The sequence below is a fragment of the Gymnodraco acuticeps genome, unplaced genomic scaffold (assembly GCF_902827175.1).
Source record: "Gymnodraco acuticeps unplaced genomic scaffold, fGymAcu1.1, whole genome shotgun sequence".
Classification (NCBI taxonomy): domain Eukaryota; kingdom Metazoa; phylum Chordata; class Actinopteri; order Perciformes; family Bathydraconidae; genus Gymnodraco; species Gymnodraco acuticeps.
In genome coordinates, this window is record NW_022989977.1 from 813,518 (window position 1) to 957,662 (window position 144,145).

The following is a 144,145-nucleotide window of genomic DNA, read 5'->3' on the forward strand; positions in this document are numbered from 1 at the left end:
ACCAGGTGGAGGGATTATATCTCTTCGCTGGCCTGGGAGCGCCTTGGGATCCCCCAGTCAGAGCTGGTTGATGTCGCCAGGGAAAAGAAAGTTTGGGGCTCTCTGCTGGAACTGCTACCCCCGCGACCCGACCACGGATAAGCGGGAGAAGATGGATGGATGGATGGATGGATGTATGAAAGTGGCCATGTCGGCAGGCCACATCATGTAGACAGCCAGTCACCCTCTGTGAGGCAGAGTCAGACCCACATTTGCGCAGCGTTGCGTTCACAATACATACATAAAAAAACTAAAATTCCTCAGGCCAGCAGGCCACTTAACAGGCCAGGCCATCGGGAAACCTCCCGGTCCTCCCGATGGCCAGTCCGGGCCTGCGCCACGGGACCCTGACCAAACGTCGCTCCTGGACGATTATGGAGTGAGAGTGTGTTGGACATTGCAGACGGCACTCTCAACGAATACTAGGCAGGTGATTGAATAAGGAATCTATCAATAAACACTCTTACCGCCGCCAGTCAGGAGGAACATTTTAGAGCAAAGCTTTCAGTGCCGGTCTTTTATAACAAGGAAATTCACCATTGTTGATGTTTTAGACAAACAGTCCTCTTTCGGTAATGCATCTCACATGCCTGTAGTTCCTCACAGGCATGGTGGATGTGGCTGGGTGGTCTCTAGCCGACCCAACACTTAAATGTAAGGCTCAAAACAGCTTTTTGTGCGATATGTTGATGATGGAAGAAACCAGCTGCCAGGCAATGATATGATATTTGATATTGATATTGATACAATGATATTTGATGGACAATAATCTCACTGACCGATCTGTCAGTCTTTCAGAAATAGGTGCTTTCAAAGTAAAAACGACATGAGCCCCAACATACTCACACATTTCCTCAAAATGGAAGATGCTTCAGGCTAATTATTGAGTTTGTACGTCAGTCTTTTTTCTTTCTTGATGCTCTTTTGCTTCTGCCTGGGGATGTGATCTCAGTGCGGGAGACCCATCTGTCTGTTAACCAGCCAGCATTAGCCCCATCCCCACGGGAAGGAAGACCCAGGGTCAGCCTGTGTTGGTGCATGGCACAAGACATTACGTAAAGGTCCCATTATGATCCATGGTGTTCTGCACTAGACTCTACACACAGGTTGCTATTTATAGCACAGAAGGCCAGAAGTGATGTATCGACTGTGGGCTGCTGTCACAGTCAGGCGGGTTATGGTGACACCAGCTCTCTTCTGAGTAACAGGCTGATTTGATTGGATTTTAGAAGTTGTAATGTTGATTTACATGGCAATAAATTAACTCTACAACCCATCTGCTGGTCATGGCAGACGATTCAGGCTGCAATATGTGGTCTATGATGTAATCGTCATACATTAGAATCAGCTCTGGCTAACACTCAGGGAGTCATATAAACAATACAATTATCTTAATACTGATTAAACCTTTAAGTTTACATGAGAAGCAGCTCACCACCGAAGCTAAACAGAGTAAGACAATTCCCCACCGGCATACACATTTGTATCAATGTGAGATCTAAAGAAAAAGGAAGTCCCACTCTGCCTTTAGACGATGATCCAACACCTACAGCTTTCATTACTCATGTATTATTAATGAATTCTTCAAAAATGATCATACACTTTTATTTCTTTAACACTTTGCAGAAAAAGTAATCCATATAGTGTCTTCCTAAAAACGATTAGAACCAGTTTCCAGTTATTAATGCAGACTGTTTTCACAATCCATGTTGGAAAACCATTTTCTCCATCACTGACCTCATGCAGTTATTGACAGCCTGCTCCAGGCATATGTGATCCTCTGAGAAAACACAGTCTGCAGACTCCGACTTTAATGACAAAGTCATTGTTCTGTCAGGGTAATGTATGAGTCCAACGTTCAGCTTTACCACCAATCTCGTGTGGCCTTAAAATATTGGACTACATTCCTGCTGCTACAAGTCTCGTTCTCAACACAGTTACTAGCTTAATGTTAGACTGTTAGTACATGACACTGGTGCAGGCAGCACAAAATGAAGAATGCACAAGCATTGAGCACCATTTGTTTAGCAAAGCAATAATCCCTTGTTCTGCAGTGTAGCCATAACGTTGGTTTACTGAATGCTCCACTGGGTGTTTGAGAGGTGGTTTGACAGGGATATTTGTGATTTCAAATGGTTGAACTAATTTACTAAATCAAATGGGTGCTTTTACTTTTAACACCATCTTTGAATCCAGTCTCAACATTGGGTTTCTGTGCCTCAAGTGTCTTTTTCAAGAGGACATACAGTAGGGCGCCATAACATATTTTCTAAATTGGTTTTCTTGGGGGGAAAAAATGTTGGGCTATGAGAGACCAAAACTTCCAATCTCTGAAATGCAGTACAGGAAAGTGGCGCAGGACTGTTAAACGTAGATTCTGTTTATTGAGACAAAAGTACAAACTTTGATTTTAATTTGTTTTACTATAGTCAGTTGCCAGGGAGGCTACTCCAACCTGCCTATAGTCTGCCTGACCCACATACACAATGACCTCAAGAGATCTCGTAAGGAAGCAGGTCTGACGCTCTCACCAGTGACGGACATATCTGACGTGTATCCTTTGTGTATGTAATCTCCATGTAAAACTGTGTATGTAATCTCCATGTAAAACTGTGTATGTAATCTCCATGTAAAACTGTGTATGTAATCTCCATGTAAAACTGTGTATGTAATCTCCATGTAAAACTGTGTATGTAATCTCCATGTAAAACTGTGTATGTAATCTCCATGTAAAACTGTATGTAATCTCCATGTAAAACTGTATGTAATCTCCATGTAAAACTGTGTATGTAATCTCCATGTAAAACTGTATGTAATCTCCATGTAAAACTGTGTATGTAATCTCCATGTAAAACTGTATGTAATCTCCATGTAAAACTGTGTATGTAAAACTCAACAGCAGAGTTTTACATTAATATAGAGTGGGCTCTGACTTTATTGTGTATATCAAGAGCTGGATGTATAACGTTGGTTTAATTAGTACGGGCTGTCTTTCTGTCCACATACAGTAGAGACCGTCTGTCTTATTGTCTAAATGTAGAACTTTATATATGGGAAAACTAGGACAGAACATATAATAAAAAGACAATATAGTATTTTATTTACAACATTTCAGAAACACAACGGTGGATAACTATAGGGAATCTGAACATTGATAGTTACATGTGAAGGACATGTCAATACTTCAAATGCCTCTTCCTCTGTGACACAAATGTTAACGCCCACATGACCTACACAGACGACCCGGAGGCAACGCTAAAACACAAATGTTATGGGCACACTGATTAGCCACTACCCAGACACACTGCTGGGTCATTGTTCAGCAATCTTTCCTGAAACTCAATCCATGCTGAGGCTTGTGGGTCAAATTAAACTGAGGATCCTGTAGGCGGGAGGTTGCGTAAAACGTGTGAGCAATGTAAAGGTTATCTAAAGGTGGGCTGGTAAATGAATTGAAGACAATACGTTTGTTCCAGGAAGCAGCATGCTAAGGCCCTTTTATCCTTCCAGACTGGTCTGAACGCCAAAACAGCAGAGCAGAAACTGTTATTGAGTAACCTTTATGTCAACTGCAGCAGGGTTTTGCTCTGAACATACGCACTATAAAAGCTCAATGTATATTGTACAGCATCTCCAATTGTGCAGCTGGAGGTTAAATATCTGGCTCATGGAAAACTAGACAGTCATTGGGAAGTTCAGAATAATACCAATACAATTTAAAGATATTGCTACTCCAACAATTTAACATGTATTATTAAATAAACATATAATAGTTTAAACACTATTGCTTTTAGAGGTGTTTGGACAACACCTTGTATGAACTTTTTTGTTAGAGGCATAGTGAATCCTTGTTTGGTTGATGGCAAAGGATCTCACTTTGACACCTGGATTTCAGTCAAAATGTCTCCCATTAACAAGATGAACTTTTTGTGACCTTAAGGAAACTATATATATAGAAAGAAGACATATTGAATCTCCATGTTATGTTTGGAGTTCCACAGGTTACTTGGTCCATTACTATTCATCGTTTACATGTTATCTCATATTAACTTCAGAATTACCACAATGTAAAGTACATGGATTATATTTATAAAACCTTTCGGACTAAACACTATCTTTCCCTTTCCTAGATTAAATACTGTGAGTGCCTAACAATGTTGTGTGTCATGCTAATTTGCTCTTTAGCATGTACTATATTGCAAAAGTGGGTAATTTTAGAATAAAAACAATTCATTGTAAACAGTAAACATTTTGCTTGTGTTTTCTGTTTAACATTTTTGCGATTTACATGTTTTCCCTATTATTATATTAAAAGATTGAATTTGTGTCGCATAACGTCTTTCTCAAAACAGTGTGTGCTATTGTTTAAGTGTACAGTACGGGTGTGATTTAAATTATGTATATTGTTACTAATATTTTATTTTATTGATTTGTTTTCTGATTCATTGATCAAATGAAATGACATCAAATACGTGCTATCTTTTTTAATTAACACTGTCTTGTCCAGTTGTCTTAAAAATCTGGATCTGCTTAAACTCCTTCTGGATCTATCTTCACTTTGTACATGTATATTTTTTTACACACTTATTTGGGTTGAAAAGCACTTAGTGTTTTTACAGCTTGAGATTGTAAAGGCCCCTGTGGGAGGGTTGTGATATTGGGCTATATAAATAAAATGGACTGGACTGGGCTCATGTGTTGATGCTGTGTCTCTACCCTCTGACTTCATTACTATTGATTGCTCTCAGGGAGGCCACCTAAGAATCTGAGCTCATTTCGATATGTGCACTCATCATGCATTTCTGTGGAAGAGAGAGTGGGCTAAGTATCGAAAATGTCATGACACTGTTTGGAATATCAATGATGGAAGAACACATTAGCCTCAAGCAGCTTTATTTCTAAACATAATTTCACAAAAGTTATGGTTTTTTATCCTTTGAGACATGACGATTTTGGTAAATGAAAATAAAAACGAGTAATTTCAAGCCCGAGTGGATCCTAGAGGCGAACAAACATTTAAAAATGCGCATTTCACCTCCTCCTCCCCTGTCCCTGAGGACATATGGCCATATTGTCGGAGGGGACTACAATAGACGTAAACAATGATTATTTTTTTTAAGCCTTTTTCTTGAAATCTGGACACTTACGCATCATCCGACATTTGCGTTGTCACTCAAAACTGTAGCCTAATGTCGACCTTAAATATAGCTTCGTTGATAGTAAACGTGGAGTTTTGGATTCCTATTTTCCAAAGATCTAAACCAGAGATTTCTGCACATTTTAATATTTTGTTCTCAGCGTAGGGTTTTTATAGGTATTTTATTATTGAATTCACACTCACTGTATGCATGCTGTGATTGCTAATGTACCTCATGTTTTGTGTCCCCAGGAAATAAGATGGGGAATAAAGAATTGGTTACAAAATGTCCTGTTCCATCTCCTGTCCCCCTTCATCATCTTCATCCTCTTCTCTTATTTGTCCCCATTTCTTATCTTTTCTGCTCTCGCTGTGCTCTACTCCCACCCTCTACTCGCTCTGTCTTCATCTTCCTCTTTTTCCCGCCTTCTCTTAGGGCATCCCACAGGTTGCTGCACTTACCGCCTGTCGCGTTGAATGCTAATGCTGTCGGTTGATGCGTGCCACTGTTGCCAGAGTAGAGATGGCTTTAAAGAATGAGGGAGGGAGGGGGGGAGTAGTAGAGGGAGACACACAGAAAAAGCAAGAGAGCAGAGGACCTAAGGGCTTTTTTATTTCAGGGCAGGGAGGGGGAAGGAATTGAGAGATTGAGGGAGGGATGTGACGTGAGCGAGCGGGAGTATGGAAACTGATCATTGCAGGCTGAGCACTGTTGGATAATTCTGCTCTCCCTCTTTCCCTCTCCCTCTTTCCCTCTCCCCCTCGCGCTCTCTCTTGCGCTCTCACTCTCTCACCACTATACATCCCTAGCGAAGCTGCTCTGACCAGAAAAACAAACACCATCCACATACTCATACTCTGACATGCAGCGGAGAGGACTGCTGCCTCTGTTCCCTCATCTCCTCTCTTTCACACACAGACACTCACCCTCTATCTAATTACAAACACCCACTTCTGCCCTGCAGTTGAAGGAGACCGAAAGAAGGATACGGCAGTAATGTGGCTGAGGAGCTTCATCTGAAAACATCTGCCTGGAGGACTCCTCCCTTCTCCTCTCTTGGTGGTCAACCCCAGCTCTGCAGCAGGTGAGCTTCATGTTGATACCACATCTCATTCATGTTGCTGTATGTCGCAGTGGCCACTACCTATTATATCTGAGCGGCATGGCATCAGTGATGTTTGAGCTTAGATCTTGTGTCAGTGTGGTGAACAGAGTATGGATCCACACTGAATATACTCACTGGATCACTGGAGGACAATGATCCGATGACATTTGTGGAAATGGGTTTGATTGTTGAATGGATGCCAGCAGAGTGTTTTGAGGATGCACTGCAGTTAGGCAACATTGGATAGAGAGAGAGGATCATTACAGTGCAGTGCATGGCAGGAGTACTAGAGTCATAGACATTTAAGATGAATACAAAGATTCTCTATCAGCTCCTTCTTTGGCTTTGTGTGTGAAACCTTGAAGACCATGCCGAGTGTTTTGTAGTTTCAGCTCCAGCTGCAGATCAAAGTTTATAGGAGGGAGGCTGATTCCTACGCACCCAGCGTGTTCACACACAATCAATGGTGGCTGCAAATTGTACTGAGTGTTGCTTATCCTTTTTACATTGTGTCAATATAATACTAATGTTGCCTTCTTATTTTGTATATATTTTGTTCATGCAATTATCCTTTCATAAAGGGGTATCATGTTGTACCATCAGGAAAGTCTTCACCCATGAATTAATAAACACACGCACTTGCATAAACACAGGCAAACAGACGTCCAAGCTAAATTAGACACATCTATAACTCATCAATGTAATTTATTTTCTCACACACATCCATCCACCTCACGAATGAACATGACTACTTGTTGATTCCTGGTTTCAGTATACCTTTTACACTGGAGATCACACACACGCACACGCACACACACACACACACACACACACACACACACACACACAACACACACACACACACACACACACACACACACACACACACACACACACACACACACACACACACACACACACACGCACACACGCACACACGCTTGACAGCTACACAAATAGTAAGGGAAAGCCTTGATGTTGTACTCATATGATGGGAGCTCCTCCTCCACAACAGCTAACACTTGATCCACGCTCCTGTATTGTGCATGATTCTGTTTTAAACAGTCGCTGCATTCCTGTTTTGGTTCTCCATAATGAATCAAACCTTGTTTAAATGGCTATAATGGTATTTTAATAGGAACACTGGCAGCTTCTAATTTACCTCTAGTCAAACACTACATATTGGACTCGGTTAAAAAATACAAGTAACAGCTGACAAACTGTTGATCATGTTGTCATCATAGCAACCATTCAAGCTGAGGGAACGTCATTTGAAAAGCAGCACCATTGTGATTATTTTCACACAAGGACCCTTCCTCTTACCTTCCACTTGCTGCCAACAATTCATAATGCTTCCCCCTGAAAACATCCGTTAAGCCGATGGTAGATTTGGGTTTTTACTTTGGGGTGGATCTTTTCTTCAGAAATGTCACCCACCTCACTCCCATATTCTTTGCATTCCTCTGAATCACAAATAATCTGTATACTATGCATATTCCAAGTGTTATAAAGCAACAATAACGTAGACCTTATGTATATGTTATGTACCTAGGTCAAATGTTCTCAGAAAGTTCCCATTATGTGATATGCCCTTTTCTGTTATTATTTGTTTCCATCCAAAAAATGGTCTCCATAAATGTTTAATTATGGTGAATTCTGTAGTCATCTGTTCTGCTTCACATAAAAGTCAATGCCTGAAATGTCCAATCGTTGCAACATCTATCAAAACATGGCGATCAAGAGACCAAAGCCCGTTTTGGCTCTTCTTTTGCCAAGCATTGAGATGACAGCTACAGACGGAGGCAGGGAACTGGGGAAAGTGTTTGGGAATTGAGGCAAAATGACATTTCGAAATAATTGTCTGTATTGATATATCTAGAGTTTTTTGGACCTTTTACAATATAGAAAAAACACAGCTTATTGCAAACAAGCTCCAATTCAGCCATATATAGATTAGTTGGGTGCATCTATTTGGTGAATTTACCGTTCTTTTTCATTTTCACAGCCATGAAGTAATAAGAGATTTGTTCCGCTGTTAATGGGCAATTATCTGATATTGTTTGTTTTCCAGAGTAAGACTCCCCGCTGTGTGTTGCTGCCCGGGGAATGCTCGACTGACGGACAGAAAAGGCCTGAACACGATGAGCAGCCAGGACAAATGGGTCACACTGACCCCAACTGAATTCGCCTTGCTGCAGGATTACACTCAGTGTGAGTAGGAGAGGGACTCTCTGTTTGTGCCTGGCTGTGATAAGGGCAGAATGTATTTTTCTAGGTGTCTCTTTGTACGTGTGATCATGTTCTGCTTGAATGTGTCATTTTACAGGTGTTATGATACTCAGGAAGCCATTACAGGTGCTCAGCTCCAAGTAATCCATTTCATCAACCAGTGTTTTTCTTATAATTTGTGGATCTCAGAACAAAGAGGAGAAGAAAAGGTTGATTTCAGGGATGTCTTTGACCACTTTTTAACTTCATTTATCACAAATTAAAAGAAGCCGTAACGGGCAATACCAATAACAGACCCTTCTATTTATCGTGCAGCATTAGTTGGTTACTATTGTAAGGAACATTTTTAACATATATAATAATTAACCTGTAACAATAAAAGATGAGAAGTGACCACTGTTAAGGCAGGCAACAGGTGCAACGTATTCCCTTCTTCATTAGAGAGCACTCCATAACAAATGGCACATATTCACTTCATCCGGTTGGGTTATTGGAAAGTTAGCATGATCCCAATTTCTGCCTTTATATCTCCACTAATCCTCCCTTTACATCGAGAGACATTAACGATAGCATCAATCCATCCAGTTAAAAAATATCAAGAGAATTTCTGTCTGCTTTAAAACTACATGACTCAATTCCCTGCTTAATCTCAACGTCCCTTCTTCTATTGATAAAATGTTGTCGTCGTAATTTCACACTGCATGTTCGTCATGCTAATGTAGGTAGCTCAAGCTGCTGAAGCATGTAATCTGTGTGGTACCGCCTTAGCTCTGAATGATTCATTCGCAACCCAACAAATGGCTCCCCTGCTCAGCAGACTGTGCTCTGGATGCCTGGAGTTTATGTTACGCTCCAAGATGTTGACACATTTCATCATTTGAAATGGTACCAGGGATGGAAAATATGACGATACCTAGCAGCCTAACTGTGGGATGTTGTGCACCACCCACACATAGTTTTGGACGGACTTTGAAAGTACAAGTCGGAGTAAATTGTTTTGCAGGAAGAAAAACAATGGAACTCACTTTCACCAGAAATGGTGTTGTTGGTGTTTAACTTTTATATATATAAGTGCTTTTTGTGCCAGGGTGTAGACACAGGGTGGAATATATTACAGCTATTTTCAGTGTCAAACATGATACCTTCGAGATTTCAACTACTGCACCAACTGGCTATAAATCTTAATAATTGATGCTCTTCACCTAAGACCTCTAGTTCCACTGTTTTCCTTGGTAATGACAATTCTTCGTTTTAAATGTACAATGCCTTGTCATACATTGTCAACATTGTTCCACATTCACAGTCTTCGAGAGCCAATCAGGCTCTGTTTTTTGTTTCTATGTTCTTACAATGTTTTGCTTTGTGGTGGCTAAGTAGTTTTTGGAATTAAACAAGTAAATGTTTCAGAGACATGAGGCTTAACAGAAGCGTGTAGTTGTGTTGGAATAAAAGGCAGGATGAAAAAAAGCACAGCAGTAACGGAGAACTAAAGAGTCTCGGTGTGGGTGCACGCCTGCGTGAAGGCGTGTGTGCACGCTAGAAAGATTTGGATAATCATGTTTCAACGAGCTCCGGGCAGCGCTTTGTGCACTGTGCAGCTAAAGGTTATAAAATATCCCATTCTCTGAGCAGCAACAATGGGCATCACATTGCTAGCCTCCCCTCTCATCTCGCCTCCTACTGAATGTCTCCCTTCGTTCTCATTAAAGTGAGCCGGGCCCACTTTCATAACATTTTAATAGCTGTGCACCGAATCAGACACCTGAGATCTATCTCACAACAGTTAGACTCTCTTTGTCTGATATAATTGCTAATGTGTGTATTATGTAGCCCAGTGCTGCTTCACAGAGGGAACATTCTTTTACTTCTAAAGATCTTCAGTGTGTTTTTAGAAACCTATGAGAAATGAGTCATGTCCTCTGACTAATGTATGCCACACAATGGTTTCATCTTTAGCCTGATTAAGAAAATACATTGTAATTCAGCTGTGGCTGGTGAATGTGACAGGCAATCGGTGGATACGTAATCACTCTGCTTCATAATGGGTCTGTGTAGACAGCGTGCTAATAAAGGTGGTCAATAATGATGACACACACAGTCCAATGCGAGGCAATTATATCTACTCACTGTTGGTAAAATGCATACTGAAAAAAATCAAAGGTCCAAAGCCATTAGTGCCTGCTAAGAGGAGCTCAAAAGCACATCTTAATGGGGGCAGAAAATCAGCTACTAATAATGCTTTGTAACTAATAGACCTTTAGCAACAGATGTATGGACAGTTTAATATAGTGAAATACATTATGTAACATTAATGATACACTTTTCCCAACTTTGACTGATTTTGAATATAAAATAATTAGGGATGCACGATATTGGTTTTTTGAAACCGATACCGATACCAATAACTTCCTGCTTCTCAAGACCGATACCGATAACAAAAAAATGTTTACGCCACTAATTATTTTAACGCGATTAACGCATGTGTATTTTTTTTCCTTGGCCGCCCCGTAGTTTCAGAGCGCATCGAGTTTAAAATACCATCTACAAGCTGATGCTGACAGCCCCGCTCCTGCCGCCCGCTTGTGGCAGACCACACTTCCACGCTCACCGGCAGGCACCGACTGGCCATCTGGAGGACCGGGAGGGTGTGTACGTATGTGTGGCCCGAGCGAGCGAGAGAGAGACCTTACGTGCATTGTTGTTGTTAGCATCTGGTGCTAGCTAGCTGCGCTAACGGATATAAGGAGCTGTTTAAATGAAAACAGAGGAGCGACATTTCGCCACAACTGCGCCGAGCACTTGACTTTATGCAGGAAGCCAGACAGTGGGACATTGTACGAAAAGTCAGCACACTCAGCACGGATAGTGCGCAACATGATTGCAGCGTCCAGGCAGCTCCGGTTCGAGCATATGCCTTGAGTTGCACATAGCTCCAACGCCCATACCACCGACGACATGTTTGTTTACTGTCCTGGCTTCACGGCCGCACACTATTTACGTCACAGCCAGGCATGAGTTAGGGAGCGCTGGATTTGTGAAGAACTCCCCTCTTCCTAAACCACTAATACCACAGTACTGGCAAAACGGGAGGAGCCGAGTGAAAAACAAGCGCCCCTCATCCCAATCCACCCACACCGCAGTATTTTTTTCTTTTTTTTTACCCAAAAAAAATATATTGTATATTATCGGGGCTATTAATACTGTTATCGGGTTTATCGGGATGACGTCATAATTCCTATTATCGGACCGATAATTATATCGGGCCGATAATTATCGTGCATCCCTAAAAATAATCAGCAACTACAATACACTTTCCTTTTTTACCTGCTAGGTTAAATCCAAATGCACCAGCTAATTACCAATCAGTGACACGCTTTGCTGTTTAATGAACAGCAACTTTACATTAGGGTGTCCGGCTGCGTTATATACAGTAGATGATGATGTTTTGGAGTACAGTATCTGCGCGCAAAACTGCTGTTTTATCCACATTAGGAGCCAAAGATCTGCGTTTCCTTGTGCTAATTGAGCCTGTTCAGAGGGGAGAGAAAACAAAGCTAATATGAAGCACTTCTAAGTTCAAACAACAGCTTTGTGAAGGGTGAACCAGGCCCTAAACTGCATATGAAAATGTTACTTTTAATTAACTTGTTACATTTATAACCTGGTATCTGTGGTGCAGCAAATGGATTCAGCAGCAGGACTCCTAAAGTTTAAACACTCTGCAGTAATAGTAGTTATCACAGCAAATCCCTCAATGCTCAAGATATTTTGTTGTCTACTGAATGCTAAAACTGTATTTTTAAAACGGGTGAATTACATTTGCCATTTTGGTCACCTACCGGTCCAATTTTCATTAAATGTATAGGCTAGCATAAAGCAAGGATGAAAGTCAGAATCACGTGGCAGATGCACGCAATATTTTTCACTCGTGGTGGATAATAATGTTATTCTTGTGTAATGAGCCATCCTGCATGAGTACCTACAGTATGGCAGTTTTAGTATATTTTGATACCATTACTTTGGTTATTTTAATCTTGTATGCATTTGTACGCAGTTTGTTTTTTTACATTGTGTTATTGCTTTTTTAAAAATTAGGATTGAATATTTGTTCAAACTGTTTTTCCTAGGTGGAACTTGTTTAGCCTGCAAGCTAACATGTGCTGCTGACATGAGGTGACACAGTAGTCAACAGCATAAGGTACTTTTTTTCATATCTGACTCATGAGTGGGAGGGTGTAACGCAGACATTATGGTGCTGCATCGACACTAATTACCATGACCAGGTTTCAGCAGCTCTTCAAAGTGTTGACAAAGTCCAGACTGTACTGTGAATACATCTTTATTATTCAAATACAAACTCAACAATGAGAGAAGAAGCCAAACTTTGTAACAGAAATGTAACACAACACACAAATCACTACCATGTCCTCGTTTTTTCTGTCAGACTCCACCAAGAAGCTGAAGGATGTGCTGCAGGAGTTCCATGGAGATGGTGTGTTGGCAAAATACAATCCAGAGGAGGTACGTATGTACAGTTTATACTTTATGTACGCCTATCTGCATATTTCTAAACATTGAGAAATAACAATTGTAATAATAATAATAATAAATTCGATTTGTAAAGCACCTTTCATTGCTAACAGCAATCCCAAGGTGCTACAGGAGGCATACTAAAAACAAACAAAAGAAACAAAAGTTTAATCAAAAGCTTTTTAAAAAAGAAAGGTTTTTAGGCCTTTCTTGAAAACGTCATGTGTTATTTTGGCATAAATACGTTTGATTTTAAGAACATAGCTGGTAACAATTGTACATACAAATGTTTAACATTTCATATTTGTTTGATTATGTATATTTAAGGTTGGGAAAGAAAGTACCATAATCTCAATCCACAGTGATCGGTGCTTTTTACTCTTACAATTTTAATCCACTATGCATGGATTGATAATTGTTGCAAGACAGTTATTACCTCTTAATGTCGTGGCAGTTAATCCAGAGAACTACACGCTGTTTTTATCATGCCTTTTTAGGGTTTTCACATGCTTAGGTGTAAAATGGACATTTAGCACATTTTGATATGAAGCCATGCAGTTTTGTGATAACTGCATGAACCATAAACCTGTTGGGTTTCTTTCTTTCTACAATGCTGCGGATTTAGAAGCACGACATCCTCAGCCAGGTAACGCTCATCTTTCACCTCTCACTTTAAATTGTTGTTGTTGTGTTTGCTCATACTGTATGGTGTCACGCTTGATAACTCAACACTTTGTGACGGTGAAGAACAAAAACATGTTTTCAGAGAGCAATAAAGTTAACGGCATTCATAGAGAAATGCATTTATACACAGTAAACAAATGCAATCTTGTCTCCTACATAATTAGGTTCCCATATAACTTAAATACAATATTTAGTTTGGTTTAGAGGGAGACATGTGTGGTCCTTGGATTATGTTGTTTTAAAATGTGGTTAATGTTTATTGAAACAAAACTAAAATATTTGGTTGGTTTTGAAAAAAACATTATTTGGTTTTCATGTTGTAAGCCGGCATTTGGTGGACTTCCAGTGACTTTGACTAAAGAACGAGACTGTCAAAAATATGCTTTGAAATGTAATTCACAATGCAGTTTGGTTGTATGGGATTATCATTTTTAGGAGACATTACTGCTGTAATGTGTTTCTTGAATCGAAATGTGTTAAAACATTAACAACTCCTAGATTTAAACTATCAGCCAACCACATGGATGGGCAAAGCTGTACACCTAAATAAATGATAGGCAAGACCACAGAACATAAACTGCAAAAACATTGAAAGCACTCTAACCAATCTTCACCACCCACATCTACACTCTTTCTGAGTGCATACTTCTGTAACAAGAGTTTTGAAACTTTTAGCAAGTGATCGCAGACGCCAAAAAGTAAAACAGTTTCAACTGCAGCTCAGCTCACCATGACAATCAACATGCTCTATTTTTGTCATGTTTGTTTTTATAGGATATCGACTTTGAGGGCTTCAAGGTCTTCATGCAGACGTTCTTGGAGAGCGAACTCCCCGAAGAGTTTTGTCAACACCTCTTCATGACATTTAGCAACAAGGGTCCCAAACCCAGTCCCTCATCTTCTGACAAACCCAGAGTCTCTGGTGAGTGTTAAAGGAAGTATTTACCATAGCAAACCCTCAAGCTGTTGGTGTTTGGTTACTAATATTTAAATGAAATCATTGCAGCATTTGTGGCTAAAGTGCAACCAATGTGTCCCTTATTCCATAATGCTCTAACAGCATTTCCTTAGTGACTTTTTGGTGATGATTTATTTCTTTACTGTGTAACAGCCGCAACATTTTTTTGAATCTGTTTTTTGTGCCATCGGATAATTACAGATTTCCTGCCAAGTTCAGCTCGGTGGCACACAATGCAATTTGTTATGTTGCGGCTGCCAATTGTCTTGGCTACGGTTTCCTTTGTTTACAGTATTTACACTTATATTTGATTCTGCTGTGATAATGAGTTACTGATAATAGAGACAGCCTTCCCCTGCATTGACTCTAGAACATACTCCAAACACCCCATTGTGTCGGCCAATATCTCAATTCTGACCAGATATCACCTGTAATGTAATTTTTTCAATTCTTAGCATTCACTTTGATTCTTGGTTGTGTTTGAGGCTATTAAAGGAGCATCTTACACTGTCCAATGTCTGCCTATTGATAATGACATACAATTAGTGCTGATGTTACGAGTGTTTTTGCATGATGTGCAGATGATGACTAATCTAATCTCACAGGCACAGGATTTCTTGTTGAATAATTCTCAAATTCCTTATAAAAGACAGCAAACTAAAGCAAGTGGTAATACGGATGTTGCATGACCAAATGTCTGCTTAGGGTTAAACAGTTAACTGTCACCTGTGTCATGAAACTAAGGGGGAGGGGTGCAAGGAAATGTGTCAATAGATCTCACAATATTAAATGTTTCTTAACAGCACAATAAGCATTACATTATTACATTACATTGCATTTAGCTGACGCTTTTATCCAAAGCGACTTACAATAAGTGCGTTCGACCAACAAAATACAAACTTGAAGAAAACAGAATCATATAAGTACATCAGGTTTCATAGAGCCAAACATTTCAAGTGCTACTCAACTGGCTAAGCATGTGTTTCCATGATGCTGATAACTGCTGTAATCAGCTACAGATGAGGATGTATTGTGTACAACTGTTATCATTAATGTATGTTAATGTCCAACAAAACGCACAGATGCAGTAATTGAAATAATAAAATTGCTTTTTGGTGTGCATTTACCCCAAGCTTACAGCAGCAGGATCAAAAGCAGCATTTACCGTTCAGTTGATGGAATTGGAGAAGATTCTCCCTGGGGATTGAACAGTACATTAGCACATAAGGTTGCTACAGTTCAGCTGAACATTTGTAGCAGGGGATTTCTACTCTGGCATTATTTCAAACCTAAAAACAAATTGCTGACATTTTATAAAATCAGTGTTTGACCTGCAGTGTAGCGATGAATATACTAGCATCAGTTAAGCATTATAAAGAGATCAATGAAGGACAATTAAACCTAATAAATCATCCTTGGCATGCATATTCTGAAATAATTAATAACACAACAGGTACATCTGATAAAACATTTTTAATTCCTTTAATACATAAAGGTTTTTTGTTTCAGAGATAAAACCTGCGTGTCACTTCTATTTCTATATCTTACATAATGTAATACAAGATATCTGCATATATTCATGATGGGTAAATATTCAGCACATTGGATGTAAATCTCACACATTTTTTATATCAACAGAAAATGAAATTAATGTAGACTCGGCACATCACCTAACATGATTTGTATTATTTGCATTTTTTATTTAATGCACATTGTTTTCCCCTACCTCCCAGAGCATGTGCTGAGCTGAGTCAGTGCATCCTGCTGTGAATGTGTTTATTAGGCCGTATTGATCTAGTTTGAACAGGAAGTCCTCACACCATGGAGCCCAGATCCTCATCTGAGTTCAGATGGGAGAACTAACATGTCCCGTCTACCATAAACTGCTCAGTCTGCACACAGGAGTCTTCTTTTTACAACGTTAACAAGAGGTTTATTTCCCAATAAAAGCACTTTAGAAGCAAACAGCATAATAACTTATTTTATGGCTGCTGTAGCTGTGTATATACACTGACTGTAAGAAAATGTTACCATAGCTGCTTGTATTAAATATGTCCTTTCAGTCATTACCCAAAACACATGACCATAGTGAGTACTGGAAAGTAGACTAGTAAATGGAAAACTTTTCCCTTAGGCTGAATGCTCCTCTCTCCCATAACAGTCCACTGTAATCTCAATTGATACCTGCTTTTATGGGAAAAAGCTATTTCAAATGCACTCAAAACTACTAAGAAATAACAGTGGCCTTCTTATTGTCATAGTCCTGCCAACCATTTCTAGAATATGTTCAATTCACTACATACTTTGGGTATTATGGCCTGGAACACACCGACCAGTTCTCATTTCTAACTCGCCAAATCAGACTTTTCAAAGCTTTCAAAAACTCCTAGTTTCCTAATTGGAATTCTTGCAAAACTGTTAATGAGACCGATATTTAGTCGTTAGAAAGGGATAATTACCCTAAATCCCAGCTAGGCATTCCAAGTTAATATTAAAGCGTGTTAATGATGTCAATGTGGGCTGATGATTTTGCACATCAGCATGTAGACTAGAGTCAAAGCTAACCTGTTTGTGAGAAAGAGAAAAAATAAATTTGTGCGCAGCATTTGTACCCCGGAGAAGTTGCTCATAACGGCGAGATGAGCATGTATGTACATTTCTCATTTTTCTTTTCAGTGTGTATTTCTATTTTGCACACCTGTTTGCCATTGCTAATGACTATACTTACTGTGTTTCCATATTTAAGCCTTGGGCCTGTTGCATATTTTATGAACCCGATGAAGCAATTACTCTCATCAGTGGTATTAAATACCAACACAACACAAATGCCTCTTTCTACCGTGTGTTGCTCATGCAAATGAGACAACACAGTTTTTTATATACCACAAAGAAAAACTAGTGACGTAAGTGCCAATAAAAAAGCTGGATGCAGTTTAAAGCTAGGACCTTTAGTAGATAGCTGATTAGCCGGTTATGTCAGTTTACCAGAGTAGGGAATCAATAGGAATAGCAGCGTTAATAATCATGTATTGATCATTACTGTTTGAACACAATGAGATCAGGTTGAAAAACGGTAGTACAGTTTTATAATCCAGCCCTGATTTAAAAACAAAGACTAAAACTGGATTGTTTGTTCGCCTTTTGTGAACTGGACACCCACCATTGATCAATCTCACTGTATGACTAATGTGGTGCCAGGATGTTGTTGGGCTAACATTAGAAGCATTGTGGAGGATGTTTTGACCTTTCATATCCGTCTCCCTGCAGGGCTGAAGCTGATGAAAGGCAGCTCAACCCCTCTGAAGACAGTCACACTGCCACAGCCTCTGGATACGGTGCAGCTGAAGGACATCGTGTGTTACCTCTCGTTGCTGGAGGGCGGGCGTCCTGAGGACAAGCTGGAGTGTGAGTGTCCCCCCACATCACAAGGCTTTTGGCTCCTATGCCTTTATACATTGAGAATCTAGAAAGTCAGTGTTGTATCGTCAAGTACAAAAATCCAGGTTTATGAACTGCAGAGATAAAACACTTGGAGCTGAATAGAAAAACCACACACTATAAGGGCAGGAGTAATGTCACTGGTTGAGAGCAGTAAGGTCAGACTGAAGTCCAGTGAGAAAGACAAAGGGCAAGAGAGGACAAACCATGAATCTTTGCTCTGTTGCATTGTAGAAAAATGCTACCATATATTCAGAACATTTGGTGGTATTGGTATAAAAACAAGCAATCAATGGTGTCACAAAGGGTTTTGAAAATGGCAGTAATTATGTTTTTTTTCAGATTTTAGGGACAAAACTCATTAATTGGATTGAGGAAATAATCGAGTGATAAATTACAATTCACAATTTTACACAAAGCTAAAGTCCTTTTATAGAAAAATAATGAATGTGGTGGAGTCTATTCTGTTTTGAACTGGGCATACTGAGTGTGTTATAGTTGCTTATACCATGGCCACAAATCAAAGGAAAGTAAGTTTGGCTTTGTTCTTTTTTCAAAGTTTATGTTCAGTCAATGTAACTCATGGTTGGTTTGGTCTGATCTGCTAATGCAGCATCCAGCAGAACTACAGTTGCTATGGTTACATGCTGTATGATATAACTTTCACAGTTAATGAAAACATCTGTTTAACTGTGTAATCTGTGTTACAATGGTGTAAAAGGGCATGCCAAACAGACACCTTTCACTATGGGTAGTAAGATATAAATAAATAGTTAACAATTATACATTTATGTCAATCAATTAATTAACACATCGTTTCAGCAGTACTTATATATACTGTCGGGTAGTTTATATATAACAAAATGTGTTTTTTCTTGAATCTTCATACATTATGTTTGCAAAAACTAGTATTTTAAGCTGGTAATTAATATTGTAGTAGAAATTGCAATATTTGCCTATGAGATCATGGAAAGAAAAGACTCAAGTTAAATGTGTATATAAGTACCTCACTTAGAGTACTTTTCACCGCTGAAAATGACTATCACGTTACATGTAAGCCTGGATAAGCTTATAGCCATCCCTCTTTGCTTTCAAAGTCTATAAAGCTTTGGTCCCAAATAAATAAAACCACTGGTTTGAAAAAACAAAAACGACTACCTTGTCCAGGTGCTGAGAATTATATCTCAACACTTCTTAATCACACATTGGACTGGCTCGGGTACAAAAGATTGAAACGACATCAATTAATCAGAAAATCCCCAAAATAATAATATTTATCAAGTGTATTGTCTAAATGTACCTTGGTCCTCAGCTGTGTTTAACTCAAACATTGAATAATTTTCTTTCTCATCTTGAGTTGTGAGAAATGCTCATCCTTACAACTACTGTCTGTGAGGTCAACATGACATAAGAACATAAGCCTGGGAAAGCAGGGAACCCTGATAATACACAGTCATCTTATTTTGTACCAAACAGATATTTGATATTTTCTAAAAACAATCTACCTTGGGATTTTGTATTCATATTTATTTTCCAGTGAAATATTGTCCAGGTATCTTCTTCTACCTGTTTTCTGTCGTTGTGCATCTATTTGTGAGGTTATAAAGTCAGAGTTTCAGTCTCTGGTGTATTTTGTTGTGAGCAAATTCATGCATTCAAACTGGACCTTTCTTTGCCTTTCTTCCTCCTGTTGTTTTGTCTTACAACCAAATTTGGTTTCCTAATTTTTAATTACCACCATTTACACTTATCTTTATAACTTTCTTTGGAGACGATCATTGCAGCTCCCATTAAGTCTCCCTTCTCAATTGTTCCCACATCTTCCCACATCTCTTAATTGCATTTATCACAAGGTAACATCACTTAATTGGACATCAGACCTTTTTCTCTGCGTAGCTATAATTCTCATCCATTCCCTGAATTATTGAGTAGAGTAGCTCTCATTAAGCTCAAGGATGATTAAATAATTAAACTGATGCTGCCTGTGTGTTAGCACATCATGGATTTAACTATGGATGATGTCTTATTGAGCTCTTCTCCTGCCTGTATCCCTGCCTCTCTCAAACTCTGCGAACCCCACTATTGGTATTTTATCAGGTGGACAGCTCCATCTGCTGGTTAGTTTAAGAACTGCTCTGGTTTCAATGCATGTTGATCACTATCAGGATCATCTAAAATGAGCAGATTCTGGTAATCCAGCTCAGATGTCTGCATTGTTATGAACTTAAACAAATTAAAATATGTAATGTAACTTGTTCCCGTGCAGTTTCTCTTGTTTTCGGTACTGCACTTATAAACTGTAAATGAAACCATCTTTTGTCTCTTAAAAAAATCATAATTGTATTATTCTTATATTTAATAGAAATGATTGTATCCATGTAGAGAGACATATTTTTAAGTTAAATCAATATATATATATAGATTTAAGTGATTCCAATTAGTTTTTTCTTTCATGAGAGCCACAGAGAAAACTATTTTCTGCTTTTGTACTGTGGACAGAAGTAACAATTCTCATAATTTTTTACTAAACCCCCAAATGGTCACACCCACTCAGGAAACTGGCACTTAGCTCCTCGTTAGTGGCCTGACGAACCTCCATCTGACGTCAACTCCCTGTGGTGTTAGCCCCTCCCCCCCCTCTGCTGCACCTCGAGCACGTCAGGCAGGATGGGGTGGGGGGGTAAGAGCACCTCTTAGAGCAGACATTAGTATGGAAATGATCTGCGGCCAGGTCATGTTGTTGTTATTGTCTCAATTCTGTTACATAAAGACTTTGAGGGTGTTAACGCATCACTGTGATGTAAAAAGATAGAGCCAATCACAGCTGAGATGTGGGAGCTGTCTGTTTCCATGGAGACACTTTTGAGTGGCAATTGGGAGACACTTAAAGTTTCAGTATAAGGATGTTTTGTATTTACCTGCAGTGAAGTGCCGAGAGGGAAAAAAGAGCAGTTTTATGGAGCAGTGAATTCTGTGTTTCTCCTGCCTATAACTGCTCTGTTCACTAACCCTCAGGGTGTAGAGCACAGGCTGTGTATGCTGCAGATTGACATTTTGTTTTTTGTCTCCACAGTTATGTTTCGCCTCTATGACACTGATGGAAATGGCTCTTTGGACAGCTCGGTAAATAAGAACAACTTTCACTGGGATTAATTAAAAAAAAGAAGCTTAATTGAACCTGATATTACCCCTGTATTTAATGATCAAGTCTAATGAGTTGTATTTCAATGTCTGCTCTCAAGACACAAAGAACAGTTATGACAGGATACACTCTCCTGTCAATTATTATCGCTTTGTGCAGATTATATTCTAGATAAAACAATAACAAATATGGAATCACAACTTCTTCACAAACAGTTAGTTTCCCTCTTAAAATACTTCCGACAACATACATTACAAATGTGCAGATAATTATTATGTTGATTGATAAATAATCAATTAAAGGTGGGGTAGGTAATTTTGGAGAAAGCAGCTCAAGTGCGCTAGAATGTGAAAATACACAGCCGGAAAAAATCTGCCACTTCCTTACAGAGCCCCTCCTCCAACACACACGAACGCACACATGACCAATGAGGGCACGAGGTAAGTTTGTGCCCCGATGGAAGGCTGACAGGCAGGTAGGCCATCCAGTTCTCATTCATAACACTCCGTTCGATGTCTCACTATGGGATGCGCCTCAACGCGTATGCAAACAGAAGCATCAATCTCATTACGCCAATCCTGATTGGCTGGTGATCTTGACGTCTACGTCAGGGAATCCACCCACCCTTTAAGTAGCTTGCGCTAAATCGCAGCGTCATTCAAAACACCTCTTCTCGCTTCAGAGCACATCTCGAATATCAGTAGCCGGGCTAGCTTAACGGTCCACAGACTGAACCCAAGCTAACATTCGGTGGACGGGCGCTTGCCGGTTACTTTTTTGCTTTGCAGAAGAATTGAACAAATATTAACACACCAGTTAATATTGTAATCTGCCCCGCCGTTTTTTCTTTCGAAATAACGGTAAGGTTGGATTTTTTCTTCAAACAGTAATATTTCCTGCTAGTTTATCCCTCCGCGCCGACACCACGGCGGGCGGGGACGGACTCTTCTCTCCCTCACACCAGAGGAGACGGAGATAAGAAAGATATTAACACACCAGTTAATATTTTTTAAAGAAAAATCTACCCCGTCGTTTTTTCCTTTCGGAATAACGATAAGGTTGGATTTTTTTCGGTAACATACCTGTTACTAGCTTGTCCCTCCGCGCCGACACCCCGGCAAACGAGGATGGACCCTTCTCTCCCTCACACCAGAGGAGTCGGAGGCTCTGCTCTGCGGCTGCGGGTTTAGGATCTCGGGCACGGACTCACACCAGGTCTGCTCGTCCTGCCTTAGGCTGGAACATGCCCAGGAAGCTATCGATACCCCCGGTTCGTGCGGACATTGTGCCCGTTTCACCAAGCTAGCCTGTCGGGACGGGACCCCTTCATGTCCGTTGATTCGCCGACCGGCAATCGGGACATGGTGGCGACCTCCGCGGAGATTGAGCCCGGCGCTGTGTCAGGCTGGGGCTCAACAACGGTGGTAGCCGCGGAATCGGAGCCCCGCGCCGTGTCAGGCTGGGGCCCGGTGGCGGCAAGAGCCGCGAGAGCGGAGCCCCGTGCTGTGTCAAGCTGGGGCTCCCAACTGGACCTCACCGTGGTTCCACCCGCGGAGGATGTCCTACAGCTGGATTATATGGAGGAGGATGAAGAGGATGCCTCTGAGTTCCTCTTGTCCGACTCGGATGAGCACGAAGATGACATCTTCGTTTCATCTGCCCAGGCTGCCGAGCCGGAGGCGATGTCAGCTTCCCCGGGCGAAAGCACACCAGCTTCGCCCTGCCTCAGTATGGACTTGCAGGCCGTGTGCCAACGCGCTGCGTCCAGGCTGGACATCCCCTGGCCTGAAGTGGCCAAGGAGACCTGCAGATCTCGCTATGTGGGGAAGAACTTGCCCCAAGCAGCGAGGATGAGGAAGCAGCTTCTCCCAGTCTTTCCAGAGATGCTGGACGAGGTGTCGGTCTCGTGGAGAGACCGCCCTTTCAGCAACAAGGCCCCAATCCAGGGTGCCTCCTCTTTGGACTGTGTCGGAAAGGAGAAGCTCGGCCTGCTCCGCATGCCGCCCATGGAACCGCTGATGGCAGCCCACCTCCAACCGCGGCTGGCTTCGGCACCGAGCAGGAACCCCACGCTACCGGCAAAGGCAGACCGCTTCCAGTCAGCAATGACCGAACGAACCGATAAAGCCGCAGCTTAGTCCGCCAGGGCGCTCAACGTCTCCTCGCTGCTGACCGCCTACCAGGCGGAGCTCTGCGAGGACATGACGATCAAACCTGAGCCTGCCGTGTGGGACGAGATCGCAGCGATCACGGACATTTGCCTCCGTGTGCAGCGCTGTGCAGTCCAAGCCACGGGCAAAGCACTGGGGATAATGGTGGTACAGGAGAGAGCCAGGTGGCTTACCCTAACAAACCTTCCAGACCGGGAAAAAGAGGACGTCTTGGACATGCCTATTGTTCCCGAGGGCATATTTGGCTCCGCTCTAGCTTCGATGCAGCAGCGGTGTGAATCCAAAAAGAAGGAGGATGAGGCTCTCCAGCTTTGTCTTCCCCGAAGGGTCCAGCCGCCGCCTTCAACGGCCCCGTGGCAGTCCTTCGCTCAGGCTGCCTCACGTCCTGCCCGTTTCAAGATCCCGAAACAGCAGAGGCCACAGCCCGCCCCGGGTCTCCAGCCCAGACACGAGGCGAGGGCGAGCTGGCCAAGAAAGTCTCCGGTTCCGGCAGCAGCCGCTCAGGCACAGTCGGCCCAGACTTTCAGCCACCAGACGAGGAAGAAGAAGAGGGAGCGGCCTGACAGCCTCCTCTCCGCTCCTCGATAAAGGAGCTGGAAGTTCCCTGTTCTCCAGCTCCAGAACACGTTCCAGTGTTAGATGCTCATGTGTTTCCGGGGTGCAACCATGCCCCCATCTTCCCGCCGCCTCGAGTGATGTCAGAACATCATCCTCAAGTTCGCGCCATGAGGGAAATGGACTTAACATCAACGACAGCAAGCTCCGCTGCTCGTTTAAGTCACACAAACACATGTCATCACTATTGTCTTTTAATAAATCATTTTCCACTGTCGTTTCCAGGCTTAAAGCCAAGGGCGCAGTCAATAAAAATGAAAAGAAAGACAATAAAAACAATAAACAGTCTGACGTCTACCCCCCTTCTAAGAGTGGCTGCTACCTCTCTCAGAAGGCGGACGATGGACGGGGCTGTGAAGGCATCACCGCCACGCGCATGGGCAGTGTCGACCGGGGTTGTCAACCTGGGGTACCATCGTGTTCAGACACTAGAGGGCCCCATAACACAACAAATAAAGACACAGAGGGCAGACGACAGAGATGTGACATCTCCACTCGCTTTGAGAAGCGAAAAGTGGAGGATGCTCACAGATTCTGCTTGGGTTTTCAAGACAATAACACGGGGTTACAGACTCCAATTCGCTGTCACCCCCGCCCTCACTTTTCGGGAATTCTGCATTCGCAAGCCCGGGGAGAGTCGGCCCATATTCTAGAGCAAGAGATCCTCTCGCTACTAGACAAGAAGGCTATATCTATAATACCCGCCGAACAGAGTCAGAGCGGCTTTTATTCCAAGTATTTCCTCGTTCCCAAACGGGGAGGGAACGGGATTCGGCCTATATTAGATTTGAGGGCTCTGAACAAATATCTCAAAAGATACAAATTCAGAATGCTCACTCACACATCTCTGTTGCGTCTCGTGCGCCAAAACGACTGGTTCACATCAGTCGACCTGAAAGATGCGTATTTCCACATCCCAGTATATTACCCACACAGGAAATATCTGAGGTTCGCCTTTCAGGGTGTCTGTTACGAGTACAGAGTACTTCCCTTCGGTCTGTCTCTCAGCCCACGAGTGTTTGTACGGTGTACGGAAGCCGCGATAGCCCCGTTAAGACAACAGGGTATTCGCCTGGCAACTTATCTGGACGATTGGCTCGCACAGTCGGAGCAAGAGGCTATTACGCAGACGAATGTCCTCGTAAAACAACTGCTCGACCTGGGTTTCGTAATAAACAGAAAAGAGCATGTTGTCCCCAGCCCAGACTGTACTCTTCCTGGGCCTACGCCTGAATTCGGTGCCCTTTACAGCCCGCCTGTCAGCAGAGAGTGTGAAAGCCTTCAGGGCTTGCCTCGCTCATTTCCAGCCATGCACGCAAATATGTTCTCTTCAGATCATGTCTGCGGTTACTGGGGCTCATGGCGTCAGCCATCCTGGTGGTACGACTGGGACGCTTACACATGAGGGAGTATCAGCGCTGGGTAGCTGCCCTCAGACTGGACCCCGTGCGTCATGGCGCGCGGAGAGTGATGGTCACTATGAAATGCGTAATGGCACTGCGCCACTGGCTGCACCCGACTTTTCTAGTACGGGGCTTGCCTATGGGTGCTGTCCTATTGCGGAAGGTGGTCACCACAGACGCATGTCTGACGGGCTGGGGGGGTATATACGAAGGTCGACCTGTGAGGGGTCTCTGGACCTCCAACGGTCACACATAAATTATCTGGAGCTTTTAGCGGTGTTCCTCACCCTGAAACGCTTTCTGCCTTTTCTCAGAGGACATCATGTCCTCGTGAGGACAGACAACACGACCACAATATCGTATATAAACCGCCAAGGGGGTTTGCGTTCTCTCCAGTTACACATGCTGGCACGCAAACTGATCTTATGGAGCTGCGGACGTCTCCTCTCTCTGAGAGCGACGCACGTACCAGGAGTGATGAACCTCGGGGCAGATCTGCTGTCCAGAGGTGCACCACTATATGCAGACTGGACTCTACATCCAATGATTGTGAGTTAGCTGTGGGTGCGTTACGGCCGGGCCGCGGTGGATCTGTTCGCATCAAAAGAAAACGCTCAATGTCAGCTGTTCTTTTCAATGCGCGATTTAAACGCACCGTTAGGCGTGGACGCGCTCCCGCACGCTTGGCCTCCGGTCCTTCTGTACGCGTTCCCACCCCTGGCTCTGATACCCCCAACTCTGGCCAGAGTGAGAGAACAATGCCACACACTGATCCTAATAGCTCCGCACTGGCCTGCAATGTACTGGCTGGCGGAGATATATCAGCTGCTGTGCGGGCAGCCGTGGCAGCTCCCGCTACGCAGGGACATACTGTCTCAGGCGGGGGGGACGATTTTTCACCCACACCCAGAGCGCTTGGCACTATGGGCCTGGCCCGTGAGTGGTATAACCTGAATACAGTGGGACTCCCTCAGAAGGTGATAAACACTATTCAGAGTGCAAGAGCTTCCTCCACCAGGTCCCTCTATGACTGTAAGTGGAGGGTGTTTGAGGAGTGGTGCCTTCAAAAAGGACACATCTCTTTTCAATGTCCTGTCGGGGTGATTCTATCATTTCTACAGGACCTGATTTGATAAACACAGAGCTTTCTCTACGATCAAAGTGTACCTGGCTGCTATTGCTGCATGCCATGTGGGCTTTGAGGGAAAGACGGCTAGCCAACATCCCTTGGTCTGCCGTTTTATGAAAGGGGCTCGCAGGCTCCTCCCTGTTTCCAGGTCACTGGTGCCCTTATGGGACTTGGCAGTGGTTTTAGATGGGCTCACTCGACCTCCATTTGAACCCCTGGAAGAAGCTGACATGAAACACCTGTCACTGAAGACAGTGTTGTTACTGGCTCTGGCATCTGCCAAGCGAGTCAGTGACATTCATGCGCTCTCTGTACATCCTTCATGCACTCAGTTTGCCCCGGGGCAAACGAGAGTGTTGCTGAAGCCCAACCCTGCCTTTGTACCTAAGGTGGTTGGCTCATGTACCCCCATTAACATTGAGGCATTTCCTCCGCCACTGTGTTCCTCTGAGGAACAGCGGCTGAATTTGCTGTGCCCAGTCCGTGCTTTACGCACCTATATGGACAGGTCAAGAGAGTTTCGATGCAATGACCAACTCTTTGTATCCTGGGCTAACCCTCATAAGGGCAAGCCCGTTACCAGGCAACGGCTCTCCCACTGGATTGTGGAAGTGATTGCTCTGGCTTATACGAGTCAGGGTTTGCAGGCACCAACGGGCCTGCGTGCTCATTCTACTCGTGGACTGGCTACATCCTGGGCTTTGTTCAAGGGTGTTTCCATCCAAGACATTTGTGCAGCAGCGAGCTGGTCCTCACCGCTCACTTTTGTCCGCTTTTACAGGCTAGATGTCTCTGCTCCAAGTGTGGCCCGTGCAGTGCTGGGCCCCGTGTTGAGACAGAGTTCTGCCTGTTAAGTTCTAGTTGTTTTGGTGATTTTCGAGATAAGCCTGTCTAGCAATACGGGAGTTTCAATATCCCATAGTGAGACATCGAACGGAGTGTTATGAATGAGAACTATAGGTTACTTACGTAACCCCAGTTCTCAGAGTAACATGAAGTGAGATGTCTCACCAGACGGCCCTTCTTGCTAAGGCAAAGCGAGAAGAGGTGCTTATTTTGAATGACGCTGCGACGTAGCGCAAGCTACTTAAAGGGTGGGTGGATTCCCTGACGTAGACGTCAAGATCACCAGCCAATCAGGATTGGCGTAATGAGATTGATGCTTTTGTTTGCATACGCATTGAGGCGCATCCCATAGTGAGACATCTCACCTCATGTTAATCTGAGAACTGGGGTTACGTAAGTAACCTATAGTTATTTTAGCCGGGCCGGCTAAAATGATTGGTCGTGCTTTTACTACGGCTTCCACAGATGACATTTTTTTTAATGGATTTTTTGTCAAAGCACTTCAGATATTCATTGCTATCGGGATGTTAAGAGCATTCCATGGAATATAACAAAAAGTGTATCTCGAGCCGGTTTCTCAAACGTACCTACCCCACCTTTTAAGAGTCATTTTGTGTTCAAGGGTTTGCGTTCCTTAAGAACATTATAATTGTTGAATGTTAATGATTTGAAACTGATAAACAAGATGCATAAAAATATACAAACAAAAAATACATGAGCACTTTTGGTGATAATAATAATAATAATAATGGGCAATCATTTACTTAAGTGCTGTATGTCGGCACAATGTTGAGGTACTTTACTTAAGTGTGTCAATTTGAAGCCACTTTATTTCTGCTTAGCTACAAATAAGTGAAAAATATGGTACTTTTCACTTCACTGCATTTATATCAAGATAACATTAAATTAGTATTGTATACTCTATTATTGATTCAATTACTCATACTGTTTATAAACCATTAACCATGACAACATTAAAATGCTGCTCATTCATTAAATTTCAAATAACTCCAGTATATAGAGTTCATAATGTGGACATTTTGCATAATGAGTACTTGTATATTAGATGCTTAAGTTGTCTTTCTACTCTATGTACTTGTTAGTACTTGAGGGGTAAATAATACTATTACAAACGCACAAACCGTTTGCTACCATTCTCTACATTTTATACTTCAACACATGTTTAGGAATATGACATAAAAACAAATATCCAAGAGAAAAGTTGTGAATGAAAGCGCACCAGTGCTTTTGTGTACAAGTATAGAAAGTGCATAGAATGGATTGGTGGGTTAACTAGGAGGGAGAAAGGGTGGGGAGAGGTTTTGTAATGTACTCTATTATTAGTATCCCATTATAAGCTGGTATAGGGAGTGTAGAGAAAAGAGGACAGAGAGCGCTCAGAAATATTCATTGTGTGTGACCCAGATGTTAAAGATAATACACATAATAATAATAATACCATTTTGTTTTTTAACATCTTAAAGAGGTCCAAGTGCATCATGGTGATTTATTATCCCAATATCAAACCCACCCCCCCCCTTAAAAAGTAACCATTGTAATTAAACCGTCAGACTCGGAGCTCTTCCCACGCTGCCTTTGTTTTTCTCTGAACAACTCTTCTGTTTTGTGAGAATGACGTTCCTAACCTACTATTACACACTGTTCATCAGTCTATTCACGCCAAAGACATTAAAGGACATCAACGTGTAAGGCTGCAATATACAGAAAGGTAAATACAGTATTTTTGTGCCTGTAATTGACTGTCTGTGGTCTCGCCGCAGGAGCTGGAGCACATTATCTCCCAGATGATGCATGTAGCCGAGTACCTGGAGTGGGACGTGACTGAGCTGAAACCAGTAAGAGACATATTTCACCCAGTTAACAGAAATCAGTAATGATGGGAATTTGAATATAATATCCTGTCTGGCAAACCTCTTGGCTTGTAACCACACGCCTTCTCAACAATCTTAGACATGTTTCTTTCACAACAATGTGGCAGGACTTTAACACAAAGGATGTTACTGAACTTTATTTAAGAGCCGTTAAAATGAAAATGACAAGTGGGTATAGTATTGATATGCTCATTAAATGTAGTTTCCACAGAGTTTATTTCATCGCCATGTTATTTGAGACCAGATTACTCCAATATACAACGTGAAACTGTGAAAAATATTTGTTTTTTTAAAGGTCACCTATTATGCAAAATTCACTTTTGCCTGTCTCTTCTACATCAACATGTGTCCTGTCTGTGTAAAGAGATTCTGAAAGTTTCAGGAACAAAGCTTTGCTCACTTTTTGTCCTGATCCATTTTTATAAAAACCTGTCTGAAAATGAGCTGATCAGATTTTGGCCACTTTATGATGTCATAACGATTTTGGCTTGTGTAACCATTAGCCCCCCCCCCCCCCCCCCCCCCTTATCACCTGAATCTCCTCCTAGAGCACCATTGTGTTCTTTTTAACCAAATCTCTCTCAGAGGGGCGTGGGGAGGGGCTCCTTATTTTTCATCTTCTAAAGTAACAGACAGAGAATCAACACTTTGGAAACAGGCCTGAAACAGAGGGGATTATGGGATACTGCAATGATCTGTTTGGTATTTGGAGCCAAACACTTCAGAGACGTGTTTTGTATATATCTGAGACCTATAATATATGTATGAAAAACAGTATATTAGGGGACCTTTAATTCTGTCTTTGTGTTTACTGTAGATCCTGCAGGATATGATGTCGGAGATAGACTATGATCGCGATGGCACGGTGTCACTGGAGGAGTGGATCCAAGGAGGCATGACCACTATCCCACTGCTGGTTCTGCTGGGCCTGGAGACGGTGAGGCCACAGAGAGATAGGCTACAAGAAAAAAGGCTTAGAAAGGGCCTTTTGGATAAAAATTGGATCACCTTGAAATATTTGCTTCCAGTTTTGACACAGCTCTTTCTTCATCAGTTGAAATCTCATGTATTGTGAACCTGCTATTCAAATAGTTTCATTTTACAAAGTCAAAACATGTACAGCAGTTTTTATCTGTTGTATCCATTTTACAATAACCTAACAATATCAAAATGTTCATTTATTAAACTAACAGTCTACAGTCATGATGAAGAGTTGTATTTAGACACATCTGTGATTTGTGCTCAATGCTAACATCAGCAGGCGAACATGGTCCTCAAGTCTAGCGGTTTCCCAGCAAAGGCTGATATGAAATGTCGGTTTTTTGTTTGTTGGTATTTTACACATTTGACCTCATGGTGGGCCTGATTCATGGGTTCACCAAAGTTATCACAACTCATTCTGCCAGTGACCGGAGTCTGTTAACCACATTGTTGGCAATCCAAGCAAAAGATGTTGAGACATAACCCTGACAAATGACCAATCACCTTAAATGGTTAGTTGATATTTTAATTTCTGTACATACAAACTTATAATGACTTGACTCAAGGTGTTATTTAAGAACTGATACTTAAGAGTTTCCTTACACTGTTTGTGGGTCAACAACGACCTGGAGAAGTTAAGCTGATACAGTATTTGTTTGCATCCTAGAAGTGTATATTGCTCCGTTTCTATCAGTCTCTCCTCAGCTCTTGTTATACTCAACGTTTTTTCTACTATCATTTACAAAAAATAAAAAATACGCATCTGAAATGTTTTTTTTTCTTTATGCCCATGCTACTTCAAGCATCATCTAAAAGAGGTCAGGCGCAGTAAATGACAACACAAACACATTCATCATCATCATTAATTCATATTGTAAAACTCAAAAATGATTTAGTAACAGATGAAATAAACCCAGTGGTTTCCTGAGAACTTCCTTATTCACTGCTGCAGCGTGATCCTCAAACTGAGAGCGGTTCATATTTCTTCCACTAGATGGAACCATTTGACTGGCTTCAGCAGTCTTCCCTACCAATTGTCATTTTTTATGAATGAATAATACTGCAAAGGGAAGACAGCAAAACTTGTCCTGAGTCTTTACTGAAAGGATTAAATAAAAATAGAAAGCTAACTACAGCTAGTGATCAAATCTTAATGACAATTAAATCATTGAAATAACTAGGGAATGATTGTTCCACTAGAATGTGAAATGATAAATTGAATCCCTTAATTATTGAATCAATCATTTGTGATTCTGCTCCAGAATGTTAAAGATGACGGGCAACACGTGTGGAGGCTGAAGCACTTCAACAAGCCGGCTTACTGTAACCTGTGTCTCAACATGCTAATTGGACTGGGGAAGCAGGGACTCTGCTGCTCTTGTGAGTAATTCACTTACCATTAAGGGTTCGACAGATACATTGATTGGCACGGACAGAGAGAAATACATTACACTTGGCCCTTACTGTCTGTCCAGTGTTGTCTGTTGCAGTGCACTTAATATGGATGTTTCACTGTGATCAAATTTACTTCAAAAATTGCCATCTGATTTTTCACTTGGCCCTTTGAAAACAGAAGTAATTAAAATGAGGTTTACCAAGAACTTTAGTGTCACATGATGATTTAAAACTTGTTTCTAGTGCTTTCTCCAACACTATGAGCAGAAAAGGGGAAAAAGACAATTAGGGCACATTCAGACAGTCGTGTGAATAAAGCCTGCTTGTGTTTATAGTGGCTAAAGAAACACATCACTCAAACCTTGGTGTATATCATTTCAAACTGTATGAAAATGTGTTTTCCCCTCTGTTTTGTGTCTTTTCCTAGTTGAAAGTCTTACATTGCATTTCATTGTTCTCCTTTCTTCCCCAGTCTGCAAATACACAGTGCATGAGCGCTGTGTGGCTCGCGCTCCTCCGTCTTGCATCAAAACCTATGTCAAGTCCAAGAAAAACACAGAGGTGCGTCCAATTGGAGTGTTTACCAATCGGCACGCTTGGATCAGCGATGCTCCACAGGGCTTTGGATGAGGGCTTCTTTTCTTCTAATGGGAATTAAAACTCGATCTGCTACTTAGCATTTCTAATTACCAGGACAAGCATAGTTTAAAGACACAGATGGCATCATTTGTTTGGCCTTTCTGATTCTCTGCTGGGTTTTTTCTCTTTCCTTCTTCCTTGTTTTCTTTCCTTCTTGCTTTCTTTAATTGTTGTCACTTGTATACAACATCTTGTTTTTCTGCACCATGTTTCTTTTCTCACTCCTTCTGTCTCTCCCTCTTTCCGCAGGTAATGCATCATTTCTGGGTGGAAGGGAACTGCCCCACCAAGTGTGACAAGTGTCACAAAACCGTTAAGTGTTACCAGGGCCTGACTGGGCTCCACTGTGTGTGGTGTCAAATCACGGTAAGCCACCACCTGAGGAGAGGCAGCCACCTCCTCATTATATTCCCACTGCTTCTTGTTTTTTAGGGTTTTGTTTTAGCACCTCTGATACCTCACAAGTCATTCCACCAATTTACACCCAGAAAACACTTTGTTGCAAGTTAATAGAAAAATAGAAACTGAAGCATTGACACAAGTAATGCAAATAAATCCTGAGCATATATCTGAAAATGTACACATGTTTTGTTATTGACACACGTTTGCTGTTAATAACAACTGCCACCTCCTCCAGCTCCATAACAAGTGTGCCTCCCATGTGAAACCTGAGTGTGACTGCGGACCCCTGAAGGATCACATCCTGCCCCCGAATTCAATCTGCCCCGTCGTCCTGGTAAGACTTCTCTGCTCGCTGGTCAGCGGTCCCGTGGCAGAGAGAGGATAACCTTGTTTGACACTGTTGTTTTCTGAGGATGCAATCATCAACCTGGGTTCTCCCACTGAGCTCTGAAAGACGGATTTTACGAGATTATTTCCAAGATGTTTCAAATCCATTTCAGGGGAAAATATTGTAACCTACATTTCTCATTAAATATCTCTAAAACATAGATTATTCAATTTGTGTGGTCATTTTGACTGCTATTAATAGTTGCCAGCTGTAAAATAAAAAAGTTAAAATTATTTTTAAAACAGATAAAATTGCAGCTCCAATCAGGGCAACAGCCAAACTCTTCTTTAAAGGCTTGAACAAATCATCTTTGTAATTTATCGGATTCTATAAGATTAATTGAATTTATGCTAGTTGTATAGAAAGAGAGAAACAATCTCTGAATATCAACATCTGATAATGAACTAAACTAATAAAAATGACCTTTTGACCTTGTTTTGTATTTACATTTCAAAACGATGGTCTAAATGCTGTTGGAAAGTCTTATTTATTTTGCCATGAATTAATTTCAGTTGGAGATAGGATACATAATATATTAAATTTTTTATGACATCATAACATTGGAAACATCTTTTTGGATCCTCTCTGTTTGACCTTTGACCTCAGGAAAGGCAGTCGACGCTGAGGAAGGACTCCCGGTGCAGTCTGTCGAGCCGGGGGAAGATGCAGAGAGCCAACTCCGTCACTGTGGACGGCCAAGGACTGCAGGTGAGAGCTTTCTGCCCTCCGCTCTGTGTAGTGTTTTCACATTGACACAATTTATCTGCACCATACTGCAATACACATAGATGACTTTAATTGTATCTATCCTATATCGATCTAAATCTCCTTTTACATATTGATTTCAGCAAAAATAAGGTTTCACTGTGGTGGGAAAATATTTTGCCGATTTTAAATTAGTTACATACTTTTACAATTTTTCTAACTTTAAGATGTAATATATCAATTTATTTCCAGAGTTATTCTACAGCCTGGATGTATTTCTTTCAGATCATCACAAGACTATGCCTTTTGATCCCTTATTTAGTCATTTATATCGGAAGCAGAAGTAGTAAAATTAGTCACAACTTCAGTAGTTAGACATAAAAAGTAAATAATTTAACTTAAAATAGAGCAACGGGGAGCTTAACCGGTGCAAAGAAGGTCCTTGAGTCAAACATATCACAGCTGGTGTAATAAGGAAGAATTTGTTCCTAAAACAGTAAAAGCCTGTTCCACGGTTTGTCCCAAGACTAAACTGTGGAACCTTTACCAATATCTGATTGATCTGATATATCTGGGTGGATTTATTGTGAAGTTGCTGCTGCATGCTGCACCAGTTATAGCCCATCAGTCTGAACAATTATTTGAAGAAAGACATTTATTTGAAAATAGACAGACCCATATTGTTTTAACAATAACCTCTGCAGTTGGTCTTGGGACCTATGATGGGATGCTCTGCAGGCGCTGCTGGGACTCCGTATTAAACAGCAGAGCTCAGTCCGCTCCGGTCCTCTCTATTATCTGTCAGCAGCGGGCAGGCGATGGAAACCTGCCGCTGTCCGTGGCGACTGCTCGTCTACGTGTGGCTAGGAGAGAAATATGATGAATCATATCCCAGGCACATCCATCTATGCCTCTCTCTGGCTAACCAGCATAATAATCAAGATTATTATTTATAATTACAGGAAGTAATGGATCACTCTGGACTGGACAGGGAGCTCATTAATTCACCCTCGGCCTGCTGGGATAGCAGACAGGGGGAGTTAAGCGCTTAATCTGTGTCAGGGAGAGCACGGGGCGAGTTGTCGCAGACTAACTGCACGAGGAGCGATCCAAACAGGGCCGCTGGATTAGAGCTTGTTTATGTGGCGATTTGTGAGTTTGGCCTCCGGCACCGCAGGCTCTGTCTGTCCACAGTCTCACTACCGCTCAGAGAACCCCCCCCCCCCCCCCCCACGTGACACCAGACAAACTGCCCTGCCAATTAGGAAGCAGTGACAGATAACTACTAAGACTGAATTGTGAATCATGATTTATTAGGTTGAGAGTATTGATTAGCTGAGAGAAAGATGGGTTGTTTTACTGTACTGTATATCCATGGCTGTCTGCTTAAACCTGATACCTGGCATCTCATATTACCTGCCTTCATAACCTCTAAGAAATTATTTGCAGAAAATGTGCAATATCAACAAACGGCAGTAAGAAAAGTTGTGTCTGTGTATCCAAAGTCTGAACAATCTTTTACCTATACTGCATGGCATAGAGCTTTTTTGTTGTCGTCCAAAAACACATTTTAACTCTAGTTGAGCTTAAATTCCTAAAAGTGACAGTGCTCTGCTGTTTAAGGACATTTCTGAGCCTTTTAAAAGAAGAAACCTGATATTTGTGAACTTGTTTTACTGATATGTGACTTCTAGAAGGATAGGGCTTCGGGCTGTGTGCCACAGACACTGTAGGAAATTATTAACATGTGGACTAATACATTGTTTGAGTCTTTTCATGGGATCCTTAACATCATCTGACCAAAACTCAACATAAAAGGAACATTTATGTGATTTATTTTGCCTTAGAAATACATTTTTTGGGGCTTCATCATTGTTCTCCTTTTATAATTGGATATTATAATTAACACACGATTTCATTTGGACTCAGACGAAGAATCGGTTAGCGGCCTGACTTTGCCGTATCCAGGTACCACTTGTGCTCCTCTGGAATGAAACTGGAAAACTATGAAATAAAACAGATGACTGGCATTGCTTGGATGTGCCGTATATACTCGATAAAACGTCTGAGGGATATGGCTTGAAAGTGAATTCCTGTGAAGCATCCTGCAGTCTCCAAACACCAACGGTTTGTTTTGACATCTCCCTTTCAGATCACAACAATAGAGGGCACTCATCCTCTGCTAGTGTTTGTCAATCCAAAAAGCGGAGGGAAGCAGGGAGAGAGGTAAGTACACAATCTGTCTCAACATGCTACAAGAGGCCTCTGAAGCCCCGCTCCTCAGCCGCAGAGGGAGGCTGCATGGCCTCTGGCTGCCAAGTGCTCTAGGCTTACTTAGTCAAATAAAAACACAATACCACTAACCTAAAGCGCTGGCCGCCTTCACCGTCAGCTCTCCACGCCCTCCTCACTGTCACCTCCCTGACTGGTCCCCCTTCTTTAACCCAAGGCTAATTGGATTATTACTGAAACATATTCACTCACTACTTATTACGCCGGCCCTCATTTGTTTAAATTATGAGATCAAAATATGACTTCAGCCAGTTGATATAATGAAATTGAAATTAAAATGAATTAGTCTTTCTAATGATTTCTCCTCAAGGGGACTTTGGGTATGTCCCACCCTGCTGCCCAGTCCACTGCCTTATTACGATCTGATTGGACGCCGGCCTGCGTCGGCATTTACAGGACACAATTGTACACCTAATCCACATTTTTTAGTTGTTATCTGGGATGTTTGAAACAAATGATTGCATTGTGTCTCTGTCATCTCGATGTTTTCTAATCTCTCGGCATATTCACTCTTTTAGGATATACAGAAAGTTCCAGTATCTTCTGAACCCGAGACAAGTGTACAACCTGGCCAAGAATGGACCCATGCCAGGGTAAGTTGTACAGTATGTTCAAACAAGGGTAGATCACTAAATTATATTATTAATTTATTTTTCAAGCCTGTCTTAAAACAACAGTTAAATGCACATATATACATTAAACTGTTTTTGCTTGCTGTTCAAATTCCCCCTGTTTATTAAACCACGGAAGAAGGTAACTTAAAGGGGACCTATCATGCAAAATGCACTTTGTGATGTCTTTTATACATAAATATGTGTGCGTCGGGGAACTCACGCAGCGTCAGAAAATAAAACCCTCTCTCTTTTCCTCCGTACCCAAATCTTTTAAAAACGGGTGTACAACGAGCGGATACAGATTTCCATCCGCTGTGACTTTTCCATCCGCTGTGACGTTTCCATCCGCTGTGACGTCGGCGGACCCACAGAAAGTTGCTATCAGAAACAATGCCTGACGTGTTTTGGACGTAATCTCGTCTTTGTTTACATTATAAGCCTCGCTAACACTCAGAGCTAACCTGTACTGTAGAGCACATGTGTTTAAAAAGCAGGAAATAAAAAAATAACTTGCCTTGTGATAAACCTGCAAGAGAAAAAGCATTTGAGCTCCATATTGTTTCAGAAATAATCCTTGACGTGGTTTAAACAGGATGGCGTTTTATCACAGCCAAATGTAACTTTATCTCCGGTAGAATTCTGATCAGGCATTAGCTCCGCCTCCTCTTCTTTCTTTTTTTTCAAGCTAAGGACCCAAGATCCGCGTTTCTCTAACAGGGCTGCAAAAGAGGGGTTTGAGCAGTATGAGGCATGGCTACAATGGGTGAACTGTTTGTGAAGTTTTTTTTTCAAAATACCAGACATTTTGTATAGGTATGGCCCGACTATATTTTTTTCAAATATAGCATGATAGGTCCACTTTAACTAAAAGTAGAAGTTCTACTAGATGAATGTAGCGTTGTAAATGTACCCCTTAAATACTGCCTATTCAAGAGTGATAAAAGTGACTGTTAATCGTACTGGAGTCGAATGATATGGAAGCATAACATCCTCAATTCTTGAGTAAAGTAAAAAACCCATTTAGTTTGTTTTATTTCAAAAGACGCAAAAGAAAAGCAATGCACTGCAAGAAATATGGTTTAAATTAAAAACATAACCTTAAAATATGAATATTTCAAAGGAAAATACAATCCTGCTACCATAAAGTTGCATTTCTAAATGCTTTATTATGACGTGAAATAGTCAACATCGAAATAGAAAAAAGGAAAGACATCATATCATACAGTATCTGCTAATGAACTTCTGTTTACAAACAGGCTGTTGTTGCTCACATTTAATAACCACAATCTCATGCAAGAGAGAACCTTTATCATTACACCTTTTTACTCGCTTCCCTCACACAGCACCGACACAAATGAGGTGAGTTCACACATAACAAAACCTGGAGACGACAGCATCATGCTGTAGCCTCAGACGAGCGGCGGCTCCATATGCATAAGCCGTATGTGAAGGGAGAGCCGGTGACACAGCTGAGTGACGGATAGAGAGGGGTGAAACTCTCACCATACCACATGTGATCATGCATACAGACGAGGAGCTCTCCGCAGGCTGGAGCTGCGGCCAGCGTCAGGTTTCCTATGGTTCACATTTGTGATTAGGAAAATGAATGGATCATTTACATGCAAAAGGCTCCTTCAACACTTTGGTGGCACCTAACATACAGGAATGTCTCTCCGCCGTGCCGCCACGTTGTTTGGCTTTGATTAGATCTCAGAACGGCTCATACAAAATAAATTCACAGCGATACAGGCAGGGTGCACAAATCCCATGCCACAGATTGTGCCAACGAAGCTGCAAGTTCTTGTGGCCGACCTTGTGTTCACTGTTTTGTCTCTCTCCTCTTGGTGTCCCTGTGCGTTCCCTGAAACATCACCTGCATCCCTTCTGCTGTCTGCAGATCAATCCCAGAGCTTCTCCTCAGAGCTGACAACATTCCAGATGACCTTACCCCGCTGTAACCTTGTTAACATTTAGTCAAGTGTACGCACCGCCGCACACATTAGAGAGGTGACCGGTCACCGTTGGACACTGCAGGCCGAAGCAGCCGCACGCACTGCTGTCAATTAGCTGCCTCACTAATGCAATTATAGCAAATTAAGTGTTTGTTTCTTGGTATTTAAATATCCCCAAAGTTGCCTTTCATGTTCACGGCCTTCTGTTTTGCGTCTAATGTGGTTTGTGGTCCCAGTTGGAGAGTAATTGAGCGAATCATTTACCCGCCATACGAGGCTCAGAGGCTGGCTCATTCAGTTAGGGCTTTGTTATTGTGAAGGAACGGAAGAAGTTGGACTGAACATTGCCTGTCATGATCCAATTAGCCCTCGAACAGGCAGGCTAACTCACCGAATGAATAATTGTCAATGCGACATGTGTTATTTTGTGGAATTAGAGGGGGTTTGCAGTGAAGCAGTGGCAGTAGGCTCAAATATATGCTCCTGATCTGCACACAGATCTCTTAACACTTAACATTTTATTTTTTCAGTGATGAGAGAAAAGCTGATCTTTGTCATTAGCCTTCAACACCTGAACAAATGTATCTTTTTTTTTTAGAGCAGATCAAAATGAAGGACTCCGCAATCTCATATTCTGTTTATTTCTTGAAAAGGAATGCCAAGTAAAAAACAGAATAATGTCATGCAGGGAAGTGACGTTTAGTGCCTTTTTTAGAGCATCACTTTTTTCACTTTGCACCGGAATCAGGACTGCCATTTTCCATTTTCCATCCTCAAAGTCTAATTACAAGTCTGTAATACAAGTTTGTTCAAGAGGCAACATAATCAACACACTTTTAAGAAACCACTTGATAATGTAGTTGTTCATATAACATAATTCTCCTATTTGGTGTAAAAACAATGCTTTTATATAGAGTTATTTCCTACAATAATTTGTTTTATTATTAGTTTTTACAAACAGAAAAAGGAGGAAGTAAAGTCAATGTGAACAAAACGGAATGGTAAAGCACTTCAACCTTATATCAGTTTTAATACAATATATTTTGGGGTTAATTTTCGGAAGTACAACATGTATAAGAATACACCTCAAAACATTTCTGGCTAGATAAGTTCTCCAATAAGATTTTTAAATATACAATAACAGTGGAAAATCCAAAGTGGAGAACAAACGTAATGCACAATCGCACTGTGTTTGTTTGCAGGCTGAACTTCTTCAGAGATGTTCCTGATTTCAGAGTGCTGGCCTGCGGAGGAGACGGCACTGTGGGATGGATCCTCGACTTTATAGGTACAGAATACATGATATATTTTATAATACTTTATGTCATCACAACAATATCAATAATCTGCTACCATCAATTATATCACACAGATTACAAACTCTTCTCTACTAGGGCTGCAAAATTCCGGGAATTTTCAAAGATGGAAACTTTCCACGGGAATAAATGGGAATTTATGGGAATTTTCAAAATTGAAGGTTGGCTCTTCATAGGGAACTTAAATATAGTTGGGGAAAGTCAATTTGAGCATAATCTTGACTAAAACAAACAGATGCCACTCAAGTACACTTGAATATCCATGCCATAGCACACTGCTTGCTGCATGGCTATTGAGACCACACAAAGGTTCGCAACAGGCTCACAAATGTGAGAGTGGAAAAACTGGTTGGCATTCGGGCAAACCTAAGGCTCTCTGAGCCTGACACAGAGCCATCCTCAACAAGGCTGGACAGTGACACTGAAGAGGAAGACTCAGAGTGTGAGGCCCAGGAAGAGCCTGTTGACTGAAAGGGTTTAGCAAAAATGCAGAGGATTGCTTGAAGGAAGATTTGCATGTTGAATGGGACTTGGAGGGAGAAGGGCTCTTTTCATTTAACATTTTGAATGGGACTTGGTGGGGATTTTTGGATGGGAGGTGCATTTTTGTTCATTTTTTTAATGAGTGGGGTTGGGGGGGATGAGTAATATTTAACTCAACATTCCTGTTTTCGTTCTTCAATGAAACAAATAATTGTTCAATAAAACAATCAAAACTTGTTCTGTTCTATTTAAAAGAAAAATAATTAAAAAAATGTTTTTTTGTTTAATTTTGCATCGAATATTTCCAAAATTCCCCAGCTTAACTTCCCATGGAAACTTTCTGGAAATTTACTGGAAACTTTCCGCCCCTTTGCAACCCTACTCTCTACACACAAGAACTTAAACACTCAATTTCCTTTTTTAGCAAAATGTAATGTGTTTTTATTAGTTTTCTAAGGCAGCAGCAGCTCTGGCTGTTCTGGCTGAAATTATAAAGCGTACTTTATGGTTGGTATAGAAACACTTTCATTACGTCCGAGCCTGCGTATTCAAGGGTGGTAAATGGCATGATTACCTGAGTTTGAAAACAACATACAAGTCATCATTTGTGTAGGAAGAACCCACCATCCCTCCTTTATTGGGTGCTGAAGACGTGTGACTTATTTTTGCTCTGAAAAATTGCCTCAATTTTTTATCAATCAAAACAAAGAGAGGTAATAATGGCCTCCTGGAATAGACTGGACAACGCTCATATTGACTTGTAGTTTTATAAATGCTGCCGCAAAATGGATTCGGTTCTGTCTTTGAAAGTCTTTGCAGTGAGTTTGTTTTCTTGGTTTGGCCTCGTTTCGCATCATGTTGTAATATTTGTCCCGCTCCCCCAGATAAGGCCAACCTGGACAGGAACCCCCCTGTGTGTATACTTCCTCTTGGCACGGGCAACGACCTGGCGAGGTGTCTGCGATGGGGAGGAGGTACTGACAGGAAATAGATACATTGCACTGAAATACATTGCCTTAATTCCTCTTATTACATTCATAGTGAGAGACTACTATAATTTAACCCTGAATTGTTATTATAATTATCACTAACAACGTTTTAAGAAATGTACGATTTGAAACTAAACTTCTAAGACAATAGCAAGCGGCATATTTTCACATTTGGGAAACTGAAACGTAGTAACGAACTCACATGATTAATTGATTTATCAACATAGACTAAGATTGATTAAGTAATTATTATCACAAAATATTGAATAAAGTACACTATGAAGGGTTTCCCACTCACAAGAGGAACCTAGACTGAAAAACACATTGGTTCATGAGATACATTTTTAAAGCCCACATTTGTTTTCATTACATTTAAACACCTTCCTGTATTCTATTATACATCAGAAACAGTCTTAGTTTTAATGACAAAATCTATCACTTTTTAATAATAGAGCTTTAAAAGTGTATAGGAACTCTGTTTCTTAATTATTAAAAATAAAAAATGTATATTCACAATGTAAGTTGCACCTAAAACCATCAGGAAAGTTTCACAATGTGTTTCTCAACACATTTAACACACTTTAACACACTTATGGTTTGTGTTCCCGAGGCTATGAGGGCGAGAGCCTCCTGAAGATAATGCGGGACATTGAGAACAGTTCAGAGTTGATGCTGGACCGCTGGAAGATTGACGTCACGCCCACGGACAAAGAGGAGCGAGGGGACCCGGTGCCTTACAGTATCGTCAACAACTACTTCTCCATCGGAGTGGTGAGTCGGACAATATTCATGACATACAGGAACAAGTAAACATGAATCTTAAGTTCTATGTATATTAAAAGGTCTTGGGTTGACGCATTTAAAAATCAAACAGCTCCATTCCATTTCACAATTATTAGATACATGGTTCATTAGTTTGGCTTGTCTTGACACTTAACCATACAAAAATCACAGATTTGGAAAAAAGAGTGCGAATGGATGGGATGTCTAATAGATTTATAGACAACATGTAATTAATGATGTTTTGAGTCAAGGGCCACAACCAATGCACTCATGAAGGAAATCTTAAAGTCCTGAGTATCAGACAAAAAGTATTTAATTTTGACAGACACTGCATTGTTTTGTTTCCTGCATCATATTTACAGATACACGTACACTATACATTATTTGTAGTTGCCTAAACATTATGTAGTTGATGTAAAGGATATTTTAAAGCAGGCCGGTATCAGATTTATAAAGATGACTCAAAATGCTCTAACCACATTGACCAATCAACACCTCACAAGAGAAAAACGTACTTGGCTGTGAGTTACAGTGGTGGCACACTTTGCTCTGCTGTTGGAGGAAGCACATGGCACATTTTCAAACCTTTCACACCCAACTTAAGTTTGATTGCAACAAAGAGTCTCAGTCACATAAAAGCAGAGGTGCCAGTAAACAGCTTAACCAAAATACAGAAATAAATAAAGGAGGATGGACTGACGCACTAACAATAAGATGCTTTGTTATATTATTAAGGGTCGAGTCGATTCTTTTTTTTAAACACACTTTCTGGAGGAGCAGCATAATCATTCATCCATTTGTTTTTGATTACAATGTGGTTAGGCCTTTATTAGGATGTGCTCAAGCCTCATCCAGCTCTGATTGACAAACAAGCCTTGTTGTGTCTTTGCATGGTGTTACGCACCCCCTCTGTCCATCTCCAACATAATGACGCTTATTTCACGTAGCTCATGTTAGCCATTACTGATAAATGTCAGGGGGAAATATGGTAATTGACATTTGCAGGTGGCAGAGGAGGGAGCCACTCTGTGTTGTGAGATGTGTGCAGACTGTGGCAGCCTCATAAGTGATGCATGGCCTTACAAATGTTAGTTGAATAACACGTCCAGCCTGTGCCTCTAATGACGATGTTAGAGGATATTAGGGGACAGGTCTTGTGAACATTGTGAGAGAATATAGGGGATGTTCTAGCAAAAATCCAGCTTCAAACACAAGTGTAAGAAAAACATACTTTGCAGAAATTGATGTTTGCATTGCTTTGCAGTACATGAAATTCAACACTTTCAGGAAAAAACCCTGAGGTACTTCACTTGAGTATTTCCATATTAAGCAGCTTTATTAGTTTCATGTTACAAATGGATGGATCGGGATCAGAGTCTGGTTGCAAGGTTTTGGATAAGGAGAAGATGAGTAAAGAAATGCATTGATTCAATGAGTACTCATGGACAAAACATGTCTTTCTTATAAAAGTCATTCACGCCGTTAACTTAAGCTACAAAACCCTAAAAACAACTGCAAGTGTGTGTTTTAGTGGGACCGGTTGATTCTGTGTTGCTGAACCAAAGACAGCAGCTTTGGCGTGCTTGGTTCATAAAGTGATTATAAGCCATATTGTCTCTCCTCTGTTAGAGGGATTAGCACCCAGCAGGCGTGATGATGACAAATGAAGTTGTTTGTCGGGGGATTAAAAAGACTTTGAGCTCTCTATGGGTTTGAGTGTGATATCATATTTTGTGACACATTTTTGCATCCATTTTTTTGCTTTCCGTTCGAATGAAAACAACTCAAATTATAATAAAGATTACACGACAAGTCAAGCTAATAATTACCTCAGAGATTATGCAGATGAAGAGTAGATTGTTTCTGTAATACAAATGTAGAAATCAAAAGATCAGCAGCAGAGTGTCAACACCTTGAAGTCATTTAAAGAGAAGTTCCTTATGACTTTGTATTTGGTCTCATACCTCTCAAATAATAAGTGTCAGCAGCTGACAAACAAACTGAATTATTATCCAACTCAGGTCATTCTCAGGTGATTCTTCCAAAAAAAGGAGAACCATCTTTTTTTTTTTGTAAATCCCTTCAACGTACCCTACTGCCAGGGCCCAGTTGGATTGAGAATTAATGTTGGCCATCGCTTTGGGAGGATGTGGAAGTGACGTGAAGTGTAATGATCTCAATCAGGGCCAGGGGTGAGAGACAGAACTAATCACTGCGCCCGCTCCCCTACCATAATGCAGTCAGTCGCCTTAATGACCCTGGCGCTCCTGTCAAAGCCATTACTCTCCCCCGTGGTGAAAGGCACATCAAACTGCTGGGGCCCACTCATAATTGGACTAAACTTTGAGCTATGAGAGGACATTACACATGTCCTGTATTAATTTGGGTGCCAGATTTTTACATTGGTAATTATTTGAGGGCAGCTAGAGGGAGAGAGGGAGTGAGTGAGCTGACGATGTCCTACTGCCGCGAGGGGGTCAAGGCTGCGCCATGTGAATGTGTCCGACGTGTGTTGGTGGGATTAACTCGCACATTTAGTTTTTAACAGTGTCTTAAGATGTATATAGTAGTTGAACACAATGTCCATTTAGTAGATGTTCATATCGCATGATCTTGATTAGCAGATAAGGCCTTTCATCCCTGTTGGTTTAAACGTTTAAAATGAATTCTTCGACCTTGTAAACATCACTTAATACTCACCACAATCTCCAGTTAGTAGCTATTCTTGAGCTCTCAATTACGTCCTATAAGCTTCATCGACAGATTTTCAGGAGCACATTTTCAATGGCAGATGGTAAAGCAACATAAACGGTCTAAAAATAGAGCCTTTTTATCCAAAAGCAACAATGTTTCAAACTAAATAAGTAGAAACATCTTCTCGTAAAAATAAATAAATACTGTAAATCAATAAATAATTATTTATTGATATTAAACATTATTGAAACATCTGTTAAACTACACCTAATACAATGGGTGACACATTTAACCTGTGCAGTAGAACAAACTAAAAGTTGCTCTATAAGTTGTTATGAAATAGTGGTGGGAATTAAAAAATAAAGTTCTGTTTTTAAATGTAGAAAAAAGTATTTCTTATTAAAGTATATTTAATATATATATATTTTTTTTTGCATATCAACAATGTTTTGATACACATATACTGTAATCATACAATTTAGACAGATATACAAAAACAATATTTTGTATTCAAATATTCTTTGTGATGTTGATTCTTAACTACAAGGCAGTGTTGCTGGTTTGTTTGAAAGTGTTTCCACTGAAAGCACACAAAGCTGCATGGATGTAGGACGACAAAGGGCTTCGTCCACTGGTAGCTGCTTGAAATCGCTGTTTACTGTTGCAAAAGCCACAGCTCCACTTGTACAGATCTCAGATAATAGAGCACAAACCAAAGGGGAGACAACCTCTTCTTGCTTTTGCTCCCTTTCTTGCAGCTATTGTCCTGTTTGTAAGAAAATCAAGTTACAGTCTCTCAGATATATCCATCATCTCACCTTTCTGGCTGGCGTTGGAAGCGTGAGGTGAGTCTGCGGGGATCTTGAAGGATTCTTTTGGTCTTCTGCTTACAGCGTCTTGAAGAGACATCAAGAGAAGCTCCATTGATTTTGTTCTTTTTTGGCTTCTCCTACATTTCTGTACTGAGAGCTAGCAGGGGGTCCTCCCTGTAGGTGCTGTTTCAATAGTGCCACTCAAAAATGGAGTGGGTCAAAACAGATTGCTTCAGTGGAGGGGAGGGAGTGCGAGAGAGGAACCAATTCAGAAAGTTTACAGCAACTTTCTCTCACTCTTTCCTGAGATGTTTTCAGAGCCTCAAAAACAAGTTTTTCAAAGTTTGGTCTGTTGTTCATGAAGGCCTTGCCAGCATTTTCCTTCTCACACTGGCTTAGAAGTGTAAATTAAAGAAAATGTCTGCATGCCTTTGTACTTCATTACTTGAGACTTCACAATCTGTTGACAAAAGTTCCCTCCATACTTTATTGATGTCAAAGATATTCAGTTTTCATGTACACTACTTATTTACATTAAACACCTTGTTCAAAGGATTGTATTTCTGATTATATAATAACAAGTTACTACTCAGGCAGAAGTTCAATATGTAATTATAAATTATTGAAAAAAATTACTTTAATCAAAGCAGAATCATAATTAGTAAACTTTCAAAAAATATAAATTATTACAAAATTGCTCATTATAATGCTTAACTAATACTTCATATCTGTCGTGTCCATTTGGCAAAATAACATCTGGTAATAACATGGGGATTTATAACAATAATAATATCTGATCACTCGATATATTGATAACTTCATTCATAATCAAGTTGCATTTTGATTTTACATTTTTCACAATTGTATATACTGTAGACATCTAAATATACCCTTTGCACAAAGTGATCTATCTGATCGTATTTAAGACCAACTAAATCTGGGTAAATTACGACGTAAGATTTCCCTCCAAAATGTGGCTTTTGAGGCAGCAGAAATTGTCAGACACAAAACACATGCCTAAAAAACACAAAAATGCATAGTAAAAAAAGTGTCTTCTAAAAAACGACATCATAGGTTTACTTTAAACATACTATTATTGTGTAAGTTCTCACTTAAAAACTGGATAACACTCTTGCCAGACTGAGATGGTGTTAATACTCTGGTGGAGCGTCTCTGTCAGTCACACCACACTAACATATGTAACATGAACTGTTTCACAGTCACACCAAGAGCTCCAATGAGGCTCCACCCTGAGCCCCAGGTCACAGAGAGAGAGAGACTGGGGGCGGGGGGAGTCAGGAAAGGGTGAGAGGAAGGTCGAGAGTGACATGAAGAGAGAGGAGAGGAGGTGGAGGAAGGGAGAGAGAAAACAACTTGGTTGCCGTGGTGTCGGCAGCATCCTGTAGGTTAGCTGGGAGCTGTGATTACTCCCAATGTGTGTTTAATTAATTAGCCTGTGTGGAGACAGCGTGCTGTTCATCAGAGTTTCTGTCAATACCCCTCCATCCCAGGTTCAACCCCGCTGCCACCTCCTGCACACAGCTTCTTCCATCATATAAAAACATACACAAGGGACACGCAAGGTGTAACCGCGCTGTTTGAGAACTCTAGAAAGTTGGTTAATGAGGAAGAAGTTGCATAGGATATAAAGGCAGTTACACTTCTGCTGTGGCTGTTTAGTTGCTTTCCATGTGAGCATATTTAAATGCCGGAAGGATATACTGTAGTTAGTCACAAAATAATTAAACATCATATTTGTTAAGTGTAAAAGGATGTATAATATTTTGAGCAAGGAGGGGACCTATTATTCAAAATCCACTTGTTCATGTATTTTAAACATCAACACGTGGAAAGAGATTCTGGAAGTTTCAGGAAAAAAGATTCTCTCTCTTTTTGTCCTGATCCATTTATATCAAAACCTGTCTGAAAATGAGCTGATCAGATTTGGCCACTTTATGATGTCATAACGATGTGTTTGCACCCCCCCCCCCCTTATCACCTGAACATTGTGTTCTTTTTAACCACATCTCTCTCAGAGGGGCGTGGGGAGAGGCTCCTTATTTTCATCTAAAGTAAAAGCCAGAGAATCAGCACTTTTGAAACAGAGGGGTTTATGGGTGATCTGTTTGTTATTTGGAGCCGAACACTTCAGAGACATGTTTTGTATATATCTAAGACCTATAATATATTGATGAAAAACAGAATAATAGGTGACCTTTAAGTTTGAGGAGAAGAAAATCCCCTGCAACAAACTCAACATTATTTACAGTCGCTGAAATGATATGTCTTTCTTTCTTTCAGGATGCCTCAATCGCACATCGTTTCCATGTTATGAGGGAAAAGCATCCAGAGAAATTCAACAGCAGGTACGTTTGTGGCTGACGGTTTATTTGAAATGTTTTTGTTCAGTAAAGAAAATGTAATATATGATCCCAGAGGCTCCAAACTGTTCTGTCCTCATACAGTAAAACCATAAGATACTGCAATAAGAGTTAACACTAATTCAGACGGTTAATGCTATGAATAGCAGCCTGATTACATTATCAGGCTAATACAACGGCTGCATTTGTTTTCAACAATTATCTAAACATTTCAATGGGCTTTGCAAATTCCTTTCAATGATGACTATCTCTACGCATATTTTACATTTGGTTTAATTCATTGCGTATATATAATGGGTTTATAAAAATACTATATACTATGGAGTATGCCAACACCTATATTATCGATCTCAGTAATTGTATACTGCACAACTTAATATAATACAATTATTTATTTTTCATTTATTTTAAACTGCCACAATAGATCCATGCAGTTTCTAACGAGTCCAAACTATATTTTTCTGGCTGCACATATTTGTTATAAAACATACAGCTGAAATTTGAATTATAGGAGCACACTCTTTTTCATGAATGTGTACATTGAGGTAATTGAAAAATATTTGTCCCCTTCAGAATCAAAAATCTTGCAACTTTATGGCATAGATAGAATATATTATATATAGAAATATTTCTTGAACCAACGACCACAATGGGAACAAGTCTCACTTTATCTAACGATATGAAAGAGAAAATGTCAAACTCCTCCCAGTGTAAACAAACCAACAGGGTATGTGCAGATCTGATCTGGAGCTCAGCATGACGAATGGACCAGCTCCATATTTAGCATTAGCGATTACCTCGAGAAGATGCGTCTACCTTTATGAGTAGAACAAATGTGGCATCTATGTTTCCATCAATATTTAAAGTCTCCCATACGTCTCCACTAGCGCCAGGGAGTAATTGCAGGCCTAATTGAATTTGCTTGGCTAGTTTGACATCATGGATCAGTCAGACTGATGACATGCAGCCTCCTAATAATCCCATTTGTACTAATTATCATTTTTTACCCTAGTACAACATTTAGCCAACCATCCCTCTGCTGCTTGTTGCTTGAACATGCAGATATGAGAGAGAAATATTTCACAAGGAAAAGAAGGTTTATAGATAAACGTATTGACTCTAATTTTGTGATAAAATAAAGAGGGTGTTGGGTAGTAATCCCCATATACGCTGGTACCAATGTTCATGTTTCAACATTGTTTGTCACACTCAACTTCAGTCACTTTCTAGGTCTCCATGCAGGACACACACAGCTCTGTTGTTTTACACCATTTTAAGCCTTTGTGAAAAATGATTTAGATATTTTAAGAAAATTATTCTGTCTGTTATTTGAATTCAATGAATAATTCAGTAGGGGGAATGGGTTTAGGATCTCTCTATTACACACTATCCTTGCTGATTCAATAATGCATGATTATAGTTTTTCAAGGTAGCATAGACTTTGTTGAATTTGTCCAAAGGGCTCGTGTCCATTGGAGGTGTATTGCAACTTATCACAGTCATTTTCCCGCAGCCTGAAGCAGTTTCTCAGGATCTTCAGTGTCATAAGAGGCAGCCTTTCTCTGCTACAGTATTTTATATCACTTTTATCTGCAATAAGGATGTTTCTTTCAAAAATAAATGAAAGGATTGATATTTTTGACTACTTTTTAACAAGCTTTATGCACCATAAAACTCACTAAAAACATGAATGCACTGAAATATTTCAGTCAAATAAAATCCTAATAATCACACATTATAGACACACACATGTAGATAGAGACTTTTACTAATATACCTTCTTGCACAAGATACTAATGAGTCGTTTTCTTTGTTTTGATTAACATCAGTTAAAGGTATTTAATGAAAGACTTTTGAACTGCTGTAGAGATTCTCCTGACTTTCTGCATCGTAAAATTGTTTGAACATGTTGGTTGTACAGAATACTCAGAATTAGAAGATTTATTTTTGATAGTGTTCATTGTACAACAACATGTATTTTGGAACAGCACTGTGGATAGAAAACAAAATTAATATTGGCACATTTTCATTGATTCAATTGCTTATTTATTATGTATTTTCAAAGTTCTAGTGTCACCGTATTTTTGAAACCTTGACGTGGCTATTCAGTTGTTTTCTTAGACAAAATTATGAGATAAACAAACATGTAAGTTTTCAGCCCAACATTTAGTTTTTTATATTTTCTGACTGCAGTAAAGCTTTTTACTCCCCCCCCCCCCCCCCCCCCCCCCCCCCCCGATCCCAATCTACAGTATACATCTTCTCCCTGGTTTGACCTCAAAGAAACTGCATACAAATTAACGAGATTTAATTACCAAACAAACAACATCATGTAGCTTTTGTTAATCATGAAATGAGGGGATTTTGTTGATGAAATGCAGGGGTCATACCCTAGCTCTTCCCTTCATCTCTCTTGTTCAATCCATCTTCTGTATTTGCACCTTGGGGTGATTACCAGGGCGAAGGTGTGAAGATTTGACACTCGGCAGATAGATTCATTTACTGCCACTGCCGGACCTGGAGGTGATAATGAGGTTGAGGATTAAAAGCAGACAATCAGTCGACCCGTGACGAGGGCTGCGCCACCTCCCTCCCCCCTCTGACACTCCTCCACCGCCTTGTTAAAATATACTACTCCGTTTCTTCACCCCGTTTTTTGCTGATCTCCAATGTAATTACACACTAATCTATGACTCTAAGGGAAAGGGATGGATAGTGTGAGAAATGAGGAGAGTGAGGTGGAGCAAGAGAGAGAGAGGTTTAGAAAATGACAAACTTTGTACGGTTTCATTCTTATATACTGTATATCTTTATTCACCCGTTGATGTTCAGATTGGTAGATTTGAGCCACTGAGCAGATTCCTTTCTTTCATTTGAACCAATTCTTAGTTTTGACATACAGTACAGTGCAGACTGACACGACCCCAAAGCTTTACGGGACATTTAATCAACACCGTGATATCCACTTTGCGCAACCTCAATAGCGTCAGACGAATGAAAACAAAAGACTCTGAAGTTGCGACACTTCTGTTCCTATAACTTCTAAAAATATATATATATTTCCCTCCTTGCGTTACTCCTGAACCATGGAAATTCCGATTGTTTCCTGGTTCAAGATCTTTAAGTAAAGGCAATGACTATTTTTAGTGCAACTCCCCGGGCAAATTTCAGGCTGTTGACCTTCGTTGCGTTTATCAAACTCTACCTATATAAAGGTTATACATCTTTTATGGGAATTGTTGTGGTTATAGAAACATTTACTCAAGATAAGGATTGGAATCATCCAATCTGGATAAATACCAAAGGGATCTTGGGCAGATATGAATAGACATTAGTCTGTTTCACTTCAAGAACATATTCTGATACAAAGCCAATACAAAGTGGCTTTTGATTAGAGCTCATCAAAGGGCAAACATCTGATTTGGGACGTTTTAGTTTCCGTGTGAAAGCTGGTGAGGCTTCACCTGCAATGTTTGTTTATTCTTTGGCATCGATCATGGCACCTTGATGTTCCCATGATATTTGCCCTGCATACCCAGATCTATTTTTGGTCCCGATACATCTAACACCGTCACGGCGCTCCTCCAGAGCCGCTCTGCGCCCGTGCGCCCACAGTGTCTCGCTGTGCTGTGTAACCATCCTGAGTTAACCTTTCCTGAAGGCACAGGGAAGCCCAGGCATGGAGCACTCTTTAGCATAATGAGTATGTTCATCAAAGACTGCGATGTGCTGGAAGGGCCGCCGGAATCACCAACACACGCAGCCATCAACACACCTAATGCTAATGTACGTGTAGGCATGTAGGTGTGTGCGTGTTTCCTGCTGAGCTGGGAACAGGGCCACAGGTGATGGCGCTTTAAATTACACATGTGCACACACTCATTTACCGACACGCTCACACACACATGAATAGTGGACCTCAGTAGCGGCCGCCCTCGGACCTCATTTGAGGATGAAATCGTTTATGTGACCAAAGTGTCATCTATAATTAATGACCACTTGTGTGTAATTTAGAGGGATCTCACCTGTGGCCCTGTCCCCAGCTCAGTGGGCACACACACACACACACACACACACACACACACACACACACACACACACACACACACACACACACACACACACACACACACACACACACACACACACACACACACATATTCAATAGTAAGATAGTGATAGTGATTTTAATTTGTATTCACTACTAAATCTGATGATGTATCTACAAAACTCTTTGCATTAAGCCATATCAACAATGAACATGTTAAACAGTATGAAGCTGGAGGTCCAGTAGCTGAATGGTTATCTTACCACAACTCACTGGCTTAATGTCTGGCTGTGGACCTTTGTTGCATGTCTCAGACTCACCCCATGTTTCCTGTTTAATGTAATGTCTTTCTCTCTTCTGTTACCAATCCGATAAAGGCAATTTATCTTTAAAATAAAAAATAAAAAGGATAGTGGTAATTGTAAAAAGTGTACCATAAGGTATGTCAGTATCCACAATAGATGTTATTCCTATGGATACCGGGCTAATATTAATGGACATCATTTATTAATCTGTATCACTCGTAGCAAATGTCATTCGGATACAAAACCTTCATGTTCCTGGTAACATTGTTGATAAAGGCCTTTTATACCGAACATGAAGTATTTTTAAAAAAAAAACATTAATAGCCATATCTTTTTTTTAATTATTATTAACCCACATTCACCATTATTCTTTGTTAAAGGATAATGTTTCCTGCTGTAATGTCCTACATTTTTTCTCAAAAGGAACATTTGATTTCATCACACTTTATTGCTTTTGAATGAAAACGTGGAGGGAAGGTTGAAGAATGTCAATGATTTAAGATACAGGCTTCTTTTCAGTCTCTAAATATGATTTGTATCATTAATTAACAGTTTTGCTTTTAGTTCATTTCAGGTGTCTTAACAGTTCCCCACAGTATTACAAATTAGATTCTCCTTAATTTCAACTTTATTTGATTGTTATGCTCACCGTTAAGCAGCCTGATAACAGCATTTGCGTGTTAAAATGAAAGAGCGGGAATGTCTGTGCAATGAAGGGCAACCTAACCAAGTATTCCTGCCATTAACACATAAGTCAAATTAGACCTTTAAGCCTAAAATGATCCTTATTTTTTCTTTTAACTTCACATGCACTGCCACCAACTGTCTGCTAATGAGACAATCTAGCTCTTTTTGTGCAGTATAAGTATATACAGCTTATCAGTTCATTTCTATGTGAGTTATAAACAGCTCAGTTTTTTTGTTTCTAAAGATGTTGGATGTGTAATACCCATATCAGTAGTTTTGGTATATAAAAAGCTCCTATGAATCACTGCAGTGCAACAGAAAGAAATACATTTTTCAAACTGCTTGCCGCATCTCTGAAGGCAAGGCGATGCAACTCGGGTCATTTCTCAAACTGCCAGTCGGAGTCGGAGCGCTCTAGGCGGTGTCATGTTAAACAAAACAGTGCATTGATGCAATGCACAAAGACTTGGTTATGTCAATGCGATATTTATCACCTCTGATCAAGAAGAAATTAGTGTGAAGATAAGGTCGTAGATCATTGTGGGTTAGATTAAGTGTCAGAGGGGAAATAAATCAATGGCTGTGTGCCTGGCGTTCAGTGTGGCCGGTGGAAAGTGCATCTAAAGGTGCTGTGGCCTCGGGACAGCGGCGCTACACTGAAGCTTATTGCGTCTGACATCCTTTAATATGGTGACCAGTGGAGCTGTGATGAACACTGTGTACTGTTTGAATTCAGCCTTTTTGAGCTACGTTTGTCTTTCTGTTTCTGATGTTTTTCTCTTGGTGTGAGATGTTTCTCTAAAGCCCTTTTGGGTTGTTGTTTTTCTTGGCCACACAGTTTGTATATGTCCTCTTCTTTCAGTTTTGTTTTATGATTTGTTTGTGCAAATAAACGACACCTCAGTAGCTCTGGAAACCTGAGCCACTGTTTCCTTTTGGTGTGCCAGCTGAAACTACTACAGCTGAACTCACATTCACACCGCCAAAGTTATTATTGCAGTACACTTTGCATTGATACACTGAAGTTACAATCACACACAGGGGCCTTGTGGCTACTAGTTGAATTATAAAACCAGCTACTTACATGCGACTGAAAACAAGAATCTGACACAGATATTCCACAGGAGATCTAATGAAGGGATTTCTAAAATCTCCTAGAAGGATGCAGGAGTCAGCCAACAGTATAAGTACATGGGCACTTTATGTTCACGTTTATTGCACTTACCATAAAATAAAGTCCTCCTAATCTACATTAAAACTATCATCTTACTCAAATGGACTCCCTATTAATCCTAGCATAAGCTTGCCACTGTTGAAGACGCTCCTCTGTCGTTCTGTCAGAGGAGTCTAGTGTTTAGCATCAGTCGGCAGATAACAAATGACAATCCGATCCGGCCAATGGGATGCTCCTAATTACCTAATGAACAGGCAGATGAGGTGATTTGTTGCCATGGTGCGCTTGTTAGGTTAAGTGGTGGAAATCGACAGGATGGTTAGATTCTGTCTTTTACTGTATCTATTCCTACAGTGTGTCTTCAGTGTCCAAGTGCAGCTGGGTTTCTCTGTATTACGATGTCTCTGTTCAGGATGTTCCTGTACACATGATGTTGCTGTAAGATTTGAGGAGAATCAGTCGGTTAGTAGGTTTTTTGAAAATAAAGTTGGTCATTATTATATGAATGTCCATGTAACGGGTGAAACATGTAGCAGATTGTAAACGACAAAGAAACATCTAAATTGATGCAGCAGAACCAGAGATATTGTATTTTCCCCCATGCGGTTCTTCCTCTTGTCTGGCCGTGTGCAATGAGTTCCAGTTTGTGGGTAATGTTCACAAAACAATGCAGTGCAATATATAGTTTACTTGGAGATGTGTTAGCTAGCAGTACTGCTTGCAGAATGTGTAAATGTGTGAGGAACATGTCTGTGTTCTCTGTTACTTTCCTCTAGTTTCTCCTTACCTCGCGTCCATACATTCATGAAGCTGTAGTTTGAATAATTTGACGTTTTTCTTCTTTGAAGCAGTTTGAAATAACACCCTTACCTCAGCTTGCTGCAGTTAGAGAGCATCCTCTTTCCATTAACTTTTTTACCTCTCAAACGCCTTGGTTTACACATAGTTTCAGATTTCAGAGCCTCTTGAATGTTACAACAACATACCAGAACCAGCTTTAAATCAGCAATAACAAAGAGCATACAACACATGCGCTGTAGTGTATTTGGCCTCATTCTCTCCATCAATCTCCAACAGCCACTAGTTTTGAATATGCTTTTCAGAGTAGCCACCTTCATTTGTTTGTTTGCAAAATTGCCCAGGCCTTTGTTAATGTGTTCTCTTGGGTTTGACTACTGAGCCTACAGACTGGTGATGATGAGGATGATGAAGGTGGTGATGCAGTGGGAGATGTAGGGATGTGTTGTTGTGGAAAGCCTCTCAGCGTGGCCCCGTCGCCCTCCTGCCTCTTCCCACCTCCCTCTGCTCCCATCCCTCTTCTATTGACCATGTTGCACATTATAAATCAACTGTGAGTTGGGCTACCTTGCAAGTACCCTAATGAAAGCTCATTTATAAAGTGGCTAAATGGTCCTGACAAAAGTCCTAATGAGGAAATCAATAATTCAGTGATTGTTACTCTTCTTATACTAATACGTTCCTCTTGTAGCGCTTTGATCCAAGCTAAGAGAAGGCCATTTTTTACTGTTTTCAATTCTGCGTGTCAGCATTGTGTCTGTCCTTGAACCGTTTTGATGAATAGTGTGTTGTCTGCTGTTTCTTGGAAAGATTAAAAGGCTTTTGCGATCGGCGGGACGCTGTGACGCTGCTTGAAAGCTGTGATGTTGCATTGTGATTTCTGTGACATCAACAACAGCTGTCTAGTCTTTGTCCCTCTTCGATTTCCTGTTTTAATGCCCTCGCTTTTATATTTATCTACTTAGGTCCATTTGATATTAGACTATAACGTTTTATTTTCAAGTAGACCTTATAATTATAGGGTATACTGTTGTGAGAAAGGTCTAGCTCCAGTAATGAAGATTATCCACTTCCCTATAGGACTTTCTTTAAAACGACGTGTAAATAATTTATAGCTCATCTCTGCTAATGTTGCCCTCCAGGAAGCTTTAGCGGGCTTAGGCCTAATATTGGTAGCCCTGGCATTGCACGAAATGTTAAATCAGCTGCCTACAAATATTTAAGTATTTAATTCTCCCTTTAAAGGTGGGGTAGGTAAGTTTGAGAAACCGGCTCGAGATACACTTTATGTTATATTCCATGGAATGCTCTTAACATCCCGATAGCAATGAATATCTTAAGTGCTTTGACAAAAAATCCATAAACAAATGTCATCTGTGGAAGCCTTAGTACTGTAAAAAGCACGACCAATCATTTTAGCCGGCCCGGCTAAAGTAACTGGATGGCCTACCTGCCTGTCAGCCTTCCATCGGGGCACAAACTTATCTCGTGCCCTCATTGGTCATGTGCGCGTTCGTGTGTGTTGGAGGAGGGGCTCTGTAAGGAAGTGGCAGATTGTTTCCGGCTGTGTATTTTCAAATTCTAGCTACTCGAGCTGGTTTCTCCAAAATGACCTACCCCACCTTTAAGTCCACAAGATATCTATTCAATTTGAAGGTGTTGACCGAACTGTAAGACGTCAGTTTGCAGTTTTAAGTGTTATTCATGCAATTTAGCATCGAATAAACTAATAAAACAAATATATGTTTATATAAAGGGTTACAACAAAAAAATCCAATCTCTAAAACGAAAAAGGTACATTTTATTTGAGTAGTCATGAGTGAATGTAATGTGCTGTAGCAGTCTGCGGACAGATGGCGAGTCACCCCTGCGAGGTCATTGATCATCAGCCTTAGCAATGGGATAGTTAGCTGCAGGAAGCCCGGGGAGCAGCGCCCCAGTCCTCTGTTAATTGAAGGGGCAGTTAGATTACCCTCTCACACCCCTCGCTGGGCCCTAATGTTGGGCATGGGTACCCACTGGTCACCCCGTGTGCTCCCTCAGATGCTTCTTGAACTGGCTTAAGATTCATCATTATGCTTCAATATGTGATTAATGACCCACATTATGCGTTCTCTGGAGATTAATGACTGTGTGGATTCGGTCAGTGGTAAACATTAAAGGTATATTTCCTGTGTAGTTTAGAAGATCCTTTTTTTCAAGCATGAATCAAAACACCTCTACAGAATGTTCTCTTTCCATAATCTCATAAAGGACAAGAGATATGAATGAGCAGAAGAGATGCTACAGTATGACTACACGCTTCAGATTTTGATGTGGGGAAAACACTCCTCTCTGTTGGCTCTTTGCTCGGTCCCTTTGCAATTCATGTTGTCTTGTTTCTTTCAGAACAAAGAATAAGCTGTGGTACTTTGAGTTTGGCACTTCAGAGACCTTTTCTGCCACATGTAAGAAGCTCCATGACTTTCTGGAGGTTGAGGTAAATCAAACCACATTTTTCACAGTATTTTGAGCCCTATATAAGAGAAACTATTAGCATGGGATAGATAGGCTTGAAACATTATTTGATCAACTCTTTTATGGGAATCCCAACCAGTCCTACATCTATTTTATTTTATTTAAAAAAACATATTCACATAATGCAGATCGCTGCAAGTACCTTGGTTAGAATAATGGTGCTTGTTAACATATTCTGGTCTGCCTGTGTTCCATAAATGGCACAAATGGTACTTGTTTCAAATGAAGCCAGACAAAGTGTTGATGTGTGAAGGCTATCTGTGCACCTCCCCACCCGCTTCTCACTGAACATCAGTTCAACACACAGGTAATTAGCCCTACACGACCCTGCTGTGTGTGATATTGAGTGATAATGAAGATGGTGTCTATACAATTCATCTTCCCCCTTCTCGTGCGATCCTAACAGTGCAGAGGTCTTCATTAATTAGTGCTCGATAAGTACATACACTACCATGGGAGGTGAGGATCCATACTGGTACAAAATCCACTATTTAGAGGACTCACAGCCTTTTTCAGCTTAATCAGATCAAATTGACTAGAAGAGTGGCTTTAAAGGCAGGCTCAGGTAGATATAGAAAGAGAGGCAGATGTATAGATAAGTACAGACACAGGTTAAGGCTCGGACATGTCCTTGTTCATCAGGTGATTTGTAGATGATTATTCATTTGAATATACTATATCACTTGACTGATAATAATATTTCTGCCTGAAATACTAAACAAATCAATTCTTATTTTCCCTTTATAAAAGTGTGATGGTGTTACTCTGGACCTCAGCAGCATCTCTTTGGAAGGCATTGCCATTCTCAACATTCCCAGCATGCACGGCGGCTCAAACCTTTGGGGTGAGAGCAAGAAGAGGAGGGGTAACCGCAAAGGAGGCAAAAAGAGCCAAGACAAGAGGACACCAGTGCTGGACCCCAAGGAACTGATGTTTGCAGTTCAAGGTAGATTTGACAACATAATAATTCATACATGTTACATTTGTTTATTGCTTTCCCAATGATATAAGATAATGAAATATAAAGGAGTATATGTGGATTTGTTATACCACATTGGTCCTGTCTGAAATATCTCACTATTGAAAAGACTACAAACATTGTCTGCAGACATCCAGGTTTTAAAGTGCAGGGGCCTACACCAGACACAGTCTGTGTCCTTGCTCCTTTTAGATAGATCAAAGTCTAAACTTTCCACCAAACTTTTCTTGAGTGCATGAATATTTCACAGAGGACAAGGTTAATCATAGCGAGCAGGTTGTGTTTGCAAAGAAAGGTACAATCTTGTCACTGTTTGGAACTGTCACTTGTGTATTAATGGTCTGTGTAGGCTCCAGTGGGCAGGCTCAGTTAATAAGAGCGGACTGGGGGGGGGGGGGGGGGCATACCCTAGCCCGTCAATGGAACTATGAATGAACAAAGCAGAATGAGTCAGCTGCTCTGTCCTAACTGGTAAAATGGTGGGAGCAACTTGAAGGTCTCATTAGAAAAAGGAAGAAATATGAAGAAGACATATTCCAATCTAATATGTAAAGATATTATTACCAACATGCAAAAAATGTCATCTCTGCATTTAGAATTTGAAAAGTTGGCGCTGTGAAGTTGGGTATTTTAACATAAGGGGCTTTGCAGTTTTGCTCCCTCTTGGAGCCAGCCTCAAGGGGCCGCTTCACTGTTCTGCCCCAGAGTTAGCTTGAGGTCATTGCCATGGTAAACGTGTTACGTTCCGTTATTGTTAAAAACAGGAATCTCCAAATTTGCAGATTTTTTAACTCAAAGATGAATTTAAGGTTTCAAGATATTTCACCTCTGGTCGACTACAAGATTGAGAATGTTTTTTTAGTTTTTAATTCCCACAAAAGTTGTCATTTTGGCGGAAACAAATATTTTTTTATTTCTCATCATGTTCAACTGTTGCTCGCTTAGGTGCACACTAAATCTGTAGGTGTCTCAGTGAGGACCTCCAGACATGGCCGACAGTGATCCCTTAAGAGGCTTCACTGATCAGAACATGAACAAAAAACAGGACTCTTTAATTGTTGTTATTCCATGTTTGCTTCCTTATATATCAGATGCTGTTGCACCTTCAAAATGAAGATGCAACAGATAGGGAGAAAGAACGAAAGAGAAAAGTAGCACCTCATTTACAGAAGCAGCATGAACTGTTCTTTTGATGAGAGAAAACGTGTTTTTATTGTTGTGTAAATACAGCAAATCACAGCAATGGCAGTGAAAGAGTGCAATAAAAGTCAGCCAAATCACAACGAACGTTCTTTAAACAACTGCTGCTGTATGCCGGGATGCTTATAGATGAGACTGTGAGGTTAAGGTGCTGTGTGGCACCGACTGTGAGGGAGATAGTTGATCAATTTAAACCCAATATTGCTACAATGAACACTCCCTTAATCCCTGAATAAAAATCAATCAGTGTGGTTTATAAAAAGGCCCACATCTGAACCTGGAAAGGCACTTAGTGTGAGTGGGGAGTATGCATTTGTCTGCCTCTTGTCATTCTTCTCTGTTTGTGTTTGCCTTTTTATTGACGTGTGTGTTTGTGTGTGCCCTTGTGGAAGGTGCCCTCAAGGTGAGCAGCCTAACTTGTCAGATCAAGAGAACAACGTATTTAGAGGTAAACACAGGAGTGCATTAGCCCAGAGGGGGCACCGCTGAGCACGATGCACGGATCAAACTGTTGGCAGGGATTATTGTGTGTGTGGTTGCGCGAGTTTGTGGGTGGAGGGTGGCTGCTGGATAAAAAAAAGAAGAAGAAAAACCTGACCTTTCGGGAGCTGTTAAATCGTCCCGCTGGTGACGCCAGGAGACAAGCCCCTCAGGTGGAAGGGAATGGCTACGGAATGAATTATTTAGAATGGGACTGAGGTTTAAGCAGGGTGGGGGGGGGGGTGGGAGGTCCATGTGTGGGTGGAGGGGCTGAGGCTTGGGACTGATGCCCCATGACAAGCCCCATGAAGCTTTCTTTAGAGGATTGGCCTCCTCCTCCCGCCATTCCCGTTTAGTTTGACTCTCAGCTGATCGGCTGCTGCTCCTCACTGTCTCCCTTTTATTCCTCCGCTCTCTCACTGTTGCTCCACATGTGTCACTGTGCCGCCACCAGCCCCGACAGGTAGTTGTTTGACAATGACAAGGACGCCGTTTCTTATCCCACACTCTGATGGGACATGGCTGCCAAGATTAAAGCCGCAGGGTTGCTTGGGAATCTCCCATACTGTAAGGACTTTAATTCACATGACTGTCTCACTCTCTCTGCGTTGTTACTTTCAGTGGCTGTTTTTTTATTGCTGTCAAATATTGCCTTTTACACCTGAGTGAGGCACATAATGTTTATTGTAGGTTATACTCGGCCTCAGACTGCTTATCTTGTGTGTTTAACATTGCAACATCCTTCTTATGTAAACTGTTAGGTGACTGTATTTTTCCCCCACTTACTGCCTTTTGAAAGTAAACATGATGGCTTTTAGAAAACTTGGCTGAGGCCATTGTTTATTTGTTACGTTTATTTCTGTTTTAACCTCTAATGTTAGAATTAATGGTTAAAAAAAGAAAATAAATATCCTTCAAAATCATAGTCACAATCCGTGTCAGTCAAGTAGACTGTCACTGATTGTATCATGGGTCTGAAATCATTGAGATTCAATTATATTTTTTTACCCTCAAGGTTAATATAATACATGTTGGGTAAAACGAAATGTTGTGTCAAAACATACATTTGTTGTTGAGGTGTTTGTAGGCATATCATTCCTCCTGCTTCCTATCTTTATGCTAATCTAAACTATAAGTCTTGAGACTTAAATATACAACAAGGTCTAATGTAAGAGTGGCATCGATATGTTTATCTTGGAGTCATTAAGAAAGCAAAAAGACATATTTCCCAAACTGCAACTATTCCTTTGAATGACCTCATATGGTATTTGCAACTGTAAACAATTTGGTTGCATTAGTAATGTGTTCAAATAAAAAATGAATCAAACATCTCTGTGTTTATACCCAAAACATACAGGTACATTATATGTTGGCTGTACAGAGTCTGCTGACCTTGTTATATTTAGCAGAAAGGCTCTACGCCCTTTCAAACAGTAAGCCCTCTTGGGAATACTGGATCTTTGTAGCCCCGGGCAACAAGGAATCCCTATCGCCATGGTGATGCTGTCCATCATACGTGTCAGTGTAGGCCTGTGTGAGCCGTTTGCATTAACGTGAGAAGTCAGAGCGGGGGGAGCAGCTTCAAAGCCCTGTGTCAGCAGGTCAACCTGCTGGGTCTGTACACACACTCTCACACTCCGACCCTGGAAAGCACTGCACTCACAGTCCGGCACCGAGATAGGGGCAGACGCATGTCCATCACCATGGTGACAGCTGGACACCACAGCTCGGCAGGGACAACAACACCTCACGACCACAGCAACATTACCCACGACACTTCTTCAGGAAACCACCGTGGCTCAGATACACATGACAGCGTTGGAGCAGCATTGGTGACACAGAACTAACTCGCTCACACGCACCAAGCGCCTAAAAATGGGTCTTCGTTTCAATTAGTGTCTGCATGCTCCCAGCAGCGTGGCAGCAGCTCCTTCATTTGTGGAGGGACGATTCGATGGAGAGTCGGAGGCAGAGCGGGCCGCTGAAGCAGATGGGCCCTGCGTGACACGGGGCTTCCAGCAGGGGCAAAATCAATGCTCATAACTGCAAAACAGAAGAGATATTAATAATTATAATATCACAAAATTGCTTTGCATTGCCGGTGCAATTTAATTAATAGCTGTTTTGTATTAGGGTTCTGGCTTCCTTTTTTTCCGATTAGTTTTGTATCTGTGGTGAAATGTTTCTGAAGTGAAGAACATCAGTTAGATTGTTTTATTTATCCTTACTTTCCTTCTCATTGTCTCCCTTCCTTCCTCTCTTCCTTTGTACATTTTCTTAATTCCACCCCTCATTGTGTTGGTCTTGATCAGCCATATTTAGGGCAAACATGTACATAAAGGTTGTATATAAACTTAATTATGGAACCATTTAAGCATAGTGTGTATATACCTATCCAAAACAGTCATTCAGATCTAACGGTTATACTTGTATGGCACACTTTGCATGCATGCAGTAACAAACCATGACACCATCCTTATGTCTTCATGTCATTTTCTGATCGGGTCATTTTCCTCGTTTTAGTTATTAATCAGCAGCCCTTGCAAAACTGGAGCTAAATCTCAAGTTAGCGTGCATGCTAGCAGCATATCTTGTATATTGGTCTTGATAGGGAAATAAGTATATTTACGGTTATGTTTTCTGTGTTTCAGATTTGTCTGACCAGCTGCTGGAGGTGGTGGGGCTGGAAGGAGCCATGGAGATGGGTCAGATCTACACCGGCCTGAAGAGCGCTGGGAGACGCCTGGCACAGTGCTCCTCCGTGACCGTCAGGTCAGCTTTCTACTGAACCACAACACACTGCTTTATCAGAATTTGGTATTTTGTTGATGATTTTTTGTCAGAATCTTTGCTTGATTTTGTTAGCATGATCAATATTTGGCCTGGAGGCAAAAATCAAAACACAATTAGCAGTTTAATCATGGTAAAATAGTCCTCAGTTATCATTTCCTTCCAGTTGAAGATTGTAAGAAATTAAAATTGTTACATGTTCTCTTCTCTTGCAGAACCAGTAAATCCCTCCCCATGCAGATTGACGGGGAACCTTGGATGCAGACTCCCTGCACTGTGAGTCATTAAAAGTCTCTAGCACCATTGACGACACCCGTCTTCCGTGTTGTGTGTCATCATAATATAAGTGTGATCTGTTGCACCTAATGTACGTGTATAACAAATGTAAGGGTGATCAAATAAATAAAAAAATGTAATAGCCCAATATCACAAATGACTAAATGACCCCCAGCAGCCTATAGAGTCTGCTCAGCATATGACACACTGTTTCCTTAGACTGTTGCAACAGATAAGAAATAACTCTTTAAAAAAAACGTATAAGGGGGAAAAATTGAAGAAACCTCACGGAGCCCCCCCCCCCAGTCGCTCTGATCCCTCTCCCAGGGCAGACTGACGTGCAACAAGTATTCCAGAACAAACATCACAATAAAACTACAAAATAAACGATTCATATGGCATGAATAATGATGATATATTTACAGTAGTACCAGTGAGCAGGGCCACAGCAACAGGGTCAGCCATGATCCATGATCCAGCAATTACATGTAGCAACCTGAAAGACTAGAAATCACAAAAACTTGCTACATGGAAAAATGGCTGGTATCTATTTACTCTCACTTGATGGTGTCATTATTCAAAGCCTCACACATCCACGATACACCTGAATATGTGATATCACCTGTTTGAGCTATTCTGTTTATAGCCTTATTTGTTTGAATCGTTCCAAATCCCAGTGTCAAAACCTTTAAGATGGTAGTTTGCAATAATCACTACAGATGAACTGCTAATGTGCAGAATAATATATGTATTTTTTTTTTTTTAAATCCTCCACATAATACTCCACATATTGGTCTCAAAAGATGTTGTGGTACATACAACTTGACCTTACCTTATATTATATTACTAGGAACATGCACAATAATGGACATCATTATGACGTTATGTATTTGACCTTAGTCGCTCATTTTAATCTGTAGTTCCTTGGCAGGTTGGTGTTACGAATAAACATTACAGTACAACAAACTGTGCAAGAATGCACAAAATACAATACATTTAATTCAATTAATAGTTAAGTGTATTCATTTAAAGTTAATACCAAAATCAATTCATCCAGTAAGGTCTTAAAGGACTGGCTCTGGAAGTAAAGACAGATTGGTATTGAGTGCAGTGTCTGCTGCTTCTATTTCTCCCACAGATCTGTTTTATGTTACTTCTGCAGTCATTTCTGATAACAAATATTTAGAGATGCAAGTCTATCTTCTCCTAATTAGCGTTCCGTCTTTTCCTCCAACATGTGCTTTGATAAGTGTTTGCCCTCTGTCCAAGTTGTTTCTTTTTCAAAATGAAACTCCTCACTTTGTGTTGATTACGGTTGTGTTTAGCTTTAATTACAACGCTACTGCAGATGAAGTGCTGCGGAGATTTACATATGGATTGCTCAGACGAAGCTGAAAACCCCAATGCAGACACGAGTGCTCTTGTGTCTGCTGGCACAAAGTTGGGTTCTGACAATCCATTATTGTGCTGCAATGATTTCCACGGCGAGGTATTCATACTGTATGTTGGAGCTGAATTTGAATCAGTCGAACTGTTAAATGCTTATAAAAACACCACAGTTCAAATGGGATGTTATCCCACTAATTATTAACAACAGCAACTATGCAAATGCGTAACAGTTCCCCTGCATGCATAACATATTTAACACGATACAACCATTTGCATTTTAAAGTGACATATGACATGCATCACTTTCTCTTTGATAACTAGCTCTGATATAACTACGGCAAACTGAAATGTGACTGCATTTTCCACAATTGTTATGTTCAAATACAAAGATAATGTGTATTAGTTGTATTTTTTTTTAGAGCCTCATTGCTCCGTAGCTGGGGATAATATTTCATTGAAATTCTTAATGTATCATCTTTAAAACACAGCTTAGTTATCCTCCAAATGTTTTTCAGTTATTCCTTTATATATTTCTTACTGGATGAGACCAGCGTTTTCCATGAAAATGTTTTTATTTTCTAGAAACATTAACGCAAATCATGTTCCATGATCTTAGAACGCATGAGAAAGGTTGCTACCAAGTCAAGTACAATAGAAGACAGCGGTCCTCAGAAGTCCCTTTAATGCAGATGGTTGCATTTCCTCTCCCCATTACTGCGTTTAGATACTTAGTGCAACAGTATAATGCACTTTGGGTTTAATATGACAACACTTGATGGTTGATGTTTGTTCTTCCAGTGATCTACAATTTATACTTTCAAAGGAAATGGCTTCACTGTTGGGGAGCAACATATTTTCAGATATTGTACTCATACATTTAAGACCATACTTTGCTAGAATCCATCTTAATGCATATTATTTGACAAGAACCCATATGGGCAGATTGTTGTGGATGCTAATTATTATTGGTTGAAAAATAAGAGAAATAAAAACACATCCAAATGTAATGAATAAATGAGAAAAAACAACGTCAGAAAACCATGAAAAGGGCCCGAAGTTTCGTTTTGTCCTACCAACACTCCGATAACCACACATCTTTAATGTACGTTATTAGACAAAAAGGGAACAAATCCTCACTTGTGTGAAGAAAACATTTACTCAAAGTGCCATATACACTTTATTAATTGATTCTCAAAATGTTCTCTGAATTGATTAATTGATGAGCACTAATAGAGTCAAAAGAGGAAAGGGGAATTTCCTGCCTGGGAGAAGGAGAGGGGCCCCTTAAAATGTCTACTTCTAAGGTGCAACTCATGATGCTCACAGTATTAAACAGGCGGTTCAATGGGCCACAGATTCCTGAAACAAAGAGAGAGAAAAACACGCAAAGCAGGAAATGGTACGCATGCAGCATTAATTCACTAATTACCTTACATCCTTGTTTGTAATGCAGCACCAAACTAAACCAGAGCTTCCTTTGTTTCTCTCCATCTTCAGATTGAGATCGTCCACAAGAACCAGGCTCCCATGTTAATTGGGGCGCCACAATGCCGAAGCTTCTTCTCCTCCGTCATCAGACGAACTCGCACTGAGAGCAAAGACTGATCGCTTCAAGACCTTTGAGTTCCACAATCCGCTGCAGAGCAGCAGCCACAAGTTGATCGTCACTCGGCCTGTTAGTGAAGGAGGGTCTTTGATGCCTGTTTGACAGCGCAGTGGAAGTAGCAAACTGTAGGTTCAGTATGTATTGCCGGTGGCTGGGGGTCACTGAGAAGCTTTTATTCGATGCAGAATGAGGTGTATTTTAGAACTGATGCTTCAAACTACAGTGTGTAGAGTAGTTTAGCTCCAAAAATACTGAAGCTATTTCGGGAAGTCACATTTTATAAAAGTATTTTTATTTCTGCTGTTGTGATCTGTGCCATGTGGAAAAAAAGCCCACAAATGAATGTGTTTTTGTGATAGGATGTATTTATTTATTTATTCATACTTTGCTGCTATTGATGTATTTTAACAGTTTTTTGCATTTGCATTCGACTGATGCATGATGGACAGAGAAAGAGTTTGTCGTTGTGGAGGCTGACATATCTGGAGCTTGCAGCTGATCCTTAGTAAGTGTTTAGTAAGATGTAACGTTTATTTGATCAGCATTTTTTCAGCGCTTCACTCGTGAATGGCTTCAAGTAGTGAAAAGAGAGAAAGTAACTTTTTGTTTCTTTTAATGGTTCCTGCAAGTCATCCTTGTCATGTTGTGATGCTGCTCCATCAGTGGAAAGATTAGGAATGAATATTGATCCTCATAAAAAATGCATGACACTCTTTGTTTTATGTTGCACGAGAGATTTCCAGACAGTTTGACCAACTGCGTGAACACTTCCTGTTGCATGAGTGACCAAGATCTGTTGTGACACTTGTGGAATTTGATTGTTTTTTGAATCTACGTCTGCAGTGCTGCTCATTTGAACCATATCAAACTTCATAACATGGCTACATTTTTGTGAGATCCTGTGTTTCTGAGCAGGTACTCAGGAACTTTTAAATTGAGAAAGGTTCAAATGAAACAAAAAAGAGAAGTGTTTATACTGTATATTGTTACAGTGACTCTATAGTTGGATATTCACAAGAGGCAGTTTGACCTCCTCTGGTCATTGATTTGCTCCAATGTCTACGGTTGAGTGTTTACAGTCCGCTGTGCATCAAAGCGTATATTGACCAATTTAAGGTCTAAATACAAAATGACTATTGACATATATATATATAGTAGGCTACATGCTTGATTTAAATAATCAATACTTCAAATCAATCCCATCTAATAATTACAGTTTCAGAGGCATGTTACAGCCACTGAGTATGCACATGCTGGCTACACATTAATTTAAAAAAAACATTTTTGGAACATTTTCATTAATTTCAAACAGCTTAATTCATAAGATCCTCCTTACACATGGCATTATACTGGGTGGTCAAGCTACTGATTCAACACATTTCTGCATTTAAATAGTATTTATCTCATTCATTCTCACCAAAGACACATTTTGGTGGATTTCTTACAGACCTACCAGCGTGAAACAAACCTGATAAATATTTTTGTTTTAACTGAATTGCACTCCTGCTTGTTTTGTATGATGATTTAAAGCTTGACTGTTTCAGTCTTTAAAAGTGCCATATGCCTGTGGAGACTGAGGTCTGGTAAGTCTCCTGCGTCTTTGCTTTGTACGGTGCTGAGTTTGCACAGTGAGGTTGTATTTTTGTACACAGTATTTATTTATTTTTCCGCTTACTGCTTTCACTCTTGAACTAGCACCATGTTGTTCTGAATAAAATGAAAACTCATTCTGCCTGCCAATGTTGACTGGGTAAAGTGATAATGGAAATAATAAAAAATAAAGTTTTTTTGTTTGACATAATGTTCCGGTGTTCTTTGACCTTTGACCCCTGACCGGTTATGGACAAACAGAATTGTAATTACACTTGCGCCTTGTGTGCGAAAAATAAAAACTACAATGATACTGCAGCTATTGTGCATCATACAAGTAATCATCAAGTGCAAATACATCTTGACTTTCTTCTTTATTTCTCTTCAACTTTGTTATGCTGTATTTCACCAAGCTTACATATTGTAAGCCTAGTTTGTTGTGTACCATTAGGGATTCAACACGTAATTCCACATACATCACTTAACATCTGAGAGGACTCATTGTGCTGTGATGTTTGTATTCCAATAAATAACTGGTGTGAGGTTCATTCCAACCAATAATTACAATTTTAAAGGACTTTACTGTTAAAACAGAGGTGTTCAGCATCCTTAGGTTGAGCTTGTGATGCATGGCCAGAGGTCAAATATATAACATTCTAAAAACAAAACAACGTTAAATAAGCTTAAACAAGATTTTTAAATGATGTTAGTTAGGCCTTAGGGGTCAGGGGATCAAACGATGGTCCCAGACTCATCAGTGTAATGTCCCTGGTTAATGGGCGGGTAGTTGGTTTAGGGTATGGTAGTGGGCAGGGGCGCCGCCAGGGATTTTGGGCCCCATGAAAAGATATCACATTGGTTACTTAACATTTGTTTCATAATGTTCTAAAATAGTTTGGGCCCCTGTCAGTCATGGGAAGTGGGTGTTAAGGGTAAAAATGGAGGAAGGGTGTTGTTGAGTTATAGGGTTCAACATTGTATGGTAAGCTTGCTAGTTAACCTTAAGTTAACACTAATTCCCATTAGGTGTTACTTTTTGCGCATGTTATTTCAAGAGCTGCTAAATGATCAGCGACTCTCACACATTAAGTGCTGCGTTCATTCTGCATTATTCAAAGGAGAGAAAGGGAGACACAGCTACTCATTAGCTAGACCCCTACTACTACTACTACTACTACTACTACTACTACTACTACTACTACTACTACTACTACTACTACTACTACTACTACTACTACTACTACTACTACTACTACTACTACTACTACTACTACTACTACTACTACTACTACTACTACTACTACTACTACTACTACTACTTTAGCAGAACGTATAAAAGTTAGCGCTGAGCTTCAGTCTGCAACGTTCAAAACAACAGATAGAGCCAGAAATCTAGGTGTAGTCATGGACTCTGACCTGAGTTTCAACAGTCACATTAAAACACTTACTAAATCAGCCTACTATCACCTAAAGAACATTTCTAGGATTAAAAGACTAATGTCACAGCAGGATTTGGAAAAGCTTGTCCATGCTTTTATCTTCAGTAGACTGGACTACTGCAATGGTGTCTTCACAGGTCTCACTAAAAAATCTATTAGGAAGCTGCAGCTGATTCAGAACGCTGCTGCTCGAGTCCTCACTAACACTAAGAAAGTGGATCACATCACTCCTGTTCTGAAGTCTTTACACTGTCTGGCTTCCTGTGTGTCAAAGAATAGATTTCAAAATACTGCTGCTGGTTTATAAACTGAATGGTTTAGGCCCAAAATACATTTCTGACCTCCTGCTAAATGATGAACCATCCAGATCTCTTAGGTCTTCAGGGACTGGTCAGCTTTCTGTCCCCAGAGTCAGAACTAAACATGGAAAAGCAGCGTTTCGTTATTATGCTCCAAATATCTGGAACAAACTCCCAGAAACCTGCAGGTCCGCTGCAACTCTGACTACTTTTAAATCCAGACTGAAGACTTTTCTTTTTGCCGCTGCTTTTAATTGAACTATTCACATCTTAAATTGCACTGTAACTTTTATCCGTATTTTTTCTTTTAATGTTTATTTTATTATCTTTGCTTTTTAATGACTGATTTTAAATGCCATTTTCTTAATGTCTTTCATTTTTTGTAAAGTACTTTGAATTGCTTTGTGTTGAAAGGTGCTTGCCTTGCCTTAAGACATTAGCTTTTCAACTAGCTAACAAGAGCTCATTTGTTAGCTGCTGCTACATTATCTTGTGAGTTAATCAAGACACAGTCACAGAAAAAATAGCTATATCAATTAGGACGCAGAAATGGCTAGCAATGTTGACTACAGTAGTGCCAACCTTTTGCTTTAATCAAATTACCTGTGCCAATATTGTCAGTTGGATTGGACAATTGTATGTTTGTTAGTTGATAACAATTCTGGACAAATAAGTATAAAACAAACCCCAAGATACAGATTTCATATCAAAAGAGTATTGTCAATTTTAGTTTTGACTTTCAGGCACCCACTGTATGGCCTCATTAGACTGTAGGCTCGTAGCCGTTTCCTCACAACTGGACAAAATCTTTCTTTCCCATGGTCTGGAGTGGCACTTTGTTTACTGCGTGTCTCGGTGTCAGATGGGTTGATGCCTGCGCTTGAACTGCGTTTCTCCGTCCTCGGGGGAGTTCAGCAGAAGTGACACAGCACTTCACTTCACTTCACATCCACTTCAACTGCCTGGTAATGGAACCGTGCGTGGATCCAAGATGGCATCAGCGTGACCACTGCTGACTTCCGATATGTCCATCTTTCAGTCAAGGTTTTAATGCAATGGTAAAGTTCCCTTTCTGGGATTTATCCTAGATCTGTCCTGTATCAGTGAAGAGGAAATCGTTGTTGATTGTTGTACTGTAGAAACACAGTTTTACCAATGACAACAGTCCAAGCTTCCGGAAGTGATATAGGCTTATAGTGCCAACTCTTCCCTCTATTAGCCTATTGCATCCAGATAAAGCTAGACATGACTTGCAACATCATTGTTTTATCTTTTTTTATTTTATTAATCAATCATTTTAAACCATTACTGTAATACACATTATTCCAAAATGGCCCATACTGCATTATGAATACTTAGGTAACATTGTGAATGAGCCACATTCGAACACACACAATTGCTTTCAAGCTTGTAGACTTATGCCATTATGACTTAGTAGTCCTTGACTAGCCATATTATCACAATATGATCAATACAACTGTTATTATATGCTGTTCTTTTTCATTTTAAGCACTTTGCCAGACAGAATTATTTTATAGTTTTGTTTAGATTTTGGTTTCATTTTGAAACTCGAACTCAAGCCAGGGAGATCATTCTACCTCGTGATCAGCATTTTATTTGGAAAGTAAATCAAACTCATCCCACTGTTTGATAACTGCACCATTGCTAATCAGGAGGCTGCAGGAAAAAGGCACGATTACAACGTTCCCCACTAAACCAGTTTTAAAGTTAGACTGCTATCGGCCATGTGTGTTTGTGTCAGTTTTTTCTCCTTAAAGCTGTCTTCTATTTTGCCTGGTGACCTGAGCTTTCCTTCCAGGTCAGTGCTTTCTGCGGGTCCTCGGCACTCCGAACAAAGTATCCCTTACAGGAGAGGGAAGAGCTGGCTTAAAGCAAGTCCCTCTGGAGACTCTTCAAAACACAGTTACCATGGACACAAACTTGACCCGGTGAGGATTGTGTGTGTGCGTGTGTATGAGCGTGTGTGTGAGGGGAGTGGTTGGGCAGGTGCAGTGAAACTTTAAAAGCATGACAAGTACGCTGAAGTTTAGTGCTCATTTCTTGCTTTTCAAAATACATTAAAGTCCTTACTTTTTTGTTTAAATTAAAACGCTTGGTATGCTACTATAATGCAACCATTGACTTCTCCGGTGCTTACCGCCTGCAGCCGTGCGTGATTGACTGCCAGCAATCTGATCCAGTGAAAGACATTGGCAACCAATAGGAAGCGTAGTGCGGCTTGTTTCCATGGGAGGCCCCGGGAGGCGATGCCAAGCCGCTCGAAAGCAGCACAGTGAGCGGGGAGAAGCGCAGGCAGCAGCCGGCACTGTGGAGATCCTGCAGCCGCTCCGTGGCACTCAGCGAGCGGGTGAAAGCGAGGTTGCTGGGTAAGTGGATGTTAGGTTTTTGTCACTTCTTTTGCTTCACAAGTTTATTCAATCAGGCAAAAACATTTTTGGCGCGCCCTTCAGTTCGCTCCTCGTTTACGCACGAGATTTGCAGATTGTCAACTTAACTTTACAGCATCGCCGGAGGTGTTGTCGGTAATTTCCGTCTTCAAACAGTAGCAAAAGGGTTCCTGAACAGAACCATGTCTTGATGAATGAACAATCCACCCGTGTATAACTTTCTGCTTTCTGTCCTTGTTGCTTTCTGAAGGGTGACCGGACAGGAGACTGGAGGACTGCAGATCGCTCGTCAATTAAAGCCACAGCGGTGCAACATGGATAGATTCCGCGACCAGCAAGTGCCTTACTGTAACTCCAAAGTGAGTTAGTTGACCAAAAAACAACATATAATGGATGCAGATCTTTCACATCAACTTTAATATATTTGTTTGTTGTCTGTTTTCTTTCATCTACTTCCCTTTTTGTTCTGATGTCATCTTTCTTCCTTCCTGCTGCAGCTAAAACCCATTTCTCCCTTAAGGGACTATTTGTTTCATCTGATTATCAAATATTAAACATCTATACAAGGTGCCCACTATTTAACACAGAATACCATGTTACAAACTGGTTAGTTATATCTGATGGATGAAGCTCAGGTCCCTTTGCATGTCTTCAGAAATGTAAGACATTATTGAGGCTATTTCACTTGCACATTTGCTGCAGCCAACACAATCAACGCTCCAATGAGGAAAATAATAAATTGATTTGTGTCTCTTCTTTTGTTGTTGTTGCAGAAGCTGAAAGAAAAGACAACAAGCTGTGAGAGGCCAGCAAATGACAGAAAGAGAAAATTCATTAAGACCGACCTGGCTCTGGACACTGAAGGTAGGCAGAGGGCAGAGGGAGAAGTTAATTTCACGGCTCCTAAACATTTAGCAAAATTCAATTGGTTTGTGGCCACCTGCGCTGCTAACTACAAAATCTCAATTACAACACAGCGGCCTGTGATGATTCTCACAAGCCCTGTCAGTGGTCAGAGACACAAATTGACTTGTTATTAGCCGCACACATGCCCACTGAGCTCCACTGGCTCCGACGGCTTATCAGCCCGCTGTAATGAAGTCAGTTGTTTCTGATGCTCCTCCAGGCCTTCGATTGTGTGTTTTTTTTTTTTTTTTTATAACATCCTTTAAGTCTTGTTCTCTGCTTTGGTTCCGCCTCCAGAGCTCTTCCAGGACCTCAGTCAGCTGCAGGAGACTTGGCTGGCAGAAGGTGAGTGTTTTTAAATCTCGAGCAGAGAGAAGAGGAAAGATGGGGGGGGGAAAAAAATGGATAGGTTGTGAGGGGGGAAAGAAGCTGCCTGGAGTTACAAGTCTTGCGTCGCAGTCCAATTAAAAGCCTGTGTGGAAGAGGCACCTTGTGTGTCATGCATACATTAGAGACTGTGAGCGAGGGTCTTGAGGGAGACAGAGGAGGCTCTACCCAGAGAGTGTCATCACAAATTACTAGTAGAAGGCTCTACGACGCTCACTGTCTCTTCTGCTTTTGGCAGGAGCTAACGTGCTGCATGCCAGCCGCCGCCACCACCTCCACCTCCACCAGAGCTCTGCTGCAGCCTACCAGCTCTCTCTCTCTCTCTCTCTCTCTCTCTCTCTCTCTCTCTCTCTCTCTCTCTCTCTCTCTCTCTCTCTCTCTCTCTCTCTCTCTCTCTCTCTCTCTCTTACACACACTCTCGTCTGCTCTCTCCCCCCCTTCTCTCTCTCTCTGCTTCCACTCAGCACACCTCTCTATCTTCTCCAGCTGTACCATCACCTTGTCTTCTTCAGTTTTGTATCTTGGCGGCAAAAAAAAAAGAAAGATTGGATCTATCATTTTTCTTTTAATCGCAGACTTTAAAAACATGAGTTTTCAAAGCGACGATTGAATTCAAAAACATATATTTATCCGTTTATTTGCTTTTTATTATTTATTTTTTCTCTAATGGCAATACTTGCTCATTGTGGTCTAACTGAGACGTGATGCTTCAGGATTTAAGTGCGAGTGTCCTCTTTCCAGCGTGTCTGCAGCACCGAAGTTTTGGTTAGTAGTGAATATTGTTCATCTTATTTTAACTTTGAAGTCTTTTTGTGTGCATGTGCATGTTACACTTGGTTTCTTTGCCTGACTTTAGATTTTTCTCAACAAGAGTCAATGCACTTGTTATTATTGCATGTAAGATGAAAGTTTGTGTCTCAGTAAAGTGTCAGTTGGATATCTCAGAGATTTAAAGTGAAGAGTAGAACATTGGAAGAAGTCGCAGTAAAAACTGAAATTCTCACAGTTTAAAGTTGTATAGTGTGAGATCATAGTTGATTGGAAAGCGTGATATGAAGTCGTTTTGTCTTGTATATAAATATTAAAAGTAAAGTAAATGAACAGATTTTTTTTGTCTGAAAACAAGCCTGATGTAAAAATTATATTTTGTAGCCAACAATAGACTGCATCTACTTTTTACCAAACCATACTGGTTTATAAAACAGTTAGAATTAGAAAAACCTAATTATTACATTATTTTTATATTTGTATTACATTTAAAAAAAAATGCATTGCTTTTAACATATATATGTTTTAAATTAATGTTGGATTCAGTTCAAGTCCTTTATTTTAATTTGTATAATTAGAAATTATGAGAACAAATCAACATCTACTGTAAAAAGAAAAAAGGCACAAATACTCGCTTTTTTATGATTTGTGCAGATTTAGTGAATTAGAAATGGACTATGTATTTTTTCATCATAGCATTGTTCCAATAAAATCCCAACCTCTAAAATCTCAGTATCTATTTCAACACATCAGTAAGTGCTCTGGTTGTGAAGCAATAACTCTAGCTGTAAAGTAGAACTCTAAAGTGCACAGTTTAATTGAATCAATTTCAATCTTAAAAAAAATAAAATAAGAATTGAGTTGTAATACATCCCCTGGAAAAGAGAAATTCTAGCTTGCACCCTTCACACAGGTGAATAAGACTCTCAATCATTTATAGGCTCCATCTATTCTTTAACACCCTACAAAAGCTCGCAGTGAAACCCACAGCTTTTAAAAAATGAAAAGTATGCTTTGAAACAGATACTGTATTAGTTGAGCCCAATCTGAGTAGCAGTTAGATTATGAGGCGGCGTTCGCACACCGCAGGGCGTTGAAAAAGAATAAGACATGATTTTAATATTTCAGTATCCAAAGTGAGAAAGAGACGGCGGCGGCTGATAAGAGGTATTACTGTTAAAGATTACAGTTCTGCCTGTCATGGACCAATGTGATGATGTACGCTTCCAGATTGTAGATTTAATAAATGACTTCCTGTCCATTAAGTTGAAAAGGAATACCTTCCAATTTCTAAGATTTATTAGTTCAGGTAATTGGAATAAGAGGAGGAATAATGAGAGACAGACTGAATTTCCGACTCAAAGACCGAGAGGTTGAGGATGTTCGTCAGCTAACAGGCGTCTGCTTGACCCCCACAAACCTCTGCCCTGCACCTCCACCCAGGCTTTCTTAGACTACTTTAAGTACCTTTATTGCTAGGAAAAAAGCTCTCATCCTTTAGAGATTTCTGAACATTGTATATTTTGTTTATGCAATGATTTCCCTGGTACTAACAGCATTCTTTAAAATCACGGCAATTGTTAGAATTGTTTAAAACTCAGCCTCACACATCGAGCTGTCGCAGGGTTTACGAAACGCCTCAGATAGTTTCTCTTGCTCAGGCCCCATGTTTACAACTTCTCCCTTTTTATCCGTACTCCTTTTTTACCTTCTGTCCTCCTCCCTCAGTTTTTCTGTGTTTTTGGTTTTGTGAATGGCGGCAGATTTCCAGCTCTGCCGTTCTCCCCAGGAGTTTTTTTGCAGAGATCAGCTGGCTCATTCACAGACAGAGCCTGGTGACTCATCCATCCTGTACTTCCTTTTTGGACACAAACCGACTGCTGCCTTCTCTTTTTTCTTCTTTTCTCATCCCTCCTCTCTTTGTCCTTTTCCAAGTTGGGTTTGGTAAAGTTTCTGCTATTTGTTTGTGTTGTAGTGACAAGCCGAGAGCTGAGCTCCACCATATGTTTCAAACTTGTGTTGGTTTTGGCCTGTTTGGTTATTGTGGTTTGAAGCAAAAAGAGGGAGAACATATGATAAGAGTCAAAGTGTTGAGGCTTTAAGAAGGTTTTATGATTTAAGATCAAATCTGTTTTTGGTTATTATTCTATTACATATTGTTTATGTCATGGCCCTTTAACAAAGCATCGGCATAGACTAATACAGCAAAGTTGTTCTCCAGCTCAATAGGAAATCAACCGGGTTAAAATGTAAAGTGTATGTAAAAAAAACAACACAATAGACTGTCGAGTGTTGCTTTCAATAGAGCAACATTTGGAGACAAATTATAATAATAAGTCTTAGCTCGCTGCTTTACATTGTTTAAAAATGTGATGTAATTTCTTCTCTTGATGTTTACTACTTTTAATCCACACCTAACAAGAAAAAAAATCCCTGATCATATCAAAAATGACAAAATTGGAAAATCAGTGATTATTTTTTTATCATCTCTAGACATGTCGAGACATGTTACTGGTCCTGTGATAATGAGGATCCATCTCTTTGTGCGTATAAATAGACGTGCTAATGACACATTTAAATCTACTTTTGCCAGAGACGAACTTGAGGGACACGGAGAACTGTCAGCGAGTGCAAATATGTGTGATATAAATATGTACATGTTTAATTGGAGCCGTAGTGGAGCAGGCTTCATTATTTTAGCATTAGCCTGAGTGCAGGGGCGTCTGAAGCGAAGGGGAAGCAGGAGGGTTTGGAACAGACCTGACTCGGTAGGTACAGGTGGATTCACCAGTAGGGAAGAAGCCAATTAGATACAGTTAACAATGGGTGTTTGGCTGCTGGCAAGCAGCGAGAGCCGAGGCCGCGGAGCAGTCAATGGACAAGGCGACCTCAGGAAGTGGAATTAGGAAGTAGATGGGTAACTAAATATTAAATCCCTAGCAGGCTTGGTTAGAAACATGGTTCATTGTAAATCATATTTTTCATCACATTTCAAGGTCATTGTGTCCATTGATATTGACATAACTGTAATTATAGTGCATTTCCCGGTAATGCTGACAATATTTGATTTATAAAATATTGAAGCCAGCATTGGCGAGAGGTTAGAAAAAGAGATTAGAAAAATGGGAATTTGAACAATTGGCCAATTTTCAGTTTTTTTCAATTTGTCGGGGAAAATCCAATTTTAAAATGATGATTTTTTTAAAAAGACAAATATACAGAATTGTAATTTTTCTAATAAAAAACACACTTCTAGGATTTAATAAAAGACAAAGAATCCTATTATAAGATGAAGATGTTTTGGTCCGTAACCAAATGCTGTTATATATCCCAGGAGGCTGTTTGCCAGAGGAGGGTATTGGGCTGTAGGGAACTGTGATCAATGCTGCGTTGTCCATCAACATCAGAAACAACCATTCCCTTTCTTCTTCTCTGCTTCTGTCTTTAGCTCAAGTTCCCGACAATGACGAGCAGTTCGTTCCAGACTTCCAGACTGAAAACTGTGAGTAAGAGACCACTTTGCTTTTCTGTGTTTGTGTGCATGCTTTTGTTTATCTGTGTGAACATCTGTGGTGTTTTTTCTTCTTGTCTGGACTGGTGTGTTGGTACTTGGGGAGAGTGCTTATGTGTTTTCCCGTGTCTCGGTACCCTCACCTTTGCTCAATCTAGAGCTCTATGGGGAGCTGCAGCAGTCTTGTGGGTCTTCAAACAGGTGCACGGGTGAGGGGTTGGATGTGGGGGGGTCTCTCTCTTTTTCTCTTTCTCTCTCTGTCTATATTTGTCTCTCGCTTCCCTCTGCTGCCCTTGTACCTCTCGCCACCATTGAGATATTATTGCACTGTGATTTATTTGCATAAACATCAGAATATTGTTGCAGATTTTACCCGTGGTTGAAGTGATATTTTTAACTTCAGGTAGGACAAATAGCTATCAAGATGACTGTTCTGAATTTTTTTAGAATACAAATATTTCTCCTCCCTGACCTTTTCTAGAATTACATTTTTGTTCACACCATCCAGTGTGGTTAGAATGTCTAAATCCAGCAGTTTAATAATAGCTAAATGTACCCCTTTCAGCAGAATGGCTTGTTCTCGTCCTGGTTTACAGAATGAAAGCAAATATACTTTTTTTCCCTCATTCCTTAATATTTCTCCTGCAAGAGAAATACAAATATATGGCCTGAGCTTGTTTTACACTCTCAGTAATAAGAATGAGGTATTTAGTCGTACTTCACCTGGTTTTTGCATGGTGGTTGCACATGGTGACTGGTGATTTGGCACGCTCCACTTCTGGAGGAAGTAGTGCCAAGGTGGGGACAGAAATGGAGTGAGAGGAGCTCAGTGGGACCCCGAGCGAGCACATGTCTTTCAGATAAGCCAAACAGCCCATAAAACTGAGAAAAGACACAAAACAAGTCTTCCCTATGTCATGAACCTGGAAACAAAGTTTGACAAAATGCAGACGATATAGCATAGCACTTTTGCAGTAAATTGTATTGAAATTAATAATACATTTGGGATAATATTAAGCTGAAATGAGTCAAACATCAGACCGAGCTCAGACCTTTTAACCCCTTGTTAGCCAGATCGCAGCCTGAGATCCTCAAGCAGATTCCTGTTAGTTAACTGCGTTAAATTAAATGTTTTCTCTTTCTTATGAAAACTCTTGCTTTTTATGTTGCTAACTTTTTGCGTGCCTTTCAATGTCTTACCTCAATTTTGACAATCGTAGCTTTAAGTCAATCATAATTAGAAGAGTGAGGTCCATCAAATATTTTACCCTCTCAAATCTTTTCCATTCATCTGGCTTGCTTTTGTATTGTTCAAGCCAGAACATACCTCAATAGTAAGCTAAAAACCTGACCCTTTGGTGTGAATGAGCTTATCCTAAAATCCAAGGTGGAGGACAGTGCGGTGTACAGTAGAGAAGCAGAGGTCACAGAGACTGTCCTGTTGTCCTTCAGAGGTAGCCAGGGTGGGTGGCCACGGTGGCAGGAGACTGCTGACCATCTGAATTGTCCTGTTGGCAAACCTGCAGCAGACTGGAGAGGCACTGACAGATGGCGGGAGGGTGAGGGCACCGTGGTTGGGCGCTGGCATCCCAGCCGGCAGCTCTCCCATATGGGTTTCACCGAGCTGAGAGATGGAGGGGCGTACGGTGAGGTGGAGAACAGAGATGGAGATTCAAAGAGATATCGCTGGAAGTTCTTGGAGTTAGGTGAGAAAGACAGATGTAGATGTAGTCAATCTCATTACTGCGACAAAGCTGGGAAAAGACCAGAACGAATACATAGATTATTCTAGCAAGTATTACTGTGTATCAAAAGACTGGCAAACGTTATTCCTCTGTGCCATAGTGTTCTATTGATTATTTTTAAAAGGATTTTCAGGACAACTTTGAAATATTTGGCAATTCTTTATAATATGAGTCTTATCCTTTAAAATGATTCAAATAGTTTTGTCGTGTTATTAGCCTAATCGGCTGCTAGGTAGTTTGCTAATTTACTTAATTGGCTAAATAAACTGCTGTAGCAAAAATAGATTTTTGTTCAAGTAAAATATTCTTACCGGAGTTAACGAAATGTTTTTTATATGTATTGGAATAGTCCTAAAGATAACCTCTTATTTTCTATCTATTAGCTACTCCATTTTAAAATGTATTTATATCTAAATAGATTTTTAGATTTGTAGTTGTTTGTCTTAATTGACAGCAAAAGTAAAGCAACAATATTTTTATTTTGCTGAAAGCTAGACTTTGAATCAAAGATTATGGAGAAAGCGTTGAGTATTGTAGTTTTAAAGATTGTATCAGAAAAGCAGGTTTTACTTTTCCTTAGCTGCGTTGTTCTATGTTTTCTTAGCCTCAGATTTATCACCTCTGCAGAAGCTATGGCAGTTTCTCTCAATGTCGACTTCGCACTCTCCATCCATGCAGCACAGAAGCAGCATGTGAGCGGCCTGGAAGCAAAAGTGTCCTCAGGCTGAAGGAGAATTTTCTTTGTCTCAAACTCCAACACAGATGCTTACCATTAGCATAACTTAGCAGGGAATGAAGGAGCAGTGGAGGTGTAAAATGAGGCCACACGTTACCGGCAGATCTGAGCCTCCATCATTTAACAGGATCGGCGAGCACCTACAGTAGGTGAAAATGGAATGGAAGGTTTTTCGTTGTTGCCAAAAGACCTGTATTTTGTTATGAATGGACAGGAGAAATATCTGCCAAACGTAGGCTCTGGTTCTGCCAAAACACTCCATTTGTACCTGAGAAGACACAACGTTTGAGGCCAAGAGTGCTCTCATGATGCACGGAAAGGATTGCCAGAAAATTAAATAATAAGAAACACGACCCTTAATTGTCCTAACATGTATGACAAAGAAATGGGTTTTTAAAAGGTGAACACATTGTTTATTTCATTTAAAAAATATATTTTATTGCATATGTAGAACAAAAAACTAAAAAGTAGCAGAATGTTGAGTTAATAGCAGTGACAACATTTTAAAAAAAAAAACATTTGCATTTAAAATAGACCCAGTAATTGTTCTAACTGCTTCTTCTTTTAAACACCCTACCATCTTAGTTAATCAATATGTAGATAATGAGAGCAATCAACCGGTGATGGGCATGACATTCTGGACTAAAAAGGAAGTCTCTGTTTTAGTCCGAGGCAATACCCTCACTATTGATTTGTGTACCTTGGCACCCCGCTGAAGAAATCTATTGTGACATTTCCATTTCTAATTTAAGGCCTTGCGCTGCAGCACACGTGAAGCTATTGTTAAAAGGTGATGCGACGCATATAACTAAACAAACCATTTCTATAGACCTATGTATATTGAAAAAAATTGTGTTGATTTACTGTTAAATGGAGAAACTAAATTAAATCTAGCATGAGGTGAGTTGAAACCGGGAGTGAGGGGAGTTGTTCTGTTCTGAAGAAGAAATACATCGAAGTTTATTGTAGCAGGTAATGAATGTGACACATTGTGATCTCAACATTCAAAACCCAGGTATTGTTTTGACTCCGTAAGACTTAACGAGGCTCCACCATGCCAGTGTCGTCAAAGGTCTCCCCTCAGGAAGTGTCTCTTTGACCTCCGATCGATGACCTGGAAAGGTCAGGCCCCCAGCGAGGGCTGCGAACAACCCCTGAGCTTTGTCCTACCGGGCCCGTGTGGCCCCCCCCCCCCAGGGGCTCCGCTGTGCGTCAGATGGGGTGTTGGCAGATCGACCCCTGCTCGTACGGCAGCTGTCAGTCAGCCCCCAAAACATCCTCCTCTCTCAGCTCCTTGTAGCCTGAGAGACCGTCCGGACTGTGAGAGTATTTAAAACAAAAATATCCCCAAACCACAGATATGAGTATTTTAGTCATCCTATGTCTAAATGTTTCTACTTGAGTTGAACCAGGAGTTGATGGACATCCTTTCTCCATTCATAATTCCAGTTCCCTTTGTTTTTTAACTCAGGAAAAAGGCTGTCTCTCAGCCTGAAATGCCAGTTAAAAATCATTCCCTTCAGCGGGGAGATGCTGTGGGACGGCCTCACCGCGGCTCTGTGCAGTCGCGGTGAGACGGCAACCTGAGCCTGACTTCATTCTGACTGACTGGGTCTTTCTTAAGAAGCGCAGCCAATTGGATTAGCGTTGATCATGACTTGAGATGATGGCATGTTAATCAGGACTGATCAGGCACTTAACAGCCTCTCCGATGCACCAGGCAGGCTCACAGTGGGGCCATAGGTAGAGAGCGCAACCCCCCCCCCTCTCCCCCCATCAGATCAATGAGCACTGTTGTCGTCTGGAACGTATTGACAGGCAGCTGAAAGCAGATAAAGCATTTATAGGAGCACGCCACACAGATTTATGATTGTCATATTTCACTCCCTGTCAGGAAAAGGCCCAACAAATGAGATTTGAAGTGAGTTGTTTCAGATCTGTAGTTGGACGGATGCTTAAAAAAGTATTTATTTGAACTTATTGCTTATTTATATCAACTAATCGCTGATGGCCTGACAATACAAGTACACATAGGACACATCATGGCTGTTATCCAATATGGTGAAAGTTGCTGACAGAGGAAGAGTTACAGTCACATGAACCATTATATGTACATTAAGGCTGTGACTTTACACAGCAATTTCTGTCTAATGTATTAAGTTGATTGTTTTTGTGAATGATTTTAAGGATGTGACGTAAATAGGGATAGAGGTGGTGGCTCAACCTGACATAAAAAGCAGATAAAAACAATTAAATAGATTCAATTCAGTCCAGTGATCGTATGAAAGCTACTTTAGGGGCATATAGATTCTGCCTAAAGAAATAAACGCTATTAACCTATGAATAAATACTGAGCACTAACAACAACAAAAAGAAGAATGCACCTTCATTAAAAAAAATGATTTGCACTTTGCTTCAAAACCACATTCTCTGATTCCTAACAAGTTACTCTTTGGTAGAGAGGTGGTTCATTGACATTCAGTATTTCAATTAGTTTTTCTCCATCTTCCTCTCTCTCTCTCTGGGTGTGTAGTGGCTTTCCACGGACTGCAGCTGAAGATCAAGAGGGAGCTGCACAGCCCGTGTTCTGAGCTGAGCGTCAACTGTAGTCAGGAACGGCCCTTCAAACTCCAGTATGGAGAGAAGTGCCCGTACAACGTCAGGTGGGCCCCGCACGACACTGAAATAAACTTCCTAATGAGTCCTCGGCAATTACAATTTGGCAATACAGACACTTTCTGTTATTTGGTTCCACTTCCTTAAACAGCAATAACAACTTTATTGTAAAAGAGTATGAATACGTGCAAAAACTAAATACATGTGGGATAGTTCACCAGTCATGTCTGTTTAAAAACATTTGTATTTTATACACTTTGACCAAACATCTGTGTGTTTTAAGCATGTTGAATATTTCACTTTAGTTGCTGTTGTATTCATTTTTCAATTGATTAGCTTTAGATTAAATTATTTATTTTTTCTTTATCCTTAAAACAAGTTTTCAAACACTTGCTAATCGTTTAAAATAAGACGTACCAAAATGTGCTGGCATCGGTTTTTTCAAATTACTCTCTGCCAATTATATTCATGTTTTTTAATTCAAATGAACTGATTTTGATTTGTTATACATGACATTTATTCTGCTTGCATCTTCGTATAATGACCTTTTTATGCAAAGAGGTACTATTCCATAAGTGGTGAATCATACGTGTGATTCATTATCTTCCATGCTGACGGAAATGCAAAGTCCAACTGTTGGCAGGCCTTGTTTTACATCACAATCTCCACAGCTTGTGCCAAAGGGTGCTGTGATGTTCCTTAATATTGAAACCTACTCTCTCATATTCAGTACGGACATCTTCGACAATAAATCAAACCAATAAGACACTCAGTGCTACGACCATATTTGACTCTTCTCTCTCCTCTGGTTTCCACAGTGCCTATGAGCAGAAGCAGCCTGCAGGAATGAAGCCCTCTAGCCCCGTGACGCCCCCCTGTAGCACCCCTGTGTCCCCCCTCCATCATGCCTCACCCACTGCGGCTCCAACACCCAAACCAGACAGGACCTACGCCCATATCCCCGCCTCACAGCCGCTCCCAGACAACGCCTACTCTATGGACCACAGGTACTGCACTCCCCAGCCTTTCACATTTACATCACATTTACATCATACGCTATCAGCTCATATGGGATAATCACAAGATCCAAGTTTTAGTCACAGCAAAAACTCATTGGTTGAGTTAATGTTCAATGGGAGGAGCCAACAAACTGCTACAAATGTTATCTAATGGCTAAATCTGAATGACAGATATGCACCTCAATAGGCAATGAGTTGGTACAGTATTCAAAATGTTCTGTAGTTGTTGTGTTCTCTGCCGTGCTGTTCCTGATTACTTTTCTCAAATTGTTACATCTCTAATCCTATTTGAGCATGGAAGTTCATTCTTGGCATTTTGTGTTCAATAAAAATGATCCAAGCCTTTCTTATATTGATAAGAAAGGCTTAAATGTGTTTTTATAAGCAAAAAGTGTTTCAATAGTGGATATTCTTGGCTTAACATTTTAGATTTTAAAACAAAACTTGTAAGCCTTTAAGGAGCACTTTCTCTTATGTTATTGAGCAAACGATTAATAAACCCAGAAAATGGGTTGCAGCCCTGCTTTATCTCTCATAGTCTTCATAGTTTAGTGAATTCTAGTAAGTTTGCCTTTGAGCTGACATTATTTTCTAACATATGTCTTATAAGTCAGATAACTTAAATTAGTGTCATGTAATATATGTATCATATTCTTATTACTTGCCCTTTTTTCTCATCACTCTTCTCTGTACACAGACTAGAAGTAAATACAATTAAGTTCATGGCTGTTTATATATGATTGAACATGTATCTGATAATGACTCTGTGTTCCTCCTCAGATTTCGACGTCAGCTCTCCGAGCCGTGCCACTCGTTCCCCTCCCCGCCGACGATGGCTCGGGACAGCCGGCCCATCTACCACCGGCAGATGTCAGAGCCCAACATCCCCTTCCCTCCTCAAGGCTTCAAACAGGAGTACCCCGACCCACTGTTCGAACATCCGGCCATGATGGGGGCCCCGCTCCCCCACGCTTACCCCGCCACCATGATGATCAAACAGGAGCCACGGGACTTCACCTACGACTCAGGTGAGGCATTATTTTTGTTTAAGTGCTGTTATTCTTGAGCTACTCTGTGAAACAGTCATAAAGAGATAGCATCCTTTTTTTTCTTTCTGCCGGAGCGTAATCATTTCAGGAATGGGAGAAGACATGGGAGGAGGGGGTGACGTTTATTGAGTTTGCCCATTATTAGGGCAGGGGATCTGGTTGGGCCGGGTGTCTGTGCCGGTCGCCATTTCCTGTGGTGCTCTAATAGAAAAGAGGAAGGGGTGGGGGGGGGTGTGGGGGTGGTGACTGTGTCTGTGTCTGGTCACAATCCAAAATCCGCCCTCCCACGCTTGTCCGCTCCCTTTAGTTTGAGAGTAAAGGCCTCTGTGGAGCCTGAGGCTACATCAGGACATGAATGAACATACGCCGGACGGCTGGGTTCATTCACAAGGCGGACAGAGAGGACCCAGGAGAGGCTGGAGGAGAGAGAGGGGGACCAGTCAGGGAGAAAAGCAGCCTCTTCCCAGGATCATCACTGTGGGCTTCTCTCAGGTCTCTGTTACCTCAGACCTTTGCTTTCTGAACAGTTTTGCAGTTTTTGTCAAAGAGAGCATTTGTTTTTGCCACTTTTTAGTGCGAAGTACTTTTGATTTAGATGTATTTTTTTGAGTTTCATGACTGTGTGGCTTCTATACAACATACATCTCTCACTCTCTAGCTATCAGGTGGTAGCCCATTAGCAAGGGTCTGTCTCAAGACTAGGAGTGCAGCTAGCAATTATTTAGAATGACATTCATTTATCTCTTTTATTGATTTATCTATTATATTGTCCTAAAGGGTCAACAATTCTCATAATCCAAGGGGAATTAGTTTTTTTCAACCAACAATTTCAGACAAAAATGTATTTTATTCATAATAATGTTAAACAATAAATGCTCACATTTAGGAAGCTTGATCGAGCACATATTAAATTACAATTTTACTTGATATTTGGCTTTAACTTTAATCAATGATCAAAATGGTTATCGATACCTCACTTAGTTATTTATTCAAGCACTAATCAGGATGTTAGATATACAATTTACTAACTGACAATAAGTGCAGTAGTAACATAATGTTCTTAACTTATTTATTATCATTACAAGTACTTATTATAAAGACCATAAGTAGAGAACGAGAAGGTATATTTTGATTTATAGTAGCCAAGTGTTTTGTCCACACTATCATGTATATCCAGGACGGAGCATCAGAGTTAATTTATCAGCCGTCACAGTGGAGCATGTTGACTGGAGCAGGCCTGTTGGAGAGGATGGGAGGGGAGCTGGTAATTTCATTAGCAGCAATTTCCTCTACAAGCCCATTACTTTGATGAAGTTCAGAGAAATGTTTATGGGCCTAGATGAAGGGCCTCAGTCTGTTTATTGAACATTCACTTTGTAACCTATTTGGTCGTTTTCTGATCACTAGCCACGTCTGTGTTGTGGGAGGGTCGGACATTTGCAGTAAATGGTCAATTTAGACAATGTGGTGAAGCAACTGGTAAATGCAGGCTGGTGTTTATGAGAAGGACGTGATTACAGATAAGGAGTTGAAGGATTTACGGTGCAAGATCTTTAAAATAAGATTTTTGGTTTTTAAAAGATAGAACACTTTTTTTGTGTCATTACAGTTTCATTATTTTACATGCATACATGTGAAAGTCCATGATGTTGATGGAAGAGAGAAATAATAATGTTAAAGAAGGGGTCAAAGCGTTGTGACTAAATTGACAACTATCATCGAAAAGCACCTCCAATATTTTTGCACATATTATTTTAAAGACCCTGAAAATGTGGCTTAAATTGTATTATCTCAGATTTCTCTTTTACAATAAAAAATGAGAAATAGATGAGAGAAAATCAATGTTAACATAAAACATCTTTGTTTAGTATTTATTCGGATTTTAACATTCAAATATGAAACATTTGAAATCTCAGTTTTAATTGAAGCAGAAAATAGCCTTTAATCTGTTAATTTCACGCCAAACTCTCATAGTATAACCTGATTGGGAACATTATGGGCTTTTAAATCAAAACGCAAGCTAACGTGCTGCAGTGACACAACATTCAGGTCAGAAAAATAGTGTAAAGGCTTTATGTTGATGCCACACATTATGAAGAATCTTACATCATATCAGCTTTTGTTGTGTTAGAGCACCATGTTCTCACTGGGTAGTAAATCTTGCTCTGAGTGGAGACGAAGCTGCGAGCGAGTATTAGCAGGGTGATATAGTGAGCTCGCCTGTGGCTGGGGGCCGTTGCTAGGGGGCATATTCTTTAATCAGAGCCAGTGGTGCATTGAGTGAACAAGCTTTGACTGCTCTCAGATAACTGAGATAGTGTTCTTAATGCTACCTTCGGGCCCTTTAACACCCACTCTCCCATTCTTACTGCCTTTCAGCAGAAGTGCCTAGCTGCCATTCTGTCTACTTACGGCAAGACGGCTATCTGGCTCACGCTAACAGGACTGAAGGTACCAGTGATGATACGAGTAAATATGTTGATTTTTCAGTTTGGATTCTGACTGAATATTATATAACACTCCTTTGTTTTTCAGGTTGTATGTTTGACAAAGTGGCAAGGCATTTCTACGATGATACCTGTGTGGTGCCTGAAAAGGTTGAAGGTGAGTCCTGCCTCAAGAACTTTTGAATTCTACGTTAAAACTACTCCATAATTGCTAGAACACCATAAGCTAAGGATGTGTTTCATGTCCTTTAGGTGACATTAAGCAGGAGTCCGGGTTGTACCGCGAGGGCCCGTCGTACCAGCGCAGAGGCTCGCTGCAGCTCTGGCAGTTCCTGGTGGCTCTGCTGGACGACCCGTCAAACTCACACTACATCGCCTGGACCGGACGCGGCATGGAGTTCAAACTCATCGAGCCAGAAGAGGTGAGACGCTCAGAGAAACACTATTACTAATATTTAAATGTTTTTTGTATTTCATTTTTACATTATGAATAAAAGATTTCATTTAAAAAACGTTTACTTAAAACCAAGGACCCTTGACATACAAGTAAAAAAATCTACATCAATAAATGCTTTTTTCTTTTTTTTCTTTTTACATGGTGTGATAAAGATAAGCAATAGAAAGTAGAACAACAGTCATTTTAAGTCTTTCACAATTTTTCACAATTTTCTGACTTTTTATAGACTAAAATATTAGTGTTATAAATGTAAAATAATAACCGCTCATCAGTTGTCATGAAAATAATTGTCAGTAGTAGTTATAGTTCAATGTGTTGCATTTACTGTATATCTGTGCCTGTTGCAAATGTGGATTCTCAGCATGTCGCAGCTTCATGTGAGCAAAAAGAAAGAAACAGGTTGCATGTCACATCCAAGCCAAATCAAAGTCAAAGGTGAATTGAAGTGGAATGAATAATGTTTTCTGTGCTTAAGTGGTCCAGTCAGGCTTCGATTTAGGGCTTTTTTATTTATCTTGTCCTCAACCACATTCACCCAAATGACCCTTTAGCCAGCGCCTGCTAAATATTTCACAGGACGTACTCCTAAAAATATAACCCATGTTGACGGTTGGGCCTTTTTAAATGGAGACAGAGGCTGGGTCTATGTGTGCCCACATCACACACAGTGGGGCTCAGTCCCTGTTGCCCACTGTTGGAGGGTGGAGGAGGATGCAGGTTGCAGGCGGGGGATGGATGGGGGGGGTGATAGAGGGGTACCTGGCAGCGCTCCACGCAGCCCGACAGTGTCTAGCGGCACGGGCCAGCTGCAGCTAACAGGGGGCCCCATTCATGCAACCAGGTGACCAAACGAACTCCCTTTGGGACGCTGCAGACAAACGTTAGCTTGCGGCTTCTGCCCTTTGTAGCATGTCAGTGAGGAAAGACACAGCAATGGGATTTTTCTTGTAAAAGGCTCCTAGAAAATCTGATATTATTGAACAAAAGAAGAGAGTGAAGGGTGTAGGCAATGCAGAGGAGAGCAATGAGGGGCTGTGGGTTGGACTGCGAGGCCGGGTGGTGGGTGGTCTGGTAGACAGGTGCTGTAACATCTGCTGCCTCCTCCGCTGGGTGTGTGACAGCTCCTAATGAACACATCCCTGGTCAGGTCTGCTCAGGCTGGACGCACTCTAATTACTGTTATTAGGGAAATATGGATTAATAAGTTTGTTCAACATTTCAGCTGCCGCAAGGAAATCAGGTCGACCGTGTCTGCATCCTGCTCTCTGTTTATTTTTTGCTGACTGCCTTTGTGTTGTTTATCTGTGTGGTACAAAGGTGGCACGTCGGTGGGGGATACAGAAGAATCGACCGGCGATGAATTACGACAAGCTCAGTCGGTCGTTGCGCTACTACTACGAGAAGGGAATCATGCAAAAGGTAAATCAAATCATATAAGAGAATATATAACAACAATTAAAAGTAAACTACAACAACATAAAGAAACATTGCGGTTTTAAATATGAAAAGTTTGGAGCTTATAAACCTGATTAAGCCTGATTGATTCGAGGAGCATGTGCTAACTCCCCTCCCCCAGGTAATTTATTTAATGAGGTGGCGCATCTAAACAATGAGCCTCATGAAGACAAGGCAGAGAAACCACTTCTTGTACACTTTATTCTTGAGAAACTATCAATGGAATTACTTGGTCCTTGGTTGAGTACTATTTGTGCATTTCCTTCAATAAAATGAAGACATGTAATGTTTTATACTCACATTAAATGACTCAAAACGTTTTGACTGACTTCCATCAAATTGCAACTTCAAAATGTCACTGCCAGATAAATATAAGAAAGAGATGACAAAAATGATTTCCAACATTTTGCCTTCCACAATTAGTCCTGGTTTTTTTCCAGCCTGGACAAGAGTGCAGCAACACCCTTTAAATCCTGATTTAGTAGTGTTTTCACGACTCAAAACGTGTTAAAAGTCAATATTTCCCATGCGGTTGGGACACAAATGATCTCACCAATGGAGTTAAACCTCAGTGTGCGGAGATAAAGAGTTACATTCAGCAATCAAGAAGAACCCCCCCCAAAAACAACAAATCTGCCCACTGAGATTTTGTCTGTCTCTAAGACATTCATGTACAGTTTAGCTTTTGTCAGGGGTATCCAAAAATGTTTAGTGAATAATCGGATTTGATTATACATTTTCAATATTTCAGTTGAAAATAGAGACTCTGTGCTCTTGTATTGACAACCTGGCTCAATTTTAAAAAGCCTCTCTCGTTCCGTGCGTCTCCCTCCAGGTGGCCGGCGAGAGATACGTCTACAAGTTTGTGTGCGACCCCGAGGCCTTGTTCTCCATGGCGTTTCCCGACAACCAGCGGCCGGTGCTGAAGACGGACATGGAGCGGCAGATCAACGAGGAGGACACGGTGCCGCTGTCGCACTTTGACGAAAACATGGCCTACGTACAGGAGGGGCCGTACTGCCCGCCGCACCCCTACAGTGAGGGATACGTTTATTAACGTCAGCCCACCGTAAAACACACACCTCCGCTCTACCCTCCCCCGCCTCCTCTGTCCATACACCTGAGACTGTCCTCTAATTCACAGTCGCTCCGGGGAATAAGACTGAACACACACATGCAGCGGAGCTTCCCCTCCTCTCTCACATAAACACACACACATCCTCTTTTTTTCTTCTGACGTTCAAGCCGTACAGCAGGATGGAGTCTGCACTTTATGGACAGGAAGCTCGGTGTTAACCTGCCAGAGGCTAGCTATGTGGTTGGCTCTTTACCGTTGTTTATGTTTGTACATTAATGTGGGAGTCATCTGTTTTTTTATTCTTATGATTTTGAGCATGTGGCGCCCTAAAGAGACAGGACTCAACGGCAAACTCATGGTCTCCCAAGGACTGAATCTTAGACTTCCTGCTAAAGAAACAGACACGCAGCAAAGGGAAGGATGATCACTTCTGCTCGTCTTGCCTCGATCAGCCATTCTGTACTTTCACGCTCATTTAAAGTGAAAACTGGCAACGTATTGTTACGATGCTCTTATGGTGAAGTGACATGATTATAGACTTGAAAAAGTAATGTGATAATAAAAGAGACATTTAGCTACACACAGTGAGAGCGGCCTCACTGTCAGTATGATCACAACACCTCTTGTCTGTCAATGATCTCTGCCACTCATCCAATCAGACTGTAGATCTCATCATGTAGGTGTTTTTGCTGTGATGATATAAACCCCTGGAGCATCTCTCAACGGCTGAAAAACCTCGTGGGTTAGTAAAGTAAAAAGACACCTCGAGTTGTGCTGATGAAAATACGGCCTGTGTTTAGGATAATCAATAAAGCGTCAGGCCGCTGTAAAATATCTCATTCACTGTAAACAGCAGATTTCCTTTGTTTATTCTGACGCATCAAAGCAGCAGTCTTTCTTTTGCCATTCAGGTATTCACTTTGTTCATTGAACAACAGATGAAGTGTATGTACAGTTAAAGTGGAAAACATCAAAACATTTGGGATATTATTTGAATCCCTAATTACAAAAGATTTTATTGGCTTAAACAATTAAAAAAACATAATAAAATCAAACGTAAAGTAAAAATACTTTCCTGATTTGTTCTCCGTTGTGTTCCAAGTGAACATAAGGTGTATATTTTGCATTACCTACAAAAGGGTGGCTTTTTTTGCTAAAAAAAAAACATAAGAAATATGAAGTTTATAATGTGATGATAAAACGTTCATGTTATAATAATAATAATAAGATAATGTTCCATTGTATAATCAGGTAAATGCACATTTTGTTGCTGCTTCAAATTGTAAGTGTATTTTTTTCTAGTCTCATGGAAGAAAAAGAAAGAAAGGAAGAGCAGCAGGTATGATGTGCTGCTCTGGATTTCTCTTGTTTATTTTTATTTTTGTTTTAATTTGTTTTGTTTTGTTCTATTCGAGCATTAAAAAAAGAATCTGGTCTGAGTTTTGTTTCTCGGTGTTCTCGTGTGTGGGATGAGATTGGCAATAGCAAATATTCTGTAATAAAATAGTTCTGAAAAACACATTTATGACCACTTTTCAGATGGTTTCCCTAAACAATCACTGCATAACATGTTGTTCTGTAGTAGTTCATCTCTTGGAAGTTTTATGTATTGCACTTTTGTTGTGATTTCCACACTCAAACTTTATGTTTATTGCTTATTTCCAGGCTGATAAGAGTTCTAGGTCATACATTTACATACTGGAAGTGAGAACCCCAAACCCCAAGCAAATGTGTGTCTGTGTGAAAGACTAATAGATTGTGGCCTCTTGTCAATTTCCAGGTTAGAGAGAAAACTCCCTACCACAAAGCATTTAACCAAAGTGACACCTAAGGAAAAATCAATGACTAATTTAAGACACCACTTTTTATGTAGGTGAATTGTTTCTGCTCTTACAAGACTGGCAGTAATGAAAAAAACACTAACACTGCCTTAAAGTTATTATTTCCTTCGGCAAAGTGTCACTATTGCTAAAAAATCAATGACTAATTTAAGGAAGCATTGTTTAATTGGTTTCACTGATGGGAAAAATGAAAACGGATGTGTAAGTAATGAAAAAACATTATTTGCCTTAATTTGTCAGAGCAGGTTACGAGCCAACCCTATTACAGTCCCCTCTCTTAGATTTTTGTATTGATTGTCTGTAGAGCGGGGAATTGCCCTTAACTTAAAACACCTGATTGCTTCCCTGAGGATATTTAACAACATCTAATCCGACATGTGCAAACCAGAAAACAGCAGTAATGCTTTTAATATGATGAATGACACTTCTCATTTGGGCTTTCCCCTTAAAATGGCAATAATCTGTTGTAATAACCTGCCTGTTTACAAGCAACAAGGTATTGTACTAACATAATATTACTCAAACTGCCATATAAAAAGCTGCCTGGCACACAACCGACTGTGATAAACAACATGTCCGTTCATACATATTGTACCAACAAATGTCCTTTTAATGTAGCTTCTTTTTGAGAAATGGACTGTGTTCACTCGGCATGCTGGGTATTTATGAGATATCATTTGCTTTTAAGGTTTTACTTTCTTTAAATAATTTCAATTGCATTCCTGACTGTATAGAGGGCTTTAACACAGCAGTTAGACATTTATTAAATTAAAGAAAATTAAATTAATTACATTTTAAAAGGATCAAATTATTATAACATTTAACAAGTAGTAGTTACTCAAAAAGCGTACTTACTTAGCAATTTCATTTCCCAAACTACGAGTAAATATTAGTAAATGTTGCTGACTATAACATTGACATGGACAATTCACATTAGGTTGAATGGCAAATTCCACGTTTTACACAGCTTTTATGTCAAGGATCTGACTAAGTATACCTCTCTTTCTTCTATGTGTCTGTTTGGATTTTTAGCGGGTGTTATGTTGGGGGTGGGGGGGCTAACCTGTTTCTCAAGCCCTGGTCATAGCCCTGTGTGTGGCCTCCGAGGCTGTGTGGTTTGACTTTTGCTGTTCAAATGAACTTCACGGTTACAGACCGGACACAAATGACTGCGGTTTATTCAAACTCTCATAATTGAAATTTCATGCAAACTCTCTGGTGCTTTAAATATGTGGTGAGTTTTTCATGTCAGCGGTGAGTTTCTAATGCAGTATTTTTCCATCTGTATGTAGTGAGGGCTTATTGTCACTTGCAGGATTACTTGTCTTACACCTTTGAAGGTGTTGTTTCACCCAGGCTGAAAATCTCCATGCAAATCCTGTTATCTGGCCCCAGTTCAGGCTATCAGGGCCTCAGCTATCAGCATACTTACCATTTATGGACATATGCTTTACATCCTGTGCCACCGGCCAAATCCTCCCCTCCTCTGCTGCACTACCAGCTAATATTCTGTGTATCTGAACTGCGAGTTGTGGGCCTCCCCCACTGTAACAAACAGATGGCCGCTCGATCTTGAGTCATCACAAAGCCATTACGAGAGTGACTTGTCCTCAGCCCGGCCGCCTTGATTCGTGCCCGATGGCTCTCGCCAGTGTTTGCTCAGGCTCTTAAGTCATCCTCGGGCTTCGTGACACACTCTGTTTGCTCAGGTTAAATGGCTTGTGTTGCCCCTGGAGTCCCTTGATTGGCTGTGACACTGTGGTGTTTGACGAGTGAAATGACACCAAGCGGCCCCCGCCACAGCAAATGTGTTTGGCTGTTTGAAACAAGTTGGCTTTTAATACAGTGTGTTTACATACCAAAAAGCCCTAAGTGTGTTTCTATCTGTGTTGCCAGGGTCTATCAGTGGCCAGACCAGTGAGCATAAATCATTCAGGGGTAATTCAGAGGAACAACAGAGGCTCTAAAAGGAAAAAGCAAGGAAATTATAAAGCCTCTATAATGGAGGCCCCTATTACAGCTGCTGGTCCGGTTTAAGACTGCCTTATAAATGGTTTTATTATCTAGGGGGCTCTATTTTAACCAGCCAACCAGAACTAAGGCTACATCTGTCCAAAACCACATAACCATTTATATTTCACTCCTGAAAACAATTCTGAGGTGTAATCACAAACTTCCCAGAACGTCCCAATTTTCTCCAGAAGTTTGTTTTCCCAAATTCAGACTGCAGTCAACATTTTTCATTTCATTTTTTTTTGTCAGTAACAGAACACAACACAATGTGCTGGGTCATAATTGTGTTCAGCGGATCAAAGGTCCTGGAGAAGCTGCTGACTGCAGCGTCGGCCTGGTCTAATTTAGCGGGGCTGCCATGTTTTTAAGGGTTTCAGGCCACGCCACTGGTTCCTCACTCATTACACTTTTCACTCTCTTGTTGTTCATCTTCCTGCTACGGAGCAGATGAAACACAAAAGCCGTACCCCTCTGCCCCCCCAACACAAAAGCTTGTGACAGTAATAAATAGCCTCCGTGATCCAGGTTTAGAAAGCTGTGAAATTGGATATTGAGATGCTCTCCGGAGCTGCGGGTCGGGAGTAGTTTCAGACTAGACTGTGGGAATCGTCTAATCCGATCACAGGGAATGTAAGACGGGCTAATCGCCTGAAGGGCCCGATCTCTTGTGCCCACGGGGCGGTGGTGGAGGAGAGTTGATGCTGTGCTCGTTCTGAATGAAGATTTATCAAGTCTTTAGTTACACAGACACTCGTAAAAACACTTTTATGTCTTTTGTTTGTCAAAATGTTGGTACATCACATAAGCGATGAAATGTTGTTGAGCAGTACACAATGTTCAGTGCATGTAATGCATTGGAAAACATACTAGACTAAAATAGGCAGTTTTTTGCTTATGATACCATTTATTTTAACAAATCATGCCAGATTTAGAGATGTAAACACATTCCGCATTGTAGTAGTCAAGAGAAATATTACAGGAAAACAAAAGCAATTGAAACTACATTGGGAAAAAGACATAGAGATGTATGTCAAAGCTGTTTTCAGTATGGTAATAACATTTAGCCCAGCCTCGTGACAGACTGACACCCTGCGCATGGTGTAAACTACCTGCTAACGCACATCTCTGCAGTCGATCTGTGTGTACAAAATCACCTCAGGCAACTGATAATACCTGACGTATAGTCACATTTACATATGGGTTCACACATATGCATATGGGCTCACATATACATATGGTATGCAATCACATATTAGATAAGGCATAACAATATTTAATTTGAAATTGCGGCACGGGATGTTCTCATTTCTGTGACTTTGTAAAGACACCGATGTCTGTGCAAACATCTTTCATCAGAGTGTGATGAAACCTGATGAAAGCTGTTTGCTGTAATGCTGGTGTCTTAATAAACAGTCTCTCAAAATGAGAACACAGTGTGGGGCTACTTTACACTTTAATTTGAAATTGAATATTGGCCTCTCGCGTTGTCTCTGCTGATGTGATGCAGGTTTTTCTTTTTACATTACAGGTACATTTAAGCAGCCTGTAACAGTTCATCAACATTTTTGTCTACTCTTGATTGAATTAATTTCCCATTTAGAGGCAGTATTTTGCCTCGTATTTCCTGATGAAGATTTAAATAGATAATCAAACATTTTGGGTGGTATATATATGTGTCTCTCTTAACAGGCATATTCTTGAGGATGAGATGTGAAATTATGTTCTCAGCATGAATGCAGTAATTGTATCAGATGCACAGTGAAAGAAAAAAACACTTCAACTAAGAAGATGTTTTGACAAGGAGGTTTAATCCTTTTTTCAATAAACTACGATATGTAATTTTCAACATTAACAAACATTTATAACTCTTGATAAAATCCACACAGCTACTAAACAAATGTTCAAATGTAAAAAAATGGTTTTCTGCTCCAAAAATAGAACAAAAAAAAATGGAAGGAAGTGGGTTCCTGTCAGGATGCAAACAATCATCTGGAACAGTATATACAACATGGGACACTGAATTGCTTTAGGTTAGATCTGAAATGAAACATAGTCAAGTTAGCGTCTCTCTCAGGCAGGTTGACTCAATACATTCTTTTTCAATGGACGAGCCTCTCTGGGATTTACCACTGCCTTTAAATCGTGAATGCATTAACAAGAGACATTATTGATGAATGAATAAAACGTAACAAAGGAAATTGTGTTGTAGGGGAGGTTCAACAAACTCATGTCATGGAGATCATCAGTTGACAATGGATAACAGGAAGTAATGGAGTATCAGGTACTCTATCAAAGCCATGTTCCTTAAGCTATAGATCAGGGGTACTCAAACTTTTTTGTTAAAGGTCCACTTGTGAATTTTATACAAGGTCAATGGTCCGGATCAATGCCAGTAAAGTCCCCCCCCACACCCCCGGAGCGGAGCAACGAAACTGAAATTAAGAAGCAGTTTCGGCGCGCTATGCATATACTTTGGTCAGGAGGTTTTAAAGTGCTATATAAATAAAGTTGGATTGGATTGGATTAATCTACCTTGTTTGGGGGCCCCCTTCTGGTCCAAGCACTTGCCTGTCGGTAAACGGCGCCCCTGTATACACACAGACATTCAATACATACATACATACAGTATCATGGCTTGAACTAGTGGGAGAAATGGCACTCTTTGTCTGTAGCCAATGCCTTGAACCTCGGCAAAAATGGCATTAGAAGCATTAGAAAGTCAAGGTAAACTTGTGGTTAACTTAAATGCATGTGACACTCGCGCACACAAGTAAATATATAAACGTTCATTCTCAGAACGCGTCAGACACAAGACAATACATTAAAGGGGACCTATCATGCAAAATGCACTTTGTGATGTCTTTTATACATAAATATGTGTCCCCGGTGTGTCGGGGAACTCACGCAGCGTCAGAAAATAAAACCCGCTCTCTTTTCCTTCGTACCCAAATCTTTTAAAAACAGGGTTACAACGAGCGGGTACAGATTTGCTGCCGAACTGACGTCAAATCGGCGGCGGACCCACAGAAAGTTGCTGTCAGAAACAATGCCTGACGTGTTTTGGACGTAATCTCGTCTTTGTTTACATTAGCAAGCCTCGCTAACACTCAGAGCTAACCTGTACTGGAGAGCACATGTGTTTTAAAAAGCAGGAAATCAAAAAAGGAATTCACCTTGTTATAAACCTGCAAGAGAAAAAGCATTTGAGATCCATACTGTTTCAGAAATAATCCTTGATGTGGATTAGAACAGAATGGCGTTTTATTACAACAGAATTTAACTTTATCTCCGGTAGAATTCTGATCAGGCATTAGCTCCACCTCCTCTTTTTTTTTCAAGCTAAGGACCCAAAATCCGTGTTTCTCTAACAGGGCTGCACAAGAGGGGTATGAGCAGTATGAGGCATGGCTAAAATGGGTGAACTGTTTAGTATTTTAAGCAAAAAGCTTCACAGACCTATATTTGTATAGGTATGGCCCTACAATATATTTTTTCCAATATAGCATAATAAGTCCACTTTAATTTACATCAAAATCAGATTTTTTTTTTTTTAATGATCTTTTAAAAAAAAATGTATTATTATTATTTATTTATTTTATAATGGGACACAGGGTTCGGTCCGGATTGATTTGCAGTTCGGTCCGGATCCGGACCTTGGTCCGGAGTTTGAGAAGCCCTGCTATAGATGGTTCTTAGTGCAGACTGTTTGTGTCCCATGATGCTTAATGTTTCCGTGAATTGCCAATACTTGTGACTTTTTCAGTATGTGTAAAAAGTAAAACGCAACTAGTTTTGAACAATGGTGAGCAGTGTTGTGCTAGTTACTGAAAACCAGTAACTAGTTACATTACTAGTTACTTCATTTCAAAAGTAACTCAGTTACTTTACTAGTTACTTACACCAAAAAGTAATGCGTTACTGTGAAAAGTAACGTTTTTGTTACTTCGAAAAATGGCTCCCATTAATGCCCTTATAGCCTTCCTTTCAGTACTGTTATTGCATTGGAGAATAATACAATCTGTTGATCAACTTGACATGCATTATATGCAATCTGGATTGCATTGATATTAGCTGGCTTTCCATTTTTGTATATTCTTTCTCCAGCTAGTTGGAAAAAGTTTTCCGTCCCATATGACGTGTGCCGCCCGGACATGCTATCATGCTAACTAGCTCCCTGAAAGCGGGTGACTCCACTGTAGCAATAGCCTGCATGTGTTCTACAACATACCGTGCAATGGCTTTATCGACTTTTCCCTGGCTAGCAGTCCCTCGGTTAAAATCCAGCCGCTGTTGCTTAGGTGGAGGTGGAGGTGGAGTGGCGTCGGCTGAGTCTCTGTGGTCTTAGCTACTAGCTTCGTCCCAGCATGTTGTTTTTGCAGATGTTTTAAGATATTTGAATGACTGGTTTGGGCAGTAGATAGGCTCTTTGACCCGCCAGGACACAACTTACATTTAACTAAAACGTTCTTTTATTTGTGCTCGACAAAAGTGAAATAGTGAGAATATCTCCAGGTGGAGAAACTAGACTTGAGCTCCGCCGCCGCCATGACGGCCCCTACGCACGGCGGCGTGCGTTGCCGCTTCAACGCTTCTGCCCATTCACTTTGAATGGGGTGACGTCACGATTCGCCGAACTGCATTGTGGGAGCAACGCGTAGCTTCTCTCGCGGTGCTCGCTGCAAAAGTAGAGCAATGTTCTACTTTTGCCGCCTCGGAGGCGTCAGCCAATCAAATCCCGCGTATGCAAATCTGACAGTACAAGCGCTAGCCAATCAAACCGCGTGTATGTTAGGAGAGCCAGACCGCAGTTATTTTCCATATGTAAAAAAAATGGAGGAGGAAATTATCGTGGCGTTAGGGAATCACCCGGTACTATATGACCAGTCCCTCTTTACATACAGGGATACAAACCGGAGGAGCCAGGCATAGGGGGAGGTGGCAGAGACAGAGTGTGAAACTGGTAGGTTTTCGCCTGTTTGGGGAGTTTATATCCAGTGTACTTCGTTTGAATGGACAGCTAGCAAGCATAGACAGTATATTTAGCCAGCATGGATGTAGCATGAATGCTTTGCTTTGTATGTCCGGGGCGGGACATTCATGTGATTGGTTGTTGGTCGCGTTGTTCGTAAAAAATCCCCAAGCTTCAGACACGCCCACCGCCAAGCGGTAACGCACGCCACCGTGTGTAGGGGCCGTGATAGTCTTGTTAGTAAACAACACAAACACGCCCACAGCGCCTCTCCGCATGTGACACAGGAAGTATCTACGTACATTTACTCAAGTACTGTAATTAAGTACAGTTCTCATCTCTGTTCGCCTGGCTGTTGACTATATTTAAAAACTAACGCAGTAACGGAGTAATGCACCATGTAGTAACGGTAACTGAGTTACTGAATTTAAAAAGTAATGCGTTAGAGTACTAGTTACTGCCAAAATAACGGCGTTAGTCCCAACACTGATGGTGAGTTAGGGCTAACATTTAAAACTCTCAAATTGGTGGACCCCTAACCCTGTTCTCTCTGGCCCGTCTCTTCACCTTCCACAATGTCGTTTGATCTTTGTGATGCTGTCAATGCCGCAGATCAGCCTCATGACAGACCTTGTAGCCACAGCCACCCAGTGAGGCGGCCAACCATCTGTCACCGGGGCCCACAGACCTCGGGCGGCAAAGGGCCCAACCCCTCCCTTCACCTCTCCATCCCACTCTCACCCCCTCCCAGGGCCCATTAGCTCTCCACTAATGCAGCCACCGTAGCTCAGAGAGGCCCCTAACAGGCACAAAATGGACTGCGACTTATCCTCCTTAATTCCCAAATGAGTTCTCTTTAACATATACATAATTCATGTCTCTTAGTCACTTACGGGCGCTTTTCACCCGTTTAACAAATACTTATGTCAGGTTTCTCTTTTTTAAATAACAGTTGCAGGTGTGTTAATCTGATTGCTGTTTCTGTAAACCTGATTAATCCTGGGAGAAAGGAAAATATCTGTGAAGGAAAGAAAAAAGAATCATAGTCATGCAATGTGATTTAAATAGCAAGTGAGGAGCCCAGAAAAGTATACTAATGTAGTCAGATGAGGATAGATATTACAGGGGTAAATTTAGACTACCTCACATTCATAATACCTAATGCCCTTTAAATAGGCTTAAGAGGAGGACTGGAAATAGGCTCTGATAATTAATTATTTTCAGTACATTTCTTCTTCTACTTCTCCTGCTTTCGTTTCCACAGGCGTATTAATTCTTTCTCTGTGAATATGTGGCAGCCATGTCAAATCTACTAAATAATGCACTTGTTACGATACACCTTAATTTCTTGGAGAGAGGAACTCAATGGGTATTCGCTGGTTAAATTGAATGCAGGCACTAATGTTTTAGTCATATTTTTCTCAAAGGTATTCTGTTTCCCTGCACACGATGAACAGTGAAAACTAATATGAGGAAAGATGGGTAAAAGAGGTGAAAATTAAATGTTTTCTCAGAAGTATAAGAGAGTAAACAGGACTGTTTTTTTATTTAACAATCAAAACAAATACCGGTAGGTGAAAGATTTGTGAGTCTGTACAAGAGATAAAAGTGGATTAAAGGGTTCACTATTTCAAACATAGATATATATAAATATTTCTCTGCTTGATACTGCATGAAGTCATTTTTAAAGCATCACGTCTTGGCATTAAATTAGATTACGTGTACAGTAAATGCACTCAAACTTAAATGAGCAAACACTTATCAACATACAGCAGGAGTTAACATTTACTAAAAATGCCAGAAAAACAAACCCTGCTGTGGTAAACAGTAGTATTTAAAGGCTCTATCTCAAAACACATGTCAGAAATAGAAGTGACAAAGATATCTCTGGCTATCACAAAACTTGCAAAACACATAGGACAAGCACACCCTTCTTGTCGTAAGTCGCATGAGAAACAAAGGCGTTGTGTGATAGCACAAATGGCACGTTTCCAGGATCCTCTCCGCAAGCCACACCATGAAGAGCCGAGTAAATACATTAAACTGGAGGACCTGTGAGCGCAGACACAAAGGCTGCAGAGCTGTGGCAGCGAGCTGACCATTACCAAAGCGCTCATGTGAGAAAATATTTTGCTCTGGACCCCCGTTGTCTTGTTTTGGCAACAGAGGGCAGGGGGACCGAGTGGTGAGCCAGGACAATATGTTTTTTCAAATACCCATCGGCCAATATTTATTTAGCTACAAGCTGGCACGTCTGAGGAGCTGGACGCAGCCAAGACAGGCACACAACCGTGATTTTCAAGATGTTACAAACATCAGGCTTCAATATGTTTCTGACCTTGCTAATGTCCAATATACGTTTTGTGTGCCATAAATGCTGCATTACCACCTTTAATGATGCACCAGGGGCAAGGCAAAAGAAACAAATTGACAATTTATTTAATTACCAGGAACATAGATGGAATAAAATAGTTTTCTCAAATAAGAAAGTGGTTAGTTTCTCATTCTGGCTCACTTTGAAAGGCCAATACAGGGCAGTAGAGATTCAATAAAGTCCCAGCAGGAAATGTTGGTAACTGGCTGTTGATTGTAAATGATGAAGAGTGAGGAACAGGATAATAGCAGAGCTCTGCTTACTGTAGACTGGTGGTAAAAACCGAAAGTCGGGGAGAGAGGAAGCACGAGAGGGAGAGAAGGCTGTTTATTTATTTATTTATTTCTGGCTTTTAAAACAGATGGTTCCTTATGTGCTGAGCGGAAGTGTCTGTTAACTCAGTTGGCTCACTATTGGTGGCTGCTGGCCAATGACAACAACGGGATCGAGGAGTGTGAGCAACAGTGCAGTTTGCTTTCTTCAGATGCTCTGCGAACAGAAGGATGGCAGTGTGCAGATACTGTTGCACGGCCACCCGAGCTGGCAATGCCAGAGTGGGCACCCATCGCACCTCACGGCAGCACCCGCTCTCGCTGCTGCATGTGTGGGTTACAGGACAAACAGAGGCCCAACGAACATGAAAAAATTCAAGTTGTAGTAGTGTTGATTACTTTAGGTAGGACAGGTTATTTTACAGCGTGTTGATCAGAATAACACCTGGCCGGAAGCATTCTAGTAAGCATTAGTTTACGTATACGTTTCAGCATTTATTGTGTTCTGAATCAACAATAATATACTCAAACATAGAGCAGGGCGTGTAGAGTGTTTTCCATTTTCCTGACAAGTTCATAGATCATGGCTAGTCCCAGGTCTTTTTCAATACAGCATGTTGTTTATTTCTTAATTAAATGTAGGTCCCAATTAGAGTTTGAAAACAGCAGCTTATGCTTGAGGGTTTTTGAATGTATATATTATTTTCATGCTCACATACAATCAAAGATCTTGAAATGTCAATGTCTTATTTTAAGCTCTCAGAACGGCCTGTGTGTAAACAGCGATATAAAATATAAAATCTTACCTTGTCTCATCAGACAGTCAGAATAATTAAATTACTTATGCACTCTATATGTCTTCACACCAAGAGGTCGGGAGGCGTAATCAGCCTATAGGAAATTTGTCTAATTAACCAGTTGATTAATCAGTATGCTAATTAAACTATATTGATACTGTTCCATGTGTCTGGTTTGAGGCCTAGCGAGGGATGAGATCAAATTAGAGCAGTGGGACAGTTGCTGTGCTAAAAAGATGTCTCGCAATATGTTCCTTCCACACTGAAGGAAAAACACGCAGAAACACATCTCTGTCGATCCATATGGTCCTGTTTGTAGTGCATCTGGCTCAGCATGCCTTATACAGTTACCAACCTATATTTCCAGTTGTATTCACACCTCAAGATGCCACGTGCAAAGTGAAAATGAAGACAGAAGGCTTGTGTTACGGGAATAATTAAACAGAGGCCAAGTGAAGTCACACTCTTCGTGGCAAACGCGCTCCAACCCTCAATTACTCACAGTGAACAAAGCAATTAAAAGGGCCTGTCCTATGGAGTTACCTGGGACTGAATTGTGAGCTGTCTGCATCGAAACCCCCAGGGGCCTAAAGAGCTCCGCTAGCCAGGTCCACAGGTAGGTAATTACTATTGATCAACTGGCATTAGAGCATGTGAAGAGACATTGTTATTTTTGCCAGCGCTCTATTTTAGGTGTCCACTTCAACAGCAGAGTAGTTTCGTTTCTTATGGTCTGATAGAAACAAGGTGAGATAGATAGATAGATAGAAATATAAATCACTATTTATAATCCTCCAAAATAATATGTAACATTTACTTTCAATTGTGATACTTTAAACCCTGTTCTATTGATACTCCTAATGTGAGAGAAATAGTCATATCAAAGTGCAGTTCAAATATACACCACTGTTGTATGTAAATATGGACAGCTTAATGTTAGACATGCATTTGTTGTGATTACTTATGATCAAAGACTAGGGAGTCAATCACATTGCTAACAAAGCTAAGCAGGTTTTACTCCTGTAGGGCGGCTTGGTTACTCTTAGCTTTCTGTTAGCATGACAATGCCATGTTGTCCATTGAAGATGCAGAACCCAGTTATTTTGCCCACCAAAAACAAGCTTCCCAGCAGTGTTATACCAACACTTGCTGGTACTGGAGCTTCTATTCCAACCCAGTCTCATGGTATTTCGTGTTCACCAACACGATTTTTAATCTATTGATTCGTGTTCACCAACACGATTTCCCCCTTTTTTTCGTGTTGCACAGCACGATTTTAAAAGCAATGTATTTCTACTGGTAATGTGTTTCGTGCCTGCAGCACGTCTTTTTCTCCGGTCGGGTCGTGGAAGACCGGAAGCTGTGTGGTTCATAAAAACATGTTCTTACCACAATTATTGCTTTTATTTTAAATCGTATAATTTCAGACTTTTGTTTCCGTCTGTGAGGAAAATAAATGGGGCTCAGAGCCTCAGAATACTGAAATCTGTATTTTTTAAATATTTTTTTCCTTCTAATTAGTTATTCTTTTCAAAATAACACACTGTTATTTACTCACCAATAACACACAAAAATCCTTGCTTTTATTTATTGGTTTAATTCCATAATCTCGGGCTTTTTTGGCGTCCGTCAGGAACTGAATTTCAAAATAAAAATAACCGGAAACAGACGTAGGCATTTCGAGCAATTACCCAAGATCCTCAGCTATGGTTTAAGCTCGCTGATTGGATGTTTTAGCTGCAATGCATGCTGGGAGTTGGTGTTTATATGATGTGAAATCCGGAAAACATTTAAAAAGAATAAAATAATACTTAATTCCGAGTGTTCTTGCTTTTCTCTTTGAAAGTCATCACATAACGGCATTGTAATACACGGTTCGGCTGCATTGTATATTACAGATCTGCCGTAGTTCTTTATTTATAGAGCCCTGATGAGAAGACCTTTGGAAAAACTGAGAAAATGCCGCCGAAACGGAATACTTGACGTGGATCATAAATATATCAACAATTAAACAACATCTTCAATTTCTCTTCACACAATACGTCTCCTTGCAGTATCAACACTAATTCGGCTGACTTTTACATTTGATCTAATTCATAGATAGGTTATATTTACACCATAACGGTGCACAGCTGATATAAAAGGACTTGTAGTTTTTAAAGATATTACTGATTTTCTTTGAATATAAGAATGTAAATACTGAGTCTGAAATAGTATAGCAATATGCTGTAAAATTATGTGAAAGCATGAATAAAACTACACATCTTCAGATGTTGTACATACATAAGTGTCCTACACTAATAATACAAAGTTATTATGGCTGTGTGTACCTTGTGTGCACCGCCTAGTGGTTAAAGCAGGTTATTGAATTATTGTTTTATGTGTTATATTTGATTAAAAACATATTAAGAGTACATACTTTCATAGGGGGAAAGTAGAAGTTCTGTGATAGAAATATAGAATATAAAAAATCAAGAAGATACTATAAGTGATCTCTACAATAAAACAGTTTAGTGCAGGATGTACAAAGATATTAATAGGAGGAGGTGCAAAACAGAAAAACGAATTAACCTTTATTTAAACATTAAATAATACTTTAGATTAAGGTCTTCTTTTAAATAAGGAAAAAACTTTGGGGGTATCTATCTACAGATAAATATTAAGCCTGACAAAGTACTCATCGTCTAATATATTGCTTTCCTGCAATGTTAACTATGTTGAAGCACTTATTTTAACTGATATTATACGTATGAATTATACTCTTATGTATGTAGATAGAATAAGAAATGTGCAGAATATGACAGTTTAATGGTGGAGGTACACACATATTGATAGATGTCTTGTCATACACTGTTGAGGAACCTGTGACCCAAGATTTTCATTCATTGCATACACCGTAGTTGTGTATATGATATGTCAATAAACCTTTGCAAATCTTGAAATCTTGAAAGGGATGTGCAAAATAGCCATAATATACAGTCTTTAATTAACTATTAGTAGAGAATAACGAGTAATGAATATACTTTATTACTCGTTTCCATTCATGTCAATTGCAGATACACGTTTAGTCTTCTCAAGCACCAACTATCAATTATCTCTCCTGATTGTTGGCACTTGATAATCACCTTACCTGAATTTTACTCAGGTGTAACTAAAGTCTGATTTAAGGGTTGTTTATATTTCACATAATTAATCAGAATCTGCAAAGTAACTCAAATAAATGCAGTGGAGTAAAAATACCAGGTTAACCTCTGAATTGTAGTGGAGTAGAATTACAAAGTAACAATGAGCTGTCATGTGGGTATATATTAATGCTGTGCATTATGGACACAAGCGATTTTCACCCATTTATTAATTATATGTTTTACATTTGATAACACCAATGTGTTTAATACTGGCAACTTCTAATTGTGGGAAAAACGAAAACGTTCAGTAGAAACGTCCCATAGAACATTTTGTGAAACACAATAGCCAGCATGTGTAGTTCTGGGGGGGCGTTCGATTCCAGTTTTGGATAGTCTGGCGTGGTTTCGTTCCATTTCAAACAGCTGTTTGACGCTCGGCGTAACCTTGGCGCACTGCCACTCCAACATCCAATCCCAGAGTTTGAAGATCAATCACGGGGACTGTAGTCCTAAACGATAGCTGGGGATTATGGGTAGTGTAGTGTCTTCCATCCTAAACTCAGAAATGTTGACAATCGCAATGATGCTCGAAATGTCCCTTATAGGCCTACGTCTGATTCCGGTTATTTTTATTTTGAAATTCAGTTCCTGACGGACGACAAAAATGCCAGAGATTATGGAATTAAACCAATAAATAAAAGCAAGGATAATTGTGTGTTATTGGTGAGTAAATAACAGTGTGTTATTTTGAAAAGAATAACAAATTAGAAGGAAAAAAAGATTGAAAAAATACAGATTTCAGTATTCTGAGGCTCTGAGCCCCATTTATTTTCCTCACAGACGGCAACAAAAGTCTGAAATTATACGATTTAAAATAAAAGCAATAATTGTGGCTTGATATTGAGTAAGAACCGGTAAGAACATGTTTTTATGAACCACACAGCCTCCGGTCTTCCACGACCCGACCGGAGAAAAAGACGTGCTGCAGGCACGAACCACATTACCAGTAGAAATACATTGCTTTTAAAATCGTGCTGTGCAACACGAAAAAAAGGGGAAAATCGTGTTGGTGAACACGAATCAATAGATTAAAAATTGTGTTGGTGAACATGAAATGCCATGAGACTGGGTTGTCTATTCCTTGCTGCACTGCTAACTGCATATGCTACTATAGCGACCTCAGCTACTACTACTAACGCTTGAGAAAAACAATATTTTCTTCACAAATTCAAGTTAACATGGTAAGTAATTAAAACACAAATGATGATTTTAGTGCTGAAGCATTCCTTAAAGATTAGAAAACATTTTAATGTAAGGAAAGGGTGCTTGAAACTCAGACATGCTTGCCACCACTAGGGCCTCCATATGCTTATTTCCGCTTTTCTACATAAAAAACAAGCCACTTTCTTTATTACTACAAAATGTTTGGTGTTTGATATAAATCACGAGTCGCCAAGTGTTCCCATGTAGGATGTAATTCCTGGAGAATGGGGATACTGAACTGGATGCAGAAACACGGCACTAAGAATGAACTAACGTCTCTTAACAATGTATAGGGGACTTCCTGTGTGAACATCCTCGCCCCCATCATCATAGGCTCCTCAATATACTACACATACTGCAACTCGACAGAATACAACCCCTGTGCACCTCAGTAATTGTATACAAGCTGGTGTTTTTCAATAGATTCATTGACTATATCTGCCCTCTCTCTCTCAAACACACACAATGCTCTCTTATTAACTCTACTGCATGCTTTCCTTCAATAGACTCATTCACACACACAGATATGCACATGTATTTCCAGTCTCTCGGACCGGAGCAGTGGCCTCGGGACAGGGTACACCCCGTCACCACAACAATGCCACCCACGCCTGTCCACACACAAACACACACACACACACACACACACACACACACACACACACACACACACACACACACACACACACACACACACACACACACACACACACACACACACACACCACCCCCTCAGACACTTGATTGATTTAGATTGATCGTTCCAGTGTCGTGTTTAGTCCCGAGACAGACCGAGTCACGGCCGGATCGCACCGATGATGTTTACTTCGTTTGACTCTTTGACAGAGCCATTGTCTCATTCACACTCCCTCCTGAGTTATTTTCTTCTCCGTCGCCCACTTCCTCTTTTTTCGTTTTTTATCTCTGCCTTTCGTGTTGCCTCACTTTTCTCACTTTCTCCCCTCTCCTGCAGCTATTCTTGGCTTAAAGCTGTGTGCAGTGACTGTCTCTACCTCACACACAGAACACCTTGAGGGAAGAGTGATTAGAATACAGGTTTATACCTCAAAGCAGTACATTTCTTTCCTTTTTTAAGGACTCCAGAAGTCCATCCAAAAAGTGCCTGTGCTCCAGCTCCTTGGAGGCCGTTTAAAGTTTAATGTGCTGTAAATGAGACTCAAACACAGGATCCAAAGAGTCTTTCAAGAAATTATCCTTACGCATCCAACACACCGTCGTTTAGGGTTTAGAATTTTTCTCGAAAGTGTCATTTTGTACAAAAGTTACTAACAATACATTTTGTTTATTATCTTCATCATACAGTAGGGACCACAAGGGATCAACAGCTGCTTGAGTAGTCAAAAGCATTTTGGCAAATAGCTAAGAAAGGATTTGGCCTTTGTCGTGGCTCAAAAATTACATCTATAGAAACGTTTAGGCTCATATTGAACTGGGACATTTGGATATTATTTCCATACCCAATATGTTATGGTCCTTTTTTTGTTATTTGTTGGAACATTTGAAGTGAACTTCGAATCTTATTTGTTAAGGAGCTGAGAGGGAGAAACACCTGGGAATGAGCTCATAATAAAATGACAAAGAACATGTTTAGATATTATCTTCTAAAATACCAAAGCTAGAAAACATTTACCTCGGCTTCTTTCCTGTTGAACATCAACACATCAGTCAGGGAAAATATATTAATTCCTCGAATATCAGATTCACTCAGAAACAGCTCTGTGTCTGTTCTGTGTGGGTGGGTGTGTGTGTGTTTGTGTGTGTGTGTGTGTGTGTGTGTGTGTGTGTATATGTGTGTGTGGGAGCGTGTGTGTGTGTGTGTGTGTGTGTGTGTGTGTGTGTGTGTGTGCAGACAAGGCTAACAAAATCAAGCCTTCCCAGGAAAATAAAAAAAACAGCCTCAACTTCAGCAATCCTTGGCTTAATTCTCATTGAAGCCCCAAATTGACATGTCTCCCTTGTGATCTTGACATATTATTAAGATTTAATGGTGGAATTATGATCATTAAAACAACATGACTGATACAGCGGGCAGATGATGAGCTATTCATTTAACCTACTCTTCCTGTAATAATATTGAAACAGACAGTCTGCCAGTTATTAGATCATAATTAGCTGCTGCAATCTGTACGGAATCTGAGGAAATGACGCCAAGTTAGCGGCACGGTGCGGAGCTGCTCGCTCCCCGTTTAGGCTGACAGAGACGAGCAGACGACGGCAGCCTTTTTCAGTCAGTTTCATGAGCTTACTGTGTAATGTGACGAGGCCATATTTGATAAGAAGCAATATAATGAACAAGAAGGTAACTAATGAAAATGACTGGCTGTTCTAATGTTTTAATAATAGTGCTGCCAACTTAATATCAGGCCATTTTTGACTGGCATGTGTTTGTTTCAGTGGTGGAGGAACTATTAGGATGCTTTACTTTACACCACACTGTGACAATATTACACATGTAAAAGTAGTCAAATTCTTACTTAGGCTAAAGTATGGGAGTATTTTAACTGTAAGGTAATGTTGCATTCAACCACTGTGACTTGTTTTTATTGTGCTAAGTATAACTCCTTTATATGCTGTTTGGTAGTTTAATCAACAGCAACGCCTCATATTCCATTAGATCATCGTAGCATTACCTATATATATGGAGAGAACCAGGGGTAAAAAGTCAACAGTTTTTAGCTTTGTGTCGACTCATTTTCCAGGCAACCAAGTTGGTTTTCAATAGTTTATATGGCTTAGGTAGGGAACTTGAATATATGTAGTTAATTAAATAAAATTATTGTTTGAAATAAACTAAAGTTCAAGTAAGGTATCATTGGCCCCCTTGCCTTTATCTTACCGTTATTCTGTCTTACTCCGGCTCCCCATACTTACAACAAACACATGAAGCTCTGTGCTTTTCATGCACGGCTCACTAACCATGGCTCTCTGATTTCCATGCAGTGTGTGTGTATGTGTGTGTGTGTGTGTGTGTGTGTGTGTGTGTGTGTGTGTGTGTGTGTGTGTGTGTGTGTGTGTGTGTGTGTGTGTGTGTGTGTGTGTGTGTGTGTGTGTGTGTGTGTGTGTGTGTGTGTGTGTGTGTGTGTGTGTGTGTGTGTGTGCACCTACATCAACTGTGCCAGTTTAGCTATGAGAAATCTGCACCCTCAGCTGTTTTTTTCCCCTCTTTTGCACCGAGGAGAGAGAACCAAAACTGTAGGCGTCCCTTTCCTCTACAGCAGCTCTCCCCTGCAGCATTTCTCCAGGTAGCGTTCGCCAAAATCTTCCTATTAATAAGCAACATATTTGATTTTCAATGCATTGTCTCACCCCATGAAAAAACGTAGATGTGAAACGTATGGTCGGGGCAGAGTCGGAGAGTGTGGGAGACGTGTCACGCCACCCTGGGGCGTCCAACATGCTTGGGGTGTGTGAGAACGTGAAGCTGAGAACGTGGTGCTCAGACGCCCGGGGTGAGCAGCGAGCTGAGAGAAACGGATCCTGCAGTGAAATGTATTTTCCTTGTCACAACATGAATTGTTTACCACATTAAACACACTTAAGATCAACCCGTTCAACTAATTTAGGGGTTTCAATACTGGGTTTTATCAATACTTGAGAAATGAAAGAGTACAGTTTTGATGCATTGGAGATCATTAGGTCATTATGACTGTTTAAAAATAATATCACTTATACATCTCACTAATTAACACGTTGCATCTTGTAAGAACGTCAATGTGAAATCGAATAGAAATGCTTAAAAGACAAGTTGTGGTTTTACAGTTAGTAGCAAGTTATAAAATGTTTTCACAAATTGTTACCTCAGAGAGCTAGCCTTGCTTCCGGTCTTTATGCTAAGATAAGATACTCTTTATTCATATAGAGCACTTTTCCACTGTAGATAAAATATGTAAAAAAACAACATTTGCAAAGTAATTGGGGACTTAAAAGGAGAAACGACAATCAGCAATAAATACAAACTGCATAGCAAAACAAAATAAGGTCATGTAAGTTGGTTAAAATGACTAAATAAAAGTAATTAAACAAGAAGGAAACAACAAATTAAAGTAAAGTAAAATCAGTTGTAATACTTAGCAGATTGGTTTTACCTACAGCACATACACAAAGAAAATGCTGAAGTAAGTCAGACATTAGTTAGACTGTAGATTTAAGTTATTTTTTATGTTTATAATTGATCTTTTATTTAGCATACCGACTAAGAAGACAGAAAACATGATGGTCACAAATCATTAAACAAATGTTTTGTAGGGATCTATTTTTTAGAAACATGTTCATGAAAGAACAAACCAAGATGGAGATTTCCTTCTCAGTTATGTCCATTAAGGTTACTGTCTTAAAATATATTTTTTCAAGTGTTAGACATGTTTTTTAAGTGCAAAAAACGAATTAGAGCCTATTAAACAAGTGTGATTAAAACTATACTGAAACTGTTTTATCAGGAGAAAACAACATATCATGTAAAACTGCAAATGGGTATTGTTTTGCAGATTTTGGTAGATTTGCATCAGTTTTAAGTTTTTTTATTTTTTCCCCAATATTTTCACACAAACAGGTGTGTCCTTGTGAGCCTAATGAGGATCACCTGGGAGCTCCTACACACCTGGTACAGGTACTTGTTGCTCGTGACTGCTCCTGCAGTATAAAGGTGTCTGTCTGTCACTGCTCTGTTTGGAGCTCCTGAGAGGTGCACCTTAATTCACTTTGTGGCGCGATGATTTCTTTTTCTTTTAAGTCTCTTGCCAACAAAGCAACTTCACCTTAACAGTGAAACATATATTTAATGTGGAAATTCCAACTGCAGCACGTATTTGAGTCACAAAGTTCAGAGACTATTTGCAGACAAAACAATAACATGAGATGGGAGCCTGCTGCTCTGCCCATTGCTGCCCTTGGTTAGGGAGTGGTGAGCAGCGGTGACTGTGTCCTGTGCTGATTACAGTGCTGATGGGCCTCCGTTTGTCACAGCTCTTGCTAGCTCCAGCGCCGAGCAGCAGGGTTCCCTGATTACTTAATTGCTTGTAAGAGCTCATTAAAGCTTCCTATCCATCATAAGTCGTATGGCGAGTATCAATTTCAGAGTGAGAGAAAGAGAGGGAGAGATGCTCAGAACTCTGATGAGCAATTACTGACGTGAAACGTCTTTCAATTGTTATAGTTTCATTTCTTTGGGAAATATGTGGAATTCATCACATGGATGGATGCTGCTGTGTTACCAAGTGATAAACACATCCCTAAGTTCTCTCTCTCCTACATCTCCTAAAAGTCTTTAGACTGAAGAAACTGGGAAAACTGGGCTTTCTTTTTAGATAATGAAGGATAAACTTGTGTGTGATACAAGGAAACAAAATGTATTTTCTTTAGGCATATTCCAACAGACTGTTTTTGTATTAGTACCATATTGTTGCATCCGGATAAAAGATCCCATACAAGCATTTCTCCCCTCTGAAACCTCCTCAGCCAAATTCTCTCTTCATATCTGAAGCACATGAAAACATCTTTCTAGCTAAATGGTCATTTTCATGGTTTCCACTAATGCCGGTCTTGATGGGTTATGGACTTTTGCCATCTCTTTTTTTTTATTTATCTGCAAGCCCAAAAAGGGAGGGGAGAAAACATCCAGTAATTTGGATGCATAGCTTAGAAGAGCTTTACAAGATACTCACAATCTTACCAGGTGCAAAATTAGAATTGGATGCTGTTCGTATTAATTGGTGATCATTTGCAAAGCGGGTGGAAAAAACGTCTTTTGCCAAGAGCAAGTCTTACAAGCCCCCAGCTGGGGTTGTCAGGGGCAGGCTTGTTGGCATTGTGGCAGCATATGTTTGGTGCCAAGAACACCATTGATTTGCATTTCTTTTATATGAATTTTACAAAGCAGAAATGCTCTTTTGTGCAGAAGTGATCCCAAAAGTGAGTGTTGCAATTAATCACAAGTGAAATTTATCGGCTGATGAAAAGCCATAATTCTACTTGCAATCTTTTTTCTTTTTTTTTTTTTTAAGAAAAAGTGGCAGCATCTGCAGTGCACTCACACTCGCTTTTTGATGAATGTGCCTTTAAAGCTGTGCAGTTTGGCTCCATTTAAAACTGGCTGGAAGGAAGAAAAACAGCAGTGCGATCTTTGAGATACTGCAAACGCCATAAGTCATAAAAATAGTTCTTCTGTCTCAAAAACAAGCACTGCATAATGTCGTCGAGTGACGCTTGCATGATTGAAATTAGATTGTGACATGAGCAAATTAATATTAAGTACTATTTGAAACTTGTGTAGAATTGTCTCAATAACGTGTGTTGGGGATGCAAATAACTCTCAGCCTTCAAGAAAGCTGCATACACCAACCACACAATCCTTTCAAATATTGATTCTGATTTAATTCATAATTATTTGATTCACCTACCGCACATCACCAAGACCTTTTGGGACATCTAATTGATCCAATTAAGCAATTAATTATTTGGTGGGATTAGAGAGGATCAGGCTTGTATGTGTAGAGCCGGCCCTGCCAAGAGATGGACAGGCTCCAGGTTTTCGCTTCATCTCCAAGACGGCTCCAGATGGGTTGGGGGCTTGAGACTCATCCGTGGCCAACTGGTCCAAACCTCACACTGAGACTAGCCTACAGTATCATAAGCACACAGTCCCTAAACAATGCTCTGCCACATTTTCCTGTATCTCGTTGTCAATATTGGAAAATCATTATTAAATGATGCATCTCCCTGCTGATCTCTCTCCTCCCTGCTTTAAGGGCCCTATGGAGTTTTCTTGTAAACAACAAACACCAAACACACTGCGTGTATCCTCAAGGTCTATGAATGAATAAATGAATTTTCCTCCCAATTCAACATTAGTTAAGGCATTTTTCAATGCTTTAAACCAGTCTTTAACCAACCCTTTCCTTGGTGAAAGCCCAATGTTTTTTTGAGCCACCCATCCATCACGACTTACCCCCTAAGCAGACTTTCACTGCGTCCTAATTCCCATACTAGCATACTAATTCTAGAAGAATGCATGAGAGAATGGGAGCACTTGATGGTTATTTTTCACCTATAGTTGGGCATGTATTATGGCTAGTTACGATAAAACCTGGAGTTCTGTCAGAGTTCAGTAGGCTATCTCTTTAATTGGGATTACAGGTAACCGGCAACCCAACAATGTGACCAGCGCTATCTCTGACGGTTTAGTGATAGGAAATTAAAGTGACAAGCGCATTTTATTTATTTTTCTATGGTTAAAAAACGTGCCTGTGATCTTGTTACATCTGGTCAGTCGGCTTAAACAAACCTTGGCAATATTGGGAATATTTTTGAAACCTTTAGCAGCCATTTAACAAAATGGCTGACACAATATGGAACTAAATCTTGGAAAATTGTTTTGCATAACGATCCAAAACGGTTTAAAGATAAACAAAATGTGGTCTGAGAGTATTCATTATGTCACATTGTTTTTCAAATTACTTTAGGTTTATTTGCATTACAAAGGGAATAGGTATCGTGATATTAATCCCTAATATTATAGAACAAAAGTGAATGTTATACACTGAAAGGCAGATATGGGGCAGTAAATCACTCTGCTCATGTAATTGAAAGAATATTCAATGTTTGTGACACTTCTGAGAAAGAGTACGGAGAAATGTTGGTCCAACAAACTTTCCCAGCCTACTTTGTGTCCTCCAAGAGATCCCCAGTGATCAATATTAAAGAGGGGAAGGACAGAGTTCCACCAAGGGCTCCGTGGATAAAACTGCACCCGTCCTCCCCCACTGGAGCGACTCTCCGAAAGCCTTGAGTTATATTCCTGTAATTAGCTAAGTATCCACACCAGCTCTCTCAAACAGAGACTCCTGCACCAGTCCCTGTCGGCTCCGAACGCTCATCCCTGTAGATAGAAGATGCAATCAGAAAAACAGCAACACAGGGCTGGGGGAGCGAAAGAAAATCAACACATCAAAAAACAAACTTTAAACAATGACCGTACTTCTCGCCTGCAACTTTTCCCCTTACACCTAGCATTTTTTCTTCTGTCACGAGTATAAGGGGCAAGAGCGAAGCATCCCTTTTTTCCTCTTCCAAGGATAATGATTTACAAAATGCCTCTCATCAAAGAATTCATTAACAACGAACGTTAATTAAAAAATAAATGAGTAAACATCAATATCAAATCTCAGCACTGTGGAAGGGAATACATTATGCAGAGTAATGATGTTTGAAAGGGGCTTTAGCACCTCTGTGGGACTCTTTTAAACCCCTTACCTCTTAGGCAGTTGCTTATTTTGCAACCCTTTGTTGTTTAACAACAAAGAGAATGGGCTCTCATAATGTTATATTAATCAGCGGATTAATATTTCAATTTGATTTGCTTTATAGTTGAGGTGCTGTTGGCATTTCCATTTTCCCTCCATATGTGCAGCGATGTTAAGTGGTATCATTACCATTTTCTACCTGGGGGTTCAAGGGAGATAACAGGCACCAGTGATAGCTCTATTCTGCAGAGGGAGAGGGGGGTTTTTGGGGGGCACTCATGCATTTTTAACGGATGTGTTTGGTGTGCCTTCACATCCATTATTCTCCAATGTTGCATGCAAACAGCTGAGTCACAGCCTTTCTGACCGCCACAGGACAACATGAAACAATAACGACCTCACATTCAAAATGAGAGTGCCCTGGTATGAAGGTGTCTGCTGATGTACAGTCAAATAGCATTAATTCATTCTAAATTGTGTTTGACAATAGTGTTCCTGCAGGAGTCTGCAGATTAACTCAAGTAATGTGTTATAATTGCACAAGACACAGAAAAGGGAGCCTGTATGAGTTGGTAGTGTTCGGATGGGGCTTTCTGTGTTGTACGTCTTTAAAGAATAATAAAGTTTATTTTCTGAAGTTTCAAGGGTTTACTTGCGTTTGTATGCATTGCCCATAATAAATAACCTACAGTGAACTAGACTCGTGAGCAAGAATGTAATGTTGTACGTTTTCTTCCAAAGTCAAGGTGTTTCATATTATGATTTGAAGCAGATAAATCAAAGTTAGTGATCCACAACTTTTTGTTTGTTTTATCAGGACGTAAATAAATCAACAACCCAAATTGAACTGAAAAAACCCTCAGTAATATCAGAAGGTTTTGTCATAACAGTATAATAAAGTGTGCTCTCAGATCTTCAGAACATTCTCTCCTTAATACTGCGTTGTTCATTTATTTCCAAGCTTCAACCAACTGTTTATTCGACTAGCTGAAGGTAGGAGAAGTTGAACAGCTTTAGATTGCCACAAAATGTGTACAAACTAAACGAGGATCTGGTTCGGACAATTTAAATGTAGGTATGCAAAGAGCAAGCAAACAACGCAAAAGTAGCTCCCAAGATTTAATACAATCTCAAAAGTCCGCCCTCTGCTGCTAAAGATAACCAGTATGATCAGTGCCGACTTTGCTTTACTCTTCAGCCTCCAGCTAATCACATCCTATCAGCACTACACGTCTTAAGGAAAACAGACAAGCAATTAGGACATGGATTATTTGTCATAAACACCATTCACTGCCATGCAAATGCATCATAATTGCCCAGCAGACCTTGAGTGACAAGTCATTAGATGATTGTTCACAACGGTTGATTACGATGTGACAGGCGTGTCTCGCTGGATACATAACTGAAGTAAAGTGTTGACATCATTTTAAAAGGCCTCTGCACATCACATCCAAACCCTCGATAAACAGCAACGTTTCTGCAGCACAAATATTTCCTTTTCTGTTTTATTATTTGTGCAACGTTTCGTTAATCAGACAACATTCAAGTTGTAAGGATAAGGGCAGTGCACATTGCGTTTGACTGTGGGTTGAACTTCTTGTTCAGCTACGTTTTGAGTTTGTTTGTCTACATTGTGATATTTTATATCAAGGTAACTTAGGTACCCAATTAGGACAATTCAGAAGGATCATGCTTGACTACCAAGAAGTCTTTCATGGCCAAGAGTGCAAATATCTTAACTCACATAGTGACCTCAATAGAACATGTAACCTATTTTATCACATTAACGTTGGCTCTGTTCTTTTAAAGTGTCCCTGTAAGAGTGACTGAGAGCCAGCAAGCACAATACCATGAACCTACAGTAATACCACTCATTCTACTTTTCTTTTTTACTATGACATTTCGAAATGTCTTCCATGATAAGGGCCTGTCTACCTATCACTCAAAGCCACATTTATTTCAAATCCACTGTGCTGGATAAGTATTTGCAGATACTGTTCATATTGAGTTAATAATGAAAAAAAAAACACATACGGTAATAATAAGAAAACAAATTAAAGGTGGGGTAGGTAAGTTTGAGAAACCGGCTCGAGATACACTTTTTGTTATATTCCATGGAATGCTCTTAACATCCCGATAGCAATGAATATCTTAAGTGCTTTGACAACAATCCAGTCATCTGTGGAAGCCGTAGTACTGTAAAAAGCACGACCAGTCATCTGAGCCGGCCCGGCTAAAGTAACTGGATGGCCTACCTGCCTGTCAGCCTTCCATCTGTGCACAAACTTATCTCGTGCCCTCATTGGTCGTGTGCGCGTTCGTGTGTGTTGGAGGAGGGGCTCTGTAAGGAAGTGGCAGATTTTTTCCGGCTGTTTATTTTCAAATTATCGCACTCGAGCTGGTTTCTCCAAAATTACCTACCCCACCTTTAAGTGCCACAAAACAATGAATCAGTGTTCAAATAGTGCAAAGTAACAACCATATAAAGCAGTAGCAAGAGCATTTAAAACCTGGAAATAAAGTTTTAAATACAATAATATAGTAAATTAAAATGTCGATCTAGGCAGTGAACTAGATTTGTCAAAAATTTGGAAAGTAAATCAACAACAATGTAAGCAGAAAATATGTGTAAACATGCATGCAGTCATTAAACAAATTATCTTTCGAATTAACTTGAAGTTTCTTCGTTCACTGTCCGACGCACACGCCCCATTTGTGTTTCTCCATCTTGATACAAGGAGCAGATGTGTGACAGACACAAACAATTGTAACAGATGATTATTTGTGACAGTTTGATTTGTTTTTCCTTATTTCTAATAAGTGTTTTCTAAAGGATTCCTCAGGGTCACCATAAACATCATCCTCCAATGAACCAGTCATTCTTACTAAATACCGCAGTGACCTCTGTGTCTACATCTATGAATATGTGTTTGTCTATGAGCCTGCATTTAAACGCCTGTGAACATGCATGTGTGTGTGTATGAGCACGTGCAATGCTGCCCTTCATAATCAGGGGTCTGAAAGAGCCCCCACTCTGCAGTGAATTGCTCACAGCTGTGGGCCCCTTGTCGCGCTGGCAGCCTCGGCCCTGTCATCGTGCGTCCGCCTATCTGACCTGCTAATTTGGAGCATATGTAAGTGCTCTTAAAGTGGCGGGCCTTTTGACATGCCACAAACAGCAGCTGTGGCAGCTGCCCCGAAGGAAAGCTTTATTTAATTCAATTACATCTTTTGGAGATATGTAAACGAGGAGCTAAGGGGCTGGGAGAGGAGGGGGGGGGGGGGGGGGAAAGGTGGGTGACGGAGGAGGACGGGGGTGGTCTGTCCTCCCTACCTTTGCTCATCACAACCCTCTTCCTTCTCTTGTCCCTAAAAGACCCTCCACCCAGCCTCCTCCTCACCATCACCTCCTCTCCAACTTGAAAGTGTCGAGGCCCAGGTGGCTTGATAGGCAAATGATTGGGTGAGTAACTGTTGCAAAAAAAAAACGAACACCCCTCCCCTCCCTTCTCAGACCCCCATCACCCCCCTAACTGCTCACTGACTCTAGCGGGGGGAGTCTAAGGGGGGATAATCAGGGTCAGGATCCTCTGCCACACTGATCAGTACGTCTCAACCCCCGGGCAGCCCTGCAATTAATGCACCGTTGAAAGGGAGTGAAAATATTCACCATCTGGCAATTAGGGCTCATAGGCTCCCTCTTTCTGTCTCTCCTCCTCTTCTTTCCCTCTCTGGGCTTTAAATGTAATTGTGATCTTATTCTTGTTCCAGCTCCAGTGCCTCGCACTGGCCCAAGGCCCATTTGCCGCTCTGAGGGTCTATATAGGAATGAACGAACGCAGGAGCGCAATCCAGGCAATTCAGAAACCCCTCTCAGTCCCAAAATGGAGACGTAATAACGACCCTTCTTGTCATTTTTCACCCCCACCTCCTCACTATGTGGAGGATTCATCCCATCTCTTGCTCTTCCAGCCCCAGCTGCTGCTGGCCTGAAAAGGGGCTTGAAAGAGACTGGTGTCATCATGATCAAATTAACTCTTTCTCTCTGGATGGGAGCAAAGGTTGTCAATGGTACTGTCGTCTGTAGTCGTTTTTTTTTTACACTTTCAATGATGTTATGATTAGTCCTTTTGCTGCCGACAATGGCCGCCAAATGCGCGTGAATGCCCTTTCCCGTCAAAGAGGAGCGGAGGGCTGTTGAAAGACATTGATTTTGAGAGGAGTCAGGAATCTTTCCAGTTTTTTGTCTCCCTCCTCCTGCACACACTCATTGTGAAATTCAAACCTAGGGATGACAAATAGAGTGATTACGCTCACCATTGATCTGGCTAGATTTGAGTTGCAAATGTTTAACCTCGAGATTTGGCTAGTGCGAACCAAGGTCTTAGAGACAATGCAGAAGCAAATTTGAGGAAGTAGTAGGTCGCAGATACCACACACAGACAGCAGAGAGAGATGCTGCTCACAGAAGCTGTGCATGTCACAACCGAGGCCAAGAGGCTTTCCCATTAATCAAGAAATGTGTTTTTTGTATCATCAGGACATAAGGATGTTCAAACTGTTAAGTTAAAAGAGGACCAAAAAACAAACTCCCTTTTTCCTTCATGACTCTCATGTGAGGTCAGCGTTTGTCGACTTTCCTTGATCTGCTGACCTCAATGTCTCTCGTTTTTAATTGCAGCACCACGATCCCTACAGCAAGCCGCCGCCATTGTGCTTTCCTGTAAAGCGATAATTACTCATATTGAATTATTAACAGTCATTATCAAAGACTTGTGCTTAACTTGTTTTGTTGTAGCATAAGGTTCCTGTGATCTCGGGCAGTCATTACTTATTAACAGACTGGATACTTTTTCCCCAGTTGCCGCGTGTCGACGTTAATGACGCGCTCATCCTGTTTGCCCCCGCTTTGGCTCCGACTAAACGGCAGAAATAATATTGGGGTTACACTGAGGGAAAAAGCATTGCAAAAATGACTATTTATTGGCTCAGATGGAATTATTATCATAAAGGCAGATTAATTAAACCCGTATTTAGAATCAACTGTTTACATAGCAGAGGAGTGTTTTTTATGTGGGCCCGACTGATATTAAATGGCCCCAATTTCTTCAGGGAGCTGCCCGATTACCATTTGAACGAAGGAGAACGACTAACCAGTGCATTAACATACAATATAACGCTGCCAGGGAAAGTTAAGAGTAAGTGATGGATGGATAAATAGGTTAAAGTAAACTAATGAAGCCAAAAGTAGATAATGTGTTAAAAATATAAAGTAATTGATAAATGGTCAAATAAAATGAATAAACAGTTGAAATAGTTAAAAAGTAACATATATATGGTTATAATAAATAGCTTAGAAAGTTATGACTCCGAAAGTTTTAACAGCTCAAGTAGTGAGCTGAACGTTAAGACAGTAAATTGAAGTAGCTGACATGGTTGAAATAAAAAAAATGGATAAATGGATGTGTAGTAAGTCAGTAGTGGAAGTTATGGAATAAGATATAAGTTCAACGTTTTTAATGTAAACTGAAACAAACCGACTTAAAGACTTAAAATAATCATAAAGTTAGTTTTAAAATAATATTCAGTTTAAAATCTACTCAAAAGAACATAATAGGGAGAACGGTGAACATCAATTAGGGGTTGGAAATCACTGTAATAGAGACAATTATATTTCAGTCACAACTCAAATATACAATATTATTTTAGTATTAGTAATTAGTGCAAATAACTAAGTTTAGAAGTTTTTACCAAAGTTAGTCCTCAAACTTGGATGACCAACAACAAGTCACATTGTGTCAAATGGCACAATAACTTGCAGTGTATCCTCAGCCATCATTCTTTTAAAAATCACGTCAGGGTATAAAATATGACCACAGACTTTCTGTCTGCTCTTAGTTTGTCCACATTTAACCATTCCAAGGTTGAAAACAGGCTTGTAAAAGTCTGCAAGTTGCAAGGTAAAAATACATCTTCACAAATAGCCACTTGGATTTAATTACACAAAATCCTCTTCTCTCAAGAGCATGATTCATGTAAAACTTACGACATGGAAGAAAACAGGTGGACACAAAACAGGTCTTAAAGCTTTGCCTTAATTTAGGCTCTCATGTGAACGTTTGTGGACAGGTACTCCTGAAATGACCTTCAAAACTAACCACCTGGCTCTAAATTCAGCCTCATCCAAATGCAATGAGAGTATGGAAATAGAAAGACAAACATTGAGGGCAGAAACCATGACAGACAACTGTACAGGGAGGGGTTAGAAAATGGCACGGAGGTCACAGAGATAACTCCTGGAAATAAACTGGAGCCTGGAAAAAGATGGTCCTCCATGTCGAAACAGCATATCAGGTCTGAGAGGGCAGACTGTGGCTGAGGAGCTTTCATAAGCACTCAAACAAACCGACCACACACACTGAAGGTGGGGAGGGACGCACTTCAACACAGGGCTTTTTTGCACATGCAAATATGGAGCTGGTGTGAGTGGCACGCCAAGCTGCAGGGAGAACCCTCACCTGCAGGACCTCCACCCAAACCCCACAAACCACATCCACTTTGTTCTTTTATTCTCCTTTCCGCTCTTTTGTTGCTCTAAAATTTGGTGTGGATTTAGAGATTAAGCCGGATGAATGTCACCAACGATCAACAATGGAGGAATTTTCTTTCAAGTATAATAACGAAAGTGTTATCACAATTTATTTTTCGAGATGTACAGTACGCATAAAGCACAATGTCCAATACTTTCAGAGTGATATGTTATATTATAATATGTTGTTACTGTACTGATGTGTCAATAGCATTTTAGTGTTGTAGTGGGTCATGGTGGAGATCATTTTATATACTTTAGGTTGTTAATCTAAAAAACTGTTTTGCATGTTAAATTGTATCTGCAAAGCATCTATAGCCGACAAATAAATGTAGTGGAGAAAAAAGAAAGTTGTTTCCCTCGGACCAGTAAAATAGTAGAAGTATAAAGAAAGTACGTACTTTAGTAAATTAACTTTCCACCAATACAGTATATGATTAATATCTGGAAAAACGAGAAACTGACATTTTAAAATGATTACCCCTACTTTGTAACAGAAGCTGTTTTCCTCTTTTTATCGTTTTGTCATCTTTCATTCACTCAACAAAGTCCTTTTCATTGTTTGTCCTTGGATCTCTCCTCCGCTTTACTTTTTTCTGACCTTCCATGGTCCTGATCTTTTGTCTTCACCTCCTTTTTTCCTCTGGATCTCTCCTCTCTGATCTGCTCCCACTCCTCTCTCCCTTCCGCTCTCTGTCTGTCTCCCTCTCTGTGCTCTCCTTTGCTCTCCTTTGCCTGCGTTGAACAAATGGGTAATAAGCGACACTTTGTACCTCTCTCCTCTTTTAGATCCAGAGTGAAGAGTCTGATTAAATAATCATTGGAGTAGCGGTGTGCGTGCGGCTTTCCCCCTGCTCCTCACCTTGGGGACATATTGTCCCCTGTCACTGAAACCTCGGGGACAGAAGGCTCCGCCGTGGGGAGGCTCAGCAGGGGAGCGAGGGGCTGATGAAACGAAGATCGGGTAATGAAGGCATGGCCCATGGCTTCCGTGGCTGTGCCATATGTTTCACCAAATGCAAATTGCCCCCAATTCAAACAACTTTTTCATCTTGATATATGCAAATGTGTTTATAAATACTGCCTTATAAATATAGCATTACAGTTTTTAAGGAGGGAGCTTTGAGTGATTTTCTCTCTCGTGCTGCTGTTGTTCTGTGTGGCAGCGGCGCAGCGTGACAGGCTTTAACGAACAGGCTCGGACCTGGCAGCGTCTAATGGTGTCCTGGGGGACAGGAAGTAAGGGGGTCAAAGGGAGGGGAGCCTTGACTGGCCTGGGAACCAATGAGAGCGGCCCTCCTGAATGCCTCATCCAATTAAAATTAGCCAAATGATCATACAAGCAAATGACAAATCAAAGAGGGCAAGTTAACAAATGAGTGCTGGAGGTGAGGTGGCCACCCATTTGAACTTTTGACATTTTCACAATTTGATTAATTTAACAAACAGTAAAGCATTTTCAAGCTTTGCTTGCAACACAAAATCAATAATCTATACACAAATAAATCTAAATAGCAAATAAAGAGTTTATTAAGCTCTGTCGAGAGCCTGTTTGGCAACACTTAGAGTTGTGTGTGTGTGTGTGTGTTTGTGTGCGTTTGTGTGCGTCGCTCAGAGCAATGAACCCAAAACATCAACATCAAAGAGGCAAAATGTTAAATAATGATAAAGCCTTGATTGCAGTCTAATTAGTCTGATTGAGCTAGCTAAACTGCTTATACATTTCTATTCTGACCTGGAAAACTTTGTGGCACATCTTCATCGTATGTTGGGACAAAAACTAATTCAGTTCAGGAATTTAAATCATTTTGTAATTGATTATGTGTCAGTTATCCACTTTTGGTCGAAGACAGTTAATGTACATCCTATAGGCGCTCTGCTCACGTGTCACATCGGGTCACGTGCCGTTCATAAGCCTCCTGTGTCTCTGTCGTTCAGCTCGGTGAGGACAGCTGACGCCGTTAGCCGCTCCTGTTGGGGGTGCAGTCAGGTGTCAGTCGCCGTGGTGATGATCAGATTGTCACAGTCCCGCTGGTTCCCTTGGAGACGCCACCTGAGTCGATGCCTGTGCCAACATCTTCATCATCACCCGTGGTAACAGCAGCTGGCGGCTCTGGGCCGGACCGTGTGGCCAAGTGGGTCAGACCTCACTGAGGGAGGCAGTCCACCACCAGGCCTGTGTAGAGTCTGTGCTAGTGCATTGTGGGAGGTCTGATTGCGTAGAAAAGATTGGCAAATCTGCTAATCAAAGTTTGTCCAATTAGTGTTTTTTGTTGGAATTCCTCACCTGCTTAACATGTTTCAACACCTGGCTCCCACATGTGGACCATCATGTATCCAGTATTTATCACTGGAATTCTCAGATTTGAATCAACAGAAGTGTTAATTTGGATAACTGTTCACACATCTCAATTTAGGATGTTAGAATACTAATAATTGTAACGTGTTGTAGGCTTATTTGTAATTTTACAAGCAAAAAGTGATCTATTCTTTCTTAAAGGGCAATGGTTTATGAGGCGTAAACTTTTGGAAACAAAAGAAACTGTGACAAATTGTAATGTCTATCAAAATTGTATTCAAGATTTACTTCGAGGTCCAATTAGTTTGAAGCTTTTGATCATCATAAACAATCTTTATCAGCAGTAAGAGTGTGCACAGTTGACTCACATTGTAGGTATTAAAATGAATGTTTTTCTTTGTTTAACAGCTCAAGTTCAAAGTTCATTAATGACCTTTTAAACAACTGTTTCCAAACGATGTCACCATAAGGTCCAGAAGACCTGCTAAATGGTCCCAGTGGTGCGTTATTTAATTGTTTCCAATGCCCTGAGTGAACTTTGACCCCCTAAGGCCATGATTGTATTTGTACACCACTGCCTATTCATTGCCTCTTCACTGAACAATATTTACATCTAAAAAACTGTCGATCAAACACCTCCTTCTGCAAACAATGAAAGTGATGGTCTTTATAGTTATCCTTTTTTTATAGAGGACAGTTAAATATAATATTATGTTTAATATTTCTCCAAATGTATATGTTTTTATTTATATTTATTTGCTAATAATTTGAATAAAGTTGAAGTAGGCCACCTAGTGACTGATGTAAAATGATAGCAGATAATGTAAATACTCAAGTACAAATACCTGAATATTTGGACTAAGGTATTGAATTAAATGTACCTAGACACTCAGGTAGCTCAGTGAGTATCTGCTGACATCTTTATATCTCACACACATAACACACACATTGTCCAGCTGATCAGAGGCCTGTGTGCGTCCCTCTGTCCTCGGGTCTTGACAGATGAGTTGTGCTGGTTACTGTAACCTCGAGGTTCACAGTCAGCTCATTAGCCCGAGTGCTCTGCTGCTAATTCAGGGGGGGTTACAAACTGGATACTAATTAATCACAGACAGAGACGACCTGGCATGCAACTGCAGACAAAAGCAGTGGTGAACGCTGCAGCCGCGTAGGCGTTAACGCGCAAGTGTTGTTTGTGGGCGAACACAACAAGCTTTACTGTGTACGCAGAGGAAAAGATTATACGGAGTAAACAAAGAAAGCAGCCACTGTGTGATCACAGGGAGTTTACAGGAAAATCTAGTTAAAAAGGGTGTGATTGAGGCCTTTTATTTAATCTTCATGAGAAAGTAAAGTTGTGAAATAGATCCACTAATAAGGACAAATTCACTTCTTTCAAGTTTCAAGGAGGATCTTGGACTAATTGATCCCTAAAATAGCCTTCATGCTTCAAAATACTGTTTCGAAGCTTGTACAGTGCAGAAGATACACAGAGCTGCAGTAGAGTATCAACTAGGTGAAAGTTAAATAAATCATTGATTAACCACCAGCAAAGCTAAATGCACCAAGCTCGCCATGTTTCATTATTCTTCATTATTTCAATTAATGCTAAATGAGGTTATTTGACTTCAAAAACTTGAAAAGCATATTCGTTTTTCCCTGTCTGTCAGGGGCCGCTAGATTTAATTTATTGTTGCGTTGTTATATTACCAAAAAAAGGATTCTGGTTTACTCATGTTTTGCCAGAGTACATTTTTTTAAAAGGCATTTATCTTAAAAGCAATATTAAATCAATTGTTTTCTAATTTCTTCTCCTTCCTTTTTTGTGTACAAATATATATTATAGTCACTGTCATGTTCACCAAGTTGTTGCTAACTTTTTCTGTTGAGGGCCGTATCTAAAAAATAGGCGAAAGACCCTTGAGGTACAGTAATTGCATAAAAGGACAACAAATACCTCTTACATTTCACACTTTTTTAATCTAGAGGAGTGTTGTCAAATTCAAATTCAGTCACTTTAATATAAGGCTGTCTGTCAGACAATAGACACAGCAAACTGATTTTAGGGATTATAAAACATGGGGTTTTGCCCTACTGTATGTGGCTCTACAATGACTTGTCAAATTCTAAATGAGAAGAACATTAACATACAAATGCTTTTCGACCCCTGCATACACACACTGTATGAAATATATAGGTTTTTAAACTGAAATAATGTGGAAAAGATAACACGGTTAACGTTCGGTAAAGGGTTAAACAGGAGTTAAGGATGTGACAAAAAGTGGGAGCTGTGTGTTCATCAGAGTTACAATGGCTCCCTCTTGAGGGTTTGATGTGAAGGAAACAAGAGAAAGAGACTAGAGGAAAAGATAATCTTCATTATTGTAGGGCATTATAACCCCCACTTTTAGTTATATGTTTTATGTCTCTAACCCAAATCTCCCTCACCTACCATTTATACTCTTCCCATACATTTTTCCCTTCAGCCTTGCCAAAAAGTAATAGGCTTTACAGTACACACTTTTAGCTTTTAGTGTTCTTATCCTGTGTCATACTTCAGTTATTATGCCTAACACTTAGCTTGAAATAAAACTTTTTTAATTGTCATTATTTTTGAAATGTTTGGTTAATGTCTTTACAAGTCGGGCTGTTTGGTGACAGAATAAAACCAATTACTAACGGTTAGACTATTTTACAGTAAAGTCATTAACACTAGTAATAATATAAGAGGAAAAACATGTCTGTCATTATATTCAATGTAGCATATTAAAGATATTAGCTGAGCGGTAAATTAAAGTAATTGATGGATCTTTACACAGTGGTTCAGTGAGAATACACACCTACGTGTACAGTATCAGTTTGTGCAAATAACTGTGTGTGTGTGTGTGTGTGTGTGTGTGTGTGTGTGTGTGTGTGTGTGTGTGTGTGTGTGTGTGTGTGTGTGCATGCGTGTGTGTGTGTGTGCCTTACTGTCCCTCGGGCCCTCATTAACACACAGTATGACTGAAATGAAGCACCAGCCAGCTGCATTGTTGATCACCTGACAATGAGATGCATGTGTAGGGAGGCAGGTGGTATTGTGTGTGTGTGTGTGTGTGTGTGTGTGTGTGTGTGTGTGTGTGTGTGTGTGTGTGTGTGTGTGTGTGTGTGTGTGTGTGTGTGTGTGTGTGTGTGTGTGTGTGTGGTGCGTGCGTGCGTGCGTGCGTGCGTGCGTGCGTGCGTGCGTGCGTGCGTGCGTGTGTGTGTGTGTGTGTGTTACAGTGGAAATTGTGCGACAATGATTAATCTGGTGTTAAATATATGTTTTGAAATTAAATGAAATATAGAAATGTGCTGCTTTCAGAAAGTGCCAACAAATAAATCATAGAGCGGGTCATCAAATTGTACACCAGAGGGCAGCAAATAACAGCATGTCAATTTCAGTCAGGCCTGTTATTTAAAAGCTTTTGTAACATGTCAATAAACACATTGGGTTTTTTTCCCACTACTTGTACTACTGCCAATATTTCAACTACAGCGAGTGCGACTATAACAGCACCAATTTACTAAAGCTCCTGTTACTGCGAAAAGAGAAATAATAATGACCTATTTGCTACCTTCTTTTGGAAATACACTCTTTTAAACTAACCATTTATTTAGTTTAACTTCAATTGGACTGGATCACGTGTCTTAATGTTATCAAATAATGCATGTCCAAGCTAAAGCAGATGAGTCGTTGAGTTTGTGAAAAGGGAAACTTTCTTGGCCGCTTTACAGGAAGGTCATAGGTCAGAAGGAGCACTTTTGTCGGTGGGATTCATTGTTTCACTCAAGGACACTTCAGAAAGGCAGATGCTCGTTAGACTGTAAACAAACCAATGAATCCAGCTATTGGGTTTAGGTTTATACTCACACCCTGCTGCAGTGGATACGACACATGCAGTGACAATACACTGTGTATCACAAAGTGTTGGAAGTCTTTATCAAAGCAGTATTCATTCATTTCTATTGTTGACTTGGGTACTAAGAAAAACTATTTTCACACATCTTTTATCACCTTTTAAAAGTGAAGATTTGACGAGTTTTGTGGAAATATTTGAATTTATCTGTAGTATTTATATTCTGTCCACCTCATGACTGTTAATCCAATCACCTTTTGGCTCTGCTTTGAACTCTACTAACTTTTACAGGAAATATCAGCTCTTTACTGTAGCTGCTAAATGCTCCATTTTGTCTGTGGTTAGGTGCTGAGCAGGTGTAAAATATTCTGTTAAAAGTTAAATTAGCTACTTGAAGATGCTCAAGAGATACTGTATGTAGAGATGAGTGTGTCTGGTGATAATTCTCTGTGGGTTCATGTCTACGATAGACACTTTTAGCACTGCATAGTTTACCCGTTGTTCCTTTGGGATGCAGCCAGTGAAACACAAAAGTTCTAGACAAAGCATTCTTTATTTTATAATCCCCGGCCCACAGGTGCCTTAAGTTAATACGCAGAGCCTGACTGTACAGTGCATACATTATCCATTCAGCTTTCCTCTGCTCAGGGTGCTTAGAGGACAAGAGCACTGAGACTCAGTGAAGTGTTGGGGGAGCAGCTTTCTGCTCAGGCACTCACCAAAACAAATGTCTTGACTATCAACATCCCCCCAGTGCACGATTGCTGTTAACCCCCTGTGGATCAGGAGGCTGAGCTACAACTCTACATTTTATTCCACACACACACGCGCGCGCACACACACACACACAACACATACACACACACACACACACACACACACACACATACACACACACACACACACACACACACACACACACACACACACACACACACACATACACACATACACACACACACACACACACACGCACACACACACACACACACACACACACACACACACACACACACATACACACAACACACACACACGTAAACACACACACACACACACACACACACACACACACACACACACACACACACACACACGTAAACACAGTCACAGAGCCATGTGCAGTTTCTCTTCTCCTTTCTCACATTATGAAGAATTCCCTCCAGACACTCATGTATTAAACAACCAGGGAGCTGAATGTATGCATGTGCTGTAATTGGCAGATTATAAATTCCTACACACTTTGGCACTGTTGACTTTGCCATCTCTGATCCCCGGGTGTATTCATTTCAAAGGCCTCTATTTGTAGCCTTTTGGTGAAAAACCACAGTTTAATGTGAGTCCTGCAGCCCCAGTGTGGTGAAATACGCACATATTATAATTGGGTCCTTTTACACAGCAATAAATTATGCATGAACTTAATGGTCGGGGTTTGTGGCCCCTGCTGATATGGAAACTGCAAGGGTTTGAAAACCTCTGTGGGGAATCAGCAAAAGAAATATCTACTTTAAGTATGCATTTGCATTCATTAAAATCATGTGTGGTTACTTAACTGTATTTTCGTGAACATTACATTAAAAAAGCAATGTGACATTTTCCTTTCTCGCTTTTAAATTTTTAAATGCTAATGTATTTATCCACATGTGATTCATTTCAACACATTTACTGCACTTGGCAAATGAAACCATGCTGTTTCTGATTGTAGCCAGCAGAGCTTCTCTCAAATGTGTTCAGATGAGAATAAAACTGTAGCTCCAATCGAGCCTGACAGCGGTTACAGAGCAGAAGTCAACAAGAAATAACGACCATCTTAATTGTCATGTAAGATTTGGGAAACAAAATGACTACCCAACATGCAGGGACTTGCACACACTTCAAAAACAACCTCTGTGCCACAAGCAGGGTGGAGAAACAACCCCCGGCTAAATGCTGTGAAAAATTGGCTGTGACAAGTTTTTCTACTTTACCAGCCACATTGGTCTGAAACCAGAAATTATCTGCACGCCCTTTTCACTTGTTACAAATTATATTTGGTCATTCAAAATAGTTAGACTGCATTTGAAGATAACTAGCTGAGACTGATAGAAGAAAAAGCTGTTCCCCTGCTGATCACAGGTCACACTTTAAGGGTCTTAATAATACCTTTTGAAAAGTGGCTGAAGAAAACTCACTCATGAAGACATTTGCCGCTATATTACACACATAATTCAATATTCATGCCAACGTCTTAAGTTAAAAGCAATTCACTGTACACCGCATGCTTACGTTGTTTATTATAAGTATGGGTGGCACCAGGAGAGTCATATTTGTGGTAAGTGCAGAACTGAGCCAAGTCTTACATGAGCAGAGTGCTGGGAAACTGGCATGTTATTTCAAATCGATTTACACAGTAGAGAAAACACATTTAGCTTCTGATGATTTATTTTAGTAAACAAAAACACAGTCATCAATATCTGCATATTATTATCTTGCTGAACATCCAGAGTCTTACTAAAATACTAGAATATGTACATTTCCCTCTTTGTACCATGGGCAAATGACAGTGGCATGTGATGAATAGGTTACATTTTTTATGTTTTCAACTATTTGTTAATTTTAAGAGTTCTTAGACATGATGACCTGCCAACTGTACCAAACCTTAAAAGCTGGAAAAAATCGTAATGAATATTTTCTAATTAACAATGGATCAAATCATGTAATAGAAAGGGTTGACTCAGCGTGGCATTTTATGCATTGATGTTACTCCATGTCTGATTGATGTGTTTGACTATAAACGTCAGCTGACAGTAAATCAGTAGTTATGTCAGAGACTAACAGGCCAAACATTATTACTGCCACAGAGCATGGAATAGATAGATACTGATCTGTATCTATTACTCACTGACTTAGATTCAGATTGTAATCTCATTTCAGGCATTTACTCTTGACACAGAAAGAGGCCCAGTCAAGATGTCAAATACTCCAATCTACACACATCACCTTCACTGGCATCTGCAATGAGAAAAGCCAAACAGACCTAAGCCATGAAAAAAGGCTAAATCAAAAGTTTTACAAGAGACTTTAAAGCTGTATAATTCCTGCTTCAACAGTTGACTTCAATCAAAGCCACATTTTTCTCCCAGCTGACTGCACTGTGCCTGCCTCAGTGTATTACCATCCAAACTCCCCACCTCTCTCTCTTTCAACCCAGTGAAAGTGGGGGGTGTCGTTAAAGAAGAGAGGGGCACTGCTTCAGATGTACAGTTCAACCATCATGAGGTCATGGGAAGTCCTCACGTTTGACCGATCACTTGATAAGTCAAGCAAACACTTGATACGTTTATCATAATTTTCTCAGCAAAATAAAATGTGATTCACTCACAGAGAATTACATAGTTATTTTAAAAGGAAAAACAAAAGATAAAAACCTGTGAGTTAGGTAATGTAAAACATATTATGTAAATATGTTCAGTGAATGATAATAGTCTGAATATACTATAGCAGGTTTAACATTAATCACTTTTTTCACAAATATGGCATGTTCAGGATCTTCCTCATTTAGAGCGTTCCTGTTTGGGAGTTATGCTGTACTGCATGTGAAGCGTGACATTCACATGATTTGGATTAACCACACACACTCACACACATACCAGTTACACCCTCACAGAAGTCTTCGCATGAAAACTTAAAATGTAAAAAAGAAAAGGTTAAAGGGACACTAGGTCTCTCTCAAGATCAACTTTAATAACATTGGTGAACATTTTATCTAGCGCCAACATCTGTTCAACACTTGAATACTTCAATTTATGCCTAAAAAGATCTGTGCAGTTGTATCCCTAACTGTACTTTGTGTTAAGTGCAAACCAACAATAAACAGAACAAAGTAATTAGCTGTTATACACATGTTAGCATATTTTACGCATCTTGGCCTATACTGACTTTAACATAGTGTGCAAAACATTGAGACAGTTACTAAATGTTGATGAAGTTAGACGTTACTCTGTTTTTACCCGCCCAGGCAGGGAAATAAGAAATAAATAATCATTCAAAGAAAATAAGGACTATTTGTATGTTGGGTCGGATATTTGTATAAACCCTTTGGAAAACCATAGGTATATTTTGGGGATTTGCAAATCTGTTCAGTTCAGCAAGGAAACAATAATACTCTCTGGAGAGAAAATAGAAACTGAATTACTTTTCAAACTGACCTCAAAGCACAGTAATGGCATTTGTACAAAAATACAGAAATTGCTGTCATTATGGTGTTGCACGATCATGTGTAATGATGCACAATGACTGTTTTGGAAATTGAGAAAATAGCACTGTTTAAAACATATACTTAGAGGTAATACTGGTGTTGATCCTTTGTGTGTGTGTGTGTGTGTGTGTGTGTGTGTGTGTGTGTGTGTGTGTGTGTGTGTGTGTGTGTGTGTGTGTGTGTGTGTGTGTGTGTGTGTGTGTGTGTGTGTGTGTGTGTGTGTGTGTGTGTGTGTGTGGTGTGGGGGGGTATGTGTGGTCTAGCATTACTATACTTGTGGGGACCTAAATCTGTTTACACAGTCACGTGTGGGGACATCCCTTATGGGGACAAATTGGAGGTCCCCATGAGGGGAATCATTAATTTTAGGGTGAAGACTTGGTTAAGTTTAGAATTAGGATTAGGGTTAGGGTAAGGGTTAGGGTAAGGGTAAGGGTTAGGGTAAGGTTAAGGGTTAGGGTTAGGCATGTGTTGGTTATGGTTAAGGTTAGGATAAGACTCCAGGAAATGCATGTAAGTCAATATAATGTCCCCTGAAGGGATGTATACATGGTATGTGTGTGTGTACGTGTGTGTACGTGTGTGTACGTGTGTTTGTCTGTGTGTATGCAAACGGTAACCATGTTTTCAAGTTGAATGCTAGTCTCTGTCTCCCTGTCACACACTTAAGCTGCTGTCAATAAAGGCACAGATTCCCCAAAGTTAACTAATGAGTAAGTGTTCTCTTGTCTTTTCCTTCTCTCTTGAAACAAATAAGCATTTTTCAGACATCGTAATAGTTTTAAGTTTCTAAAACAAAATACATAAACCGATCAAGTGAAAACAAAATGCAAATTCAGTCCCATATGGATGCTCTTGGATTACATTACAAGGGGAAATATGCTTATTACAAAAAGGTCAGGAGTATATCTTATTTGATCAGACAAAGAAAAAAAGAGAATTATTTATTCACTACAGCTGTCTTTGTTACCCTCTCTCTCAGTTTACATCTACGTGTTCATGTGTCCTGCTCATTCACGTGTGGTTTCAACCCTTAAGTCAAAAACAATGATCATACATAACGCATCTTCCTCTTTTCAAACTAACCCACTACCTGTGACAGACCGGCAGACAAACAGAGCTGTAATGCTTGTTGTTGCTTGACTTCACAGCCCATAATTTGTGGTTTTGAGTTACACATTTGTCCCCGCACAGCACGTTCACAGCACCTGCTAAGAGAAACATCAACAAACTGTGATGCAGGAAGTGCTTTATAATGAGCCCAGTGGCTTTTGTTACTGTGTTTGCTCAGTGACATCATGCTAGGTTATCAAATGATTAATGGAGCTTTGTTTGTTTAGAGGGTGTACCAAGAAAAAAAGAAGGTTAGGCTCTCAGGTATTTTATCTTTCTTTCTCCCTCTTGGATCCATGGATTGCTGTTTGTCCACCATTTTGGTCCACACTGAAATATCTCAACAACTACTGGAGGCGTTGGCGGCGTACATTTTCTTTACAGATATTCATGGATCCCCTGACTTTTTCTTTAGGGCCGCTACATTTACAGTCGTGATTTCAGTCTTAAAAATGTTTGGATATATTGTTATGCAATTGTAGAGACATTCATGCTCCCTTCAGGTTGAGTTTTTATAACATCCTTGGTTTTTCTTCTAGCAAGTACGTACATCATCGGGTCATAATGTTGAGGAGCACATACCTGAAAAACGACATGCTTTCCACATGATTAACTCAAATGTTAAACATTAGGCTGTGCTTGTTACACATTGACATATACGCATTGTCATTGTGAGCATGTTAGCTTGTTGACTTGTAAGGTCTCAATAGGTCGCTAGCATAGACTCTTCTTTAAATTAAAAATACTTTTAAATACAGGAAGTCTAATATCGCACATTTCTCTTAAAGATAGCTGTCTATTCTTGGGGTACTTTTCAAAGATAGTTTCCCATTTCTCTTTACTGATATATTCAGTGGTTCCTAAATACCCATCAAACTGTTTGATTGAACAGGAAATGAATACAGCCTGACCTGCCATATTGTGCTTGAATAATTCAGGTTTCATTTGGGGAGTCCACTTGCAATCAATCAGTAGCAGGAGGGAAGGGACATCCCCATAATGAAATGAAAATGATTGGAAACTTCATTTTATATTTGATTTGACTGACTTGATTTGGTGAGTTTTTGTGTGTGTTTCATTTATGGCATGTTTGCCAACAGGCTTACTAAGAGCACTGGACTACACAAATAATCAGACAGTAGCTCTGATTAAAATGTCTTCCCATCCTTATCACCACTAGGATCCCATTATGTAATTGTGTAACCCCATTGTGTTTCCTGGTCAGTGAGCATACTAAATGAGAGAGAGAGAGAGTGGATTTCCCTCCACTCTCGCTTCATTAGGATGCAAGTGGGGCTGAGGTCTCTGATGGATGTGAAGGCCTTTTGTTTGGGTCTGAGTTGAAGTGGGAGCCATTTGTCCCGCTGTCTCAACGGGGACACAGGAGTTTAATAGCTGGAGGTTGACCTAGTTGCTTCGTCTAGCCTGCGTTTGTCTCCGAGAGCAACTAAGAGTAAAAAGGGGGGAGAGGGGAGAGAAAAAAAGGGAGGAATTAGGGTATGCACCCTCCCCTGCTGAGTGATGGGACAGCTGAGGGCAACTGCGTGGCAGCAAAACAAACCCACATATTCTCACTGCTCCCGATGCAGAAATAGAACAGCAGCATCCATGAAGGCATGTGCGCCAACTGATGCTAGCAAGTGAGATGCTGATGCAATTCTTCTTACTTTACAAGCAATGGCAAATTCCATGTTACAAATACTAATCATTATGTCAGTTGAATAGAAAAAAGTGGTATTAGTGACATCCTTTTGCAGCTAAACACGATGCTAGAATCACCCTCTGATCAAATGAGAGTTGTTGCCCAACTCTGAAGCTCTGACCAATAGTCAGTTTTAGCGTCTTGTTTTGGGAATAAAGAGCTTTTATTGTTTTGATTCACTCTCATCGTTCTCATCAAACTTGTACTAAGTCGTAGCAAGCCCCTGAAACCCAACTTTCAGGGGCAAACAAATCAACTTTCACATCTATTCATTTATTGTGTTTGCCTAAAAGTACATACAATTAAATTGTACTGTAGCCATCAGGAAGCAATTAGCTTTTTTATCCTGGAGATAATGTGTTTCCCTTTAATAGTGTGTTTTAAAACCTATTTCTCTTTTCTGCACTGCTAATAACGACTGAATTTCCTTCTGGAGTTCTAAAAAGTGAGTTGTAACATATTTCAGGTTACCATGTCAGACCACAATTCTCCTCAGGGTGTTTCAGGGAAACGTGCTGTCAGTTCTTAAATTCAGATGTCAAATGATGCTTCACTCTGAATTTAAAATAACCTTATCAGCCCCAGCACTCATAGAAACGCCAACATGCTATGAGACAAAAGCGAATCAAATAGGAGATATTTTGTCAGTATTCCCAGAAAGGGATTAGGACTGAGAATACAGAGAAAGCCCTACAAATGTCACATTCTGTGTCATGCCACAACATGTTGCATGAAATTATCTTGGCAGCATCATTGAGTTATGTTTTTTTTTTTTATCGCTGCAATGCAGATGTTGACAATGGCTGACGACGGATTGTTTGCTGCAAGGTTTTCCTTCCCAGAACGGCCTCTGCCCACGTGTTTGTCCACCAGAGTGTGCAGAGCCGGCAGTAAAGACTTCCTGCAGGCCACGGATACACCTGCTCCGTCAAACAGGTCTACACCGAGCCAAACACGTGCGTCACGGCCGTTCCCTAGAGAGAGAACTTATTGTTATAAAAGCTGCTGAACGTGTAGAACACTATCCAGTTGTCAAGAAACATTGTCACACTGTTCTGTTTTGTTTCAACATGCAGGCTTACCACTCTGTCTTTAAAGGGCATATCTGGACTCATGTTGTTTGTTGTTGTTTTAATTACAAAACATATGCGGTGCTTTTCTTCTTTATTTGCATTTTGCCATCCAAGAACCTAAAAGGACAATCTATGATTTAAGGATATTCAAATTAGGTATGGATACACAGTGAATCATCATAGTATAAATGTCATATTACACATTTTAAAGTGCTGGAGGTGTATTATCCTTTGATGGTGTGCCGCCAGGTCAGATTTGTATAAATCCTTGCCAAAAAGTACTGATTTGCTAGAAAACTTAAATGTTGCATTGCTTTGGGAGTCTTTCTCAAACATAACCTGATATACAGACTGAGTTGCATCTGCCTGGGAGAAGCACACCATATTTATGCTCACACTAAAATAACACAGCTGTAAATGAGCATGTTGCTTCAAAAACATTTCTGTAATCTATCATTATCACTGCACAGGCTACTTTTCCTCCACTAGTTTTACTTCCTGTTTCTTCATCATTCACTCTTCCTTCCATTCAAGTTTTTCCAATGTCAACATCCATGACATGCTGGAAGAAAGCAAAACTTCCCCTGAAATCCCCAGAGTGAAGTTCCTGCAGCATTTTTGACATGTAGATAAAAAGCTGTCATTACATAAAAATAAGTTTTCAAAATAATGTATTTTGTGGCTTCAGATGCTCAGGGTAATCATTGCAATGATTTTGAGGCGCCATTGAAATGTAGTGATTGCTCCTCATGGCGAACAAGGAATTGTCTGTCTTCTCTGTGGCTTCAGAGGCAGGTGGAGGTAGACACTGGCTACTTTTGAAGTCTCTGCTTTCAGTCCTCGCTGTGTCTCTGAGCTCAGGGGCCCCGCTGCAGCATATCAAACGGAGCCCAAAGACAAAGCTACTTTGTGTTTTTTTTCATGGCCGCAAAGATAGATTGCTAATGAGGCTCCAGTCTGTAACGCTCAGATCTAGCTTTGGGACTCTTGTCTCGGATTTCAGCTCACATTGCAAAAAGAGGGACTTTATCAGTCTGCTCTTTTTTTTTACTGCGACTCAGGTTAGGCAGAGAAAGGGATTTCTAAAGCCCTTTTTGGGTAGTTTATGGTTCCTCTGAATATATTAAAAGAGCAGGACTGCATCAGTGTTGAATTGTATCTTATGCATTTGCTTTAGCTTTGCACAATACTGTCAAAATACTCATACAAACAAAACATAAAAGTTCCCTCTATAATCCTCATTTCAATGTTGATTATATATTTTTAAGACATAAAGGAATATCAATTTCCGTGCTGAATATTGATAACTAGACTAAATTAATAATGGTGTAGTTTGTCATTTACTGTATTAACAATGGCTTCTTGTGTTTTATTTTACAATTTGTATTGTATTTAAGGAAAATGAATAATTATAGTTTCTTTGTATACGCATAAATCACATATAATCATTGATATATCTCATTGTAGCAGTATATTTCTGGATGAATATAAATGCAGAAGCAAACACTAAATCAGTAGAGCAACCTGTTCAAAGGGGGATGATAACAAAGCCTTTCATAAGGGAGGAAATGTGTCTGTAAATGCAGACAGATGTGACAAAGAGTTTCTTGCAGATGACCTTTCTTCAACTGCCAGTGCACATTACAGGAGCTTAACATAATATTCAACCCAGTCTCATGGCATTTCGTGTTATAGTCACAAAATGAATTTAATCTATTGATTCGTGTTCACCAACACGATTTCCAAAAAAAATTCGATTTTAAAAGCAATGTATTTCTATTGGTAGTGTGTTTTGCGCCTGCACCACGTATTTTTGTCCGGTCGGGCCTTGGAAGACCAGAAGCTGTGTGGTTCATAAAAATATTTTCTTACTCAATATCTTCCCCTAAGCCTAACCCTATCCCTTTTATTTTAAATTGTATAATGTCGGAGTTTTTTTACTGTCCGCTAGGAAAATAAATGGGGCTCAGAGCCTCAGAATACTGAAATCTGTATTTGTTGTCATCTTTTTTTCCTTCTAATGTGTTATTATTTGGTGCAGGCAGGAAACATATACTACCAATAGAAATACATTGCTTCTAAAATCGTTCTGTGTCAGAATACTGAAAACTGTATTTTTTTATTCTGTTTTTCCTTCTAATTTGTTATTATTTCCATTGCTTTTAAAATCGTTCTGTGTTACACGAAAAAAATGGCGAAATCGTGTTGGTGAACACGAATCAATAGATGAATTTCGTGACTATAACACGAAATGCCGTGAGACTGTGTTGCAATATTGTGAATACCTGAGCATTAAAACACAATCAATCAACTACTGCAGTGAATACGTTCTTTGTAATGTTCAAAATGTGGATTTCAGTTTCCAACATCAAATTTCAGAGATATTTTACAGAAACCACCATGTAAGTTTCTTTAACAAATCACCATTTCTTCAAGGGGTTCCATATTTAGAGCATTACAGATTGTTGAAACAAGCATGGCTGCAAACCAAAAATAACATTTTAACTTTTTGTAACTACAAGAATTTTTGTCACAAAGTATTTATTGAGAGGGCTCTATATGGCAATCACAGACTTTGAAAATAAATGAATTATGGTAGATGATTCTAAATTGAGAAGGTAATATGTCCATGGGGGTCACTCAGTAGCATGAAGGACATAGCTAATTACATGTGAAGGATAGAAGATTACTCTGCTTTAACCCTCTGGAGTCTAAGGGTATTTTCTGGACCGTCAATCTTTTCAGGCAAATCTACGAGGAAGACCCTTTAGCTTAACCAAAGACTCACTGAGTGTCAGTTTATTAGAGAAGGTCACAATTAGTAATTTAAATACTTTACTGCAGCAATTCAGCAGAAAACTCCAATTATCTGACTGAGTAATTTACAATATTAAATGACTTCATTATGAGGGATACAAACCTATCTCTGACGATATTTATCATGTTTTTTAGACTGTATTATCACATGTTGATGGGTCATTTTTACAAGTAAGCATTGGAAAGCAGTGAAGTTATAAAAAAAAAAACTCTGACATGTAAGGTTTAACTGAGAGTAAGACGAACAAAAGAGCACTGTGGGAGAGGCAGTGATAAGAGGCTTAATGTTGGCTCAGTTCAGGGCAGTGAATTTACTGCCATGTGAAACAGAGTAGAAAAAGAGAAGGGAGGTGGTGCAGGGGGTTCTTACTGTAACTAAACCTGAAACTGTTGTTTTAAATTGTTACAGAACAAGTTCACAACTACAGCAGTTGTTTTCCACGGATGGTCATATGCTCGCCTTTCTTTATACAATAAGTCAGCATAAACAAATGATTTTTAATGTGTGTGGAATACACTTTCAAAAGTTACGCATGCAATGAAAGCTTTCCAACAATAGCTACAGTTTTTAAAAACAGTTCCAGCAAACTAGTAAAAGCTTTTCAAGTGGCATACATTTTTGAAGGAAATGCATGCATGGTGAAACTATCTTTTTATTTTAACATAATGAAAGTTGTTCCTAAACAGTTAAACCCCTGCAACTTTCAGGTGTAACTGTCACGTATTGTAGCTAACTGAGCCAGCTTACACAATTAATGTTAGCTTGCTAATATGTTAACTTGTACAAACACAATAATACATTAAATACAACACAATATGAAAAAACGCTAGATGAAATGATGTCAAAGAAAAATATTTCTACAGGTGTAAATAAACACATCATCAAGTTAACTACATTGGAAAGGATTATCAGTCAAGTTAAACATATCATTTGTGGTTTTTTTTTGGATGATGCTAGATAACCCATTTAAGTCTTTTAATAGATATAAGATATCCCCAAAGTCACAACATATTTAGACTATACATACACATTTAGTGATGGATTCGCAATTAACTGGTGCAACGCAGTCCTGTGGACCATATGTGGCGGGGGAACCTGCCTTTCATTTATGTTTCATTTATGGCTTTGAGGGCCAGGGGACGTAACCCAGTCCACCCCTGCCCCCCCCCCCCCTTTCCCTCCCCACCCCTCGAATGTTTTACACCGTGTAGGAGTTAGGAGTCTGGTTCTCATAGAAAACCAGCAACCTGATTGTTCCACTCCAGAGCCAGACCCTGATACAGCAGCAGGGGGCATTTGATAATTGTTCTGATCACCTCAAAGGTTGACTTTTTGGGTTGTTTTTAAAGATAATGACCTGATCTACGTCACACGTTCTGACACCCTGCAACTAACAAGACAAAGTACAGACTCTTAACTCTCAGAGGTGAGACGGGTACCTCCAGGCAGACTGTGATGCAGATAAGAGGAATGCGTGCACACAGACAGCCGTGAAACCCAGACTCTGTAAAAACCTCATCAATCCTTTCTTATCTGCACTTCACCATATCTCAGGCAGAACACTTCTACTTTATGAAACTGCAGGCTCCTGCTGTGAAGGGCCAGCTCAGATTGCCATGGAAATAAAAGCAGATTGGAAAACTCTGACATGGGGTGTTATTCATTGAGTTACATCAATATAAAAAACACAGCACCTTCCTCATGCCTGCTAAAGAAAACAGCCCAGTTCATTATTCAGCCCTCACTTTTCAGTTAATGAACTCCTACTGGAGACTCCTCATGTTGTGGCTGTTTAAATACCTCAGTGTTATTGCCTATATCATGGGAGTCATGCTGTTTGTACCGAGAGGAGGTCAGCAGCGTCTAGCTTCCTTACACAAGGAGAGTCGAATAAACAACACAGCAGTTGAGAGACCTCTCATTAGAGTTGGAATAGCATGGAGCGTTTAGGTTTCTCTGCAGATTAGATTAAGGTCCAATGTGATTCCAATCAGAACAATTAGATTTAGTGGTAATGTGAAGTAAGAGCAGCTACATTTGGTCTCAAGGTTTAAGTAAGAAGCAGAAGTGGAGATTTTGAGATAACTAAATTAAAATTGGTTGCACTACAGGATTTAGTTGAGATTCATTATTTACACCAACAAAACACTGTGAGAAAAATGTGAGATTTAACATGTGGACTGATGTGATCAAAAGGTTTCCCTTACTAAAAAAATGCAAATTTAAACTGGGATGGAACTGAGAAGATTACAAATCATAATTGACATATACCTATATAAAACTGTAACATGTTACACCAATTCCCACTTGTTCTAAACAGCATGATTACCATTAACTCAGGAGGGAAATATTTCCTTCCTACTTTAAACACAAACACAGACAAATCTAAATAACAAAGTCTATAGTGTCCATGCACTGTGAACATTTAAAGCCACATATGACCTGGGCTGCATTTCATTTCCCTCCTCCTGACTGTACCCTCTCTCATGAGGCAGACATGCAATTAAAATATCTAAATAGAGCAGACATGTGCACGACCGCCATGTGAACCCTTTCCAAAGGCTTTTTTCTTTGGTTTGGGAATTAATTTCAGGGCTGACACTGCTAAGAGGCGTTTAGGTGAATTACAGACAGTATCTGATTTGAATGTCATTATCACACAGGGGGAGCGTCTACTTGACACAAATGTCCAGTGATTTGTTTCTCACAAAAAGACATTATGATAAGGGTATCAGGCTGAAACAGATGCATTGCAACATTAAACGGAGAACAGACTATAGTGAGATTTTACAACAAAAATGTCCACTGCAGACTGTCCCCTTCAAATACACATTGATACTACATTTAAGGAATATATCCGATAATGTGTAGTTGTTGTTAGAGGAAAACCAAATTATTTTGTGTTTCTTCTTTCTTTTTTTCTTCCTCAACTCCTCTTCAAACATTTGAATATTTCTTCTAAAGGTTGTTACTGTGTTAATGAGGTTTCTGTTCCAGCAAACTGTGTTATTTTATTCCTTTCTGTTTTTAATGACACGTTGATGAACTGTTGAATGATGAAACTCCACTGGGCCCACTGCTCGCCATGAATTTCCCCATCAGTCAGTGTGTGAACATAAAGCTTTGGAGACCGCAGCCTAAACCCACCGTAATCCCTCATGCCCAAACAAGACCAAAGACAGATTTCACAGGCTTGTGCTTCACAATACCCAGTCTGGAGGGGACACAGCGCTTTGTGGACCACTTTTTTTGTCTGGACATGGTTGCGTTATGGATGTTGAGTGGGTATAATTGTGTGGCCCAAGGTTCAAGGTCAAAATGGTATGACAAAGTAATTTGCCCGTCATTTTGTGCACGCAGACAGAGAGTGAGAGGTGACCGAGCAATCATCACCTCAACAAAGAAGCTTCCACACAGGCTGAGCCCAGGAATGTCACTCCATAAACACTTTCCCCCATCCGTGATGAAAAACAATGTTGCAGCACACAAGGGATATCTTGTAGCATTATTGTAATACAACTACATTTATCTGTGCAAATGATCAAAGTAACTGATCATTTGTGTTTGCTTGAAGGCCAAAGGGACAGTTTATCAGAATTCAGTGCAATGTGTCTATATTTATTATTATTTATCAAAATAGCCTTACAGCTAGTGTTGCACAGTTATAGCTGATTAGATTACATATCCTCTTATGACCCCCTTTCACCCTGTTTTTGACACAAACCTGTTTTCTCCATTCAGTGTATCAGAGTACAAGTAAAAGGCTATAAAGTTGAACATGTGTGTGCTGACTTTTGCTACTCAAATCCCAAACATTGAGAAAATAAACGTAAAAGAGAAAAAAAAATGTAAACATTAAAGGTGGGGTAGGTAATTTTGGAGAAACCAGGGGGGTATACTACGAAGCAGGATTTTCGCTTAGCCGGCTACATTCAGGGAAAACTCCGGCTTTCCGGTCCTACGAAGCTGGTTCTCTTTTTAGCAGGCTAGATCTCCATGGTAATTTATGCTTAGCGGCTAACCTGGTCGGGACCAGGTTAGGTTGCAGGCTAAGAGCTCAACTCAGTGAAAACACTGCCTGCTGACCAATCAGAGCTCAGTGTGCGGAGTTTAAAGCGATCAAGTCATATTACAGGAGAAAGGAAATACAGAAAAGCTGCCGTCGCAGGAAAGACGGCCGGCAAAAATCACCGACTGTGTGAACGTGAACATTAATAGAATATCACCTCCCATCTTCAGAGCAATCTGACTAGTATAACATTAGCGTTAAGAAAGCTTACTTAAATATCTGCCACAACATAAGTAACCGGATCAGAGTAACATTAAGTAGGCTACAGTCCGCGGCATATCACTTCATAATGTATCATATATTTTCTTATCTGAGTCAGCTGAGCCGTATCTGGCCGTGCAACACTCACAGTGTCACATACTGTATGCAGAAGTATTATTTTAAGCAACACATTAAGTTGACGAAACACTCGAGACAAATGTAGGCTAATTAAAGTCAGATCGTGTTTTAGACGGGGCAGTGATATCATAAACCTGTTAATGTACGCATTCAAACACTTTTTCTTTTGCCAGCTGTATTCACCTTGCAGGTGCAGCTATATGGCTTTTATCCTGGATAAAGTGTTTAAGTCATGGATGTTAAAGTTTAACTTCTTCATATTTGACTAGTATTAAAGTTCACTTTTCATTCTGGAAGTATGACGCTGCGCTGTCAGTGCGCTTCTCCATGTTTGTGATTGGTCGAATGCTCCAGATACCACCCCTTTCATGTGAACGCGCACCTAACTAGATAGGACACGGCTTGAGCGATCCACTTGATAACCAGCGTCGTAGTACAGTTTAGCGAGAGCGCGTATGTTTTGGATTAGGCCAACCGGCTAACTCAAACATATCCAGGTTAGGTTGAACCAGCTTCGTAGTATAGGCCCCAGCTCGAGTGCGCTAGAATTTGAAAATACACAACCGAAAAAAATCTGCCACTTCCTTACAGAGCCCCTCCTCCAACACACACGAACGTGCACACGACCAATGAGGGCACGAGATAAGTTTGTGCACAGATGGAAGGCTGACAGGCAGGTAGGCCATCCAGTTACTTTAGCCGGGCCGGCTAAAATGATTGGTCGTGCTTTTTACAGCGCTACGGCTTCCACAGATGACATTTTTTTATGGATTTTTTGTCAAAGCACTTCAGATATTCATTGCTATCGGGAT

General features: G+C 40.3%; 2 protein-coding genes across 11 annotated transcripts; both read left to right on the forward strand.

Annotated features, from left to right (window-relative positions):
- Positions 1-5,790: 5,790 nt before the first annotated feature.
- dgkb (diacylglycerol kinase, beta) lies at positions 5,791-68,190 on the forward strand. Of its 3 annotated transcripts, none has more exons than XM_034211438.1 (25): positions 5,791-6,261; positions 8,354-8,493; positions 12,956-13,032; positions 13,667-13,687; positions 14,500-14,647; positions 17,951-18,088; positions 21,195-21,244; positions 29,209-29,283; positions 30,137-30,256; positions 31,563-31,680; positions 32,168-32,256; positions 32,584-32,700; positions 32,972-33,070; positions 33,731-33,832; positions 35,982-36,055; positions 36,640-36,714; positions 39,890-39,975; positions 41,371-41,460; positions 42,086-42,246; positions 48,066-48,130; positions 57,546-57,636; positions 58,425-58,620; positions 62,985-63,105; positions 63,339-63,399; positions 66,286-68,190. In XM_034211438.1, exons 2-25 carry the CDS (start codon positions 8,424-8,426, stop codon positions 66,391-66,393), a joined length of 2,352 nt encoding a protein of 783 aa, XP_034067329.1. In that variant the 5' UTR covers positions 5,791-6,261; positions 8,354-8,423; the 3' UTR covers positions 66,394-68,190. The 3 variants fall into 3 exon arrangements, with proteins under 3 accessions (XP_034067329.1, XP_034067330.1, XP_034067331.1); XM_034211440.1 differs by lacking the exon at positions 5,791-6,261 and adding an exon at positions 12,639-12,709 and having other exon boundaries at positions 8,359-8,493; XM_034211439.1 differs by lacking the exon at positions 30,137-30,256.
- Positions 68,191-71,908: 3,718 nt separating this feature from the next.
- On the forward strand, positions 71,909-91,825 carry etv1 (ETS variant transcription factor 1). 8 transcript variants are annotated; one of them, XM_034211513.1, is made up of 13 exons: positions 71,909-72,109; positions 72,381-72,489; positions 72,904-72,994; positions 73,334-73,381; positions 77,640-77,693; positions 82,717-82,846; positions 83,618-83,806; positions 84,599-84,846; positions 87,250-87,318; positions 87,403-87,471; positions 87,567-87,736; positions 89,089-89,190; positions 90,062-91,825. In XM_034211513.1, the coding sequence occupies exons 1-13, from the start codon at positions 71,970-71,972 to the stop codon at positions 90,281-90,283; spliced, it is 1,641 nt and encodes a 546-aa protein (XP_034067404.1). In that variant the 5' UTR covers positions 71,909-71,969; the 3' UTR covers positions 90,284-91,825. The 8 variants fall into 8 exon arrangements, with proteins under 8 accessions (XP_034067404.1, XP_034067403.1, XP_034067408.1 ...); XM_034211512.1 differs by having other exon boundaries at positions 71,921-72,109; positions 87,247-87,318; XM_034211517.1 differs by lacking the exons at positions 71,909-72,109; positions 82,717-82,846 and having other exon boundaries at positions 72,426-72,489; positions 87,247-87,318; positions 90,062-91,743.
- Positions 91,826-144,145: the final 52,320 nt, after the last annotated feature.

Excerpts from the sequence above, each read along its gene's own strand:
- etv1 (XM_034211512.1), top strand. The coding sequence starts at position 71,970 with ATGGGAGGCCCCGGGAGGCGATGCCAAGCCGCTCGAAAGCAGCACAGT. Across the intron at positions 83,807-84,598 it reads GCCTACTCTATGGACCACAG|ATTTCGACGTCAGCTCTCCG; the intron begins GTACTGCACTCC and ends GTTCCTCCTCAG. Across the intron at positions 87,472-87,566 it reads GGTGCCTGAAAAGGTTGAAG|GTGACATTAAGCAGGAGTCC; the intron begins GTGAGTCCTGCC and ends CATGTCCTTTAG.
- dgkb (XM_034211438.1), top strand. The coding sequence starts at position 8,424 with ATGAGCAGCCAGGACAAATGGGTCACACTGACCCCAACTGAATTCGCC. Across the intron at positions 33,833-35,981 it reads TGGACGGCCAAGGACTGCAG|ATCACAACAATAGAGGGCAC; the intron begins GTGAGAGCTTTC and ends TCTCCCTTTCAG. Across the intron at positions 36,715-39,889 it reads AAGAATGGACCCATGCCAGG|GCTGAACTTCTTCAGAGATG; the intron begins GTAAGTTGTACA and ends GTTTGTTTGCAG.